The 121,896-nt window shown below is 35.9% G+C and overlaps 2 protein-coding genes across 23 annotated transcripts; both read right to left on the reverse strand.

Moving 5' to 3' along the window:
* Window positions 1-30,296: 30,296 nt before the first annotated feature.
* On the reverse strand, window positions 30,297-67,536 carry CRISP2 (cysteine rich secretory protein 2). Of its 21 annotated transcripts, none has more exons than XM_063813117.1 (10): window positions 67,430-67,534; window positions 66,428-66,531; window positions 65,212-65,248; window positions 63,064-63,138; window positions 54,266-54,382; window positions 53,402-53,489; window positions 51,962-52,107; window positions 51,456-51,553; window positions 49,413-49,501; window positions 30,297-30,557 (listed from the first exon to the last, which is right to left on the reverse strand). In XM_063813117.1, exons 4-10 carry the CDS (start codon window positions 63,127-63,129, stop codon window positions 30,535-30,537), a joined length of 627 nt encoding a protein of 208 aa, XP_063669187.1. In that variant the 5' UTR covers window positions 63,130-63,138; window positions 65,212-65,248; window positions 66,428-66,531; window positions 67,430-67,534; the 3' UTR covers window positions 30,297-30,534. The 21 variants fall into 21 exon arrangements, with proteins under 21 accessions (XP_063669187.1, XP_063669190.1, XP_054541868.1 ...); XM_063813120.1 differs by having other exon boundaries at window positions 63,064-63,160; XM_054685893.1 differs by having other exon boundaries at window positions 67,404-67,507.
* Window positions 67,537-74,249: 6,713 nt separating this feature from the next.
* Window positions 74,250-98,272, reverse strand: CRISP3 (cysteine rich secretory protein 3). Of its 2 annotated transcripts, none has more exons than XM_001148602.4 (8): window positions 98,204-98,272; window positions 91,239-91,312; window positions 90,304-90,420; window positions 89,417-89,504; window positions 87,606-87,751; window positions 87,097-87,194; window positions 85,067-85,155; window positions 74,250-82,762 (listed from the first exon to the last, which is right to left on the reverse strand). In XM_001148602.4, exons 1-8 carry the CDS (start codon window positions 98,238-98,240, stop codon window positions 82,635-82,637), a joined length of 777 nt encoding a protein of 258 aa, XP_001148602.1. In that variant the 5' UTR covers window positions 98,241-98,272; the 3' UTR covers window positions 74,250-82,634. The 2 variants fall into 2 exon arrangements, with proteins under 2 accessions (XP_001148602.1, XP_001148538.2); XM_001148538.4 differs by having other exon boundaries at window positions 91,239-91,342; window positions 98,204-98,261.
* Between the last annotated feature and the right edge of the window lie 23,624 nt (window positions 98,273-121,896).

The following is a 121,896-nucleotide window of genomic DNA, read 5'->3' on the forward strand; positions in this document are numbered from 1 at the left end:
GGGGGCAGAAACCTGTGTGTGGGTTCCAGAGAGATCCCGCCTGATTAGTGTCCTGGCAGTTGGGCCCATGGGAGTACACAGCTTAAGTGAAGGGGAAGTCACATAAGTCAGACATGGTCTTGAGCAAGCTGCTTTTCAAAGATAAGGTTGGAATTGAAGAGCTTCCCAGAAAATATGACAGATCTTTATTTCTTTTTTTTTTTCAGAACTTGGTCTCATTCCCCACTATAGTTTATCAGCATGCCTCAGCTTGCTGAGCCTTAGGCACAGATGTGTCTTCAGAGTAAGCATTTGGTGGCATTTTTAACATCTACTGGCATCTGATACCTGCCAGACTCTTTACCCATGCTAACTATAATCCTTAAAACAGTGCAGCAAGATAGGGCTTTTTATTTTTTTCTCTTATTGTCATTATACAAATGGGAAAACTAAGACATGAAATGGCTGTTGAAGTCTAATGCCATTTAGAAAATTCCAGTATCCACATTAAAATGAAAGTCAGTCAGTCTGACTCTAAAACTGTGTCATTCTTTTTCTTCAGCTAAATTGGTTTTAGTGCTTTTCTACTGTCTTTCAGGTATTACTTACATCCTAGAAAAACTGCTTCTCCTAATAGAAATATAAATAATTACATATATTCATAGTTTTTAGATGATAAAATCTAAAGTTTTTTTAACTTATTCATACTGTACAGAACTATGTAAAGTGAGTATGAATGTCCACCCATTCACTCTTATGCTCCTGGCAATAGTTTGATATTCATCTTTCTGGTCTCCCTCTAAACATTTATACATAAATATGTTCTCATATACGTATTTCTGATTTTATAATATCAATGTTATAATACTTCAAAAACTTCACCACGTGTCTTGGAATATCAGTTTTACCTTTTTAGTTTTAAAGGTGGTAAACATATTTCATGGTATAGATGGGTCACTTGTATGAATATTTTGATAGATCAATAAAGGTTTTTATTAGAGGATTACAACCATGCATGCTGAATCTTCAGGGATTATAACAAGCAGGAAAGGGAGATGTTTAGGAGTATTTTGGAGCCTTCAGTATAGATCAATGCTTAGAGCCTCAGACCTTGAATCCAGACTGCCTAGTTTCCTATCCTAACTACAGTGTTGACTTGATGTGTGAATCTGGGCAAGTAACAAATTCTGTAATTGGTTTTATTCTCTAAAACATACAAATAATAATGACTTTGCAGAGTCATAATGAAGTCACAGTAAGGATCATAATGTTACTGAGTAAAAAATTACAAACAAAGCCTGAGACACAGTAGGGACACAGTAAGTGCAATATTACTTTTATTTTGTCATTTTTGGCTACCCACATCCAAGACTCTATTTTGAAGGAATTTTAAAATAAGAGCCTTGTTTCCTACTGTTGAGTCTCACATTGGGGCAGATATTTCCAATCCTTGTCCCCAGCCACTTGTCAGGTTAAAGTCTATGACTTCGGCTTGATCAGTTGGATTCTCATATCTAGAACTTAGAGAATTTTGAAGGCAGTTATGCAGAATGCATGGGAATTGAAAACTTGGGGCATGTTTGTGACAGCAGTAGTGGCATTTTTATAAACTAGAATATTCTTATGGTATTATTTGCTTGTGACATCAGCTTGCTTTGGTAGGATTTGTTTCTTGACTTTGGGTTTCAAGGCTGAAGTCGATTTTGTGAGCTTCCTGGTACCCTCCCCCAAAATGCCATTTTCTCCATAGATATTTCATTTCTGCAGTTTGTAACTAAGAAGCTTGGTGATTCAGTATCATCTCTGTACCCCCTGTAATCTCATTATTCACTCAAAACATTTATTGAGGACTTCCTCTGTATTGGAAAAGAAGCTGCAGTATATGATATTGCTCCTCCTTAACAAATTCAGAGAGGTTGAATTTGGGTGTTTTTGCAAGTCAGAACCAAGAGATTGTTTATCTATAAACACACACTTCTGGAGAAAAGAAAGTCATGTTAAGCTAAACAAAAAATTTTGTCTGTTGATGTTTTTTAAGTTTTTTGAATTCAGTAATTTTGTTTCACAATCATTTTGCATGTAGGAAAAGCAAATTAGCAGGTATTATCCAGGTGTAATAACTGCAATTTCTGGTTTTGATTGAATTTCTGTGGAGACTCCCTGTCAAATTGGCATTGGACTATTCTTATGGCTAGAACAGTCTGTCAATTTACAGTGGCTTCTGCTGACACAATGCATCAGCTTAAGACTCTTTCCCTTTTATCTGACTCAAACCCAACTTCTCAACTACTGAAAGGAAACCTCAGGTTTTATGTGAAAAAGTGATATTAATTTATCCATTATGCATCCTCTACTTTTTGCTCGTAAAGATCACTTCCTTTAGAGTTTTTGTGGTTCATTTAATGCTTCCCTGTACAGTTATTATAAAGTAGATTTTATCCATGTTCAAATATTTGAATGAAAGAAGTCAACACACTGGTTGACTTGCTCTGGTTCCCACAGTCTGTAGAAATGGCTCTAATCACAGGGTGAAAATTATACCAGTGATCAATTTGATTATAATTTTTTGGTGGTAGGATTATGGATAATAATAAATGTGATTCTTATATTTTTATATTTTCAAATTTTCTTAAACTTAGATGCATTATTTTTATACTAATGAAGACATAAACATTTAAAAACATTGATATATTAGAGGAACCAGTAGGGATATAAAAAGAAGCTAAAATTTTTGCAAACTCTAACTCAAAAGGACGTTTTATTTCTCATTGGTGATAAAAATGAAAGGCCTTGGAACTAAAATCATGAAGTCACATAAAAATACTTAAAGATCTTTATGTGCCTTCTTTAGCCCAGGGATGTGCCTAACTTTGAAACAGCTCCATGGCTTGCAGTACACCTTAATTAATCATCTATTTAACAGTGTACCTATTATACCTGTAGGCAAACACAGGAAGTTACTCTTTAATATTTAGGCTTGTGAATACATAACATATTGTGTTTCTTGAACTGGGAGAAAACAGATTGTTTTAAGTTAATGAGTACATTTATGGCAGACCCCTTTAGATGCAAGTCACCATGTGACTGAATCATCATTGATACAACAATGGATGATAATGGCTGTTATTTAGGCGAATGGAATATCACCAAAATAGATGGCTTTTTTTTTATTTTAAGCAAATAAATCTCTATATCTGGCTTTTAGCTAGTATGGAAGAGAGTCAACTACTTGGAAAAGAAATACAAGGGCCACGTGGAATAGTGAAATGTTTCTGGACAATTTGTAAGTTGAATAAAAATCGGGGAGCACAGATTTACTAAACAAAAACTGCTCTTGCTTATATGTACCATTGATTAATATTTTAAAAGTCCATTTGTCAGATCTATAACTAGCAAATAGTTATTTATGAGTTTATCTTTTCCCCATCAAGGTCTACAGTTATCCTCAATTTAAGTTGAAAATGAGAGGCTAAATATATTGTTTTGTTTCCTAACAACAACAACAGCAACAACAACAACAACAAAAACAACAACAGAGAATCAGAATGGAAACATCAGAATTCTTCATCCTTTGACTGTGTCAGGTTCCTACCAAGTTTAGTTAATTTATTCAAGCTATCAGAAAACTTAAAAGTTAAAGAAAATCAAATTCATTATTTAAGAGAACTATCAAAAAGGTAAATACATTATTATTTTAAAATTATATTTGTTTATATCTACAACCATATTGACCTTTTTGCCCAAATTGGCTGATTAATTTAAACAAACCAGTAATTTACTCAGAATTTACTCTGCTGAACTCAATTTACTAAACCAGTTGAAAGGATCAACATAATTATAATCTGTGACTCACTGTTTTTACCCACAAGCCCAGCTAACAGAGAGATAGCAGCATTGGGAGGCAGGGATTACGGGAGAAGAAATTGCTTTCAGTAACAAGTAAGAAAGAAAGAAAGAAAAGAAAGATAAAAAGAGAGGAAAAAAAAAGAAAGAGAGGGAGGAAAAGAGGAAGGAAAACCAGCTGTTGTGGGTTGAATTGCGCCTCTGTATCCACCCCTTAAGATAGGTTATTTTAAAGTTGAGAAAGTTTAACTTAAAATTAAGGAAATTTGGGTGATACGTATGCATTTTCCAGAAAAGATATTCAGTCTTTTGGGAAAAGTAAATAACTTAGGAAATGTTCAAGTATAGAAAGGTTATGCACAAATACATAATGTTTGGCATGGATTGTATGAGAAATCTTTCCTCCTTGTCATATTTCCTTCCTGTGGGATTTATATGCCATCATCCTACAAGAAGAGAACTGTTGTATGTTCCTTTTATCAAAAAATTTGGAAACATCAATACGATGATAATGATGGGGTAAGAAACCAGGAAGAAGATAGACATGATCAATAAGAAGGTAGAGACACTAAGTGCACACTCTTTTAAATGGCAATGAAAATAAAGAGAATAATGGAATATTAGAATCAGCATATTTGTAGGAGGAGAGGAAAATTTTTCAAAAGGGAAGATACTGAGAGTAGGAGGTGCTGGGGTGCTTATTGATGGCTTATAGTCCTAATGTGATCAAGATATAAAGGTAGAGAATAATCTTTGAAAAGGTGCAAGACAGTGGTCTATTACTCAAAGTAAGCAAGGCAGGAGAAAGAGATGAATGAAGTTATTAAAACATTTGAAGCTGCAGAAAAAAAAGAGACGGTTTAAAACCTTAGTTTCATGGTTGTTTTTAAACTTTTGAACACATGATAATTTAATCTTCTGAAAGCCGATATTCTGTCAAGGTGGGGGACTTGAGAGGAAAGGCAAGGTGACTTTTGGATAATGCCACATAATATTCACAGACAGAACAGTAGTGTTCTTTTACTATTCTGGATGATATCAAATGTTGGGACAAGGCTTTTTTTGGTATTGCTTGACTCCTGGATGTGTGTGAAATCAATGGAGAGTTACACATCCTCCTCCAAAAAGGCCTTTTTTCAAGGCTTTGTTAGAGATCTGCAGCATACAGTCCCTTGGAGACTGCCATCACTTACAGTCAAGTTGTCTTTCAACTGATGAACTGTTTGCCATCTTACATGTATCTGCTATACTCTGAACTGATATAGCAGCTTGAGAACTCCAAACCTTACAGAAACACATAAATGTATTGCATAATACATTATATACTGGATAAATTATGAACACTCCTGAAAAATGCCACTCTCTTAACTTACTCCAGACTTCCCTCTCTCAGGAATAATTGTTTATTCTTCACATTCCAACCATGTTCTATTCTCTTAAATACTGTTTTTCCCCTTTACAAGTCTTGTGTTCAGCAACTTCTGCTCCTTAACATTTTAAGCCAAAAGTTATTAAGTATTATAATGAGCTCCTCAAAATCTAGATCTTCTCTACCTAGTCAAATCATTATACATACCTTAATTATGCTCCTCACAATTAAGCTAGGCCAGAGTCACTTCTTTTTTCCAGTGACTTTTGTTTTGGATTTAAATCTTTACTTCTACTGTCTAAGAGGGCCATCACTGTCCTCTCAAAAAACTATCTTCCATTTATTTATCATTGTCCCCACTCAATTTTTCTCCTCTGCAACAGCTTTCCTAATTACAGTCTGTTCTCTGTATCTGTGGGCTTGGCATTTGTGGATTTGAAAATATTAAGAAAAAAATTCCATGTTGAATCTATGCAAATGAAATGAAGTGTAGGCATTGTATTAGATATTACAAGCAATCTAGCAATCATTTAAAGTTTATGGGAGGATGTGCATACGTTATATACAAATACTAGGTTATTTTACATAAGAACTTGAGCATCTGCAAATTTTGGTGCCTGAATGGGTCCTGGAACAAATCCCCATAGACACCAAGGGATGGCTGTGCTGCATTCCCCATCCCCTTCAATGACCTACTACACCCTTACCCCTTTTATATTTTCCTTCAATTTTAACATTTAATCATAACCACTTGATATAGTTAATTATTTTGTGTATATATTTAGTGTTCTAACTCAGTTTAAAGCCTTTGAGAGGCAGAATATGTGCTATGCATTTATCTTGCTCATGTTGAACTAGATAATAAGTATAGCATTCCAAGGAATGCTAAAACATTTTTGCATTTCTCAGCACTATTGCTTACACCAATACTGACACAGGTGGGAAAATTTGTAAAATTAGGCTAGGCCAGAGATTTTTTAACCTATTTTGTGTCATAGAGCCTTTTGAGAATCTAATGAAAAGTTTAATTGCTTTTCATGAGAAATTGTCAAACATTCATATCTGCAGTATTTTGCATGCACTATCAAAGGATTCATGAATCTTTCAGAGTAACCTTCCCATGAACTTCAGCATAAAAACCTCTGAAACAGAGCACAAGGTAAGTAGTTCTTGACTTAATAATCTTCACAATTTTATCTATATTTTGTCTATTCAGATATGACAATTTTCTCTATATTTTGTCTATTCAGATATGAATCATAGAACTTGCTTTGATGCAAGATTGTCTCAGATCTAGTTTTCAGAGACTTTTAAATACCACTCATGAATAATTATTTAATAACATTGATTATGAAAAACACTCCTCCTTGTAGGAACGCTACAGACTGTAGATGCCTTGGGACATTGCCCATTCATAAAAGGTTGCCTGAGGAAACTGTTTTTCAAGGTGAAATGACAACCAGTGCCATGTGAGATTAAAGTTTAAGAATAATATGATAATTTATTGAGCATTTATAACTCTGTTAGCTGATAAGCACTTTTCCTGTATTCTTTCACTGAATCCTCCCAATCACTTGATATACTAGGCATTATTTTACTCTTTTCTTAAATAAAGAAACTCAAGGCCCAAGAAACTAAGGAACTTGACCTAAGTCACAGTGCTAGTAAACGTTGGAATTAGAATTTGAGCTCATTGAATAGTCTCTGGAGCCTCTTCCCATAATCATGATGCTATATTACCACTCTGATTTTGAATGACTCCACACTCAGAGAACATGTGTTTGGACAGAAAGTGCACCTTCCTTTACGCACCCCTTTCCTTTTGACCATCTTTTATTCTGGAACCAAATATACAGGAAATTTTGGCATAACCATTGTATCTTGAGTACCATGAAATGCAATTCTATTTGTTTAGGCAGAAGACATTTTTTCCTTAATCTAGCTCTAGCTACAGTCGTTTACAGCCCTCAACTTAATCAATATTTATAGAATAGCACTGTTATTCCTACACTCAAACAGTTTTTTGCCATTGTGAAAGAAGGAAGAAGACCAGCAACTTATCTCAGGACTCCTGAAAGTTTGTCAGTGCCCTTTAGTACCAAGTATACCTTTCATTTTAAAAGCACTTTGTAGTTTTCCTTTTCTCTTGTGCAATTCTGTGCAGGGAATTTTACTGACTCTTATTTCAAAAAGGAAAAAGGTAATGGATAATTGAAAGGGCAAAGACTTCTGGCTCTAAATTTAGCATTCTCTGCATTTTATTCAGTATTACCATTCTTTCAGGCTTTGAAAGTTATGAGATAGTCCCAAGCTCTTGTTAGAGTAAAGCAGTAGGTAAATGGCTGTCTTTAAATATATTATAAGATTTTGGGATATTCAGTGAGTTATTTCCGTGCCCAGCTTTGGTTTTAAAATTAATAGCCATTAAGTCTTCAAAAAAATAAGTTTAGGTCATCATGATTCAATCCATTTTTAGATAACCTATTCTCTAAAAGTAATCTTCCTTCCTTCCTTCTTTCCTCCCTTCCTTCCTTCCTTCTTCCTTCTTCCCTCCCTCCCTTCCTCCTTCCCTTCCCTTCCCTTCTCCCCTCCCCTCCCCTCCGCTCCCTTTCCCTTCCCTTCTCTTCTCCTCTCTTCCCTTCTTTTTTCTCTTTTCCTTTCCTTTCCTTTCTTTTCTTTTTCTTTTCTATCTTTCTTTCTTCTTTCTCTCTCTCTGTCTCTCTTCACCATATCCAATTCCTTTCTTCTTCTTCTTTTTCTTTTGTAGTGAGAATACTTAAGGTCTACCCTATTAGCAAATTTCAAGCATACAACACAGCATGGTTGATTATAGTTACGATGCTATATATTAGATCTCCAGAACTTACTCATTTTGCTTAACTGATACTTTGTACCTTAAAACAACATCTCCCAGATTTTTCCTCCTTCTCTCCCTTGGCAACTACCATTCTACTCTCTGCTTTTATGGTGTTGACTATTTTAGATTCCACATGTAAGTGAAATTATCCAGTATTTCTCTTTCTGTGTCTGGCTTTTTTCGTTTAACATAATGTCCTCCACATTGATCCATGTTGTCACAAATGGCAGGATTACCTTAAACTGAATGATATTCCATTGGGTTTATATTCCACATTTTATAAAACTGACAATTTGAAATTATCAAGTAATTAAATAGGAACATCATTGCTAGAAAGGAGGCAGAAAGCCAGGGATGTAAAATTACTCCTTTCAGGTAGAATTTCTGAATACTTGGTTTAAAATCTAGTACTAAAGTATAGTACTAGATTTAAATCTATACTTTACTACTAGATTTAACTAGTTTCATAGTACTCTGTATACATATGTGTGTGTGTGTTGCATATATTTTGTGTATATGTAGGCCATATGTATTTTGCTTGCTATTTTAAAATATAAATTTGTACATTTTCGTCCTTTCTTTCTTGACAGCTTTCTTCTTATTTCTCTTCACAGATTAATAAAGTATGCTGTAAGAATTAGGATATGACAAGACATTTATAGGGGCTTCCCACACATTCAGGGGGCTTTGTGAAGAGACAGTGTCAATCTGTTTTTCTGTGTTATATTCATAGATCCTACCTGTTGCATGGAGTAATGAAGAACAGAGAACACACATAGCAGCAGATGGAGTAGAGACATGCTTAAAAGAGGGGGAAAACCCGGTTTTTAACAATTGCAATTATTTTGCACCTCTCCCAGAGTGATTGGTTTGTCATCTCCCAGGAACAAGCAGCGACAGTAGCCTTCCTCCTTGCAGAGCCTCTGTCACTCAGTTTAACCCCACAAATGCCCTCACAAACAACTCATCTCATTATTCTTCCCTAATGAGAAGTACACTGATGATGATCATCATCATCATCATTTTGATGTCAGTCTAGTACTTACCTCTTCTTAGATACAAACACTAAAAGTAATAATCCTTCACAACTTATAACTTTTTTTTCAGCATTTGAGTCTCACGATCTTATTAAACTATTATCTCAGTTTTGCTAAGTACGGTGTTTCCCAAAGTATGATCTATAGAGAACCTACATCAGCAACATTTGGGATGCTCGTTAAAGTACAGATTCCTAGATCTTACATAATTAACATTTCTGAAGATGACAAACATGAATTTTAAACAAATTGCTCACATAATCTTTATTCATACTCAAGATTGATAGCTACTAGAACAGTACATTCAGATCTCAATGTGCTTACATCCTCCCATGACTTCTCCCTCAACCATGAGAATAAATTTAGTATATGTAATTTGCAATGATAAATCCACAATACACCTGGGTATGTTTTGGATTGTTAGACGTTCTGAAGCACACTCTTTCTTATCAGGTTTTGTTTTCTTAATTTAATTTGTTTTCCAAGTCAATATATTTTTCCTAACTATATTTCTTGAACATTAGCCACGTGCTAGAAAGTTTTTTGAAATAAATTGTATTCTCCATTCTGGCAAACAATGGCACTGTATTTCTGTGTTTCTGGAAGAAGACAGAAAATTATTTGAGGGACTATTTTCTCTATTCTCTTATCTTAGATGCATAAAAGTGAGGTTACTTTCTTATGTATGATGAATGCCTTAAGGCAGCGGTTTTCAAACTTTTTGGTTTCAGAACCTTTTTATACTTTTAAAAATTAGTGAGGATTCAAAGAGCTTTAGCTTACATGGCTTACAGCCATCAATATTTACCCTATTAGAGCTTAAAATAATTCTATTACATATTTCCATATTTTAAAACAAAAATTAAAATTTATGTTATTCTCAGAACAGATCAGAAAGACCGATGTCATCATATGTGTGCACATATATATTATATATATTTATATATATAATTGTTTCTTAGCTGCTGATAAATTTGTGATCTAAAAATTGTGTCATGTTCATCTTTGCAATTCTTATAAAATATGCACTCAATGAATATTTGCTAAGCTGAATTGAAACAGCTGAAATAACAGTAAACTGGTTGGAAAAGAAATTACTTCCTCTAAAAATTGTAGTTGCCTACACTTCCTGCTTAAATTTAAAACAATACATCTAGTGGCATACTATTGGAGAGAAGATTTTAAACATCATTCAGATCACAGGCTAATACATTATCTTCTGTTGACAGCACTGAAGACTCGCTCTAAAGAGTCTTCAAATGCTCAACAGCAAAGAGATAGATTATGTATAAAGCAGAATCTTCCTTTATGATCTTTGACATTTTTGAAAAATTAATGACAAGTATACTATCAATGTGTAACTTTCAACTATCAATTTGCTATCAACATGCAATTTTATCCTCCTTAAGCCCGTATGCTAATGAAAATGAATATCAGTTCTAAATGTGCAGCAGATAGATGGGTATAATTAGAAAAGTTCTGAACTGGAACATTTCGATTTGAGTTTCAGCACCGATACTATCTGGCTGTGTGATATTTTAGAGTCAGCAACCCTGAACTTTAAATTTTTATCTTTCCAATTAAGAGGTTGAATTATTATAATTCTGAAACAAGATTGTGGTAAAATGTCAAGAACTGGAGACTATCTCTAGCAGGTTATTTTAATTTTAGGAATTATCAAAAAGTCTCAAGAGGACACCCTAAATACTCTCCTCACATTCCTATGATACTATTTCCCTGAATACAGTTAGAACTTTTATTGGGTTAAAATGATAAGCCCTTTACTTTTAGCTGTATAGCAAAATATTTTTACATGCACAATTTTTGGAGGCAACAGCAGGAAATTTATAAACATTTCTCTTTGTTGAACAGTTTTTACCTTCTAGATCAGGAGAAAAGGCAAATATTGTCCGGATTGTATTTTAAACATGTTCATTCTTAACTAAATTTGGTAGTGTGGGCATTTGGGAAAGTTCTTTCCAGGATCTCAGTTCTCAAAGGACAAAAATTCTGCCCATGTTCTTTAGAAATAAAACTTTGCAAAGATAGTTTTATTTTTACTTACCAATATGTTATTTTTCACATGGTATTAACCCATTGACAGGCAATTTACATAGCAAAATAATTTACACCAAAATATCATGTTTTTTAATTTTAAATGCATAAAAATCACAGGTAACTGTTCAGAAAAGGATTATTATAATTGCCACTTGCACACCCCAACCTTCATATCTTCTTGAGTTAAGGTATACCATAACTTGACTGTAAGATTTTTTACCAAAGAGGCCAAACCTATTTGTCACTAGATAATCTATACAACTCTTCAACATTATTATGATGTAGTATGTGTTCAATAAATATCTATGTGGTAATGATAGTAGAAAAAATGAAATTAATGAGAGATTAGAAAACAAAAAGTCACTATCCAAAATACAATAGAGTTAAAAAGAAAGTCTATAAAATTTAATAAAGCTAATGATAGAAATTAACAACAAAACCTTAATATTTTTCTTATCTTCATGAATTGCCAAAAAGTATTTTTAGGTGGAAATAACTTTCTGTGCATTTGAGATTTATACAGATTCTATTTCTGTTTCTTTGTTTCTGTCACCACATGAATTATTTACAATATTTCCCAGAATGTCTATTGTCCCACATTGTCTATTGTTTCTGTCTTTATGTTCACATGTACCCAATGTTTAGCTGCCACTTATAAGTGAAAACATGCAGTATTTGGTTTTGTTTCTGTATTAATTTGCCTTGGATAATGCCCTCTAGCTGCACCCATGTTGCTGCGAGGGACATTATTTCATTCTTTTTTTATGTCTGCATAGAATTTTATAGCACGTATGTAACACCATTGATAGACACCTGGGTTGATTCCATGTCTTTGCTATTATGATGAATGCTGCACTAAACATATGAGTGCAGGTGTCTTTTTGGTAGAACAATTTATTTTCCTTTAGGTATATACCCAGCAATCCCACATATACAGAATATATACCCAGTAATGGGATTGCTGGCTGGAATGGTAATTCTATTTTTAGTTCTTTGAGAAATCTTAAACTGCTTTCCATAGTGGCTGAACTAATTTGCATTCCCACCAACAATGTATACACTTTTCCTTTTCTCTGCAACCTCACCAACATCTGTTATTTTTACACTTTTTAAATAAAGATCATTTTGACTGGTGTGGGATGGTTTCTCATTGTAGTTTTGATTTGCATTTCTAGAATGATTAGTAATGTTGAGCATTTTTTCATATACTTGTTGGCTGCTTGTATGTCTTTTTTTGAGAAGTGCCTGTTCATGTTCTTTGCCAATACAAAGACTGTAAAAAATATCTCTGGGAGGGGTGATACAGCCAACAATTTCCCAACAAGTTCTTAGGGACCTAGCAGATGTGGGACTGGAACCCTGAAGCTCCCAGGTAACTGGTTGAGACAAGGCAGATGAGAGAGCCTCTGAAAAGGAGAAGGATTTTTTTTTTAAGAGATGAGAGAGAGAGGATTTAAAGTAAACTTTATTAATTGAATTGTTTTACCTACAACTATATCTGATTAGGCATTTGGAAATTTGGACGTTTCTAGAGAATTAAGTCAGCACCAAGGGTCCCGCATCTTTGGGCATTAAATCAGACTGTCAGTTCCCATACAATTTCCATGGTTAGTTTCCATTAGCTATTAAATTTAGAAAATAATACCACTGCTGGGTGCAATGGCTCATGCCTGTAATCCCTACAGTTTGGAAGGCTGAGGTGGTCGTATTGCTTGAGCTCAGGAGTTCGAGACCAGCCTGGGCACCATGGCAAGACCACATCTCTAGAAAAAATACAAAAATTAGCCAGGCGTGGTGGTGCATACCTGTAGTCCCAGGTACTTGGGAGGCTGAGGTGGGAGGATGACTTCAGCCTGGGAGGTGGAGTTTGCAGTGAGCCGAGATAGTGCTACTGGACTCCAGCCTGGGTGACAGAGTGAGACCCTGCCTGGAAAAAAAAAATAATAATAATAATAAGAAGAAAACTACTTATATAATTACTTGATACCCAATAATATACGTTCAAACATTTTACTACAAACATTTAAGAAAGAGCTGCTATTAAAATAGTTATCTATAAAGAATTATCCTGATACTAAAGCAAAACAAGACACATCAGGAAAACAAAACTACAGAGCAATACATCTATAAATATTGATGCAAAAATCTGCACAAAATACTGACAAACTAAATTCAGCAGTACAGCCAAAGGATTATACAACATGATCAAGTGGGATTCATTCCTGGATGGCAACAATAGTTCAACATACTAAAACTAATCAGTATAATATGAAACATAAATAAAATGAAGACAAAAGTAAGTATTGTTATTCATTTAAAAAAGCATTTGACAAAATTTAATTCCCTTTTATTAAAAAATTTAAAAATCTAGGAATAGAAGGAAACTACTTCAGCATAACAAAAGCTATATATGAAAAGCTTATAGTTAACGTCATACTGAGTGATGAGAGACTGAAAGCTTTTTTGCTAACATCAGGAACAATGCAAAGATGCTCACCCTTGCCACTTCTATTCAACATAGTATTGGAAGACCTAATCGAGAAGTTAGGCAAGAAAAATAAATAAAAGGCATCTAAATTGGAAAGGAAGAATAAAATTATCTCATAAGATGACATGGTCTTACATGTGGAGCACCCTAAAAATAGAACACACACATAGAAATAACAAATAAATTCAGTAAACTTTCAAGACACAAAATTAACATGGAAAAAATCAATTAAATTTATATACACCAAAAATGAACAATACCAAAAGGAAATTAAGAAAACAATTCCATTTAAATGGTATCAAAAAGAATACTCAGGAATAAACTTAGCCAAGAAGAAAAAAGACTGTACACTGAAAACTACAAAACAATTCTGAAAAAAATTAAAGAAGATACACATAAATGGAAAGATATCCACAGGAAACTTCTCCAGGCAGCCTGGAACCAACCCAGTTCTTCCACTATTCTCACTTGTAGTTCTCAAGAATAACTGTAGAATGTACTGGGAATGCAACACACGAATATAGGAGGAAGTGACTGGAAGGCTCTGTTCCAGTATCCTCTAGAAACAGGATGTCCTTCAATGTTTTAGCCTCACAAATTCTATTACCCTTAGAGTGTAAAACCAAAGATGAACTACTCTCCTGGGCCTCTCAGCCGCGGTACAAATGGATTATGTTCTGACAAGATTCCGTCTTCCCCCAGGAGCTTTCCTGAGCCTTGGAGCCTGGGTTGTAATGACTCCCAGGCTTCCGTTGTCCCTTCCTGCCTATTTGTAAGTAATAATAAGCCTGTCTCATGTAACTTGTTATGTGTATGGGTGTTCTGTCTCACTGGACTCAGACAAGTTGGTAACAAGTGCATAGTGAATTTGCTTCACAATATCAGTATTTATGGATTGGCCAACAATATTTCTGAGATGTCAGTAATACTCAAAGTGATCTATAGATTCAGCGCAATCCCTAATCAAAATCTCAATGATGTTTGTGGCAGAAATAGAAAAATTCATCCTAAAATTCATGTAAAATCTCAAGGGACTCTGAATAGTCAAAACAGTCTTCAAAAAGAACAAAGTTGAAGGCATCACATGTCCTGATTTCAAAACTTACAAAGCTACAATAATCAAAACAAGATGGTACAGGCATCATGACGGACATATAGACCAAAGGAAAAGAATAGAGTTCAGGAATAAGCTCTCACACAGATAGGCAAATGATTTCCAACAAGGGTGCCAAGACCATTTAATGGGATAAGGACAATCTTTCAACAAATGATATTGGGAAAACTGGATACTCATATATGAAATAATGAAGTTGAACCCTTACCCCTATATAAAATTAAAATGTAACACCATATAAAACAAACTAAATATAAGAGCTAGAATGCTATAAAACTTCAAAGAAAACACGGGAAAAGTTTCATGACATTAGATTTGGCTATAATATGTATACATTTTTGGATTATACCAAAAGCACAGGCAGCAACGACAAAAAATAGATAAATTGTATTTCATAAAAATTTTTGTCTATCAAAGAACACTATCAACAGATTTTTTTTTCCCATGGAATGAGAAAAAATATTTACAACTCATCTCTGATAAAGAATTAATATCTAGAATATATAAAGAACTCTTACAAATCTACAACAAAATCCCAAACAACCCAGTTGAAAAATACACGGGATTTTAGACATTTCTCCAGAGAAGACATACAGATGGCCAATAAGCACATGAAAGATGCTCAACAACACTAATGATTAAGTAAATGCAAATCACAACGACAATGAGATACTACCTCATACCCTTTAAGGTAGCTATTATCAAAGCAAAATGAAACAAAACAAAAACCCAGAAAATACCAAGTGTGGGTGAGGAAGTGGGAAAATTAGAACACTTACACATTACTGGAGGGAATGTAAAATGGTGCCGCCACTTTGGAAAATAAAAAATTAAAAATGGAATGTTGGTAAGTTTAATATGATAGTTCTTCAAAAATTCAACATGAAATTGTAACACGATCCAGCAATCCCACTGTGGGTATATACTCAAAAGAAATAAAAGCAGGGATTAGAACATATATTCGCACACAAATGTTCCTAGCCGCACTATTTACAAAGTCAAAAAGTGGAAACAACCCAAATATCTATTGATGCATGAGTGGATAAGCAGATGTGGTGTTACATACAATGGAATATTACGTAACTTTAAAAAGGAATGAAATCCTGACACACTACAATGTGGATGAACTTGGAGGACATTATGCTGAATGAAATAAGCCAGTGCAAACGAACAATTTTGTATGTATATTATTGCATTTAGATGTGGTATCTGGAGTAGTCAAATCATACAGACAGAAAATGGGTGGTCGCCAGGAGTTGGAGGGAAGGAGGAATGAAGAGTTATTGTTTAATGACTATAGTGTTTCAGTTTGGGGAGTCGAAAAAGTTCTGGAAATGGTTGATGGTGGTGGCTGCATGACAATGCAAATGTACTTGATGCTACTGAACTATACATCTACAAATGATTAAAATGGCAAATTTCATGTTCTATATAATTTACCACAACTTTAAACTCCCCTCCCCTGACAGCAATTTGCTCCATATACCTTCAAAATAGCTGGAGGTATCTTCTGATCACAAGCAGAGGTTAAAATACTCACATAACTCAGCATTTTGTCAATAATTAATTTAGCACATTTTTCTCATAATAGTACTGTCTCAGGCTGCAAAATAAAGCACCCCCTGTCACCTTCTGGACGTAGTCTTTGTTAATGACAGCTCTGTTTCTATCACCTGTCAGAGCTTCCATTAATGGCTCCTTTATTTCAAAAGCCCAGATAATCCCATGGAAGCAGGCTGCTGGTGTCACTCCGTTCCTTCAGTTTAGAATTTTTTTCTGAAGAAAATAAAAATTTTCAACAAACCACTGTCTCACATTAGGAAAAACTGTCACCAGCAGTGGAGCAAGGGATTGTGAAACTTAAAAAAAAAAAAAAAGAAGTTTTGCAATTTGAATTCTGCATCAAGATGGCTTTCATAATTTAAAAAAATTCCTGTGGCATTCTAAATTTGATAGTTTTAAGAATCCTATTGGAATGGTTTTTTATCATTCATCACTCATGTGTGTCATATCATTATGACAACTCATTTAAGAACATGTTTCCATTCCAATAAAAAGAACTGCCTAGTATTGGCTATTTTCTCACTGTGTTTAAGTTTTTATCTTTCTTTAACTTATTTCCTCCCTTTTGGGAGGACTCCAGCATGTAAACAGAACCAAAGACAAAGAACCACAAGGAAAAAGAAAGCTTCCTTCACTCCCTCCATCTGTTTTTACTGCCTGCCTGCAATTGTCTTCCTTTAAAAAATAAGATGGGCATAGTTTGCACAGCAAAAGATTACATTTAACTAAATAAAGTGTTTTGGGACATTATGATATTAGAATTTTAAAGTGGAGTGGATTATCATTTTTAAAAGTCACATTTTTTCTATATAATTACTGTACTATGCATTTTACTCTACAGATACTATATCAAAACATTCAACGAACTGTTAAGAGAGAAATTATCTTGCTAAGCTCTGAAAATATGAAATGTAGCTTCTTTTAAAATGACATTTAATTTTGTTTTAAAGATGGTACATGACCCATACAAGTGTATTTGTTATTTAAATAAAGTAATAGAAATTATAATGAACTCTTTAAAATATATCAGCCTCTCTGTAAATATTTTTGGTTTTTTTAAAATAGTACTTTAAGTTCTAGGATATATGTGCAGAATGTGCAGTTTTGTTACATAGGTATACACATGCCATGGTGGTTTCCTGCACCCATCAACCTGTCATCTACATTGGGTATTTCTCCTAATGCTATCCCTCCCCTAGCTCCCCAGCACCCAACAGGCCCTGGTGTGTGATGTTCCCTTCCCTGTGTCCATGTGTTCTTATTGTTCAACTCCCACTTATGAGTGAGAACATGCAGTGTTTGGTTTTCTGGTGTTTGGTTTTCTGATGTTGACAAATAGAAACTCTTTTACACTGTTGGTGGGAGTGTAAATTAGTTCAACCATTGTGGAAGACAGTGTGGCGATTTCTCAAGGATCTAGAACCAGAAATACCATTTGACCCAGCAATCCCATTACTAGGTAATACCCAAAGGAGTATTAATCATTCTACTCTAAAGACACATACACAAGTAAATTTATGGTGGCACTGTTCACAATAACGAAGACTTGGAACCAACCCAAATGCCCATCAATGATAGACTGAATAAAGAAAATGTGGCACATAGACACCATGGACTACTATGCAGCCATAAAAAATGATGAGTTTATGTCCTTTGCAGGGACATGGGTGAAGCTGGAAACTATCATTCTCAGCAAAATATTTTTGGCTTTTTTGGCCTTAAAAACATTATTTTCTCTTTTTCTCCAAGGTTCTTTGTTTAGTTGAGAGAATTGTGTTTGGCCATAAGATTGGCTATAAAATTTTAATTTTAATGTGTACTCCAAAGGAGTATTTTACTATTTATACATTTGAATAGTCAGTTAATGACTTAAATTTTACCCATTGAAAATAAATGTGCCTTTTAATAAATTACCTTCCTAGGAGAGAAAATGAAATAGTGCTTAAAATTAAATACACAATTTGAAGAAAATAGATTTTATGTTAATCTCCAAACCTCCATGTGTTACGACCAGGATTATTTAAATAATAAATTTCGGAAGTTTTCAACTAATATCATCCTTTGTTTGATTCTGGTATTAGTGTCCATCATTTATAAAAATGCTATTCATGTTACCTTTATGAATGAAGCAAAAATTCCTTGAGCTCCTCTGGAAAGTTAGCATGAATTGGCTGTTTTCTGTTTCTGCAACTGTATATATAGCATATGGGATTCTTTATTTGAAACTGCATTTAAAATAAAAATAAAATTAAAATTAACATTGAATTCTTTCCAAAATACTTACTAGGATTTTTTAAAACCACAGTTGATTACATTGGCTCAATTGTAATTGCATCTTTTTTAATTCCAATGTACAAGAACTTTCTGTTCTCCTGCTGCTTACAATAGTAATGCCATAGGAGCAAAGATTGCAGGTACATCGTGCCTGTTTCTGTTGTCATCACCTATTTGGCTAGGGAATAGGGAGAAATAGTTGATGGTTCTGAAAACCTCTCCTGTGACCATGTGAGATAAAAAGGTATGGCTATGCACATCCTGGGACTAGGAAGAGTTTTATCTTTTCCTAACCTCTTCTATCTCAGGTTGCTATTGGAAATTTTTTTCTTAGAGTATAAACATGGGGCAGACTAATGTGGTAACATATAGAATTGTCTGGGAGACACTTTATTTTAAGAACACTCAAGTAATAGACAACCATTCTGCCCCTTGCTGGACCATCCTGAAGAAAAAAAAAATGTCCAAGTAAAAAATCTCCTGCCCTACAAGTATTAACTTTCCTCTTTTATTTTCTGAAATCTCTGAGGATGGTGTGAGAATGCTTTCTGATGGGGCTGGTTAGCTCTGAGTTTTAGAATGATACTCAGATGAAGCTAAATTCTATGAGTTCTTGTTACCTTTGACTCTTCCTGTGACACAGGATGCATATTCAACACAGTCATCTTATATATGTGTGTTATAGCATTTACACAGGAAGATTCTCAGAAAAATTATTCAAAATTTATGTCCCATATGAGGAAGGTGAGTGTAACATTTTTGAACACATATGAATACAGAGTCTAAATCCACCGGAGAAAAGCAAATGTCGGTTCGTTTTGTTACTGACCCTTCTTGTCATTTCATGTAAGTAATTTCTCTAATTTGTGCCTCAGTTTTCTCTCCTGACAAATCATGATAATTATGTAAGGAGGTAAGCCTTCTTAAGTTAAAACTCTTAAGATATCAATTTGGGAATTTACTGGTTTTGAAAAACTTGGACAAGTTAGAAAACTTTTCAGAGTTTTATAATTTTTTAAGCTGAGAATACTTACATTAATAAAAATAGAAAAATGTGGGAGATGTTCCACTGTTGTGATTGTCACAAAATAAGTTGTCAGTGGATGGTAATTTTCATTATTTTTCCTAGTATGCATTTTTAGTGGTCTCAAGAAAACACATGAGACTATAATATATATTAATCTACTTGGAGAACCAGAATTAATATTGGACTGATGTATCAATAATGAAAACTGAGATGTATTTAAATTAATTCATTTATATATGATGTCATGACTACTCCTACTGAAAACAAACAACTAAACCCAAAATTGGTTAGCATAACATTTTTAGCTGTATTAATGTTGAAACAATACAAACAAGAAAACCAAATCATGTGAAAAGGTGAATTAGCTCAGTAACCGAGTGCATATTAGTATGGCTTCATTGTATAGATTCTAAAAATACTAATCATTAGCTGATCACCACCATTTTGAGTGTAAAGATACCTCCTTAATGTTAAAAATATTCACCAACCTATATACAATATGGTAGTTTTAGGATTTATTGATTGAGAAAATACACAGTAACAAAAAACAAATGAGGGTTCATTTTCACTTTTCAGTGAGTTTGCATTTTAATTATTCTGTCATAGGAGTATATGCACAAGTTGTATATCCAAGTCTGTCTTCAGTGAAACTGGGGCTCATTGTTGAACATATCTAAATTCTACAATTTAGAGGCAAAATGTGGTGAGAACTGTTTTTGTTATTTTTTGTACAAATGTAAACCTATTTTTTTCCATAGTGCATACAAAGTCATGGAGGGAGATTTGAGATTTAGAATGCAATAAATTATCATTCGTTTCTTCATTATTTCCTTCAAAAACTTCTCCAGTGAGCCTGTGTTATGAGCCAAGGGGGTGGGGATACAACAGTGAATTAAGACAAAGATGCTATCCTCATGCTATTGCCACTTATAGTTTTGTGGGCAAGAAACACAACAAACAAACATTTTATAATATAATTTTGCAATAATAGTGACAGAAGGGTAAGGGGCAAGAGAGTGAGAGGGGTGTGTGAGTGTGTGTGTGTGTATGTGCGTGTATGTATGTGTGTGTATGTATGTGCCTGTGAGAGAGAGAATGTAACAAGGAAAGTCTGAGGAGATGATTAACATTTGAGGAGGCTAACATTTACATATTTGGGGAAAGGTATTTCTGGCAGTGGAAATAACATGTCCTAAAACAGTAAAGAAATTGTCATGTTAGAGCAACAGAAAGAGGACAAACTAGGCTACAGGAGGGTAACCAAGGAAGGGTGATAGGAGGTGAGGTCAGAGATTTAGGTGGGGTTTCATCATCGAGGGCCTTGCAGGGCATGACTGCTATCAGACAAGTTTGCCTCAGAGGTAAAAGCAGTTATGACAACTCTTGAAAAATAAGATTTTTCCTGCCTAATCTTTTCCCACAAGTTTGCAAAAATTAATACAGCTTTCTAACTTCTGAATTCACATTATATCTAGGAAACTAAGTGTTCTTCTTTTTTTCACGTGCAGTTAGAGAAATGATCTCTTCCTGTTTTTGACTGCCCCTCAGAACTTTTTATTAATAATTCTGTATTAGTAGTGGGCAGGGGAAATAGCTTCCTATTTTATAAAACTCAGACTTCTGGGGCACTTGAAACCGGAGTTTATCTTTAATTTACTTTTGGTTCCGGTTTCTAGAACCTCAAATTTCCTGTTAGTATGGGGTCTTTTCTTCCACAATCAGAGAAAAAATTAATTAAATGTGGGTATTGAGTCATCGTTGTTTATGAAGAATGGAATTATATCTGGGTGAGATGGAAAGGTAGATATTTAGATTATGACTTTTGTGTAGTTTGAATTTTTACAAAAAACCTGAATTCTTTTCCATTTAGAAAAAGAGAAACTTGTAGTTCCTTATCATTTCAACATTTTCCCTTCTCCTCTCTATAGGCTCACTTTATCTACTTCTGTGATTTTAATGTAAAAACCTAAATTTCCTGTTCTGCCATTTCTTTTGAGGCCCAGAGTCTTTTGTCTAATTAACTACTGAATATTCTGCAGACAGTTAAAACCTAGGGTATCTAAAATCAGTCACCAATTTTCTGTCCCAGACCTGCTTCTGCTCCATATTCCCAGTCATAGCTGATGGCATCCCATTCCACCTATTCTCCCAAGTTAGAATTCTGAATCATCTTTGCTCTTTTTTCTTTCTCCCTCATCCTCAGGTCACAGCACGTTGTTCTACTGTAAGGTTATTTCCCAAATAGCACCTTGTCTCCTTTCCCATTTACTACTGCCTCTTACCTAAACTTGTGCAATAGCCTCCTGTCAGTTTCTTCAAATCTGTTCATCTCCCATTCTTCTTAATGGTGTGCTTATAAAAATACAGTATGTAAATGACTTTTACTTGTTCCCAATGGTCTATAAGATATGCAAAAATTACTCAGCATGCCATGCAAGTCTATTTACAATCTTTTAAGTTTGATATCTGGCCTCATAATCTAGGGTCTGGCTGCAACAAAATACTTGTCATTCTTCAAATATTTGCTCAGGCTTTTCCCTCCTATGGTAATGTTACCTTCACTCTCTAAGACACACATAGATCTTTCATTTCCTGGTAAATAAGCTGCCTCACACTGTTCAATGTTAAATGTGGTTTTCTTTGTGAGTTCTTGCCGTTCTCATGGTTGCCCCTTTCTATATTTCTAAGAATTCTCTCTTCTCTGTCCCTTTCCCTATCTCACATTTTGTTATTATTAGCTGACAATATGTCCATATCTTTTATAATACAGGAACAGTCTAAGAGCAGGAGCTATTAATATGTCTATCTCATTTATCTTCATGTCTACAGAACACACCACAGTGTCTGTCTTATAGTATGGGTTCAATTAATGTTTAGTGACATTAAAAAACGAGGAGGAAAAGAAGAAGAAAAATGCAAATAAACCCGGGAGAGAACACAGTGTCTAAAATGTTACTGTGAGTATTTTTGGATCCTTTATTGAGAATATTAGGTTACACAGTAAAGAAATTTTGTGTTTGGTCTCTTACAACACAAAAGCCCTAGTAGTCAAATACCAGAGAGAAAGGTTTTTATACACAGTTGAAAAAAGGGCACAGAGAATATTGGTTTGAAAAGTTGTATGTAAACAGCTCCTTCTTCATCATATTGCCCAGTGATGATTATTACTTCAAAGGCTGGTCTGGATAATATTGCTTGAAATCAGTTGTGTTCACCTTAGTACATGATCGGACAGCCTGTGATTATTACGTTAATTCTGAAACCCAAACCCCTCTGTTTAAGTGTGAAGAAACTGAGACACAGAGGAGTTGTGAGGCATGTCTGCGTTTCTTATTATGGATATAATTTGATTCTGTGCAAAGCCTAGAGACTTCCAACGCCCATCGTCTTTTATAGCTCCTTTTAGAGAAGATTGCAAATTCTTAAACCCCTAACATGGGACATACACCAATAAATTTAACACAATTGGTTTCATGGGTTAAATTTCCCTCAATTGGGATACTAAGTTGTACAACTAACTTGAACTAAATCAAGATCTGCAATCTTTTATGACTGCTCCATGTGTCCTATTCTTTAATTTTCCTCTAGTCCTCTCCATCATGAAATAGCAATTCCCTAGTTCTAGTTGTTTGGTTCAAAACTCTTAAATGTAACCTTGATTTTTCTTTTTTGTCTTACATTCTACATCAGATCCATCTGCAAATCCTGATAAGCCTCCATTCAAGACATATTCAGAATCTCACACTTTCCAGTTACTGCACAGCAACTACTTTGTCCTAGGTACTTTCATCTCTTGTCTATAATATTTACCATATTTTCTTATCTCCTTAATTCAGCTCTTGCCTGAACATAGCCCAGTCTTATAGTACTAGAATAATCCTATGAAAACATCAATTGTATTATGTCATTTCTCTGTTTAAACCCTCCAATGGCTTCCATTTCACTGTGAAACCAAGCCAAAGTCCTTATGAATGGCCCTCAAGGTTTTACATGATTTGCCTTTCTCCCTCTAGTTCTCTAATCTCCCACTATTTTCCACCTTACTTACTGTATTCTGGCTACACCAGCCTCCTTGCTTCTTTGAATTGTGGGCAGTCTCCTATCTGAGTATTTTAGCCCTTGCTGTTCTTTCCCTGGAGCATTCCTCCAAGGAATTCCACATGGTTCATTGCTTTATCCCCCTTCAGACTTTTCTTCAAATGTTATCTTTGCAGTGAGGACTTCCCAGGATATCCTGATACTGTAACTTCCTCTCAGACCACAGGTATCCCCTATCTCCCTTACCTGTTCAATTTTTCTCCTTGGGGCTTATTACCATGAATCACATATTTTCCTAATTTATCCTCTTAATTGTCGATCTCCCTCAAACTCCAAAGATGAAAACCACAAGGACAAGGATTTATGTATGTTTTGTTCACTTATAAATTCATAACATTGGTAACAGTGTTTAACACGTAGCAAATACTAAAAAAGTGGCTGAGGGAAATAATGAAGGGTTCAAAGCAAAATACATAAAAAACTGCAACAAAAACTTTTTGTGTGTCAAAACCTTCAAAAAATCAATGAATCCAGGAGTTGGTCTTTTGAAAAGATCAACAAAATAGGCGCTAGCAGGACTAATAAAGAAAAGAGAGAAGAATCAAATAGATGCGGTAAAAAATCATAAAGGGGATATCACCACCGATCCCACAGAAATACAAACTACCATCAGAGAATACTATAAACACTTCTATGCAAATAAACTAGAAAATATAGAAGAAATGGATACATTCCTGGACACATACACCCTCCCAAGACTAAACAAGGAAGAAGTTGAATCTCTGAATAGACCAATAACAGGCTCTGAAATTGAGGCAATAATTAATAGACTACCAACCAAGAAAAGTCCAGGACCAGATGGATTCACGGCCAAATTCTACCAGAGGTACAAAGAGGAGCTGGTACCATTCCTTTTGAAACTATTTCAATTAATAGAAAAAGAGAGAATCCTCCCTAACTCATCTTATGAGGCTAGCATCATCCTGATACCAAAGCCTGGTAGAGATACACCAAAAAAGAGAATTTTAGGCCAATATCCCTGATGAACATCGATACCAAAATCCTAAAAAAATACTGGCAAACCGAATCCAGCAGCACATCAAAAAGCTTATCCACCAAGATCAAGTTGGCTTCATCCCTGGGATGCAAGGCTGGTTCAACATACTCAAATCAATAAACGTAATCCAGCATGTAAACAGAACCAAAGACAAAAACCACATGATTATCTCAATAGATGCAGAAAAGGCCTTCGACAAAATTCAACAGCTTTTCATGCTAAAAACTCTCAATAAACTAGGTATTGATGGAATGTATCTCAAAATAATAAGAGCTATTTATGACAAACCCACAGCCAATATCATACTGAATGGGCAAAAACTGGAAGCATTCCCTTTGAAAACCAGCACAACACAAGTATGCCCTCTCTCACCACCTGTATTCAACATAGTGTTGGAAGTTCTGGCTATGGCAATAAGGCAAGATAATGAAATAAAGGGTATTCAATTAGTAAAAGAGGAAGTCAAATTGTCCCTGTTTGCAGATGACATGATTGTATATTTAGAAAACCCCATTGTCTCAGCCTAAAATCTCCTTAAGCTGATAAGCAACTTCAGCAAAGTCTCAGGACACAAAATCAATGTGCAAAAATCAAAAACATTCCTATACATCAATAACAGACAAACAGAGAGCCAAATCATGAGTTAAATCTCTTTCACAGTTACTACAAAGAGAATAAAATACCTAGGAATCCAACTTACAAGGGATGTGAAGGACCTCTTCAAGAACTACAAACCACTGTTCGACGAAATAAAAGAGGACACAAACTAATGGAAGAACATTCCATGCTCATGGATAGGAAGACTCAATATCGTGAAAATAGCCATACTGCCCAAAGTAATTTATAGATTCAAGGCTATCCCCATCAAGCTACCACTGACTTTCTTTACAGAATTGGAAAAAACTACTTTAAAGTTCATATGGAACCAAAAAAGAGCCCGCATAGACAAGACAGTCCTAAGCCAAAAGAACAAAGCTGAAGGCATCATGCTATCTGACTTTAAACTATACTACAAGGCTACAGTAACCAAAACAGCATGGTACTGGTACCAAAACAAATATATAGAACAATGGAACAGAACAGAGCCCTCAGAAATAACACCACACACCTACAACCATCTGATCTTTGACAAACCTGACAAAAACAAGCACTGGGGAAAGGATTTTCTATTTAATAAATGGTGTTGGGAAAACTGGCTAGCTATATGTAGAAAGCTAAAACTGGTTCCCTTTCTTACACCTTATACAAAAATTAACTCAAGATGGATTAAAGACTTAAATGTAAGACCTAACACCATAAAAACCCAAGAAGAAAACTTAAGCAATACCATTCAGGACATAGGCATGGGCAAAGACTTCATAACTAAAACACCAAAAGCAATGGCAACAAAAGCCAAAATAGACAAATGGGATCTCATTAAACTAAAGAGCTTCTGCACAGCAAAAGAAACTATCATCAGAGTGAACAGGCAACCTACAGAATGGGAGAAAATTTTTGCAATCTACCCATCTGACAAAGGGCTAATATCCAGAATGTACAAAGAACTCAAACAAATTTACAAGAAACAAACAAACAACCCCATCAAAAAGTGGGAAAAGTATATGAACAGACACTTTTCAAAAGAAGATATTTATGCAGCCAACAGACATATGCAAAAATGCTCATCATCACTTTTCATCAGAGAAATGTAAATGAAAACCACAATGAGATACCATCTCACACAAGTTAGAATGGTGATCATTAAAAAGTCAGGAAACAACAGATGCTGGAGAGGATGTGGAGAAATAGGAACACTTTTACGCTGTTGGTGAGACTGTAAACTAGTTCAACCGTTGTGGAAGATGGTGTGGCAATTCCTCAAAGATCTAGAACTAGAAATGTCATTCGACCCAGCAATCCCATTACTGGGTATATACCCAAAGGATTATAAATCGTTCTATGATAAAAACACATGCACATGTGTGTTTATTGTGGCACTGTTCACAGTAGCAAAGACTTGGAACCAACCCAAATGTCCATCATTGATAGACTGGATTAAGAAAATGTGGCACATATACACCGTGGAATACTATGCAGCCATAAAAAAAGATGAGTTCATGTCCTTTGCAGGGACATGGATGAAGCTGGAAATCATCATTCTCAGAAAACTCTCACAAGGACAGAAAACCAAACACTGCATGTTCTCACTCATAGGTGGGAGTTGAACAATGGGAACACATGGATACAGGGAGGGGAACATCCCACACCAGGGCCAGTCAGAGGGTGGGGGTCTGGTGGAGGGATAGCATTAGGAGAAATACCTAATGTAAATGATGAGTTGATGGGTGCAGCAAACCAACATGACACATGTATACCTATGTAACAAACCTGCATGTTGTGCACATGTACTCTAGAACTTAAAGTATAATAAAAGAAAAAAAAAACTATTTGTGTGTCTTGGCTTTGCTTGCATATACAACTTCTGTTGAAGACACCCTATCTTGGATAACCAAAGTGTCCCCTTAACGACTTGAAATCATTAGGTGTTATATTAAATATAGGCTGACATCTTAGAACATAATAATAATGTAAGAGTGAATATGTTTAAAATGTAATGCAATTACTAAAAATATAATTTTAAAAAATGGAAGGGTCACATGTTCATGGATGGCCTAGTTTATTAATGTTAGACCATTATTTGTAAGAGCTATGACTACATGTAATAATTAGTCTCATAGAAGAAAGAAACCCATTGCTTCTTGGCTCCCATGGCGCCATGGTTGTGTTTTCTAGGAAGTCTGAGGCAGCAGGATACTGAACCCCATGCCTGTCCTGTTAGATCAGTTAACATGGATTGGTGACCTTTCTTTTTGTCCTTTAACTAGACAGGGACACCTCAGTTTCTCAGAATCAGTAGAATGTTGAACATACTCACTAACCCATCTGGTTCTCTGCCATCAGTCTTGTGCCCTGTCTAAAGTGTTGAAAGGCTATATTGCTTCACCCTTGAGTTAAAGATCTTATTTTTTTGAAGTCTGGCCTAGGGAGGCTGGAAGATGACATTAAATCTGTTTTATTCATTCCATGCTGCTGTGTAAAAATCCACTCACTGAAAAGATAAATATCTTGCTCTTTGTTTCATGTTTAAAATTACAGGTTTTTAAATAAGATTATAACATAATGTTCAGGTAAATCTAATATATGGAGGAAGACAGAATCAATAGGACCACAGAGAAGAGAATCTGGTGACTTGATGATATTGAAACGTTTTGGCTCCAACAGTGTGCCCACTTTGGGAATTTTTAGTCATACGAAGTCAGAAAAAGCTCCTGGTTTGTTTAAGTCATTTGGAATTAAGTTTTCTGATTTTTATAACAAGAGAGCATTAATATATCTATATAGTTAATTAGGAGCTTACATAAAAGATGATATTTTGAAATTGTACACTCTGATGAGTAAGATTAAAATTCACATTTATAGACTATCTATTACAGATCTTGGATTTGGCATGCATGTATTAAAAGCAAGTTATGTTCTAGGTGTTGGTGACATCAAGAGGAAAATAAAACGTCATATCACTCCTTTGAGAGAGAAAGCAGAAAAGCCTGGAGTACTACAGCAAGAAGAAACTACTTATTCTTACTATGTCATCTGATAGGGACTCTGATATGGTTTTGTTCTGTGCTCCCACCAAAATCTCATCTAGAATTGTAATCCCATTGTGTTGAGGGAGGAAGCTGTAATTCCCATGTGTCGAGGAAGGGAAGTGATTGGATTATGACGCAGTTTCCCCCTTGCTGTTTACATGATAGTGGGTGAATTATCACAAGATCTGATGATTTAATAAATGGTAGTTTTTCCTGCATGCTCACACTCTCTGCTGGCACTTTGTGAAGAAGGTGCCTGCCTCCCATTCTGCAATGATTGTAAGTTTTCTGAGCCCTTTCCAGTCATGAGGAACTTTGAGTCAATTAAATCTATTTTCTTTATAAACTATCCAGTCTTGGTTACTTCTTTATAAAAGTGTGAGGAAGGATTAATACAGACTCCCAAATTGTTGCATTGGGAACTATTGGGAAGGGGAGAAGTTTGGGAATAGAGTTTATAACCAATTTATGAAAGATCATAATATTTCCAGTTAAATGCTGTATTCTATAGGAAAGATAATGTTTTGGAGGATTTTTAAGCAGAAAAGAAACACTTAATAAGTATGACCCAGGAAGAATAGTTTGGTAGCAGTGTACATGATGAATTGAATTGGTGGAGATAAGACATTCATAATTAGTAGATAGGGAATACAGTTTAATGAGATTTGCAGATGGCTCTCAGATTCTTACAAATCCAATCTTTTCCCTTGTTTCAAGAATTTGTAATAGGTCATGGTTTTCAAGTATTTTCTCTTAAGTCATATTTTATTAAAGACTCCCATATATAATCATACTTTAGAAAATATCTTCATGTAGTCTAAGCAAAATAATAATGATTTCTAATGTTTGCATAATGTTTACCATCACAAAATATTCAGAAATATAATGTTGTGACGTTACAAGATTCTGAAGTAATGGGGCAGGAATTTTTATTTTCTCACTTAGAAAACTACGACTCAGAGAGTTAAGTGATTATATTATATGATGTGTGAATTCACATAATGGAAGCAGATGTAGATCGTTATTCTCTAGAGCTTTTTGTTTATTCATATGGTATCACAGGAGGCAGAACTGGACTAGTGCCTACTTTTTTCCACCAAACAAAACGAAATTAATTTAGTTTTTCACCTACTTTGTCACCTTGACTTAGTGACCTGAATGTATACAAAACCAAAGTCTTTTTCTCTACTTTTTTTTTTTTTTTTTTTTTTGAGACAGGGTCTTGCACTATTACCCAGGCTGGTGTGTAATGGCATGATCTTGGCTCACTGCAGCCTTGACTTTCCAGGCTGAAGTGATAATCCCATCTCATCTCAGCCTCCTGAGTAGCTGGGGCTACAGCTGTCCACCATCATGCCTGGCTAATTTTATTATTATTATTGTTCTTAGTAGAGATGAGGTCTCACTATGTTACCCGGACTGGCCTCAAAATCATGGGCTCAAGTGATCCTCCCACTTTGGCCTTCCAAACTGCTGGCTCTGCCCTGTTAACCTTGACTTTAAGATTATTTGTTATCCCTGACAGCTGCAGTTCAGTAAAAAATTTGGCAAGTCAGCACCCTAACTCATCACTTCAAGTTGCCAATAAAGATGATAAACTGAATTTGCATCCTTATTAGTAATGATCACCTCCAGTAAATGGAGATCTTCATTTTGGAAGATAACATAAAATCTATCCACATTGTTTTAATATATTGAGACTAGTATCTTCTGTGAAGTCTAATCAGCATTTACAAGACATATTAGAGTGTCAATATATATTCAATATATTTTTAAATGAAAGACTATATTTTGTTTGCCAGAGCTAGGCATAATCTGCTGGTTATCCAGTCTGTGTACAATCATAAATATAAATTTTGTATATCAATGTCCACAGTTGCCTTTTAATTTCTGTGTTTTTGTTACAGGACTGCCAGGTTTATATGCTCATTGTGCAGCAATGGACAAATACACTGAGGCAGCAGGGTTTACAGCCGTGAATGAGTTTAATAATCACAAGGCCTTTGAACTAGGAAATGAGAGGAAATCTCAAGCCACAGGTTTGCTCCATGAAGGGGTCCTTTAAGGAGACTGTGGAGGATGAGAAGCTGAAAAATTTGGATTGTCGATTGGTCAGGGTAAGGGGGATGTAATCATCAGGATGTTGAAACTGCATTCCTCCATGAGTCAGCTTTTTCCTAGGTCCTTCAGAGCAGCTGGCATCACTAGTTTTGTTGGTGTGTGGAACCTAAAGAATAAATTCAAAAGCAAAGATTATCATCTCACAATGCCTTAGATTTTATCTATGGAACAGAAAAGGAACAAAAAGTCTTGTGACAAGGGCTACCTTATACTGGGGTAGTAAGCAGTGACCAGCTACAAGGAAGAGGACGAAAGGGCAAGCTGGCTTAATGATTAGTGCTGATTGTGCTGCCAGCTTAGGTGAGCTTTATTTTTTTCCTTAATCAACTTTGGCAGCACCGCTTGTGTAGTGGTAATCATGCAAGAGTCTCTTAATCAATTTTATAAAGTTATCTTGGTGATGGTTTCATTCTTGTTGATCAAATGTATTGTGACATGTTCTTTCCATTAAGTTTTTAGATATTTTTACTTTGTCTTTCAAATTTACATGCCCCAAGCATTTAGGATATCAACTTACCATATTGAAATAAAAACACTGTATTAACGAGAGAGAGAGAGAACATGGCATTCAACTAAACTTTTATGATTCCTTGTATTTATTATGTTTCAAAGGGAAGTTGGCTCTTATTCCTTCCTCCCATAGAGTTGATGTTTCATGTTTACCAAAGGAGCATGGATGACAACTATTCTCTTCTTTGTTTTTGGTAGATTGAAGGTCAGGTAGTGTTCTTTCACATACACTTATAGCAGGAAATACATTAAGGATTTCTTTGGCAATATGAGTAGCTTCTTATAATGTCCATCTCACAAAATACAGTCTTGTGGGAATTATTGTTGTTTTCATTCCTTATTTCCTTATGTATCTATTCATTAAATTATTACTCAATAGCTAACGTCAAGTGGAGTACTGGGTGCAGGATACTAAACAGAGAACTAGCTAAACACACAGCAAGCTTAATAATGAATAAACATACACTTAAGGAAGTCTAGGGAAAGCCTGAAAGACAATTTTTTAAAGGACTGGAACTTTATAAGGAAATATGTAATGAAGGCAAATATGATTATAGTGGATACATAAGAAATAATGGTATTCAATTGTAAATTCTTGATATGATCACTGAAACTGGAGTTAGAGAAACTGGGTTTAGGATCAATGTTAGACTTGCAACTCCTACTAAAGATCTCTGCAACCTCCTCTGCTGGAGTTCCAGTGTTTCTGTCTCTCAGAGTGAAGGGCCATGGAACCTCAGAAGGACTTCTGAGCTCTGAGATAACATACTTGCAGGGTGAATACATCCAAAGAACTGCATTCAGAATTATAAAACAAAAATAATATCTAAAATAGAATACTAGGCAGGTGTTCAGAAACAATTCAACACAACAAGTATTCCCTGAACATCAGTATGGATCTACAGGGTGCTAAGCGCTTTAGCGGGCACTAGAGAAAAATCATCCATTACTCCAAATAGCTTATATAACCTGATTGGGTTGATGAGGCATGCACAGCTCACTTGAGCAGTGTTGTGTCCCCATTTCAGCATGGGTCCACATTCCAAGAAATGCCATTCTAACTCTAGAGGCTTAAATAAACTCCAATTGCTTTTCTACAGTGTATGGTTTTTCTATAAAACTTGGGAGAAAAAATTTCCATCTTATTACACTTTCCCAGACGAATCTGTACAATGGAGACAAAAGAAAGTTATTTATAACCAGTGCAACTTGCTGTCTCATCTCTTAACTAGTTCCCCCCGACTCCCTGGCTTTCTGTTTCTCCGGTGGGATTGGGACATTTGTAATTGCAGAGAGTGTAAATGTGATAGCATCGGGATTTAAATTGAAGGAGGTAAAGAGAGCATCTCTAGCCTGATGGACTCATGTGTTTTACCATTAGAACTAGTCTTTGCCCACACGCTTCTGATCACTGTACACTAAGCAGGAGCAGCATCAAGTTGATACTGTCTCATTTCAATTCCTCATACAAAGGTCTTTCACCTGCAAAAGAGGTTAGGTGGCCACTTAATATTCCACAGTGCCAAAAACAAAGCAAGCATAAGAATGTCCCTGACTCCTCAAAATGATCATAGCTACTTATGTCTGTTGTATGCCACAGAATTGGTGTCCCAGTTGGCTCTGTGGGATGTCCTAATGAATGGGACAATATTAATACACTTTGCCTCCCTATCACTATACTTCAGACACCAGTTCAAGTATTCTGTTAACATTTAATATCAGAATAAAATATAATGTCCTGCTTATGTTCTGCACAATGCACTTTAGAATGAGACTTTTATTGAGCGAACATTTTCCTATAAAGGCAATTTAGATTTGCATGAACGCATTGGTAGTCTTATCATACTGTTGTCATAAGTCATTTTTGCACTTAAAAAAGCTCTAAGTCTTTGTCATATGAGATACTTATGCACCAAGTATTGCTCAACTTGTTCTTTTACAATTGATTTTTAACCTAAATTCCATCTTAGTTACTACTGCATTCTAGCTTTTGATGTTTGCCACCCTTGAGTCTGTCAGTTAAGGTACAGTATTAGCCACCTGTTCAAGATTAGGATGATTCTGTTCCCCTTTAAGGACTCCTCTTTTTATCATGACAAGTTATTTAGAAAGTTAAGCAATGTGATAAAAATGTTGTTTTTTGAACTTAAAATGAGAGCAAAGGGAAATGGTTTTGAGAGGAATTTTATTCAGCTCACAATAAAGTTAATGGAAGAGTCCTGTCCTGGGTGGAATATTCTCCCCTAATGACTGCACTGGAGTCTGGCAAATTTGGTGTCTGCCTTCCATATTCCACGCCTTAGGTCAGTCAATCACAAATTTTCATAGTTAGAACACACATTGCTGAAACTTACCCCAGTTTCTGATTCAGTGTTTTTTTTTTTTTTTGACATTTATTTATTTATTTATTTTTGAGACGGAGTATTACTCTGTCACCTAGACTGGAGTGCAGTGGCACGATCTTGGCTCACTGCAACTTCTGCCTGCTGGGTTCAAGGGATTCTTGTGCCTCAGCCTCCCAAGTAGCTGGAATTACAGGCATGTGCCACCATGCCCAGCTCATTTTTGTATTTTTAGTAGAGACAGGTTTTCACGATGTTGGTCAGGTTGGTCTTGAACTCCTGACCTCAGGTGATCCACTGGCTTTGGCCTTCCAAAGTGCTGGGATTACAGGCATGAGCCACTGCACCCAGCCGACTTTTATTTTAAATTAAGGGTATATGTGCAGGTTTGTTACATAGGTAAAGTTGTATCATAGCAGTTTGTTGTACAGATTATTTCATCACCCAGGTATTAGGCCTAGTATCCATCAGTTATTTTTCCTGATCCTCTCCCTCCTGCATCCTCCACCCTCTGATAAGTTCCAGTGTGTGTTGCTCCCCTGTATGTGTCCATGTGTTCTCATAATTTAGCTCCCACTTATAAGTGAGAATATGTGGTGTTTGGTTTTCTGTTTCTGTGTTAGTTTCCTAATGATAATGGCCTCCAGCTCCATCCATGTTCCTGCATAGGACATGATCTCATTCTTTTTTATGGCTGCATAATATTCTATGGTGTATATGTACCACATTTTCTTTTTTCCAGTCTATCATTGATGGGCATTTAGGTTGATTCCATGTCTTTGCTATTGTGAATAGTGCTGCAATGAACATATATGTGCATGTGTCTTTATGATAGAACAACTCATATTCCTTTGGGTATATACCCAGTAATGGGATTGCTGAGTTGAATGGTATTTATGACTTTAGGTCTTTGAGGAATTGCCACACTGTCATCTACAATGGCTGAACTAATTTACACTCTCACCAACAGTGTATAAGCATTCCTTTTCTCCACAACCTTGCCAACATCTGTTATTTTTTGACTTTTTAATAACAGCTATTCTGACTGGTGTGAGACGGTCTCTCATTGTGGTTTTGATTTGCATTTCTCTAATGATCCGTGATGTTGAACTTTTTTGGTATGATTGTTGGTTGCATGAATGTCTTCTTTTGAAAAGTGTCTGTTCGTATCCTTTTCCCATTTTTTAATGAGGTTTTATTTTTTCTTGTAAATTTAAGTTTCCTGTAGATGCTAGATATTAGACCTTTGTCAGATGCATAGTTTGCAAAAATTTTCACCCATTATGTAGGTTGTCTGTTTAATTGTTGATAATTTCTTATGCTGTACAGAAACTCTTTAGTTTAATCAGATCCCATTTGTTAATTTATGTTTTTGTTGCAATTGCTTTTGGCATCTTCATTATGAAATCTTTGCCCATGCCTATGCCCTAAATGGTATTTCCTAAATTGTCTTCCAGAGTTTTTATAGTTTTGGGTTTTACATTTAAGTGTTTAATCCATCTTGAGTTAATTTTTATATATGGTCTAATGAAGGGGTCCAGTTTTAATCTTCTACATGTGGTTAGTCAGTTACCCCAGCACCATTTATTGAATAGGGAGTCCTTTCCCCATTGCTTGTTTTTGTCAGATTTCTCAGAGATCAGATAGTTGTAGGTGTGCTGTCTTAATTCTGGGTTCTCTATTCTGTTCCACTGGTCTGTTTATCTGTTTTTGTACTTACCAGTATCATGCTGTTTTGGTTACTAAGCCGTGTAGTAATTTTTCAACTAGATTAAGCATTTTTTCAACTAGATTAAGATATCCATAATAATATTAGTAAATAGACCCACATTTGAACAAAGTATTTAATGAATTCTGCTGAAACTTTAGACTAAATGTGGGCAATAACATATAGATTTATAAAACAGAATCAATTTTGATTTATATTTATAAACTATCAAAAAGAAACAAATTTAGTGTAGCAAATTAAAAAATTATATTTTACTGTTTTACATATAATATCATGGTTTAAAAATGATGAAATCACTTTTAGCTGGAGGAATTTCTCATAGATTAATGCCAAGGTTTTCTTTTATTTTTTTCCCAGGCTGGCCTCAAACTATCTCAGCCTCCTAAGTAGCTTGGATTCCAAGTGCACACCACCATGCCCAGCTTCAAGATTTTTTTTTGCCCTTTCCATTTGTCATATGTTAATCAATATATTGCTTTCCTCCTTGTCATTATTCCTTGTTAACTGACAGTGATCTCATGATCACCTTGAAATGTTTTTTAATATCCCCCAAGCATTTAAATAATTATTTACTATGTCCTCACAGGTGAGATCATTCTTTTTCTCCCTCAGATAATTGTGCCAGGCTGTAGAGTTTAAAGATCCATCTCCGTGAAATAAAGTAATAAAAAATAAAAGTTAAATAATCATCTGTCTCTCTGGCATCTATACTATACTATTTCATCCTTTCCTCATCTTCTTGTTTTTGACACTTTTGGTGGACCTTTGCTCTTATTTTCACAAACTTTTTTAAATTCTGGGATGTAGCATATTGTTTCACTTACTTCCCAGGAATCTCAGGTGGTATTGTGGCTTTAGGTGCCGTCTATACAAAGATGATTTTCAAATCTTTATCTCCATTTTAGACTAAATCCCTCCTTATATATTCAACTGTCTTCTCTATGCCTACACTTTCAACATTTCCAAACTGAACACCTGATTTAGTTCTAGCAACCATATAACATACTCTAGTTATCTATTTATTTTCTTTCTCTCTTTCCCTTTCTTCCTTCCTTCTTCCCCAACCTCCCTCCCTCCCTCCTCCTCCTCCTATTCCTCCTGTTCCTCCTCTTCCTCCTTCTCCTTCCTTCCCACCTCCCTCCTTCCCTCCATCTTTCTTTCTTTTTCTTCTCTCTTTCTCTCTCTTTCTTTATCTTTCTTTTTCTTTTTTCTCTTTCTTTCTTTTCTTTCTTTTTCTCTCTTTCTTTTTCTTTCTTTTTTCTTCCTTCTTTTTCCTTCCTTCCTCCCTCCCTTCCCTCGTTCCTGCCCTCTCTCCTTCTCTTCCTCCTTTCCCTCCTTCCCTCCATCCCTTCCTCCCTTCTTTTCTTCCTGTTTCAAGTTGAGGCTACCAGGCACAGTGGCTCACACCTGTAATCTCAGCACTTTGTGAGGCCGAGACGGGTGGATCACCTGAGGTCAAGAGTTCAGAACCAGCCTGGCCAACATGGCGAAACCCCGTCTCTATTAAAAAACAAAAATTAGCTGGGCATGGTGGTGCGTGCCTGTAATCCCAGCTAATCTGGAGGCTAAGGCAGGAGAATTGCTTGAACCCGGAAGGCAGAGGTTGTAGAGAGCTGAGATCACGCCATTGCACTCCAGCCTGGGCGACATGAGTGAAACTCCATCTCAAAATAAATAAATAAATAAATAAATAAATTGAGACATGCAGTGTATACAATACAGCACACAAAATCTTAATTGCATCGCTCATTTAATTTCTACACATGTGTATACCTATGTAAATAGCACTCTAAAGGGCTCCTTCATGTTCACCCAACCAGGACCCTTCGAGGTTTAATCCATTTCTTGTCACCATTTTTATAATTATGGGTTTTTAATATAATAGAAACAGCTGGGCGCAGTGGCTCATGCCTGTAATCCCAGCACTTTGGGAGGCTGAGGCAGGCAGATCACGAGGTCAGCAGTTCAAGACTAAGATGGTGAAACCTCGCCTCTACTAAAAATACAAAAATTAGCCGTGCACGGTGGCAGGCACCTGTAATCCCAACTACTTGGGAGGCTGAGGCAGGAGAATCACTTGAACTGGCGGGATGGAGGTTGCAGTGAGCCGAGATCATGCCACTGCACTCCAGCCTGGGCAGCAGAGTGAGACTCCGTTTCAAAAAAAAAAAAAAAAAAAAAAAAAAAAAAAAAAAATATATATATATATATATATATATATATATATACACACACACACACAGAAGTTAATAGGACTAAGTCACTATGTAATTTATAAAGACATATTCTAAGCCTGACTACCATTGAACTAAAGGTTTTAAATGTCACATTGTCAAAAGTGAACACATTTTCATGAATATAGAACAAGTAATCTACCTAAGAGCTTTATATAAAGGAAATATTTATTTTCAAATTAAATGTCCAGTTTGAATACATTTTTCATTCAAGCTATGAGCTAATTTTAGTTTTCATCAGGAAACAGAACTGTGGTAGTGCTTAAAAGTATAAGACTTTGAGTCCTACTATATCTGTATTGAGTACATGCTTTGATGTTCGTTGGCTGATTGTGGTATCTGGGCAAAGTACTTAATCTTCCTATCCTTGTTTCCTCATCCCTAAAATACAGAGAAAGGAATATTGGGAGGATAAAGTGCAAAAATGAATATAATCCTCCCTCGGTAGCAATGGGGGATTTATTCTAAGACCCTTTGAAGATACGAAAATCCACTGAAGCTCAAGTCCTTTATATAAAATGGTGTAGCATTTGTTATGACCTACACACACCCTCCCACATACTTTAAAACATCTCTAGATTGCTTATAATACCAGATACAATTTAAATCCTATACAAACAGTTGTTATATTGTATTTTTTAGGGAATAATGACAAGAAAAAGTCTGTGCATGTTCAATACATATGCAACCATCTGTATAGTATTTTTTTCCTACTATTTTTGATGATCAGTGGTTAGTTGAATCCATGGACGTAGAACTCACAGATAGGGAGGACCGACTATATAAGGAATTCAGCATAGCCCCTGGGATACAGTATGTTTTCTAATTAACTTCTGCAGTGCTAAGGGGAAGCAGAGAAGAAAATTAAAATGTATTGAGTATCATTAGTACCTCTTACTCTTGAATATCTTACATACTTAACTGAAAAAAGAAATCTACTTAATTTGAAATAAATCAATATCCAATGGCATTAAAATTTTAACATGTAAATTAGGGGTATCTTACACAATCATATTTCTCAATACCATGGGTTTTAAGATCATTCTCATTGTTTTTATGTGTGGATGTGTTTGGATTTGTGTGCCACATACATACACACACATATATAGTTTTCCCCTCTACCTACTATTGAAAGGGACAGAAAGTCTAAACTTTTCAGTCAATTAGTACTGGGTATCCTTTGGCTCATAGAGACTTTTTGCATGCATACTAACAGAAATTTCATCTCCTCTGTAGCATATCCCCTTTTGTTACTCTCTACTCCAGCCTCTTTCACAGCTCTGGGATGCTAAGGACTCTGATGCCTAGGAACTCTGTGAGCACACTGCCAATAGTTCCAGGTCTCACAAATGAGTTTCTGTTTTGGGCTCCCCGGATGTCTCCCATGGCTGCCATTGCCTCATCAGCCCCCACTGCCCTTGCCACTGGCCACCAATGCTGCAGTGATAAAGATGGACACTTCATATGAGCAGCATGAAATGGTGTTTTCTGAAATTTCCTCTAACTTAAAGTCACACTGTGCTCCTTTAGAAAGTCGTAAGACAGCATTTCCGCCCTTTGGTGTTACATTGTATCATTTTATGAATCATTTTTATGATCCTAAGGAAAGGTTGTCTCTGCAGTGACTGGAGATGTCTATGTCCTTATTTCCTACTTCTAAAATTATCAACTGATGAAGGCAGGGACTCACTTTGTTCACTGATATTTCCCTGACAGCTCTGTTTATCTCTGTATGTTAAAAACCATAAATTCATACCGATACCACCAATTTCAATAGAACACCACAGGGTTTATTCCTACATTCTCCTTTCTCATATGTTTAAATCCCTTCTCTAATAGTGAGAAACCTGGTTCTCATTATTCATAATGTATTTATTCATTTGTTCAGTCGTAACATATATAGTCAGTTTCAGAACTACTAACTCGTGTCTATGGTAAAAATAAACACAACTTTATTGACTGGAGTCAAACATTTGTTTGCAGTTTTTATCTTTACCTGGAAGGAATATGGCATTATAACACTCGTTAGGTCGGCTATTTTTTCCCCCACTTTTTATTGTGATTATTTATTTGAAATATAGTTTGTTTTTTGTTTCTATCCTGTTTTTGGGCTTTCCCCCACTTCTTAATTATATTAATTATACTTTATTTTAATGAGTATGTAAGACATTAATATAATTCACAAGCTGAAACTATACAAAGAGGAATACCCAGAGAAATATCACTCCTCCCAACCATTTTTTCTTACACCATTGTCATCCTCCAACCAGCCCACCCCATTCTCAGCCACCCATAGTATACTAGTCTCACTACTTTCTAGTATACTCTATGTTGCATCAACATTTTGCAAAAATGTGAAGCCATATATTTTTTGTATTTATCATTTTTTAATACAAAAATTAGAATACTATAAAAATATTTCGCTCTTTGCTGTCTTTCAATTAGTAATATATACTGAAGATAAGTCCATATCAGCTCATAAATATCCTTATTATTCATTTTGAAAGCTGCATAATAATCAATTGTGTGGATGCATTATAGTTTATTTAACCTACCTTTTGTGTGTATAGATTATTTCCAATACAAATAACATTTTAATAAATAATCTTGCACATATGTATTTTCATATTCTTGGAACAACAATATGAAATTGCTAGAAGCGAATTAATGATCATTTCTAAAGGACTGGTAGAGTAAAGGATAAATGCACATGCAACTTTGTTAGATATTGCCAAATTTCTCTCTCTGGTTTCAAAATGAAAATACCAATAAAAAACCCACAATGAGATACCATCTCACACAAGTTAGAAAGGCGATCATTAAAAAGTCAGGAAACAACAGGTGCTGGAGAGGATGTGGAGAAATAGGAACACTTTTACACTGTTGGTGGGACTGTAAACTAGTTCAACCATTGTAGAAGTTGGTGTGGCGATTCCTCAGGGATCTAGAACTAGAAATACCATTTGACCCAGCCATCCCATTACTGGGTATATACCCAAAGGATTATAAATCATGCTACTATAAAGACACATGCACACATATGCTTATTGCGGCACTATTCACAATAGCAAAGTCTTGGAACCAATCCAAATGTCCAACAATGATAGACTGGATTAAGAAAATGTGGCACATATACACCATGGAATACTATGCAGCCATAAAAAACGATGAGTTCATGTCCTTTGTAGGGACATGCATGAAGCTGGAAACCATCATTCTCAGCAAACTCTTGCAAGGACAAAAAACCAAACACTGCATGTTCTCACTCATAGGTGGGAATTGAACAATGAGAACACATGGACACAGGAGGGGAACATCACACACCAGGGATGGTTGTGGGATGGGGGGAGAGGGGAGGGATAGCATTAGGAGTTATACCTAATGCTAAATGATGAGGTAATGGGTGCAGCACACCAACATGGCACATGTATACATATGTAACAAACCTGAATATTGTGCACATGTACCCTAAAACTTTAATAATAATAAAATTTAAAAAGCCTTTAATTTTTAAATACAATTATCAGTACTGTCTATAAGCCTAAAACTTTAATTTTAATCTTATACTTAACAAAAAATACAATGTATAAAATATTAAGTGAAATATGTTTTATTAATGTATTAGCGTATTCAATAAATAAATATGAACTACCATATGTAGTATAAACATTGATAAAGCATGAATCATTCTCAAGCTACTAATAATTTCTTTTTCTTACATCACTTTCTGCCAGGAGTAATATTATCTAACTCTTCCTGTCCTTTGACATCACTGGAAGCATCACATTGAGCTTCTAAATTTTCTATGGAGAAACTTTTCATTCCTAGAATCTTGAAATGCAGTGTTCTCGTACAAAACTCTTGCCATGCAAACAAGGGCAAATGACCACACAGTACCCATGCCAAAACTGCTGGAGTTGGGATTACTGGGGAAAATTCATAGAGGGGGGGTCAGAGGGTTAATCTGTTGTTCATCACCATTTGGGTCAGTGTGAAGAGATACAGTAGGTTCAGACATGAGACTGTTAGAGATTTCCATCCTTGAGCCCTGGAGCCTTTAAGTTTCATGATCACACAACGTGGGTTTCTCCTCTCATGTACTCAGGGGCTAGGATCAGAAGTGAAATGAACCTTGCTTCAGTTCCACTGTGGTACCTCTGCTTCCTGGATTGGGGCAGGCTTGGGGGACAGTTACCCCTCCCCTGATGCAGCAGAGGCCTGGGATCTAAGCCGGATGTTTAAAGTCACATGGCGTAACAAACAACAGTATTAGGCACACCTGTGTTCACAACTGGGGAAATACCAGCCCTTCCTTTGATATGCCGAGGGACTGATGTTCAAGTTTTGAGAAACTGTCTCAATCACTGGGCCATAGCTTGTTGCCATGGAGCTTTGAAGGAAGTCAGTCCCATCTCTGGGAGGTCAACCTGCAATGGATGAGTCTTAAGACAAGCAAAGTCTTACTGTTCACTCTTAGTTTTACATCTTTAAAACAAATTAACAAAACTATGGTTCTGAAAAATTAAGTGACATGCATATTTACAGTTGAAGAAAAGCTTGAACAGGATTCTGTTTTCCTTGTATTTAGACAAGCATGTTTGTTTTTGTGTTATGTGGTGCTTCTTCTGTTAATACTAGAAGACTTTAAGATAAGGATGTTTTTTTTTTATTTTTTAAGGCTAGTCAACTGGGAAATATACAGAATATAAATACAAATAAAATACAAAATAAAAATGCTTTTTTTTTTTCAATTAGGAAAATACATTAAACTATTATCTGCCACAAATGATTCACTGGGCATTTACTAGCAACCTAGCTGGTAACTAATTGGGCTTTAAGGTACAGGCCAAAAAGCCATTATATTGTGATGAGAAAATATTCTGAAAACAGATCTTACTCTGTTAATGTTACCTGTTGAGTGGGGATTGCCTCTAAATTTTGTAGAAAATTTTGAATACCATTAATGTCTATGTTGAGAGCCTCTTTCCAAAATGACTGCTTTACATTACATTATTTTCACAAAAATGCATTTTTGAATCTCATTACTTTCGTTTAAAAAGTCTCATATTGATTAAGGTATTATTAGTTGAAATATTTGTAGCAGTTACATTACCTTTATAGTTTGCTCTGAGTAAACACTAGCTATACACCCTGGATTATGATTTTCTCTTTTCTTTTCTTTTATTTTTTTTGGGGGGACTGAGTTTTATTCTTGTTGCCCAGGCTGGAGTGCAATGGCGCCGTCTCAGCTCACTGCTACCTCCACCTCCCGGGTTCAAGCGATTCTCCTGCCTCAGCCTCCTCCCAAGTAGCTGGGATTATAGGCACCTGCCACGACATCCGGCAAATTTTTGTATTTTTAGTAGAGATGAGGATTCACCATGTTGATCAGGCTGACCTGATCCTGACCTCAGGTGATCTGCCCTCCTTGGACTCCCAAAGTGCTGGGATTACAGCTGTGAGCCACTGTGCCCAGCCTGGATTATGAATTTCTGATGAAAGAAAATGACCATTCCTAAAGCATAATTTAAAACCACCACACATATTTAGACAGCCCCTTTTATACTAGCATATTTAAAATTATATTACAGACATCAAAACATCCCAATCAAAACCAAATTAATATATACCTCTAGTATGGTATTTATCATATTGGGCTATAATTACTTATGTTTTTATTATTTTCTTGCTTATATGTATTTTAATGCTATAAAATGGCACTGAGTTATTAATCTATTTTACTGGAATATAGCAGAGTCCTGGATGATAATAACATTGTTTATTAATCACCCATTATGTGCCAAGCGGTATTTTAAATAACATACTACCTAAACAACTCAAAATATTACTAAAACTAATTAGTTTAATGAGATGACTGGATATAAAATAGGTATAAAAATTTCTTTTTTAAAAATAATAACAATAACGCTTTAATCATTAAAAATTTACTCCATAACTTTTACATTTTTAGGAATACGTTTTATTAAAAAGGAACAAAATGTACATTAAATATTTTCAAATGTTTTCTAAGAACATAAAGTATACTCTGAGTAAATGGAGGAACTTATCGCATTCTTAGATAGTATGGGTTAATCTAAATTCTAATCAGAATCCCCCTCTCCTCACTATTCTTAACAAAAAGGTGATAAATTCACCCTCTTCCACATCACTCTTTCCAGAGAGAAACCAAGTTAGAGGGCAGTGGGAGGGTTTTCAAAGCAGAAGACAAAAATGAGTATATTAAAAAAACTTCTCAGCTGTTTATAAGAGCATCTTCTATCTTTAAAATTTCTATATGTTTTATTGGAATTAATAAATATCAGTCAGCAATTTAAAGAGAACTTGCATTTGGAACATAGTTATGGATTTTCCTAATGTAAAATTCATATTGTTTGCTTATCAAAAAGTTATTTTTAATATTCTGTACCCTTAGGAGCTTGTCTCCTATTTAGTCAATACCTGATTGAGAACAGAATTGATGATAAAGACATCTCCATTCATGTGGTAAATACTGAATGATAGCCTACCATATGTACACCACAGTGTGCATGCACTGCAAGCCATAGGAATAAATAGTCACAGGTTTCTCCTGGGGTAACTTAATATTTAATAGAGAAAGCACGTTTTCACGAAAGAAACCCAAACAAATCCTGTGTGATCCAAGAGGAAGGAGTAATTTCACATGAAACATTTGACTGAAATTAAAATTAAATACGATTCTGACCAGATTAAGTAAGAAAAACTAAGATAAACGAAAGCAAGGAAGTATGAAAAGAAATAGGCTGAGGCACAATCAAATGACAGAAATCAATGAATTATGGGAGCATGAATGTAGAAGGAAACACAGATTAATAGTTAATATATGACCAAATGAAGGAGGAAATTGAGTTAGCAATGATATCATAATGTTCACTGAAAATGTTCATTTTGGAAAAGATTCAGCAAAATCTATAAAATCAAATGTTTGTGGGTATTTGGAGTATTTCTGAAGACATTTTACTTTTAGATTTGGACATTTTCGTTGGTTAAAAAGGTATATATCAAAATCGTCATTAACATTTTGAAAAATTAAATAACTATACAGTATCTAAGAATTTACTATTATTATTGTAGAATGAAGGTAAGCTTAGTGATACAAATTCAATTATATAAGACAAAACATACATTACTAAAACAACTGTTCAGTTTAGTGGGAGAAAAAGTGTTTTGAGTGTAACTCTTAATTAGCAATTAAATTTTAAAGATTCTGGTATAGAGGGTTTTTTTTTTTTTTTAACCAGTCACTAGAGTTAGATAAATTTTAAGAATGCTATGAGAATAGCAAAGATTTTCCTACTACCTGAAAGCATTTATAAAGGTTATTTTTTAGTCACTTCTGTTAAGGACCAGATCAGATCTTCCACCCACAAAGCTAACTCTAATCTTAAAATTTTAAAGAAAACTATGTATTTAAAACCTTTCAAATGCCACCTCAATAAGGGAGTGCTTCATACGAGAACCACTCAAGTGGAATATTCTGTTTGCTTCTCTCTCGCATTGTCACTCTACCTCAGTGCTCTTGCAGTTACAAAAATAAATATTCCTTTTCTCTCCTAAAATAGGCTTAAATATTTTAAAACATAGTTTGTAAGACACTTGAATTATTAAGATTAGGATGAAGAAACTCTAATCTTGTCAAAAAATCAATTTCCAAAGAAATTCGTGGGGAGCTATATATACAATGAATATATTCTATAATAGGCAATTTATCTTCTAGACACAGTTTAATTTTGATTTATTCTTGTAATTTGTTTCAAGTCTGTGTCAGGGTATATTTTCCTTTTACTATATTGCTGATACATTTACTAAATGTTTGTTTAAAATTTTTTCATCTATGCTCATGATAGCGATAGATCTCTCTCTATATATTTTTTCCATTGAAATGTCTTTAGTTTTAGTACTAAGATAATACTATCTTAAAGACTGAATTAAGAAGTATTTTCTCCCATGTAATTTTCTGGAAGAAACTGTAAAATTGCCATTAATTATTCTTTTAAGTATTTGACAGAATTATGTGGTGAAACCATTTGGGGGCCTAGAAATTTCCTTTTTGGAAGCTTTAAGATTATTAATTCAATTTCCTTAATGGTTATAGGATGATTCAGATAATCTGTTTAATTCTGGAGGCATTAGTAGCTCATGCTATTTCACCATCTGTCTAGCCAGATCTACTTTCTGGTTTTCAGTAATCTTTCCACTTTAAAAAAAAAGTTTTAATATATGTTTTCTCATCTATAAGATGGGCTTACTTTACCCTGTCATTACCAACCTAATATTGATTATTCCACTTGTTTGTTTCCTTGGAAGGCTGTATTTGTATATTTGGTTAAATTATGTCCTCTTTTCGTTGGCTTTAAAAAAATCAACTAAACCAGTAGGGAGATCAAAATATCAAAAAGGAGAAAGCAAGTAAGAGTAGAACTGATTCATTTTTTGTTAAAATTTAACTTTATAGACAACTATTTTGAAAATGTTGCTGTTTTATCATTTATCTCAGATGAATCTAGCTGGAGTTAATTATGAATGGTATAAAATATTGCATAAGAATCATATCATATGGTTGCTTAGAAAAGTTCTTTGTTCGAAAAGCTGATTACTTTTGTTTAAAAGAAAGGTCATTAAGACAACGGCAGATGTAAAGCTTTGAATTTATTGTTTATGCAAGTAAAAACTCAGGTAGTAGGAATGACAATGATGTTACAGTCTTCTTCTTTAGCATGTTTCAGGAAATACGTAATGCACCATTTTGATCCAAAGTCCTAGTGACCTAAATCCTATGGTTATACAGTTTTCAAAATCCTCAACCTGATTCAGTTCGTTATAAAGCACTAAATTTATGTCAGAGTTCACAGTTGTCATCATCTACTATGCTACTTTTGTAAATCATTGCCTGAAAGTGATTTCTGTGATGATCTGGGGGAGAAGATGCATTGCTCTTTGAAATCAAATTTGTCACTATCATACATACAATTTCCCCTGGTATGTGTCAATTAAATGATGCAGCCCTTATCCATGCAGTCTTGCACAATGCTCACTAGGCAAATCAGTAAATTTTGTTCTCACATAGGCAAGTAGCCTTGCACTTTTCCTTGAGTAACTCATGTTCACAGCCAGCTGTATTCTTCAAGGAATCACAGTTACTTAGGAGATCTTGATACTGGCAACTATTGGCTGTAACAAAAACAGATTAGTTAACTCATTATTGTTTTCCTCAGTAAGAGCAAAACCATACATTCAAAGTGTGTGGGGAGGGGGTAGGAGGGAACAAACAAGTTAGCATCGCTTACACTATAATGGGTCTTTCATGTCTTTATGGCTGCATAGTATTCCATGGTGTATATGTGCCACATTTTCTTAATCCAGTCTATCTGGATCCAGGGACATATGAGGTGTCTTAGTTGAGCTCACTGATAAATCCATCACTCTTTAAATTCCACATTTAGTGATATGTTTCTAAAATAAATTGACCTATTTTTCCCCCTCAGCAAGCAGAATAATATGAATGTAATTAAATCTTTCTATGCCTGCACAGCCAAATATGGGAGCCATTAGCCACACAGAGGTATTTAAATTAAAATTAAAATTTTGGTTTCTTAATCTTGTTAGCCACATTTCAAGTGTTCAAAGTGTGATTAGTAGCACATGTTGATAGAGACTCTTTCCATCATATCATAATATTGGGCAGCATGGCATTACACTCCAGTGCTTTTTTTGAGTAAATAATCTTTATGGGTGGATAAAAGTGTAAAACAAGGACAATACGCCCTTTTCCTTTTGATGTTTCTACTTGGATGTTCCCTAGGGACCTCAAACTCAATAAAACTCAAATTAAACTCCTTGTATTACCTAAAAGGCTGACAATTCTCAGCAGTGATCTCCCTGCACCACCCACAATCTAAGGGAAATGAAGAAAGTTCATTCTTTTTCCTTCTCTTTTTCATATAGCCTGTCTTCAAGCTTACTGATTCTTCTGTTTAATGAATTCTGCTGTTGAGACCATCTAATGTTTTTTTCTGTTTATTTATCGTATTTTTCAGCTTCAGGATTTCTGTTTTTCTAAATGTCAATCTCTTTTTCAAATTTCTCTGATAAATTTCTAAATTGTTTCTCTGTGTTTTATTGAAGTTTGTTGGGCTTCCTCCAAACAGCTATTTTGAATTCTGTACCCTAAAGATTACACATTTCCATCTTTCGAGGGCTGGTCACTGGTGCTTTACTTAGTTCTCTTGATGAGGTCATATTTTCCTGAATGTTCTTGAAACTTGTGGATTACTATCTCAATATCTAGGCACTAAAGAATTAATTATCCTAGTCTTTGCAGTCTGGGCTTGTTTGTACCTGTTTTTCTTCAGAAGGCCTTCCAAAAATTTAAAGGAACGAATAACTCTCCTAAGATGGCAGTTATTTCATTATTAGATGATGTTCTAAACCCAGGTTTGCTGCAAACTTGGTTATGAGAAGGGTGACATGGACAATTCCCTGGATGCCACAGCTGGCACTGTGCCTTGATGCATCTGAAGCCCATGGACTCTCAGACCAGGACAGAACCAGGGCTTGCCCAAGGCCAGCAGCTGTTATGAATTTCCAGCTACTACAATTCATTTGGGGTCTGAGGCCATTTTAGTTGACCAGTAGTACTGGGACTTGAGTCTGTCCCACTGGGGCAGTGGATTCCTTTTTGGTGCTATGGTGGGTCTAGAGGCCCACCAGTCTGGATACCAATCTGCATACCAATCTGGATTTAGGAGCTGTGGGTTTCTTACTGGTGTGTGTTTTGTTGTGGCAGGCTCAGTACTAAATCCAAGGCAGAGTACCCCACACACTTCCTTCTCTTTCCCCCAAGTGGACAGTGTCTCTCTCCCCTCTGTGTTACCTAGGGTTTATGAGAGGGGTGATGCAGGCAATCCCATGGACACAGCAGCTGATACCAGCTGATACCATGACAGATGAATTCCAGACTTGTTAGCAAATAGCATTCAGCAAAATGTATAAGTATTCAACTATTTTTTTCTTTTTTTTTTTTTTTGAGACAGTCTCGCTCTGTTGCCCAGGCTGGAGTGCAGTGGCCGATCTCGGCTCACTGCAATCTCCGCCTCCTGGGTTCAAGCGATTCTCCTGCCTCGGCCTTCTGAGTAGCTGGGACTACAGGCATCCACTACCACACCTGGCTCATTTTTGTAATTTTAGTAGAGATGGAGTTTCACCGTATTGGCCAGGTTGGTCTCGAACTCCTGACTTTGTGATCCTCCCACCTCTGCCTGATTTATAGCTTTGGTATCATTAATATTCTGAAATATAGCTATATAACTGAGTCAGAAAAAATGCTTAGTAAAGGTGAATGCATTGAAGAGGTAAAAATTTCAGTGATTGTGTCAACTTTATCATTCATAATAATTTTAATAAAAGTATCCCAACTACAGAAAGCCAGCAGCTATTTTTACTTCCATTCATGGCAATTTATTAAATGAGATATATGGTATTTATTTCATTTTCTCCTTTTGCAAAAATATGTGCACAGGTTCTATGAGCCAATATTGTATATAGATTGAGTTTTGTCATAAAAATGTACACAAAACAATTATGAAATTATAGGGCAAGTAATCATTTATTAAGGCAAACACTATGATCCTAATTATACTATAAAAAAGAAGTGAGGAAATCGGCATGACAAACACATTAGCACAAATAAACAGTAATATTTGGCGTGCCTGTCTAGACTGAACCATAATGTGGTCTCACACTTTAGATTTATACATTTTGATTCCTTTAAAATACCACTTTTGGTATAGTGATATGAACTTTGAGAATTGAACTATTTACCAAAATGGTATATGGTTAATATTAAATGGCTCTGAAGAGCCACAAAAACACATTGATGATAAATATTCCATTATGTTACATACGGCAATATGCTTTTCATTACAAATAATATGTAGCTCCTGCAGTGTGTAAAATGTTTGTTTAAGCATACTTTGTTGAATAATTTTGGGTTTTTTCACCAATACATTATTTCAATTCATTACGTTAGGAGATTTGTTAAATTATATAAAGAAAAGAAAATATCAATTCTATAATAAATAATAGCAAGCTAATCACTTCAAACTTACTGCATAGTCCTTTGTCACAGTCATCAGGGCAACTGGCACAAGGTGTTCCTTGTTGGTAAGGGGTATTCTTTCTATTCATATTATTACCACTGAAATTTGAAATACATGTCAAATATTTTTCACTTTACTGTTTATACTCTAAGGGCAGTATCAGTCATCAAATATACATAAATAGTTAATCAGTGTTTTTAGTATGTTAACAAAACTGAAAAATTACAATTCCCAATGTGTATTTCAGATAACAATCCAAATTAAGAAAATGCTTCACACATGGACATATCTTCTTGACCATAATTTCACAGGCTGGGTAACTAAATTTGATGACAAGAGTCTGAAATTTTGAGAGTATATTCAGTGTGGCAACACTATCTTTATTTCCCATTGTATTTACTAAGGCAAATTACTAAGGCAGTGTACCCCAAGGTGCCAATTAGGGGTAAAACATCCTGTAGAGGGAAAGGAGAAGATCCTAGGAGTAGCAGTTTGTGGCAGGAAATGAATATGCAATGTTAAAATATCATTTTCCATTTGAAAAATGGAAAAAAACTCCATGGTATCTCTAACAGAAACTATGAAAAATATAGCTCCAGAGTATTTTTTTCTTCCAGATGGAGGTTGCGATTTTTCAGTAGTTAGTGGTGTGTGTGTTTGTAGGAGTGTGCTTAGGAAGGTTTGTGAGCTTCTAGAGGTGGCATGTATGAGATTTTTACATTTACCAAAATGGAATATTAGTTTTTGTTATCCCAGAACTTAAAGTAAAAAAAAAAAAAAAGAAAAAAAGATTAAAGAAAAGTTTTGATAAATACTGATATCCAGGATATAATAGTTTTGCAATGACTAACTATAGGATAATGATGATCATTATTCTATTGGCCATTAAATTCATTTAAAATTACGTGGGAGTCCAAATCTCAATAGACCAAGTGGGGTAAGGACCCAAGGAAGTGCACCTGAATCTCAGTCTCTTTGCCTAGAATATAGCTGTGTGTGTATGAGCTCTTGGAAAATTGTGAAACAGATATAAAAGGATTTTAAAAGTTCTAGTTCCCTTGGCTTCCCTCATGATCTATTCCAACTGTCACTTCTGACACCTGGCTGCTGATGCTTCCCTCTGAGGGCCAGTAAGTGAGTTTGGATACATTCTCCCAGGGCCTTTCAATTCTCTCTACTTGAATCCTAATAGATACTTGAAAGAAAATGACTTTGGAGGTTATACTTCTCAAACTGGAATCCTACATCATCTTCGCTATCTACAGTCTCAAAACAAATCCTGTAGTTGTGCCCCCCACCGCAGCCTCCAGTGGTAAAGAATTTCAAACATTAAATTTGATATTGTGAATATCTCCTTAAAATATCCATAGGCTTTATTGTGGATAACTCTAAACATATTGTTTAATGAAGAAGCATGTTTACTGCTACAAATCAAACCTTACAAGATGGTTAAAGAGCTTTCTGTGAACAATTCTGAGAATCAGAGACTTAAGATGTTATCTTTTCTGTATTCTGAAATCAAGATGTCCTGAAAAGCCATTGAAATCCAAATGAATGAATCATTTGTAATGGTAATTGTGTGTGTGTGTGTGTGTGTGTGTGTGTGTGTGTGTGTGTGTGTTTTACATAAGCAGAAGTAGGAATATTTGAGCAGAAAGGGCCAAAATCACAATCCATCTTCCATTTGCAATCTCACCAGCACCCTAAAGCATCTATACTCCTAGAGTATGAAATTAGCAAGATGTGATGATACCAATTCTAGAGAAATACATATTACACATGCTCACAGAGTAACCCTAAGCTGAGGGAAGGCCAATTGAAAGAAAAGACATTATTCTGTTAATGAGGAATGAGAGCTTCAGTTTTTATACCTGAAAGTGAGAAGTTGTTCTCTGAGAAGTTGAAAGTGTCTCAACCTTAAAAAACATTTCCAAACATTTATCCCCTCCCTTTTATTGAGATATGTTTTCATTCTGGTTTAAGATATGAGAATTATTAAAAAATAAATTGCAGATAGAATTATTGCCATTAAACTCTAAACAGTCTACTTACGCAGGACAATATTGGCAAACATAGTAGTATTTTAGACTATCTTGATTGGGACAGTAGGCAATTCCACAGCCTACCTGGTAAGTCGAGTACCAAACAAGCTGCAAATTAACAATGGAATAAATATATAAAAGTACATTAGAGAAGATGAAAAATATTAAAAAAGTAGCAAATATAAAACTGAAAAATGTTAGTTTTAGTTTATAGACATATACAATAAAAATATTTAAATTATTGAACCAAAGTCATAAACTTTAAAAATATTTAATTTTCATGTACATTCATCACTTTAAAATTTATAATGTAGGAACAATACAGAGTCTGCTTTCCTACTAAGAGTTTGGCTGACCATGGACAAAAATGACAGCTCTACAACAGCCAAATGCCAAGACTGTATTCTACCCACTCGGACTGTTCTCCTAAATTGAACATTACAGTGGTCATAATTTGGAGAAGCTTTCCTCTATTAGAACATCTGTGACATAGGTATTTTCATGCATTCTTCTTACCTGAGTATAATGTCCAACAACTGCATTGGGACTCTTTGGTCCTACACCATAGACAAAATCTAGGCTCTCGTCATACCAGCTTTGGATTGCAGAAGACCAGGAAGTAGGGTCACTTGACATATAGAGATTCTCACCACATCTTGTACCTAAGGGGCAGATCATTCATGAGCAAGGTAATAAACATGCAATGGTAAAAGAAATTGACTACACAAACAGAAAGATGTTGCCTTTCAAACCCAGGGTCCAGCAGATGCTAACTGTTGATTAATACATAAAGGAGTGCCTCAGTTCCTTATCAGCTATAAAGCTGATTAGAACACTTAGCTGCCTGACACACTGAGGTTGGCCTGACCACATAAAACTTTGAGTAGGTTAACACTCTGCTCCTTAAAAATGCCCTTGCATGCTAAATTTTCCACATGTGTATGCCTTGAGTGTTCCCAGCTGTATATGGTAAGCTTGCTAAAGGCAGTGACCAACTCTTATATTCTGTTTTCTGCTCTAGTAACCCTCAACAGAGATTTTTCAAATATAGGACCCCAAATAAATGTATAAGACTTTGTGTGAAATCTGAAAAAAAGACTTTATAGGCTGTCTTTAAGAGTCCCAATCAAGAGAAAACTGACACCAGGAAGGATAACAGTTTTCAAAATTTATGGGTTTTCTCTTAACCAGGAAATCAGATATCACAAGCTGAAATCCTTGTGAGTTTGTCAAGAAGTGCCTTACAGCCCAGAAACACTTCATAAATTATTTGGGCATTTACTAGTTTTTATAATCCTTGATATGTCTTTTTAAAACTTGAATATAGTATTCTGTGCATTGTAGGTATCCAGTCCACACAAAATACTTGCTAGCCTGATATTAAAAATTAATATATTAATATATTCAAAAATATTCATTTTTATAGAAATTTTGAATACGATAAATTTAAATCCACTTTATCCACTTTTATCCACTTTAGAGCAAAACTTAGGAATAATTCATCATAAGTTCAATATATTTTATGGATAAAAAATAGATTTCAAAACATCAGACAGCTACATAAATTAACAAAAAGGGCAGTGGGTTAGAAATCAGAAAGCTTGGTTAAAAATTTCTAGTATGACACTGTTTCAGATTATGTTCTTGGGTAAGTCACTTTTCTTTCAAATTCTGGCTTTCTAATCTTTAAACTTACAAAAAGAAAGATGATATAAAATCTGCTGTACTCATGAGCTGGTTGCAAGAAGCAAAATTATTTGCATAATGTACACAATAAAAAAACACAAAATTGTTCTTATTGTAAATACCCCTCTGTATACAGATACTTTGACTTCAAAAAGACAGCAGTATAAGTAACATTTATTTTCAAAGTCTTCTTATTATAGAGCATCCTACAATGCTCTATTATTATTTTATTCATTTATTTATTCAACAAATATTTACTAATTTACATACTGGTTTTGCGGTCCTCTGGATCACTATGTTGTAAAGTGCACTTGTTTGCCCACCTTTGGGCATTCGTTGTTACCTCTCTGCTCCATTCCTAAACGTCACAAGAAAACAAAATACACTTAATGATTCAGCAACAATGAAACATACACTTTATAATCTGATTTGTAAATACTTTAAAATTTCTGTAGATGTATTCTCTAATACTACTGTTATTAAAATGTTTTTAAGTGTTTTTATCTCTTCTGGTGCCAGTTTACACATGATGGGTAGTCCATAGGTAATATATCTAAAAAGCAAAATAAGACAATAATATGTGATTATTTATGATAGCAAAGCAGCCATACCTAGGATATTTATTAATGATGCTAGTCTAAATATTGATAAGCATGTGAAATATTCTAATTATATTTTAATAGTAATAAGATGGCCAACGTTATTTCCAATTCCATTTGTTTTCATATGTAGGCCATTGCTTTCATATCGGAGATACCAGTCTTTCAGGGACTGTGCCCTGGGAAGTGGGCTTTAACTCACAACAGCTGACACATATCCTGAAGGAAGGGGGATTTCTTGATTGTAAACCAGAAAAGAGAATTAACAAAAAGTGTAATGGCTTAACACTGAATGCCTGAATATTTGACTTCCAATTCTGCCTTCCAAATTTAAAAACTCTGTATAATTGAGTTTTTTAAACCAGTTTTAAAACAAAAACAAGAATACAATCCTCTCCATAGAATGGTTCAAATAAAATAACAAAACAGAGACACAACTTTGTAAACCACAAAGTTCTTAAGAGATGCCAGTGGCCAGCCGTCGGCTCCTTCCACAGCTGGTTCACACCCATCTCCTTACAGCACTGCCTCTTACCATCTTTAGCATGTTACTGGCAGGTGGAGAGACTGCTTTCCTTAGTTCATTGTGTTTATTTACAATCTCCCTTTGCACTTGCAACTGGGTGGTTAACAAAGCAGTAAAAGCGGGATCCTAAAAGAAAATAAAATTGGAATTATTATTTAACAATGTTGTAAATTTCATATAATAGTGAATAAATTAATTCAAGAGAACAAAGGTCACTTTAAAAAGTGAAAAATATTTAGTTATCATGTACATATATTAAATACTAAAGTTATTTAAATAATAAAAGCCAGTATTAGTTGTTAAGCATTGCCACTAAATCTGAGTTGAAGATATAACTTTTAAATAGTAAAGTAGTAGACTGAAACATTTAAATAGGAAAGTAGTAGATTAAAGCTTTGGGAATTGTGACTAACTCATGACATGACAAACTAAAAACCCCTCTGAGGCCACAAATGCCGATTTCTGGTTTCAAGGGAACTTTTCAAAAAATAGTTTTGGGGGAACAGGTGGTAAATGGTTGCATGAATAAGTTCTTTACTGGTGATTCCTGAGATTTTGGTGCACCCATCACCCCAGCAGTGTACACTGTATCCAACGTGTAGTCTTTTATCCCACGCCACCCTCCCACCATTTCTCCCAAGTCCCCAAAGTCAATTGTATCATTCTTATGACTGTGCATCCTCATAGCTTAGCTCCCACTTATTAGTGAGGACATATGATGTTTGGTTTTTCCATTTCTGAGTTACGTCACTTGGAATAATGGTCTCCAACTCCATCCAGGTTGCTGCAAATGCCATTATTTCATTTCTTTTTATGGCTGAGCAGTATTACGTGTGTGTGTGTGTGTATATATATACACATATATATACACACACACACACACGGTATATATAGATGGCTTTTATGGCTGAGCAGTATTACATGTGTGTATGTATATATATGCACACACACACACGGTATATATATATAATGTATACTTATATAATGTATATATATACACGGTATATATAATGTATACATCATATATGTACACATCATATATGTACACATCATATATGTATACATCATATATGTATACATATATGATGTATACAACATATATGTATACATTACATGATGTATACATTATATATGTATACGTTATATATGTATACATTATATATGTATACGTTACATATGTATACATTATATATGTATACGTTACATATGTATACATTAACATAATGTATACGTTACACATGTATACATTAACATAATGTATACGTTACACATGTATACATTAACATAATGTATACGTTACACATGTATACATTAACATAATGTATACGTTACACATGTATACATTAACATAATGTATACGTTACACATGTATACATTAACATAATGTATACGTTACACATGTATACATTAACATAATGTATACGTTACACATGTATACATTAACATAATGTATACGTTACACATGTATACATTAACATAATGTATACGTTACACATGTATACATTAACATAATGTATACGTTACACATGTATACATTAACATAATGTATACGTTACACATGTATACATTAACATAATGTATATTATTTATTTATTATAAATAATTAATATAATGTATACATTATATGTGTATACATTAATATAATGTATACATTATATGTGTATACATTAATATAATGTATACATTATATGTGTATACATTATATGTGTATACATTAATATAATGTATACATTATATGTGTATACATTAATATAATGTATACTATGTGTATACATTAATATAATGTATACATTAATATAATGTATACATTATATATACATTAATATTATATTAATATATACATTAATATAATGTATACATATAAGATTTTCTTTATCCACTCATTGATTAATGGGCATTCGGGCTGCTTCTACATTTTTGCAATTGTGAATTGTACTGCTATAAACATGCGTGTGCAAGTGTCTTTTTTTCATATAATGACTTCTTTTCCTCTGAGTAGACACTCAGTAGTGAAATTGCTGGATCAAATGGTAGATTTACATTTAGTTCTTTAAGGAATTTCCATACTGTTTTCCATAGTGCTTGTAATAGCTTACATTCCCACCAGCAGTATAAAAGTGTTCCCTTTTCCACATCCACACTGGTATCTATTTTTTTTTTAATTAAATTATGGCCTTTCTTTTAGGAATAAGGTGTTAGCCTCATTGTGGTTTCGATTTGCATTTCCCTGATAATTAATAATGTTGAGCAGCTTTTCATATGTTGGTCAGCCATTTTTCTATTTTATTTTGAGAATTGTCTACTCATGCCCTTAGCCCACTTTTTGATGGGATTTTTTTTTCTGATTTGTTTTAGTTCCTTGTAGATTCTGGATATTAGTCCTTAGTTGGATAACTAGTTTGTGAAGATTTTCTCCCATTCTGTGGGTTTTATGTTTACTCTGCTGATTATTTGTTTTGCTGTGAGGAAGCTTTTTAGTTTAATGAAGTCCCATTTTTTATCTTTGTTTTTGTTGCATTTGCTTTTGGGTTCTTGGTCATAAGACTTTTGCCTTGGTCTTAGACATTTGCCTAAGCCAATGTCTAAAAGAGTTTTTCTGATGTTATCTTCTAGAGTTTACATGGCTTTGTCTTAGATTTAAGTATTTGATCCATCTTGAGTTGATTTTTGTATAAGGTGAGAGATAAAGATTCAGTTTCATTCTTCTACGTGGATCTTGCCAATTATCCCACCACCATTTGTTGAATAAGGTGTCCTTTTCCCACTTTATGTTTTTGTTTGCTTTGTTGAAGGTCAGTTGGCTGTAAGTATTTGGCCTTATTTCTGAGTTCTCTATTCTGTTCCATTGGTCTATGTGCCTATTTTTATACCAATACCATGCTGTTTTGGTGACTATAGCCATGTAGTATAGTTTAAAGTGGGGTTATGCGATGCTTCCAGACTTGTTCTTTTTGTTTTGTTTTGCTTTGGCTATGCAGGCTTTTTTTTGGCTCCATATCAATTTTAGAATTGTATTTTCTAGTTCTGTGAAAAATGATGATGGTATTTTGATGGGAATTGCATTAAATTTGTAGATTGCTTTTGGCAGTATGGTCATTCTTACAATGTTGATTTTATCCATCCATAAGCATGGGATGTGTTTCCATTTGTTTGTGTCATTTATAATTTCTTTCAGCAGTGTTCTGCAGTTTTCTTGTGGAGGTCTTTCACCTCCTTGGTTAGGTATACTCCAAAGTATTTTTATTGTTTTTTCAGCTGTTGTAAAAGGTACTGAGTTCTTGATTTAATTCTCATCTTGGTTGCTGTTGGTGTATAGCAGTACTACTGATTTGTGTACATTGATGGCTAAAGATAGGACCACAATCCGTTCTGGCTTATAGGATTTCTGCAGATAAATCTGTAGTTAATCTGATAGGTTTTCCTTTATAGGTTACCTGATGCTTTTGCCTCACAGCTCGTAATATTCTTTTCTTGATCTTGACTTCAGATAACCTGATGACTATGTACCCAGGTCATAATCTTTTTGTGATTAATTTCCCAGGTGTTCTTTGAGCTTCTTTTATTTGAATGTGTTCGTCTCTAGAGAGGCCAGGAAAGTTTTCCTCAATTATTCCCTCAAATAAGTTTTCCAAACTTTTAGATGTCTCTTCTTCCCCAGGAACATCAATTATTCTTAGCTTTGGTGATTTAATGTAATCCCAAACTTCTTGGAGGCTTTGTTCATTTTCTTTTTATCATTTTTTTTGTCTTTGTTAGAATGGGTTAATTCAAAAGCCATATCTTCAAGCTCTGAAATTCTTTCTTCTACTTGTTACATTTTATTGTTGAAACTTTCCAGTATTTTTTGCATTTCTCTAAGTGTGTCTCATTTCCAGGAGTTGTAATTGTTTTTTATTTGTGATATTTATTTTTCTGGAAATTTTTTCATTCAAACTTGTATTACTTTTTAAATTTTTTTGAGTTGGTTTTCACCTTTCTCTGGTTCCTCCTTGAGAAGCTTAATAATTAACCTTCTGAATTATTTTTCCAGCAATTCAGAGATTTCTTCTTGGTTTCAATCCATTTATGGTGAGCTAGTGTGATCTTTTGGGGATATTATAGAACATTGTTTTGTCATATTACCAGAATTTTTTTTCTGGTTCCTTCTCATCAGGTAGACTATGTCCAAGGAAGGATCTGGGGCTCAAGGGCTGCTGTTCAGGTTCTTTTGCCTTGAACCCTTGATGTGGTACTCTCCCCCTTCTCCTAGAGATAGGGCTTCCTGAGAGCCAGACTGCAGTGATTGTTATTGCTCTTCGGGGTCTAGTGACCCAGCAGAGCTACTGGGCTCCAGGCTGGTACTGGAGAGTGCCTGCAAAGAGTCCTGTGATGTGATCCATCTTCAGGTATCTCAGCCATAGATACTGGCACCAGCTCCAGTGGAGGTAGCAGGGGAGTGAAGTGGACTCTGTGAGAGTCCCTGGCTGTAGTTTTGTTTAGTGCACTGGTTTTCTTGAATGTTGGTTATGCTAATAGTGAAGTTGTCATGTGGACAGTCTCAGGACCTCTGGTTAGCCAGGATGTTACAGGCAGTGGAATTAACTGCTGTTTTGTCTTTCCTTGGAGTAGAGTTGTTCTGTTATGAGTTGCTGTAACAGCTCGAGTTGGTTTCAAGACAGCGTAAGCTGTGGTAGTATGGGGGGATACAAGTTTGCCCTAAGGTCACCTGGATAAGTATTCAGGTTTTTCAGGTGATGGGTAGGGCTATAGAGCTCCCAAGAGTTTATGTCTTTTGTCTTTGGCTACCAGGTTGGGTAGAGAAAGACCATCATGTGTGGGCAGGATTAGGCATATCTGAACTCTGACTCTCCTTGGTGGGGGCTTACTGCAGCCACTGTGCAAGATGGGGGTGTGGTTCTCAGGCCAACGGAGTTATGTTCCAAGGGGGCTATGGCTGCCTCTGCTGCTTCATAGAGGTCACCAGGGAAGTGGTGGAAAGCCAGCAGTGACAGGCTTCACTAAGCCCCTAGTCAGCCAGCAAGGCCAGTCTCACCCCTGCTGTGCTCCCTCAACGGCCAATAGAGCTGAATTTATATCCAGGCTTCTGTTGTGCAAGGCTGAGATCTTGGTTCAGGCTACAAGCCTCCCCAAGGAGAGAGTAAGCAGGGCTTTCAGGCCTTTCCCCACTTCCCACCTACTGCAGCTTCTGTACTCATATCTGTACTTCCCATTCACAATCCCAGATCTGCCCAGAAAAATTTGCACTTGGTCAAAATTATTACAAAGTTCAGCTGGAAGTCTCCTCCCTGTGGCCCTTCTCTAATTCCACTGGCTTTCCTCTTTGAGGATCTCTGTGAGATAAAGTCAGAAATGGCTTCCCTGGGCTTCTGTGGGGACTGGGAGTGCCTACAGTGCTCTTCTCACTGCTTCTTCTTTTTTATTTTGCATGGCTCTCTAAATTCATTTCAGCCTTAAGTAAGGTTAAATCCTTCTCCCATGATCTGGATTTTCAGCTTCCTCAGTGAGGGTGTGTGTTTAGAGGCAGATTTTCTTCCCTCACGCTTTGGGCCCTCATAGTGTTTCAGCTATCTCACAGAGTTTGTAGCGGCAAGCCACTTCTTTCAAATGGTCTGTGAATTCTTTCGGTTTTCCTGCCATGCTCCTGCAGTGGTTCTTGGCACAAAAGTTCATGATGTGAATCTCCACATATTGTTCTGTTTATCCAAGTGGCAACTGCAAGTTAGTCCTACCTCCTATCTGCCATTTCCCCCAGCAAGGGAACTTTTAATATGATTTGTAAAGACATATGAATAATAATATTTTATAACTACAAGCATACAAATTTAAAACCTTGAGATATATTCATTCACATTTGATCAGGCTGCAAGGTAGGGTAAAGCTGGAGCCCATGATTCATCCTAAATTTTATGGGGCAGTTTTCCTTGACATGGTATCTGCCTTTAAGGAAAAATGTTTAGGCCCAGTTGAAGTGCATGTCTGCATTCAGTACTATAGTGAAACCATTATACCTATTATGTAGCAAATTTTATGGGTTGCTTAAAAGATAACTTTGTAATACTAAAAAAATATTTAAAGCAATTTGGAGGGATCAAATCTATCTAATGAATGGACTATTGCTGACTTTGTTCCTTTTAGTAACAGAAACATATCTGATAAGGTATTAAACTGGGTGCTAATATGTTTGGTTTATCTTTGTGGTTGTATATTTGTCTGTGTGTATGGTATGGGGCCTGCTAAGCCTGGAGGTGGAATAGGAAGTGAAAATTTCTGGGTAAAGGTCCAAGCATTTGATGACCTAAATTTACACAAGAATATGATGTTATATAGGCAAGATTTTGAAGTATAAGTCTGAAAGGAACAGGGCTCCTCATGGATTTTTTCTGACACCTTGCAATAAGTTATCCTCCTCTCCTCCCATACTGAGTTCATTTAAGTCTCTCAAAATACTTACACCATTGGTCTGAGCATGTTATTGCCATTATCTACAATACATACATTTCTCTTTCCTGTTTTTATGTTCCTAAGAACAGGGACTGATCATGGACGCCATTGTACCAATAAATATGGCAAACTTACTGACTCATAAGTTAGAAAGGATGTGCATATAAAATATCAGTAAAGGCAGATTTCTAAATCACATCAAAGCATAAAATAACATCCCTGGATATTTTCTCTTGACCTAAAAAAATCTGGTTTTTGTGGTTTCATCTCAAAACACATAAAAAGTTCATTTCTAAGTTATTTCCTGCTTCTTACATCTTTTTTGCTTTGTAGATAAAAATTGTACTGAAAAAGAGATGTATTTTTAAATGTGTTAATAAAGTTATTACATGGCCAGAAATATTAAACATATCGAGAATAAAATAAATATGGTATCTATCCTTAAAGAGTTTATATTGAATAGGTGACGTGACATAAGTAAAAATTACAATACACATGATAACAAAACTGATCTTAACGATCTACAAGATAGAGAGGAAGGAGGGATCAATTCTTCTTTGAAGTCAGAGAAAGCTTCATAAAATGTGATTCTGGGGTTCTGAAAGATGAACAGAGTTTTCTAGGCATCTTGAAAACATCAGAAAATCATACTGGGCAGAGTGTTTATAGAGCATCTGATTTCAAACATTTAATGGTGCCAAAGACAAAATGACATCTCACTTTTTAATAATTTTATAAATGAAGAACAGGAGATGAGCTGAGATGTTAAAGGGGATTGGAAACAGGTATGAAAGAAAATCTTTCAGGGAAAGAAATGAAAAGAACAGCAAATTATTTGAATGAGGCCCTAGGTGATGAATGAATTATCTGCACATTGATAATTTAATTACAGTAATACAATGACTATATTTCTGAATGCCAAATGAAGTTTAAACTGAGTGTCAGAGTCCTCCAGTCTGAAAAGTCCTAGCGAGTTTAATGTGCACAGAGTTAATGGAAGATACGACAAGAAACAGCAATGCCAAAGCTGTTTCAGAGGGTTCCTGGTCAGGAGATACACACTGCATGTGAGCACTGCACATTTTATCATTGAAGATTGCTGACCATATTATGGGGTCAATTCAACAAAGTAGCATATTAGAAATAACTCTAGGACCTGAATCCAAAATCCTCTTGGCCCTTCACATATTAACTCTATTATCACTACTAAACAAAGCACTAAGGCTTTTAGAGTTATGGTTTTTGTTTTCTTAATTAAAAATATAAATCTAATTATTCTTATACCCTAACTATAAAAATTAAATGTGTTAATATAGTGGAGAAGTTGTGCTAATTTAATATTATATAAGTATATTGTTAATTTTGTATAGGGATCTCATTAAAAAGAAATAAAATTAAGGAAATCAGAAAATAGATTGGAGCAAGAAGACTATCATCAGCTTTCTAACCCCATAGACCAGTGTTTACTAGAAAAATAATTTAAACATGATATGCAATTTTAATTTTTAAGTGATATTAATTTAAATAATGTATTTTATTTGTAATGAGTTAGGTGGTAGACTCCAAAAAGACATGTCCATATCCTAATGCTCAGAAACTGTGAATGTGTTCTTATTTGGAAAAAGTCTTTGCAGATGTAATTAAGTTAAGGATCTCAGGATGAGATTAGCTTTGATTATCCAGTTGCCTCTGAATGTAATGACAAGTGCCTTTATGAGACATACAGAGAGGAGAAGATAATGTAAAGATGGAGGCAGAGATTGGAGTGATGCAGCCACAAGCCAAGGAATGCCAAGCAGTGGCAGAAACCACCAGAAGGTGTGGAAAGGCATGGAACAGGTCCCTCTTAGATCCTCCAGAGGGAGCTCAGCCCAGGAGATAATTTGATTTTAGATTTCTGGCCTCCATAACTGTGAGAGAATAAGTTTTTGTTGTTATAAGCCACTTAGCTTGTGGTAATTTGTTGCAACCACCCTAAGAACCTAATATATTATTTAACGGAATATCCAAAATATTATCATTTCATCATGGATGCAATATTAAAAAAATGAGATATTTTCTTCTTTCTTTGTTCTAAATGTTTGAAATCTAGTGAGTTTCTTACCATCAGAGTACATCTTGCCTGTTCAAACCTCATTTCAAGTGTTCAGTAGTCACATGTGACCGGTGGCTAGCATACACATGCAGAACACATACAGCATAACCTTGGCCTTTCATCTCAATAATTGTGTTAAGTGCTCTGAGAACTGTGAACCAGTGGAAACTCTGACATACCAAACTCTTTTACCCACCTTTACTTTCAAAATAGCCTGCCATACCACAAAGTTGCTGGATAGCTCTGAAAATATTTTCCATTTTAACCTTACCTTTCCTTCTGCAGGTAAAGATGGAAGCAGCACAGTAACCAGAAACAACACCGGTAGTAAAGCCATTGCTGGAAACTAAGTCAAGAAAAACAAAGGTCTGCATTGAAATAAGTAGTTTAAAAACTTCTAAGAGGGGAAATACCAATATAATGATCTCGATTATCTCAAAGGAACTGTGATTCCCAGATTCATTAACATTGGAACAAAAGAATAGTTGCTCTATGGTACCAGTAGAATCATAATGAGGCCAACCTTGTCTTTGATAGTGACAATAAAGAAAAACCTGAAGAACTCTACTGATGCCCTTGAGGTACATCTATAAAAGAGAGAGACATACTCCCTTCTTTCTGCCTACTTCTGCTACCCTTACGCCATCAAAAAGAAAATAGATTCCTTAATAGTTAATTATAGTACTGACATTCATTCTTCATCTCAATTTTTGGAGGAAAGTTTATTTTCAATATGTACCGTCTCTCAATTTGCTATTCTATATGAAAAGTAAAACGGTTTGTCCTTTTATTTATACCAGACTCTAATTAAGATGACAAGGTTGTGATTACACAGATATGGTTGTGCAAATACTTTATTAGCTGTTATTTCCCTAATGGAGTAACTAGAAGTTATGTTTATTTTCTTCCTTATACTTGTGAATATTTTCAAATTTCTCTGTATACAAAAAATACAATTAACGCATTGAAAATATAGCTTATTCAAGTTTACTCAATCCATTATTTGGTAAGAAGATTGTTTCGTATTTTCATTATCTCCTAAAAAGACACTCAGCATTTTGTTACCCATGTTGTCCTTTCTCAATATGTCAAAAAGTCTCATGTCCTTCAGATGAAACAACAAGACCACTTAGTTTTGGAAACACTCACCTTTCTGTCATTAGTCATATAAATTGTTTAATTTGTAAATTAAAGTTATGCTGCCTAGATTTGTTTCTTGTGTGTGAGACTGGCACTCCCAAATTCTTGGAGAGAAAGAAAATTCCAAACAATTTATCTGTGATGCTTCTCAGGCTTCACTTACTGTAAATAGTGTGTCATTGATACTTGTTCCATCCATTGCCTTTATGCTCAATTATGTGCAAAAAAGGGATGGGGGATGAACAATTATTGATGGTTCGTGGAAAATGATATACAATTTCACTCCCATACCTTACTGGGTATTACTATTTATATTGTGTGGATGATGTAATTAAGGCTTAAGACAGTTAATTAACCTATGCCAATGCTACGTTCTTAGGTAATGTCAGAAATTAGTCTTCATCCAATTATGACTTCGAAGTCAATGACTTTGAAAGAGACATTGACTCATTGAAAGAGACACAGTTTTAATTGGGAAAAGGCAGACATTGTTGCAGCACAATGGAGACCCTTTATTTTTACTTTAATAATTCCCTTATTAATACATAACTGTATATGTTAATAGTAAAATCATTAATATGCCAGCTTATACAATATACTTAAACAGCCATACTTTTCCATTTTCCTATTAAAGGTAGTTCTAGTATAATTGTTTAAAGTCACAAACATGAGAATTAATTCCATTACTTATTTTTAGGATAAAATGTAAAAAATTTTTACATATCAAATTATTTTTGTGTGTGTGTAATATTGCTTTAATTTACCTTCTTAACTATAAAAGAATAAAATTAACTTGAGGTCATTCTCAATACAAATTTATTAAAGTTTTGAAAATCATGGATAGGCCAGGCACAGTGGCTCATTCCTATAATCCTAACATTTTGGGAGACTGAGGTGAAAGCACATAACTTGAGCCCAGGAGTTCAAGATCAGCCTGGAAAGCACAGTGAGACCTCATCTCTACTAAAAACAAACAAACAAACAAAAACAAAACATAATTAGCTGGGCATGGTGGCAAGTGCCTGTAGTCCCAGCTACTCAGGAGGCTGAGGTGGGATGATCATTTGAGCCTAGGAGTTTGAGGCAGCAGTGAACTATGATCACAGCACTGCATTCCAGCCTGGGTGACAGAAAGAGACCCTGTCTCTAAAACAAACAAACAAACATAAAACAAAAAAATAAAATCACGGGCAAACTCATTAATCATTTTACCCTTGACAACATAAAAATGATTGGCATGATAAAATATTCACATTAAAATCAATGATTTAACACTTACTATTGGTTTTCTGAGCAGGATGAAATATCTGCTTTATCTTTAGAAAGAAAGAAGGGGGAAGGTTTAGAGCAGCTATATATTACACATATTCCTGTTTTGTCAAACTCTGGTTTTGTTAAATAAATCTAAGTCAACAAAGTTCTGAAATAGTATTTTTCATACCAGTAACCTTAAACTTCATTGCCAGTTGTCTGATAATGCTTTTGACATTATTTGCTTCCCACATAGCTTTTAACATGAGTAAGTAAATCATGCCCTCCCTTTCTAATCAGTTCTCCCTTCTCCTTAGGCACACGATAATCTGGATGTGGCCTTTTTGGACTAGTATTTCTATACTGACAACCCAAGACAGGTTAACTACTGTGAAGGTTACCAGGATTCTGCCTTATAGCTGAACTCTCATAGTTCAGCTGTCTATGATTTTTACTTTCTAATTATCAACTACCTGTAGCTTATTGGTTACGGGTGCATTCTTTGGAAACCATCAGGTCTGGGAAATCTATGCCAAGCTTCAGTGTTTTTCTTATGTAAAATGTAGATTTTTATATCACAGGTTTTTGCTTTGAAGACTGGAAGGGACAATGTATGTAACACCTCTAATACAATAAACACATTATGCACATAATACAAATAAACAGAAATTATTCATGTTTTTATTATCTTTTGCAATGCCTGCTAGTTTGTTGAGCTCATAAGAGCTTTCTGTAAACATATGCTGTTTGATTGAATTGCTAATTACTAAGTGTTTAAGAGACATGTGTTTCCTTCCAGGTGTTATAGGAAAATATAATCAGTATAATCTAATTCGAGATTCACATGTTCAAGGCCTGGTTCTATTAGAGACCTTCTGGCTAACTTTAGGAAAATGCTCTAACATCTGGGCTGTTGTATCCTCATCAGCTCATTGAAAGCCATACACAGGAGCCTGAAGAGTTTTGTATAGCTCAATCACCCAGTGTATGCATCTGATGAGCCAGAATTCTATAATAGGCCATGATGCCATACTCTCCTCTTTGCTGCTCTTCTCTCTCATGACCTCAACCATCTAACCTATAATCATCTTCATTGAGTCAATGAAAGCAATGTCACTGTTGGTGAAAGTATATTCAAGGAAAAATATTTTTTTCTATTCCATATATTACATTTTATTCCTTTAAACCCATATTGATATATAGTTGAAAAGTTGGCTACCATTTTTTTTTTCTTTGCTACTTACTAATGGTGAAGTACTGTGCTCTTTCTTGCAGGTGTTTTAAGATCAGGATGACATGGTTTCCCTAGAGTGTCTTTAGGAGGGCCATGGTGTATAATTTTATAACCCTAGAACAAGGAAACAAAATATTTAAAATAAAGATGTGAAGAATACCCTTATAGATGGTATCTATAATCTTTGTCACAAACTTAAATTTTGACTCAATTGTTTAGTATTGTTTCTAATAATTTACTGTATTTATTTGATTTCAGCGTTAAGACCATATTGTCCTTCTGAGGTCAGATTGTATTTCAACGTCCTGATATTTCCTTCAAACACTAACAAAAAAGTGGACTTCTTGAAGTTCAGTAACTACTAGTTGGCTAACTTGCTTGGAAAATTGCAACCTGTTTTCAAGACTCCCAACCCCTTATCTAGGACTTCAACCCATTCTTTAAAAGATCATTTCCATAAGCAGTGTCCCACATGGTAAGTATTAACTACGTGGATTTGGGGGTAACAGCTTTGTCTCTTCATTTTTTTTAAAAAAATTCTGGAAGCCAATAGATGATATAAAGTCCAGCAGAGTCAATGACCCCAACTCTAATTGTTATTACAGTTTCTAATAACTGTACATTCAAAACATCAATTAGAAACTAAGAGTCTTAATTTGACTTCGTAAAAAGCAGATTGAGAAATGACTTCAGGCTTCTACTATGATTCAGTGGGTCTTATGTACTTAGAATGATTTCTCTTTGAAGGTAGGTAAAGAGTTTCAATAGACTAAACATAGAGAAGCATGTTGAAAGTTACGGTAGGTCGGTGCTAAGCAACAAAATTGAACTCTCAGTCTGCCCGGCATTAGCTATGTGCCCTCCAGATGCCGGAAGAGGAGCGAAGGAGGATCAGAAGCCCCCTCACCTCAACGATGGTTCTCTCCCCTGTGCTTCACCCCACCTCCCCGTCCCTAGCCATTTCTAGTCTCCAATCCGGGTCTTACATTTACCCCGGCTCCAGAGCACAGACCTTCCTGCAGTTGGGCCGGAGCGTTGCCGGCTGCGGCGCGCCCCTCTCACCGCGATTGTGCACTTGCCAGGCGCCACGTGTGGGCGACGTCACTGGGCTTTATGCTTTCATCGCCGCTATATGCCTACGTGAGCTGCTCTCCTCCCATCGCCTCCCCGCCCCTACTACGGAGAAAATCTTGCACGTGTTCCCTTGTGAAAAGCAGAGTTCTCTTTTTCTCATTACCACCAGTTGATGAGGAAAGAAAATGTCTGTTCGCATACCTGCGCCGTACTAGGAGGAGGAGGGAGGTCATATAAGGATTCGGGTTGCCCAGGGGGTGGCTTGAAAAAGGAGGCGTTCGCATTCAAACAAGAATGCCTGAATTAATGTAGTTCAATTTAAAGAGCTAATTAGGAGTCCACAGGTGCTTAAGTTTGCAGTGCGCTGCCAGTGTCATGTCAACGACGCACTCCAGTTACACAGGTTGTCAGTTTCAGGCTCTCTCATAAACACTTCATGTTCTTGCCCCTCTTCCCCCGTTGGCAACAGTTTTATGGTGAGAAAATTCACGAAGAGTAACAGGAACAACTCTTATGAAAATACGCAGAATTCCTGACCCAAGGCTACTGGCTGCAAGTTTAGCATACGTATCAAGCATGGGTTAAAGACATGTTGCCTCTCTCAGAAGGCGGATGAGTAATAGATGCATTTTCTTCTATTCACAGTTGTTTTCAAAGTGAAAAGGAGTGAATTCGCTTATGACCTAGAGGAAGAGACATGGGTCAAAAGATGTCAAACCAAGGATTAATATCCATCATACCTTGGTTCTCTGTAAGCCATGCAATAAGAGGCTTGAGATTTCACCAACTCTGGAGACTCACTTGGGCACAACTGAAACTGTAACAAACTTGGTGCTCAGTGCCATTTTCCTTTGGCAGTGTTACAAGGTAATTTCAAGGGATCAGCACACAGACATTGTTTTAGTTTTCTTTTGCTGCTTATTTCAGTTCATGCAGCACTGACTAAAAATTTTGGAATTTAGACTGCTTAACGCTTATATCTACATCCAATATCAAAATTCATTACTGACAGTTTGCCTTCTAAATATTTATGAAATCTAGTCCTCAATCTGTCTCTCACTTCTATATTCATGTTTTCACCATATCTTGCTTAAGTTATTAATTGGACATTTCAAATACCTATATGCACAAAATCTCTGCCTACCTATTTGTTCTTTCTTTCTAGTGCCAAACAATTCATTCTCAGCACTATAATAGTCTATCATTTACTATGAATATCTTATTTTTCATTTTTGGAGAAGAGTCATTCCTGTAATTATTACTTGTTCCCATATTCACATTGATGATATCGGAATGAGAGCAACTTGAGCGCTGTGGTGCCAGATATTGTTGGTGAACCTGAATTTCAGAAATTGGCTATGTCTGTCTTGATTATTGCTGTATCTCCAAAACTAACACAATACCAAATATAGGTGGTAGTTTGTAAATATTTGTTAAGTGAGTAAATATTGACCCGACATAGATTCTTAGAAAATACAGAAAAAAGGACATAAAATCTCTTTCTTCTAAGACTCATAGTACTATGAGAGAAAGGAGTATGTATATGAATAAGTAAAGAATACTATTAGGTAGCGTAGTTTAATGCTAAGTAGGGTGACCAAAAATATATATAGTAATTGAGAGTTCTGTGAGTTGATATGATCTGGGTAAAACCTAGGAAAGTTTTGACATTTGAACTGTTATTGAATAATGTGTATGGCTTGATTTGAAGGGAGAAAGAGTTGAAGAACAAAAGCAGATAAATCATTATATCACAAGGCATATTCAAGACAGAAAGACTGTTGAAAAGGTTGGGGAAACTTTGTATAGAAGTCTAAGGAGATTTGCTTCTATGTATAACATGGGAAAGTAATTTCATTGACATTTTGGAGGGTTGAGAAATTCTTTGATCAAAAGAATGTTTCATAAAAGCCACCTGATCTCACTGCATGGGGTGATTTACAGATCTGACAAATTGATGGCAGCAAAAATAAGTGTGGTGACAATTCCCCAGATTAATTTTGTAGTAGTAGAAATAGGACAAAAGGGTGGAATATGAAGAGATTTGTAAAAAGTGTTGATAGATTTTGTATGAAGGGCAAATCCAGAATAGAAGACTTGTAAGTTTGGTGGCTGAATGTGTTGGAGAGCACATGGAAAGTAGATCTCCATTACTGAGAGGAATAGTACAGGTACTTCTAAGAACATTGCCAGGAGTCCTTTGCTTTTCTAGAAGGGCATCATTTGTTAGTTCCTTTTTCTATGGTTTGGAGTAAAAGAAGCAATGATTAGAAATGCATTCCTCATAGTAGGCTCTATAGCAGATTCTACTGTACAGGATATAGTTAAATACCAGACTTTAAATTCTCTTGTGAAAATTATGATAGAATTGGCTGAACAGAGAAGTATCTGTGCAGCTGCTGGCACTTGTGGCCTATGGAGAAATATATCAGATGAAGACTATAGAGATTTAGCTGTAGAGGATAAATGAAGAGATTGCTTAGTTAAGTAAGGAGACTCTTTAGCTCATTTTTTGATCTATTTAATTTTAGGTGGTTTGTTTTATGGGTAACCTGGGTAAAGAGCATACTCCAAACTCTTGGTATTATCCTCCCGATAGTCATAATAATAGTTTCCCTGGTACACTGCATTCTCTCAAAGGTTTTAAATGCTTGCATGCAGCCATTGCTAGAATGTCAAATGGTCTCTCTTCAACTAGAATGACAAGAGCTGAACGAAATGTGTGACCATGAGGACACCATAACCTATGAATGACGTGGTGAGACCAGAAGCCCGAAATAATGGTAACTGAGAGTGGTGCTAAAGCCCTAAGTTTTGGTCACACTCTCACCTAAGTGAGAACCTGATCAAAAAGGGGGGAATTTTCTTTTTAGGCAAAAGCATAGGAGGCAATTGTTTTGGACTGAGTTCATGCACTAGGCCCCAAAAGACCAAACCAAACCAAAACAGAGTTGCTTGTGCTAAGACATTAAGGAAACACATAGATCCTAGAAAAGACCAGGTTTTGTTTTTCTTCTGCAAATTTCCATAACAAACATTGCTGAAAGAATAGGTATCCACCCCCTAAAATTCCCATTAAATCTTTAACCCAATTCATTTCCTCTCACCTAGAGACCATTAAGCTTTAGATGATCATGTGACAAGGGTTCCAGCCAGTTCCAGGTGAAGATGCCTCCCCTGGCCATCAAGGAGCTACCCTTCCTTCACTAGAGAGAGCAAGGCAAGAGGTCTGTGATCCCCACACCAGCCATAAAGCATTTACAGAAGAAAGACCATCGGTTGTTCCGCCTCCCATAAAGACTTATGGAGATCACATCTTTCAGGGGGAATTGAGGCAGGAGAATAGGGCCTAGAGGCAGAGAACGAAAGGACTTTCTAGAAGTAAATCAAGTGGAAACACTTCTTCTAGAAACACTGTATTGGTACAGAAAAAATTTCTCAAGTGAGCATGTGTACCATTCCATTAAACACACTGTGCATGAGGCTGCTCCCAAGTGCTAGCAGGCTACTGCACATGCAGATGGCCTAATCCAAGGGAAGAGTAATGCAAGACCCTGGAAGTATGCCAACATATAAAACCCCAAGTCAAAAGGTCAAATTGTTAGAGGAAAGAATGGCTACTCCATAGGCAGAGCAGCCCCAAGGGCTGCTGGTTGCCAATTTTTATGGTTATTCTGATTATATACGAAACAAAGGGTGGATTTTTCATGTCTCCCCTTTGTAGACCATATAGGGTAACTTCGTGACATTGTCATGGCATTTGTAAACTGTCACAGCCCTTGTGGAAGTGTAGCAGTGAGGACGACCAGCAGTCACTCTTGTTGCCATCTTGGTTTTGGTAGGTTTTAGCTGACTTGTTTACTGCAAACTGTTTTACAAGAAAGGTCTTTATGACCTGTATTTTGTACCAAACTCCTATCTTATCCTTTTACTTAGAATGCCTTAACTCTCTGGGAATGCAGCCCAGTAGGTCTCAGCCTCATTTTACCCAGCCCCTATTTAAGATGGAGTTTCTCCGGTTCACATTCCTCTGACATTTCTCCTCTCCCTTTTATAAGAGAACCCTTAATCCTAACAGTTGCAGAAGGATGAAGATTCATCTTCTTTAACTTCTTCAGGCTGAATGGGGCAATGATATTTCTGTGTAACTATTAGGGTCTCTTTTGTTCAGGGTACAGAGGAGTTCAGTCAGAATGCATTAGTATGATGAAGGCCATTCATAACTCTTAAGTTCCAAGAAAAGGTGATATCTGGAAGATTTTTTTAAAAAGTTGAGTAAGTTTATCCTCTATTCCTACACAAAGAGCACAACAGCAAGATATTTTAAAACAGTAAAGCAGAATAAGCAAAATTGTCCTAAGTTAACTAAATTGGAAGGCTTTCCATGAATTGGACAACTATTGAAACCAAGCTGATGTGGGGTCACTAGCTGATTCCAGTGTGCCCAGAATTGGAATATTGATTCATATTTTTACATTACCCATTCCTTCATTTTCTTCTGAGCAGCAGCCAGAGATTGCTGGTTGGTTCACAGGAATAAGCAGGGTTAGTCTAAATTGCAGAAAAAAACTCAAAACAACTGATGAGACTAGAATCTAATAGCAAGTACACCATAGTTCTTGAAACATAATTCTCTTTCCAGTTTCCCATTTTTACAAAGGACAAATAATGGTAAAACTGACTTGCTTTATTATGCTTGGCTGGATTCTGTGTATAAAGTGTAGCAAGAATAATTATTTTTCATGTAAGCTTTTTAAAAATTGGCTTTGATGGAACTCTGTTTCATAAAAGGAATCTCAGATAAGGTTTTTTTAAAGCCAAGCCCAGTCATGGGTTTTTTACCCTCAAATACCTAACAGTTGGCTAAATTCCTCTACTCTTGATGTTTCAGGAAAATTTGGGGCATTTAGGCCTGTCAGAAAGTGACATTCTTTACTTACCAAAGGTGAAGAACCCTGTAGAGGGACTGTGTAGACAAGGTATGAGGCCAGTTTTCTGAAGGGGCCTTTATTGGCTTTACTAGTCAAGTTTGATTCCTTAAAGGAAAGCACAGCCTTCCAGTCAAAGCTTTAATAAAATAAACAATTTCTCCAATTGTGTCCTGTTGCAAAAGAAAACCAATTCTTATTGCACTTATGCAAATAACTACATTGCCATAAATTAAGAATACCCACAAACCATTTTCAAATTCTGGATAAATCAGTAGAGAGAAACAAATGTGCTCCTGATTTTGTTTATAGAAGAATACTTTACCTAATTGTTAAAAGCTGTAAATAGCTTAAAATAAAATTTTCTAGACTCTGAAAAACAAAACAAAGGATTAGCAACATTTTAAGCACAGTCAAAAAGATTATTTTTTTAGTTTAGTCCATGCAGTTAACTCCTGTTCTGAAAAATAGTCATAAATATTTCAGCTCTTCATCAGAGTCCTGAAAGCTTTTTCCTCTATTCTAATGTCACAATTTCCAAAGATATCAGGAAACCTGCATTTAGCACCTGTGAAAGTCCTATAGTTGATCATAAAACCACCTTTTTAAGAGGGTTAAAACAAGGCAATAATTGTCTGTGGATGACAAAATGTTTTAGGGCAGCCACAGTCAAAAACATGATTGACAAAGAAATTTGGTTACCTTTGTGGTATACAATGATTTTATGTAACAATTATTAATAATATACACTAAGTCATATCAAAATCATAGGAGATTTTTATAATTTTGGAACACATACCAGTAAGATACTAATACAAATACAGCCCAAAGAGGGCCAAACACCATTTTATATTTGACAATGCTTCCTGTATGACTTTTATATCAAATAAACAAAATTTCACTTCTGCATTAGTGTACTATTAATGTTAAATCCAATTTTTAATAAAACCTTATAGACAAATCTATCCAATTTTAATGTCTGACCATAAGGTAATATTCTCTTAAATCTTTTATAACTCTTTATAAATTTTTGTTAAATGGTAGATCAGTGCTCTCAGAAAAACCTGTTGTGCTTTTATTCCAATGTTTAATTTTTAGAAAAACTGAAATAATACTGCTTTAACTTTAGTCAATATGTTCACACCCAGAATTTCTTTTACAATTAATTTTTCACAAACCTTTCACAACTTGCTTAAAGCTTCAGCTTCATCTGAACTCAAACAATCCTTTACCCTTTAGGCAAAAAACAAGTCACATTCCCATGACTTCTTATAATTTATTTTAAACTGAAAACACATTTTACTTTCTTTGTACACCTTGCATGTAAAACTTTTTCTTCAGTAGTCTCAATTACATGTTATAATGTTAACTCTTATCAATGTTTACTTTTGGTGAAAACCTTGGTAAGTTAGGATTTTAATTGTTTACTAAGTGTAGAGCCTAGGATCCAGATAGAAGTGCAGATAAGGTCTGACTTTTTCCAATGTCTAACTCCACATGTCTCAGGTTTTACCTAGCTGTAAAGTAGGCAAGTTGTACAGTTAAGAGTCATAGTGGCATTTTATGAAGCATTTAAGAGGCCTAGTCACCTTTAAATTGCACCTTTCTTTCATAAATTCTATTTTATAAATTCTTTCATGACTTAACCAGACCATCTATGAAGTGCTTGGGCTTTCTGACTTGTCCTAAACATCCCTCTTTTTAAACAACCAGTTATTTCACTTTAGACAAGAATTTACCATACAAGATATTTTCTTATATAAAATCTTTTTTCTTTATAACCTTGTTTACATAGATAGGGGACATGGCTAATTTAACATGTGCCCAGGCTTTTTGTTTTTTTGTTTTTTTTTTTTTGAGATGGAGTCTCTCTCTGTCACCCAGACGGGGGTGCAGTGGTGTGATCTTGGCTCACTGCAACCTCCATCTCCCGGGTTCAAGCAATTCTCCTGCCTCAGCCTCCTGAGTAGAGGGAGTACAAGCACATGCCGCTATGGCCAGCTGATTTTTTGTATTTTTGTTAGAGATGGGGTTTCATCGTGTTAGCCAGAATGGTCTTGATCTCCTGACGTCATGATCCACCTGCCTCAGCCTCCCAAAATTCTGGGATTACAGGCATGAGCCCCTGCGCCCGACCGCATGTCCCCAGGCTTTATATAGAATCTAATGCTCCAAAATAAATTAAACAATTTTTGAAAGTTGAAGAAGCAGTTTATGACCTTAAAGCAAACCTAATATCTAACCTGTATAATTTAGACCAAATGTTTACATTTTGAAGATATTTTTATTTTACCAATAATGTTTAAAACTGTCTTTATTTCCCAAAGATTACTTAAGTCACATGAACTAAATAAAAGATATTACACTTTTTACTTTTCTGACAAAATATTCTATTTGAGCTCTTATATTAAACCAATTAATTAAAGCTCTTTTATATTACACACACAACATACATAAATACATAGACAGAATAAGATAAAGGACTCATTCCCTAAGCTGGGAATTGAACCCTGAACCTGGGCTGCCATTGTGATGGTGGAGACCAAGAGAAAGTACTGCCACATGGTTACAAGGTGACATTCCCAAGGACATACAAGACAAGATAGAAACCTCACTCAGGTTTTTGTTTTTTTTTTCAGGGACTTGCAGCAAAGTTTGTAACTGACCAGTTTGCTGGGTCATCTTGAACAGTGGGCTTATGGGAGTACTAAGCCCACATTCTATCCTAAGGTACCACTCTTTTATGACAGAACAACACAAAAAGACACACAAAGCAGACCATATTTATTATAGTTTAAGACTAGCCTCACAAATCCTTTTTCCCATTAATCAAAACTTTAAAGAGAAAATAAACACTGATTTTTACCATTCATTCAACAGGTTTGCACAGAGAGAGAAAGTAAGGGGAAGGGAGAAAAGCATTGCTTCCAGCAGAATGCAGGAAGTGAGGTGCTCAGAGAGGCCAGAGAAAGACCCACCCATTGCAGCTGGCACTGAATCAAAAGTTCAGGCAGCTGCTTGTCAGTCGAGAAGGGATCTTTTCCAGTACTCCCTTTGGCAATCAAGTTTCCTCTTTTATGGAGGAAAAAGTTCCCCATGTCCCATGATCCTTTACATGCCTAATTCTGTCACCCGCAGCTGTCACCAAAAAGTGCAAGGCAGATTAATACAAAGAGAATAGTGGTTAACATTCCTAGTGGCAAACCTGTTTTTAGCCAAAAGGGAGTTTACTGACAGTGGCCTCTAACCGCTTACATCTTAGGAAGGACTCTAACCTTCCTAAGTTGGGCCTTGAACCCAAGTTCAGTCAAGCATCCTTACTTTTATTAAGAGGAGCCTTTTAACCTACTCTGTCTTAGGAGAGACTCTAACTCCCCTAAGTGGGCCTCTAACAAAATCCCATTCTTTACCCAGGTATATGTGCCCCACTTACCTAAAGTCAGCCAATCAATGCTGCAGTCTATTTCCTTTGGGTTGGGAGTCTCCTCAGTATTATCTCTTCATGGTCACTGGAAAGATGTTACAGGAAAGGGGTCCTGATCCAGACCACAAGAGGGTTCTTGGATCTCAGAGAAGAAAGAATTCAGGGTGAGTCTACAGAGTAAGTGAAAGCAAGTTTATTAGGAAAGTAAAGGAATAAAGAACGGCTACTCCATAGGCAGAGCAGCCATGAGGACTGCTGGTTGCCTGTTTTATGGTCATTTCTTGATTATGTGCTAACCAAAGGGTCGATTATTCATGCCTCCTCTTTTTAGACCATATAGGGTAACTTCCTGATGTTGCCATGGCATTTGTAAACTGTCATGGCTCTGGTGGGAGTGTAGCAGTGAGGACAACCAGAGGTCACTCTTGTCACCGTCTTGGTTTTGGTGGCTTTTAGCTGACTTCTTTACTGCAACCTGTTTTATGAGCAAGATCTTTATGACCTGTATCTTGTGCCAACCTCCTATCTCATCCTGTGACTTAGAATGCCTTAACCATCTGGGAATGCAGCCCAGTAGGTCTCAGCCTCATTTGACATAGCCCCTATTTAAGATGGAGTTGCTCTGGTTCACACACTTCTGACAAAACCATGCACTTGATCTCTCAAGTTGCCTGCTTGGCCTTCTTCCAAGTGTACTTTACTTACTTTCATTCCTGCTTTAAAGATTTTGAATAAACTTTCATTCCCGCTCTAAAACTTGCCTTGTTCTCTCTTTCTGCCTTATGCTCCATTGGTCAAATTATTTCTTCTGAGGAGGCAAGAATTGAGGTTGCTGCAGACCTGTATGGATTCACTGCTAGAACAATACCAGATATATTTTATGCATGTGGAAAGATATATACTCTTATTTTGATGAATATTGTTTTCTGTGCATTGAAAGCTATTTGCATCAGAAGGCTCTTATGGAGATAATGCCCACGTATGTAGCACAAGGCTTCTTTGAAATCATTATTTTCTCATGTTTAGTTTCAGCTGTACAATACCATCTTTGTAGATCTTATCAACAAAAGTGATGAGTGAAGTTTGGCTCTTGATATAGAATAAGAGAGTTAAAGACACAGAGTCCTGCCATGTTCTGTGTCACAAATCTCTAAATCAGTTCCGATCTATATTTGTTGCCACCTCCCCTGGCATACAGCAGTAAAAACTGTGATCCTCTTTATCATTATCTTGTTTTTTTCTTTTGCTTGCATGGCTTGCATGGTTTCTAATGAGAATTCCACTGTAATTCTTATTCTGTTCCTCTATCAGTAAGATACCCTCCCTCCTTTTAATCATGTGACCTTGCTAAACTTACTAGTTCTAGTAGCTTTTTTGTTGATTCCTTCAGATTTTCTACAAGATCATTTTAATTTTCAAATTAAGGCAGTTTCTGCCTTTTTAATCTCTATACCTTTAATTTTTTTCCTTTACTTATTGCATTGGCTACAATTTAAATAGTGAACTGTAAACCAGTAGTAAAATTCAAAGGTTCTCTATAATCATCTGAATGGACTCTCTCCTTGGCTAGGGCACCCTGAAGTTTTACCTGAATGACTGTATCAGGCCATGGTGGGAAGTGGGGGTCGGACATGCCTCATTATACCTCTCTAGCATTAACATCAACACAGGCCTTAAGCCTGGTAAGAAACATTTACAGTCTATTCTCTCCAAAGCCTGCTACTTGGAGGCTTCATCTGTATGATAAACCTAGGTCCCCACGACACCCTAATGTAACCCAGACATTGCTTTCTACTGATAATAAGTCTTTCAACTAATTGCCATTCAAAATATGTTAAAATCTACATATGACCTGGAAGCCCTCCTGCTTCGAGTTGTCCTGCCCTTCCAGATTGAACCAATGTAAATCTTACATGTATTGATTGATGTATTATATCTCCCTACAATGTATAAAAGCAAGCTGTAGCCCTACCACTTTGGGCATATGTCGTCAGGACCTCCTGAGGCTCTGTCACAGGCGCATCCTTAACCTTGGTAAAATAAACTTTCTAAATAATCAATTTGACACTTGTTTCAGATACTTTTTGGTTTACAGAACAAAAGTGGTACAAACTAACATATTTGCCTTATTCCTGATTATGGATTCCAGATAAAAAATGATGCAATCATCATTTCAATGATAAGTAATAAAAAGAAAAAAACATTAAAGACTTAAACGATAGACCTAAAACCATAAAAACCCTAGAAGAAAACCTAGGCAATACCATTCAGGACATGGGCATGGGCAAGGACTTCATGTCTAAAACACCAAAACCAATGGCAACAAAAGCCAAAATTGACAAATGGGATCTAATTAAACTAAAGAGCTTCTGCACAGCAAAAGAAACTACCATCAGAGTGAACAGGCAACCTACAACATGGGAGAAAATTTTTGGAATCTACTCATCTGACAAAGGGCTAATATCCAGAATCTACAATGAACTCAAATTTACAAGAAAAAAACAAACAACCCCATCAAAAAGTGGGCAAAGGATATGAACAGACACTTCTCAAAAGAAGACATTTATGCAGCCAAAAGACACATGAAAAAATGCTCATCATCAGTGGCCATCAGAGAAATGCAAATCAAAACCACAATGAGATACCATCTCACACCAGTTAGAATGGCGATCATTAAAAAGTCAGGAAACAACAGGTGCTGGAGAGAATGTGGAGAAATAGGAACACTTTTACACTGTTGGTGGGACTGTAAACTAGTTCAACCATTGTGGAAGTCAGTGTGGCGATTCCTCAGGGATCTAGAACTAGAATTACCATTTGACCCAGCCATCCCATTATTGGGTATATACCCAAAGGATTATAAATCATGCTGCTATAAAGACACATGCACACATATGTTTATTGCGGCACTATTCACAATAGCAAAGACTTGGAACCAATCCAAATGCCCAACAATGATAGACTGGATTAAGAAAATGTGGCACATATACACCATGGAATACTATGCAGCCATAAAAAAGGATGAGTTCATGTCCTTTGTAGGGACATGGATGAAGCTGGAAACCATCATTCTCAGAAAACTATCGCAAGGACAAAAAACCAAACACCGCATATTCTCACTCACAGGTGGGAATTGAACAATGAGAACACATGGACACAGGAAGGGGAACATCACACACCAGGGCCTGTCATGGGGTGGGGGGCTTGGGGAGGGATAGCATTAGGAGATATACCTAATGCTAAATGATGAGTTAATTGGTGCAGCACACCAACACGGCACATGTATACATATGTAACAAACCTGCACATTGTGCACATGTACCCTAAAACTTAAAGTATAATAAAAAAAAAAGAAAAAAAGGAAAAAACATTCACTCATTCACTATTAAGTATAAGGTTAGCTCAGGGATTGATTTTGCAGATGCTCTGTATTAGAATAAGAAAGTTACTTTCTATTCATAGTTTTCTGAAAATTGTTTTCATTAAATGCTGTTAAATCTTGTTAAGTGCATTGATTTGCATTTTTTGAGATGATCATATTATATCTTTATTTTATTAGTATGATATATAATATACACATATACACATACACACATATATTTATAATTTAGTACAATTTAACTTAATTTCTTTTCTAGGGAATAGCCTCTTTTTTTTTTTTTTTTTTTTTTTTTTTTTTTTTTTTTTTTTGAGACAGAGTCTTGCTCTGTCGCCCAGGCTGGAGTGCAGTGGCGCTATCTAAGCTCACTGCAATCTCTGCCTCCCGGGTTCACGCCATTCTCCTGCCTCAGCCTCCCGAGTAGCTGGGACTACAGTTGCCCGCCACCACGCCCGGCTAATTTTTTTGTATTTTTAGTAGAGACGGGGTTTCGCCATGTTAGTCAGGATGGTCTTGATCTCCCGACCTCGTGATCCGCCCGCCTGGGCTTCTCAAAGTGCAGGGATTACAGGCGTGAGCCACTGTGCCCGGCTGGTAATAGCATCTTAACTGATGTCTTGCTTCCATTCTTGTCCTCTCACAATATTAGATCTAATAATATCACTCTTTAATATACTCTGATGATTTGCTGCCTTAATTATAATAATATCCCAATTCTTTACCTACCCTAGAGGGCACCATATAATGAGATTCCTGCCTAAGTTTCTTACCTCTTTTTAATATTTTCTTTACCATGCTCCCTCTACTCCAGCTATTATGGACTTCTTGCCTTTAATAAAATATGCCAAGTTTATTCCTACCTCAGTAACATTTTACTCACTATTCTTGCCTGAAAGTCTTCTCCATCAAATTATCTATTGGTGGTTCTCTCACTTGTATTGTGCTCTTGTTCCATGAAACACGGTTCAGATTTTGTCACTCTTCTGTTTAAAATCTTACAATTGGTTGTTCATTACTAAAAGGATAAATTCAAAGCTCCAAATAGCATTTAGCACTTTAGAGATGATTTACCTGATAATCTTATTTAAATTAACATTTCTCTCTCTCAGCCTATCCTCATTATGCTCTATCCTCTTCCCAAGTTTAGTTCATAGCATTTGTCATTTCCTGACATTGTATTAAGTATTTATTTGCAAGAGAGTTTTCTTTCTCTTTCCTCTGCTAGAGTGTGAACTTCATGAAATTTGGAATTTGGTCTGTCTTGCTAATTGTTCTATTTCAAAGTGCCTAATTGAATACTCAACACATAAGTGTCTTCAATAAATATTTGTTGAGCACAGGAATGAATTATTACACACTGTGATGATTACTATAAGAAGAAATATAGGGAGCTCTGAGAGAAAATGGGGGGAGCTTCCCTAGATTATGTGCTCAAAAGAATCTGTTGATGAAATAATGTTTAATGTGAAGTAGCAATTCTAGCAAATAATACAGTGATCACTCTTCCAAACAGAGCAATAGCAAACACAAACACCATAAGGTAAAAATAATCTTGAGGAATTTGAGATAATTTAACGGGCTCATCCTACTGAAGCAGAGGAAATGAGGGAGGGTGGAATGAAGTGAGATTGGAGAGGGAAATATAAAAAACATTATTCAGCTTCTTGCAGATCAGTTTAAGATCGTGAATATTATACTAATTACTTCTGAAACCTATTGAAAGGTTTTGAATGGAGACTAATTAGGAAATTTATTGCTTGAGAGATTAAGAAATGCAGCCAAAAATAGCATCTAGGGGCTGCATTGGTGGTCTTGCACCTTCCTGTTTTCCTTTGCCTCATGATTACTTAGATCCTTGAAATTTTTACTGAAGTTTGATACTGGATAAGCATGTCGATCTGATATGACAACCCGATCATTGATATTACCTGAAAGGACAAAATCAAACATATAGCACGGGGATAAAGGAGCTGAAGGTTAAAAGTCTAGGAAAGAATAACTAGATAATCTGAAGAAAAGCTTTGATGCATCATGGAGTCAAGAAAAAAAATTCTTGTATTTTTTTTCAAGATACTTTTTATTTTGCATTGCTTTCTTAGACTTATCGAAAATTTGGTAAGATAGTACAGAGAATTCCTAGATAGCCCTCACCCAGTTTCAGTTTCTCTAATGTTATCATCTTACATTACCCTGCTATATTTGTCAAGATTAAGAAATCAACATTACTGTTAAAAATACTCCAGATTCTATTCAGACTTCATCAGTTTTTTCATTACTGATCTTTTTCTGTTCCAGGATCTGATCCAAGAAGCACATTGCATTTGGCTCACATGTCTCCTTAGTCTCATGTGGTCTGTGATTGTTTCTCAGGATTCCTTTATTTTCCATGATTTTTACAGTTTTGAGGAATACTCTAAAATACCCCAGGGATATTTTGTAGAATGTCCTTCAACTTGAGTTTGCTGGATGTTTTAGCTCATAATTAGATTGGGATTATGAATGTTTAGAAAGATTATCTAGAACAAATCTGCATGACTTATCACTGGTGACGTTAATTTTGATCACTTGGTGAAGACGGCATTTGTCATTTTTCTCCCCTGTAAAGTTACTATGTTTCCCTTTCCATACTCCATTCTTTGGAAGTGAGTCACTGATTTTAGTGAAGACTCACAAGGGAGAGGACTGAGTTCTACCTCCTTGAGTGGAAGGTATTTACCTATATTATCTTGTATTCTTTTTTAAGGAAGTTTTGTCAAAGAGAAGAGAGGTTTAAAAATGAAGGTTTGATCATATTCTACTGTAAAATTTATGCAGATAAAAAATTCAAAGGATTGTATTGATTTTGGCAAAATAAAAGTCAGGATTGTTTTAGGAGGAACAGCTTCAACTCAATTGTGAGGATGCCAGCCAGATGATTGGGAAGAAGGGTGAATGAGTGAAAAGAATTAAGACAGCATATGGGAACACGTCTTTGAAGATGCTTAGCCTTAGAGTGGAGCTAGGAAAGGCAACTACAGCCAAGGGTTCATGTGAAAATTATATTGTTCTTTTTGTACATTTTGTTCTAGGAACATAATTTTCACTTTCAATCCAGGGTTTTAGTGAACTTAGTCATATGAGAATACAACTTTCAAAATTTTCACCCTAATTAAATTCAGTAAATTTAAATCACAAAGTTTATATATAAAAATCCAAAGTTGTTGTTATAGATTTTGTTTCTTTTTAACCATTTGTATGAAAAAGATTTTTGTAAAATAAAAAGCAGATCCAGAAGAAAAACATTTGAAATCAAATGTGTATCAAACATGCCTACAATTTCTCAGCTAGTATATGTTAAATCTAAGTAGATGCCAAATCTAAGTAGATAATCTGACTCCTGTCTACATAGCCCTACTCGGTGTGTAATGCATATTTAATAAATGCTGTTTGAACAATTGCAGGAGGCCTTGCAACTGTCCCTGACCAATTGATGTTTACAGGTTAATGTGAGCTTCAAACTTTTACAGTTACTATAGAGATCTTCGTACTTGCAACCATTGGCTGGAATAAAAACAAAGAAATTAGTCACTTCATTATCATTTTCTTTCATAACAGCAACACAAACAATACATTCTATATGAACGGAGAGTAGGGAAGTGAGCAAACAAGTTGAGATTATTACACTAAGATGGCCATTTTATATTTTGAGGGACACATAAGGTCACTTAGGTAAACACGCTGATTCTTTTTTAAATTCAAGCTTTTGGAAATGTTTCTAAGGTGAACTGACATATTTTCCTCACTCAACAAGTGAGCAGAGTAAAATTAAATGAATTTCTCTAGAACTGCAACATCCAAAATGGTAGATATTTGTCATGCGGTTGTTTAAACTTAAATTAATTAAAATTAAATAAAAATCAAATCAAATAAAATTAAAATTTCAGGTGTTTCCTCAACAACACCAGTTATATCAAGTGTTCAGTAGCCATGTGTCTAAGGGCTACTTTATAGGAATATTGAACATCTTCATCACTGTAGAAAGTTATATTGGACACAGTTGTTCTAGACTCTAATGCCCCCAGTCTTTCTCTCAGGTCTAAGTAATTATTATAGGAAGATGTAAATGTATAATGTAAAAGGTGGAGAGAATGTCATTATGATTATTGGACATTTCTACTTGGATGTCCTTCAGTGGCCACAAACTCAATAAATCTCAAACTAAATTCATCATCCTATCTACAAGCTTGACATTTCCTTATTATTCCCCAAAAACTGTTCACTTCGTTCACCCAGTTTCAGAGAAATGACACTCCCAACTATTAAACAATTCAAGCCAGGAGCCAGGAATCAACTGGAACTTGTTTCTGTTTTTTGTTTTTTTTTTGTAATCAATACTCAACAATACCAGGTAACAACCGACTGTTCTATTTTCTTCCTATTTTTCATACCTGTCTATTTTTTCATTCATTTTGCCCTAATGCAGTGAAGATACCCATTTGTTTTTGAGTGTGTGTTTTTCCAACAGTCTCCTAGCTGACTTTCATCCAATTGCTTCTTCCTACTACTGTCGGGAGCTCTTTAGAAAACACAGTTCAGATCTTATCATTCTTCTGTTTAAAATCTTTCAGTTGGCTGATTATTACTAATAAGATAAATTTCAAGCTTCTTAGAAAACAGCATTTGGCAGTGCTGCAAATATTTGGATTTTCCTTCTTTAGTTGATTTATAGCTTTGGTATTATCAGTATTCTGAATTATAGCTACACAATTCAGTCAGAAAAAAAAATGTTACAATTCAGTCAGGTGAATGCATTTGAAAGGTAAAAATCTCAATGAATGGGTCAACTGCATTGTCAGTAATAATTTTAGTAACATATCCTAGTTAAACAAAAGTATCATCCCTTTGTACTTTTATTTATAAAAGCACAAAATGAAATTGTATGAGATATAAATTTATTTACTCCTTTTTGCTAAAATATTTTTGAGGCTTCTGCAAACTAATACTACATACAGATTTGATTTTGACTTTAAAAATGTATACAAAATTATTAGCAAGCAGAAGTGCAAGTGATTATTATACTAAACTTGATGATTGTAACTACACTATGGCAAAAATGGGGAAGTTAGTATGATAAATTCATTAGCATATGAGGAATTGCAGTATTTGGAGTCCCTGTCTGGATTGAGCCATATTCTATGGTCTCATACTCTTAGATGTATATTTGTTTTCCTTTTTTAAAATAATGCTGTATTTTGTATAATGATATAAACTTTGATGAGAATAAACTTCCTATTTAATTACAATATGTTATTTCCACAGACACATTTTCATATACGCCAATATGTAACATGGATGGTTAAGTGTTTCAACAGGTTACATATGATAACAGGCCAAATTTTACATTGCAAATGATACATAGATACCGAACAGTGTAAAATTTTCACTTAAAAATACTCTGTAAGGCTGGGTGTGATGGCTCACACCTGTAATCCCAGCACTTCGGGTGGCTGAGGTGGGCAGATCGCTTGATGGCCAGAAGTTCGAGACCAGTGTGGCCAACATGGCAAAATCCTGTCTCTACAAAAAGTACAAAAATTAATCAGGTGTGGTGGCACGTGCCTGTAGTCCCAGCTACTCAGGAGGCTGAGGCACAAGAATCACTTGATCCCTGCAAGCGGAGGTTGCAGTGAGCCGAGATGGCGCCACTGCACTCCAGCCTGGGCGACAGAGCCAGACAGACTTTTTTTTCGTTTTTGTCCTTTGCATGAAGGCATTGCTTAAGTTGGTTGTCTTCAGATTTCCCAATTCTTAGAAGAAATGTCAGATCATTTTATTTTATTATCAAGTTAATCACTTCAAACTTACTGCATAGTCCATCGTCACAGTTATCTGGGCAACTGGCACAAGGTGCTCCTTTTTCATAAGGGACATATAGTCTATTAGCCCAATTACCACTGAAATTTGAAATAAAAATGTCAAATATTTTTCATTTTTATGTTTAGTTTATGTTCCAAGGTTAGTATCAGTCACCAAATATACATGAGTATTTATTAAATGTTTTTAATTATGTCAAATAATTAAAAATATAATCTCAGAGTATATTCAGACAATAATGCAAATTAAGAGAATAATTCACACATTCATTCACTTTCCTGACCATAATCTTGCAACCTGAGAAACTGAAATAGGATAATTAAAGTCTAAAGTTTTTAGAGTATATTTCAATGTGGCAACACACTTCATCTCCCAACAGACTTCGTCAAATTGCTAAGATGATGTACCACAAGGTGCTGGCAAGGGGTAAAACATATCCCCTAGAGAGATAAGAAAAGATCCTGAAGCACAGAAGGTTGCAATATGAAAAATAACATTTAATGTTAAATGTAACATAATTAAAAATTAAAAAATACCATAAGTTCTACAATATGAGGTAGGGTAAGTACAGTTTCAGCGTAAATTTTGGCTTCTAGGTGGGGTGGTGATTTTCACATGGTTTTTGCTGTATGTTTGTGAAAGGGTATTGGGCTTGGGAAGGTTTGGGAATGTCTAAAGGTGGTGTGTATGAGATGTTTATGTTTGCCAAGAATGGGAATGTTAGGGAAAAAAAAGATTTAATTAACACTAATCTCCTCTGTGTGTTCATCTTACAGTGACTAGCCTGTACATCGTTGATGATTATTTTCCTATTGGTAATTATCATCTGAAAATACAAGAAAGTCAAAGTCTTAATTGCACTAAGTAGGCTAACGGTCCAAGGCTATGTAGCTGAATCTCAGCCTTTCTTCACAGAATATAGCTGTAGGTGTGTGAGCACTTAAGAAAATGTGAAATAGATATCAAAGTGTTCTGGAAGTTCTCTTTTCCCTGCTTTCTCTCATTACTAATTCCAACTCTCACTTCAGATGCTGACTCCAGATGCTCTCCTCTAATGACCAGGCATTTGGAGGCAGTCTCCCAGGGTCTTTCAATTTTCTGTATTAACAATGATAATTCTTTGCTGAAAAATGACCTTACAGGTCATATTTCTCAAACTGGAATCCTACATCACCTGGGATATCTACAGCCTCAAAATAAGCCATGCAGAAAGCTGAGTTTGGGGAAAACCCCTCCCACTAGTGGTGAACAACTTCAAATATTAAAAGGAAATTAAAGCTAATAGATATGTTGTGAATATATCTTCAATATATCCACAGATTTTTTTTCGTGAGTAGGTCAACTATATTGCTTGAGAAAAAAAAACTGGACTTTCTGCAGAAAAACCAAGATAATTAAGAAATTAGGATCTTAATGGATGGTTCCATGAAATTTTTTTTGTGGTAAATTCTAAGAAGCAAAAATTTAAGACATTATCTTTTCTTGGATATTTGAAATATATTGGGGATCTCTTAAAAGTCTTCGAGGTCCAAGATCTAATCATTTCTTAATGTATAATGTGAAATTTTCTGATAAGCAGGAGTAAGAGCATTTGAGCAGAAAGGACTGATATTAATAAAATGGGTCATTCCTTGTTTGTTACCTTACTTTATCCCTGGACTAATTATCAAGCTTCCAGTTTCTCGTGTGTAAACTTAGCATGAACTGATAAAATTATATTTAGATAACTACACACTACATGTACTTATGAAGTAACCGTGAGCATAGCAAAAGGCAATTGAGAGAGGAGACAAATTATTTTAGGCATGAGGAAAGACAGCTCCCTGTTCAATAATACTTGGAACTGGAACTGAAAACTTTATCTTTCTGAGAAGTTGGTTGAATGTGTCTCAACTTTAGAAAACATTTCTAAAGATTAATCTCCTTCACCTTTACTGAAATATGCTTTTTAGTTTGTTTTTTTATTAAATGTTAAATTGTATTTAGCATTATTGTCAATAAATGCTAAAATATATACTTACGCAGGACAATATTGGCAAACATAGTAGTATTTTAGAACTTTTTGATTGGGACAGTAGGCACTTCCACATCCAACGAGGTATGAAGAGTACCAAACAACCTATAAACCAATAAGTGAAGATATGAGAGCACATTACAGAAGAAGGAAATACCAAAAAACAAATAGTAGGAAATACAAAATGGAGAAGAATGTTACCGACATATTTTGTTTTCATATACCTTATGGCTATATTTAGTTAAATTATTGAATCAAACTAAAACACTTTAAAATATTACATTTCCATGTACATTCCTTTTTGAGACTGTTGGACAAAGATTATGCTTCCCTACCATGATCCTGCAGTCTATTGAAAAATGACAGCTCACAGCTGAAATACTCACCAAATGCCAGACTGTTCTATATTCACTTGAAATTTCCCCCAAATTCAACTTGGAATCAGTCAAAATTTGAAGAATCCTTTTTTTTTTAGGGCACTTATAAAGGAGATGGTTTTTCATTTCTTCTCCTTACCTGTGTATAATGTCCAACCACTGCGTTGGGAGTCTTTGGCCCTACACCAAAGTCAAAATCATTGTACTCATCAAACCAGCTTTGAATTGCTTGTGACCATGAACTGGGGGCACTTGACATGTAGAGATTCTCACCACATTTTAGACCTAAGAAGGAACAGACCACTCATGAGGAAAGCAATAAAGCATGCAATGGCAAAATACACACACACACACACACACACACACTCACTACACACAGCAGAATCCCTGTTTTTTAAATACAGTCCCCAGTACCCATCGTTAATGAATATTGACTAATACATAAGGAGGGTGCCTCAGATCCTTATCAGCTATAAGCTGAATAGAAGCCAGATTTGCCCAATACTTGAGGCTGGTCTCAACATGCAAAACTTTGAGTAGATGGAGAAGCCTTTTTTCTTTAATATCTGCTCTCCCTGGATTCATTTATTTACACATTGAATTCTTCACGTGTGTGTGCCTTATGAGCTTTCAGCTTTGTAATGTGAGCTTGCTGAAGGCAGAGATCAACTTAGTAATTCCTCTCCTGCTCTAGCCCATACTCACCAGAGATTTTCATATATAGGAATCTGAATAAGTGGTTAGAATTATTATTTTGTGTGAATTTTTAAAAAAGTCTTATGCTCAGTCTTTAAGAGCCCTAAACATGAAGCAAATGACACCATAAAAGACAATATTTTCACAGGTTACAGGCCTCCTCTTAGCAAATCAGAACATCACAGGCCACACTCTGCTCAAAAAATGAGGAAAAAAGTGCCTTGCAGCCCAGAAATACTTCAACACTTTTTCAAGCCCTGAAATTAATATTTATATTTGGATGGCTTAACAAGGAATGTCTACATGCTACTTAAAGAGAGTATAAACTACCTTTGTATAGCTCCTTTGAGAGGGAAAGAAAGAAGCTAAGATTTTAACAATAGATTGGGATTTTCAAGACCATTTCTTTCAATCTTCTCGTGACCATAGTTACCCCCTTTCATAAATGTAGTATAGTTTTATATCAAAAATATAGATAACAGTGGCAGTCCTATTTTCAAAACAAGCCAGTTATTTACCAGTTGTAAATTTGGCTTGCCGTTACCTATGTTATTTTTGATAATTTAATAAGTATTTTATCTGATAGCTCATCCATATGATATTTTATCTAATTGTTTTTATATTTATTGATGTATAGGTTACGTCTTGCAGGTCATTTTTTTAGTTTAATATAGTATGCATTGTAAACATCCAGAAAATATAAAAGACATGGCTTACTGTCATCAAAAATTCAAAAGAAAATAATAAAAGTGAATGCTAATGTTAAATATGTTTTTCGTAAAATTCAGGAACAGTTTGACAAAATTTAAAATATTTTATAGGAAAAAAATTAAGTAGGTTTCAAAACACAAATAGGCTGCATATTGTCACTAAAAAGGGTACTGATTTAGAAGCCAGAAATTCTAATTCCAAATTTCCTATATATGACATTAATTGCCAATCATCATTTTCTTCCAGGCTGTTGGTTTTCTAATCTCTGTAATTGGGAAAGAGATGATCTGTAACCTGCTTTACTCCTGAGCTGATTGAGAGGTACAAACATGATACTGTGTGAGACAGTTTTTGTAAAATTTATTTAAAACAGTAAGCACAGATGGTGCTTCTCAGAGTTATCTCTACATGTAGATAGTCCATATTGAAAAAGGTAGCATTAGAAGCAATATTTATTTACAAACTTTTCTTAATGCAACATCATAACATGGTTTATTATTTTACTTGTTGATTTATTCAACAAATATTTCCTAATTTACATACTTGTCATTCGATCCTTTGGGTTACTGTGTCTGTAATTGCACTGGTTTGCCCACTTTTGGGCATTTGCTGCAGCCTCTTTGTTCCATTCCTGAAACAAGGACAGAAAAAAGATATCCACTTAATGTCTCAAACCTCAAAGGAGCATAAGCTTTATAATCAGGTTATAGGTTGATTTACATCATCATAAAATTTCTGTACAAGCATCTTCTGATTTTTATAGTAATCAAATGTATATATTTTTGATGTGCTTTTATCTGCTCCACAAAGAAATATAGGTAATATGCCTACCCTAAGTAATCAAAAAATCTAGGTTTATGGTCCAATTATTTATCACAGGACAGCAGAAACACCTAAAGATTTTTTGTAATGGTCCTGTTCTAAATATTGATAAACATGTGGAGGTGCTGAGATTGCTTTTCCAACAATGAAGTAATTAGCTGGCTTACTTCATTTCCAGTTCTTTTTTTCTTTTTTTCCCCCTCACTGAATATGTTCGGGAGACATGTGGCCTTTGGTACAGGGCCCAGAAAAGTAGATTGTTATTTATCCTACATGGCATTTATCTTAAAGGGAAAAGGTCTTTCTGATCTTAGATTAGGACAGATGAGATAAGGAGCAGAAAAACATAATGGCTTTTCACCATATGTCCAAAGATTAGGTTTTAATTCTGCCTCCATAATTTAAATAGCCCTATGAATTTGACGTTATGCAACCATTATAAAGAGAAGTTAAGAAATTCAGCTCTGCCCATTACACAGCTCAAATGAAATAAAAAAATACAGAGAGAACTTTGTAAACTTCAAAGTTATTAAGAGATATTAGTTGCCAGCCGCCTACTCCTTCCACAGCTTGTTCACACCCCTCTCCTTTGCAATATCACCTCTTACCATCTTCAGCATGTTTCTGGCAGGGGGAGATACTGCTCTCCTCAGTTCATTGTGCTTATTCACAATCTCCCTTTGCACTTGTGTTTGGGTGGTTAACAAAGCAGTAAAAGCGGGATCCTAAGGGAAAATAAAATTACAATTATTTTTTAACATTGTTGGAAATTGCACATAATAGTAACTATGTTAGTTCAAGGGAACAAAGACCATTTTTAAAAAGTGTTGCCAATGCTAGGTAAACATTGTCAATGACTGCCAAAGCTATGACTTTTTAATGGAAAAGTATTAGATGAAAGTTTTCAGAATGGGGATATAATTCATGGCATGACAAACTAAAATCTCCTCTGAGGCCACAAATATCAATTTCTGGGTTAAGAGAGGTCTTAATGTGATTTTTCTAAATATATGAGTGATAACATCTTATAGTGACAAGGGTACATGATAGGAATTATTAAGACATTCACACTCAGGCTGCAGCAAAGAAGTTGTAAAGATTGGGGCATATGATTTACCCTAAGACTCTAGGGGGAATTTCTGCCTGAAATGGTGTCTGGTATTTAGAAAAAAATGCTTAGGCTCAGCCTAAGTGCATGTGTAACATGCAATACTCTAGTAAAAGAGTTTTATGTATTACGTAGCAAATATTATGGGATCACTCAAAAGATAGTTTTACCACATTAAAAAAAATCTCCAAGGCAATTTGCGGGGTGGAGCAAAGTCATTTAATTAATGAACTTCAATACCCTCATGTGGCTAGGGGCTACCATATTGATCACCACAGCTTTAAACATAATTATGTTAACTACCTTGAGCTACTAATGAGTACTTTATGATGTACCAGACACTCTAGACCTTTTCACTTTTGAAGATTGATCTAGTAGCTTGCCATCCCTCATGGTTGCCTGAATTTTTCTGAAGATTTTTGACTTCAAACATACCTTATCTTCATTTGCTGGAAAAGATGGAAGCAGCCCAGCAACCAGGAACAACAGCACTGGGAATAATGTCATTGCTGGGAAAACAAAACCGGTGGAACAGGGATCTGCATTAAAATGATTGGTACATGCTGTTGAGTAACATGGGGGTGGGAGAAACGTAATGACCTCCATTATCCCAAATTCATTATTAATGTAACAGGAGAAGACGTCACATGGAGCCAGCAGAATGACAGTGGATTCAGCTTTCAAAGTATGCATTCAACTGGGACTATAAAGAACAAACCAAAATTCCCGACTGAAGCCCTTGAAGCATGCCTATAAATGCTAAGGACTTTCTACCTCCTTCTTCCACAGCTCCGCAGTCTTCTCTGTGTAACTACTGTCTTTAGGTTGTAGGAGTGGATTCTTCACAATAACAATTCAGTAGCTTCCAACTGTGGTTATTACTGGGATACTACTGCATTAGCCCTTGCTGATTTCCTTAAGTGCTGTCTACACTTTTATAAATATAACCTTATTAACATTTCTTCAAATTAGAAGTTAGCATGTGCCAGTTCTTTTCCGTCAGGGATCTGGCTCATATACTTGCCATTCTTCAAACCCTAGAAAGTCCTCTACGTATATGCTTTTCATGCATACCTTTAAACTACTCTCTTCAAGTTTACCCATGCAGCCAGCATCCTAACTCCTTTCCTCTCAAAACTTTCTTTAATACCATGCCTCAAATTTAAAAAGGCAACGTTTTTTTCCTCTGGATCTTAAAACAAAAAGGTAATAATTTGATTCTCATGTTTAAGGGATTACTAACCCTATCTGTATTAATATCCTTAATATGTTCACATTCTTTATCTCACTAATTCAACTTCTTAGAATTCTACTGAAATTATAAACTATACTAAAAAGTTTTAAGCATAAAATTTTCATCACGTTATCATTTATAAGGGTTAAAACATTGTAAATTAATTACATGCCTAGCAATAGGGAGATATAATGTCTAAGTAAATGAGAATACATCCTCTTATGGCAGTATATTAGACATAAAAACCACTATACATTTATGGTTGTTTTGTAACCTCAGAGAAGAAGCTTATGCTTCAGTGTTAAGTTTAAAAACAAGAAAGCAGAACAAATAGTATATGGTAGATCCTTAGCCTTCTGATTTGGACTGAACGTTAATAGAAGTAGTGACTCATCCTACAAAAGTTCTTCCTTCTTAGTTATTCACTGGTTCCTCCTGAACCTCAGCTCTTGGGGGCTGGGACTGGGTCTCCCTTAGACTATGAACTTAGTTAACACCAAATCCCCACAGAACTCCCAGAGGAAGAGCTTTCCACCCCAGACTGGTTCCCAGCACTAAATTCAACTTTCCTTCTCCTAACCAGCACCTCTGCACCCCACCACCCCACCCACTGTGAATCTAAGTATTGGGATGCAGCCTGATATACACTTGCAAAACCCATTTTCATGCTATTAAAGTCAATGTCACAAACCATCTCGTCCCAGCATCGCCCCACAATCACCCCGCAAATATGGGACTTTGCTGGTATCCATTTGTATCACTTTTTCAAAGATATTTCCAATGGAAGAACAAGAAAATGGGAGCAGGGGAGATATACTTTTGATAACAAGTGTGGTTTTATTTTGTCCAATGCATTAATAAATACACTTGAAGCCTGAAAAAAAAAAAAGAATCCACGAAAAATGATGTTGCCAGAATGCAGATCTGGAACTCCAGAAGATTTCAAACTACTAGTGTTATAGACCTTGAAACTCACTCAGAAATAACTTAACCTGGCCCTGCTTCCACTTCTAAATCAATATGTTGATGCCCTAACTCCTAGTGTGCTGTATTTAGAGATGGGCCCTCTAGTGTGTCTCCTGCAGAATTTGAGAGCAAAAGAGGAAAAACAGATTCTTATTTTCATTTGTAAGTCAAAGACAATTAGGTATTCTTCTTTCCTTTAGGAGACATTTATCAAGTTTTGTACACTGTATTCAGGATAACATGTTATAATATTGCTGCACATGATCAAGTGAACAAGACCTGGTTCTTGCCCTCAGAGTCCTGGTATATAATTACGGGAGCTCATCATTCAAGTACCCAGAGGGGGAGCTGGTTGAATTTTCTCATGTGTGCAAAAGAGGAGGGTAAAATTTTATTTCCTTTTACAGTGATCCATTCCAATACTTTATGGAGAGAGATGGGGAAAAATCTAGCACAATTCAGGGCTCAGAGAGTAAACAACTTGAATGAGATAAATATGATAAAGATGTAACATCAGCTTTAAGACCAATACTGGTGACAGAGAGTCGCTGTAATATTTCACTCCATCCCCACCTCTCCTCCCAAGGGACTACTGTAAATAGCAGGTGCAAGTGGAAAATGATTTGTTTGCAATTCCATTTAGTAGTAGCGTCACATAGAAGGTACTAGAAAGAATGAAAACAAAAATAGCCTCTCCTGTCATTCACTTCCATGAAGCAATTTCTAAGTGTATTAGTTATACATTATTTTCTGCTATTTCCTGGAAATAAGCAGTAGATTTCTCTTAATTCATTTCACTTGAAAGAGTTATTTTGCTATGTGTAAGTCACTGAGTCCTACCTTTTATATGGTTTTCTGTTCTGTTCTGGTTTTCCTTTTTCAAAGAAATTAATAATTTATCTCAAGTGTGATTAGAGAAAAACCAAATCCCTGGATTTCAAAGATTTATGATTTCAAATAGTGATGGTTTGCTACTAATTCCAGATCTACAGCAGAGCAAATTGTGTCTTTCTGAAGCATAAATGTATATAATACAATTAAACTGTAACATACTGTGCCTTCTTCACACTGATGTTAGGACCACTGGTATGTTTGAAACACTCCCTTGGAAAAGGAAATCATTTTATCAAATGACCTGATATCACTGCATATTGACTGACAACATATATCTACAAAAACTTCTATAGGCATATCTGGCCTTAACAGTCCATTTTGTGGAAATAAGGATTTGCAAATTAGGAAGTAGGACAAATTTGCTTAGTGCTAAGAGAAGAATTAATCAAATGGTCTATTTATAAAGCAAGCCTTTGGCTTTTATTTCAGGCAGAATATCAAAATAAGCAAGCTTCTTGCTGCCACCCCAAAATTAACTCTGAAAAAATTATAGAAGCAAGAAGGAAACAGGGATTCCAAGAAAATACTGAAAAGATAGTGAGAAAATCTGAGGAGAATAAAGTCTCTCATGACTTCTAGAATGTGTATATGGATGTGTGTGTGTGTGTGTGTGTGTGTGTGTGTTGTGTATAGTGAATGTGAAGGAGAGGGGAGTGCTGCATCCAACAGCAGTGGTTGGTCTAAAGTAATGCCTGTTAGTTTCTACTCTTGCCTCAAAACAATCATCGATTCCTCTTTATTTGCAAAATTCTGCAACAACAGAAAAACGCTTGCTCTAGTGCTATGTGTCAGCAAAGTAGCATCGAAGAACTGTAAGACCCATCCTGTGTGGGGCTGGATGCGGTGGCTAATGCCTGTAATCCCAGGACTTTGGGAGGCCGAGGTGAGCAGATCACGAGGTCAAGAGATCGAGACCATCCTGGCTAGCACGGTGAAACCCCATCTCTACTAAAAATACAAAAAATTAGCCGGGCATGGTGGCGAGAGCCTGTAGTCCCAGCTACTCGGGAGGCTGAGGCAGGAGAATGGCGTGAACTCGGGAGGCAGAGCTTGCAGTGAGCCGAGATCGCGCCACTGCCCTGGGCGACAGAGCGAGACTCCGTCTCAAAAAAAAAAAAAAAAAAAAAAAAAACCAAAAAGAAAACCACCAAAAAAAAAAACAAAAAAAAACAAAAGTACCATCCTGTGTGAAGAACCAATGATAATAAGGTCATGTGTGATAGCACTCTCCAGTGCTCTTATACTCACACCTTCTTACTCCCTAGTGTTGTATGGTTCAAATTAGATTGACTACTTCCTCCCAATGCTGTTTTTTCCTGAAATGTAATCTGAGGAGTGGATATAATTCCGGGATTGACTCATAAAAGACATAAGAATAATAGTAAATAATACATAAGCCCACTTCATAAATGAATTGCAAGAATCCTAACAAAATATTAACTCATCAATTTCAAAAATATATTAAAAATATCATGACCAAGTAAAATTATATGAGGACTGAAAGAATAATTCAAAATTAGAAAATTCATTGTTAAAATTCATCACATTAACAGACTAAAGCAAAGTAATATGACAAAAAATACGTCATTAAATTCAATCCCTGTATGTAGTTTTTTTTTTTTTAAAGAAAAAATAGAAGAGATCATTACTTTGGTAGGAAGCATATACTGCAAATCTATACCCAATATAATGGTTATTGGAGAAATTCTAGGTGCATTTCATTTAATATTGGGAACAAGAAAAGAATGACTAACACTTTTATTTAACACAGTACTGGAGAGATCCTAATCAAAGCCGTAAGAAAAGAAAATATATACATATATATGTATATACTATATACAAGTAATGTAATGTATACATTATATGTTATATATAATAATATAAAATATATTATTATATATAAAATATTTGTAACTTTTGTAAGAGAAGACGTAAAATTGTTATTGTTTTCAAATGATAAGATCATCTATCTGGAGAACACACCAAAATTAACAATTTTGCTAGATGCACTATCAACTTACAAAAATACCATTTCTATTACTGGAAACACTCAACTAGAATATAAGATTTAAGAAACACTTATAACAGTTAAAAAAACTATACAGTATCTGGGAAACAACAAAACAAATTTAAAAATCCTTTTTGGAGAAAATCTTAAAACTTTAATAAAGAACATAGCAGAAGTTCTGAATAAATTGAGAGTTTTGTAATGCTTTTAAATGGTACATGTTAGCATAAAGATATCAATCCTAAACTAACCTGATAATTGTTTACTTTAATTCCAATACAAATTTTAAGTGGCTTATGAATAACTGAGTAAACTTTTAAAAGAAGAATTGCTTGGGCTCAGTGGCTCATGCCTGTAATCCTAGCACTTTGGGAGGCCAAGGAGGGTGGGTTGCCTGAGCTCAGCAGTTTGAGACCACCCTGCGTAACATGGTGAAACCTCGTCTCTACTAAAACTACAAAAGTTAGCCGGGCATGGTGGTGCATGTCTGTAATCCCAGCTACTGGGGAGGCTGAGGCAGGAGAATTGCTTGAAACTAGGAGGTGGAGGTTGCAGCGAGCCGAGAGTGTGCCACTGCACTCCAGCCTGGGCGACAGAGCGAGACTCCATCTCAAAAAAAAAAAAAAGGAAGAAGAAAAGAAAAAGAAAAAAAAGAAAGAATTAATTATCTTTTCATATTAGTTATTAAGATAGACTTCAAACATTTGTTGACAAAAATTTAATATTATTGTAGGAACAGATAAATCAACTGGTGGAGGAAAGTACAAAACTTAAGAGACAGACCAAACATCGTAACATTAAAAAGCAAAGGAGGAAGAACAGACTATAGAAATATTTTAAAGGATTACGTGGATTAGAAAAGATGTCAAAAGCATTAACACATGTGAGTATAATGTGTGCACTATAGGTATAGACACATTTATAAACTAGTCACAGCACAGAAAAGTATTTGATACAATATTTTCTTACTTAAAATTTAATAGTTAATCTTTATTCTGATCACTTTCTTTCATCTTATTATGTATCTGTGATACAGAAAGCAGCCTATGCCAATATGCAAAGTTTGCAAAACTGCTAGACTTCATCAAGTAAGAAATTCCTAAAGATATCCAAATAAGAATAGCTGTCTTGCATTTCTTGAGAAGCACTTTTTTTTCAAGGATGAATTCCCTCCCTTTTACTTGAATTCAATAAATAACGTTACTGAAATTCATAGCAATTATCAGATTTACATTACTTGAGAATTCTGACACTCTTCCTCCCAATTCATCCCTGCCTGTTACAAATCAGAAGCCCCAATTTACCTCATAACTTATCAATGTAGGGTAACTCCCAGGCTTGAAACTTGTCATCAATTTAATTTCTTTGGATCCACTTTCAGAGGTCTTAGTCATACAGGCAGACATTCTAGATTTGGTTTTAACTAGCAGAAGAGGCAACACCGGATCTTCTATGGCTATTGCAAATACTCCCAGAGTTTCCTGGATAGCATTTAGCCACAGGGAAGAAAAGCATTTTACTTTAAAATCTTCTGTCTAGTGGTAAATAACCCCTTTCATGTTGTCATTAGGTAGTTCTGTGGTCTCCTACTATCTGACTCTTCAGAATCACTTCTAATATGCTACAGAAGATAAAGCCGTATGTGGAAATTGCTTCCTTAGATGAAATATGCACGATAGATATTATATTTAAATTACCTACATAAACATGACTGAGTAGACTGACTTTTGACTGAAAAACTTCTAAAAGCCTTTTTTTTGTTTTTGATCTGAGTGCATTTCATGAGGTAAATTGCATTTTATGTTGATGGTCTTTAATAAAATACTTTTTAATCTTGAGATCAGTGCTATAATTTTGTTTTGACCAATTTAAAACTTTTGCTATGGCATCCCATATAGCTGTATGTTTTAATATTAGTAAAAGTTACTGATGTGAAAGTATGCACACACATATATTCATAGTTTTTCATTTTTCTATTAAAAATAGTTCTAGTACAATTGTTTCCACAAGTCATAGACATGGGAATTAGTTATATTACTTTAGAATGAAAGGTAAAAATTTATTTAAATTTCAAACTGGATAAAAGTGCTTTTGGAATAATAAAGCTGTCTATATATTAGCTTCTCAGCTTAAAATGAATATATTAAGATAATTACTCTCATTAAAAGTTATCAATAAACTTTGGAAAATTGTAGATAAAATATACAAATATATCACTTTATCATTGATAAAGTATAAATGTGTTGTTCACCTTGAAATAAATAATGTTCACCTTGAAATAAAGGAGTTATCACTTACCAGTGGTTTCCAGAGCAGGATGAAGTATTCGTTTCATCTATTGACAGAAGGAAGGTGCAGAGAGAGGTTAGAGCCGTATATATGAAACACCTATTTCCTGTTTTGGCAAATTCTGGTTGTGCAAGTAACTCTAGATCAACAAGGCCTGAAACAGGATTTGTCATACCAGTAGTCTCAAATTTCATTGCTGGTTTTCTAGTCATGATTTTGAAATTATTTGGTGATTCCTCAAATGGCTTTTAAAAATAAATTGCTATATCAAGTTTTGTAATTGTGCATTTATTCTTTGAAGTTCATATATTACAATTTATCCATGTTTTTGCCAGTCAATAGTTTGAAAATTCTTAGCCCAATTATTAGCATCACAACATTAGAGTTTTCAGAATTACTTCTGTTGGATTGAAATTAAGCTCATAATTTTTATGAACTCTAGAGAACACAATGTTTTTTACAGCTATCTAAAATGTTTTTTAATAATCTATTGGACATTACTGTTTTGGATAATAATTTTATCTTTTTTTTTTTTTTTTGAGACGGAGTCTCGCTCTGTCGCCCAGGCTGGAGTGCAGTGGCGCGATCTCGGCTCACTGCAAGCTCCGCCTCCCAGGTTCACGCCATTCTCCTGCCTCAGCCTCCCGAGTAGCTGGGACTACAGGCGCCCGCTACCACGCCCGGCTAATTTTTTGTATTTTTTTAGTAGAGACGGGGTTTCACTGTGTTAGCCAGGATGGTCTCGATCTCCTGACCTCGTGATCCACCCGCCTCGGCCTCCCAAAGTGCTGGGATTACAGGCGTGAGCCACCGCGCCCGGCCAATAATTTTATCTTTAATGTTTGTAAATACAAGGCCACAGTGACTCTCAGAACTCAATGGCCAAACACACCATAACTCATTGGTATTTCTATATTCAAAGATGTGCTGTATTTACTTTTATTTTCTGGTTGTATAAAATTAAAGATAATATTGATCTCCATGCTAAATTATCATTATTTGGTTCTGTTCATCTATGGAAGATGTCAATCATTCCAGGCTTGTTTCCACAGCACAATAATGAAGTGGGGTGGACTAACAATTTCAGATTTCCTCTACTTCTAAAATACAATAATCTTAAATATTGAGTTTATATAAATAAAGAAGTATAAATTAATAAATCACAAGTAGCATATACATAGCACGCAGACATTTCTGCATGCTCATATTGGCATATAGATTGCACCTTGTGGTGCATAATTCAATAGTTTCTGTTCATTTTCATTTTTATATTTAGCTTTATTGATCAATGTGACAAAATGTATAATCACAGATCAATGTCTACACAATAGGCACATTTTAAAATTATAGTTAATTTTGAGTTCAAGAATTGGATACTTCTAAATGTCTGTTATAAGAGAGTTGAGAACTCAGAAACTCAGGTCGGATTTTACCATTAAAAAATGGTTAACCATTTGCTGCCATGTCTCCAAGTAACTCCTAGAATCTGTTTACTTTATGAACATGTGAAGTGGAAGCTCTCAATAAACCAAATCAGCTATGTGGAAAAAATCACCATGGAACAACCTTCTACACAATCCTCTTTCTGTGGCAAAATGTATTTTGTGGGGAAGGACCAGACCCAGAAGCATCCACAGCCCATTTCTTCTCTACTTAGTGGTGTAGAATGTTGTTAAAAGCTTGATATTTCTGTTTTAGTGGAAATGGGCTAAATTTCTATACCAATGTGTATTGGGAAATTTTTATATTTTATTATTTTATTTTATATCATATTTTATTTTATTTGAAGCAGGATCTCACTCTGTCATCCAAGCTGGAGTGCAGTGGTTAAATCAGAACTCATTGTAGCCTTGAATTTCTGGGCTCAAGGGATCTCCTATTTCAGCTTCCCAAGGAGCTGAGACCATGGTGTGCACTACTATACACAGCTAATTTTTTAAATTTTTTTGTAGAGACAGAGTCTTGCTATGTTGCCCAGCTAGTGTCGAATTTCTGGCCTCAAGCAATCCTCCTGTCTTGGCCTCCCAAAGTTCTGGACTTACAGGCATGAGCCACAGCACCTACTTTATTAGGAAATTATTATTCTGATTGTAAATTTTCATATTTATCATAAATGGGAATAATATTAATTGTATTTAATTGTGATACATAATATATGTAAGCTGCCTGCCATGTAGTAAGTATTTCCAGTGTTAATTCTCTCCCACTTTATGCACTTTTCTTCTGTATCTAGACAAACCTACCCCTAATATTTGTAAGCTGTGGGATTGCACTTGAGTTTTAGGACATGGTTTGACTTACTAAGCTATAGGCAGTTCTGTGAGAAATTACCATAAGTAGACACAAAACAGTATAAAAAGGAAAAATATTTTTGCCTCATTATTCAAACTTGATAGTTTTTCTCTAACTTTTTACTGAATTATGACTAAATGACCACTAGATGCACCATGATGTAGAAGGCATTTTGCTTGTCAAATATTGGTACATTTATTATTAAGCTAAATAAGTATATGTGGTCTTTTTGGGTCACAAAATACCATACACACGTTGGACTGACAGACTGACTTCAATCTGACATTCAGTGTCCAAAATGGCTGTTTCTAGTCACCTTTGTTCTCTCATTTCCCATGATTAGATTGTCTTTTCTGTATTTACGTGTCCCAAGGTCATTGCTGGCCCTTCATGATCCATGTCTCCCAATTTTAGCAGTGAGTGTCTTCCAGCTCTTATTTGGATATCTCAGTTCCATTTTAAAAGAGCAAATAGTTTGTTCCTGTATATACATTTTAATCTATTCCCACTATTCTATTGAAACTTATCAATAAGTCTCTTAGCGACTGTTGCTATTAATCATTACATTTTGTTTTAGGAATGCTCCTTTTCTTACTCTTTAAAATTATTCTTCTATTCCTACGCTTTGACTAGTACAGTGTAACCAGATTTTCTATAATATGAATAAATAAAGCACAGCTTCCATCTCTTCCTAGTCAGCCCTTCTCTCATCTTAGATACAACAACATCTGAATGCTGCCTTCCTGGGATTTCTACACTGACCACCCAAAACTGATTAGTTATTACAAGGGCAACTGGGATCCCGGCCTTACAGGTGAACTCTTGACCCAGCTTTTTATGACTTTTACTTCCCCATTATTACCAACTACCTATAGTTTACTGATTACAGTCTTTGGAAATTGCCAGGTCTGAGAAATCCTTTCTGAGCTTCAGTTTTCTCTTCTCTGAAATGTGAATTTTCATATCATACGTTGGTTTTAATGACTGAAAAGCAAAATTTGTGTATAAAAATGTACTGAATACATAATTAAACTATTAGTGCGATGCTTGGCATGTGACACTCAATAAATGGAATTATTAACATTTGTATTATTATCCCTTCCAAAGCCTGGTATTTCCTGAGTACATAAAAGTCTTCCACGAATGCATTTTGTTTGATTGAACTGCCAATTCAGGAGTCTTTATAAGAAGTCTTTCTTGTTTTAGGTATTTAGGAAACAATCATAGTTTAACCAGAAATTCAAGTGTTTAAGGTGCAGTTCTGTCAAAGCCTGTCAGGGTGACTTTAACAAAATGATTGAGCATCTCTCATTTTCTGTATCCTCACCAATAAATTAAGGAGCACAGACTCAGGTGCATTTTAGAATTAGAATTAATTTTACTCTGCTCTCATTAATAAATAGTAGATTTATAAATCTGTTGTTGTTTTGTTGAATTATCCTTTAATATAATGGTTTAATTTAGTGACTTATTAATTTCCAAGAAAGGTATAGTCTATGTGTCAATTTATTTGCATTGTTCTCTTGCTTCCTCAGTCCCTTTGGTTAATATCCTGATTCCTTTTTGTCACTCAATGCCTAATTATATGAGTGAAATATCAGAATTGTAAATTATTTATGTGTTTCACCATTCAGTGTATTATCTATTACACACACACAAACACACATGCACACACCCATATAAGATCACACGATCTTAGGTCAGGTTTGCAAGAAATACACTGAGACACAAATTATATTGGCTCTGATTTATTGAGGAAGTACATTGCAGCAGAAAGGAAAAGAGTGAAGCAGGTCAGGGGAGGACAAAGAGCTAAAGAAGAATGTGTTCTCAGGTAAAATCTAGTCTTCCCTGATTCATAGAGGCAGTGCTGCAGACAGCCTTTTTAAACCTATGAACAGTCAGTCATTAGTAACAGTGGGGAGATGACAAGGTGGTTCTCCTCTGCCAAAGGCAATTCTCTTGAGAGGGGGCAGATGTGGGCACAGTAGCTAATTCTCACAACATCTGGGGGACAGAAGCATTGCCTCTGGGATGGGATCTCTGTGCAATACCTAAACAGCATCCACCATAATATGGGATAATATTTGCATTATTACAATAGTTGCATATTATAAAGATGATGTAAAAAACAGTGAAGGTGCTTGTCATGATCACATGATTCATTTATCTCATTTTAAAAGTGAAGGAGCAGACAAAATAACTTAAAAAGTCCTTCCATATTTAAAATTATGTATGTCTCTGTTTAAGGAAAAGGGAAAACAAGGCTCTGTCTTGCTTCTTTCACTAATTGGACGTATTTGTTTGCTAAGTCCTTGACTCTTGCTAGTCTTGGTTTTAATCCAATTCTGTTTTCTTGCCTGTAAAATAGAGACAAAAATAATACCTAGTGTTGTGAGGATCAAAATGTTGGTGTGTAGAAAACATTTTTTGACTGTACTAACCTGAGTGCTAAGAGAACTGAAAAATTCTGTCCCTGAGTTACTGAAGCAGTAAGACTAGCATGTGAAAAAAAAAAAAACTGTAGAAAAACATATGAATCCACGTGATTGGTGATAATATCTGTATTGCCCATTGTAATGGCTGTAAGAATTCAAGTAGAGGAATACACTTTATGGGTAAATAAAAGATGTTTATATACCAAAAATTGGAGATGAGTTGGTATTAATGGATGGACAAACTTTGGGCCCGAATGAAGTTAACAAATCCAACTTTGATTTTTTTCAATGTACATATTTATTTTTAAAATTGACATACAAAATCGTATGTATTTATAATGAACAACATGTGTTGTAGTAGAGTAAGTCCTCATACATCACAAATAGGTCCTGGAAAATGATGCATAAAAACAGCATTTTTTTCTCATTGACATTATAATGAAATGATGTTGAACAAAATGATGTTATTAAAAGATGTGCTGTATGTTGTTTCACTTAAAGTCGCAGTTTCCAAAAATGTATTGACTGTGTTAAATGAGGACTTACTGTATAAATACATTGTGGGATGGTTAAATCTAGATAACTAACAAATGCATTACTTTTCTTAGTTTTTATTTTTGTGGTGAGAACACTTAACATCCACTCTTCTAGCATCTTTTCAAGAATATAATATTTGCCATTAACTGTAATTGCTACGCTGTAAAATAGATCTCTTGAACTTACTCCCCTCCAAACTGTACATGTGTATTCTTTAACCAACATCTCAACATGCCTTCTTACGTCCCACCCATAAGCTCTAGTGCCCAGCATTCTACTGTTTTCTTGACATGAAGTTTTTTAGATTCCACATATGAGTTAGATCATACAGCATTTGTCCTTTGTGTCTAGCTTATTTCACTTAACATAATATCCTCCAGATTCACTCATGTTGTCACAAATGGCAGGATTTTCTTATTTTATTTTTATGACCAAATAGTATTCCATTGTATGTGTATGTGTGTGTGTATGTGACATATATATATCACACATAAAATGTGATATATATATATATCCCACTTTCTTTATCCATATCCATAAGGTTGCTTCCTTATCATGGCTATTGTGAATGGTGCTTCAATAAACATGAGAGTGCAGATATCTCTTCAACATACTAATTTCACTTCCTTTGGATATAGACCCAATAGGGGCATTATCAGATAATATGGTAGTTCTATTTTTAATTTTTATAGGAATCTCCATAATGTTTTTCATAATAGCTGTACTAATTTAAATTCCTACCAACCAACACAACTTGGTTGGTAGTAATAGAGTCCTAGAGAGGAGTCTATTATTAACAGAAAGGTTACTCTTTGTTTTCAGTTTCTTTACAGTTATACTTGGAAGAGAGGCAGTCTCTGGGACATGGAGGCTTATATTAGATATTTGCTAATGATAAGTCAGTTAAGATGAAAAAATGTGACACTGCATACATAATTAATTCCAATGTATCTTAAGCTAGTAGAAACAGCATATCTCTTGGCTTATACCCTATTTTAAATAATTCTGTTTATATGTTTATTTGATATAATCAACCAGTCTGTGACAATTTTCCTCTTCAATAAAATGATTTTTAAACTTTTATTTTAGATTCAGGGGTACATGTGCTTTTGGTGTCTTCATCATGAAATCTCTACCAGTTTCTATGTCCAGAGTGGTATTGCCTAGGTTATCTTCCAGGGTTTTTGTAGATTTGGGTTTTACATTTAAGTCTTTAATCTGTCTTGAATTGATTTTTTGTATATGGTGTAAGGAAGGGGTCTGGTTTCAATCATCTGTCTATGGCTAACCAGTTATCCCAGCACCATTTATTAAATATGGAGTCCTTTTCCCATTGCTTGTTTGCTCAGCTTTGTTGAACATCATATGGTGGTAGGTGTGGCCTTGCTTTTGGATTCTCTATTCTGTTCCATTGATCTATGTATCTGTTTTTGTACCAGTGTCATGATGTTTTGGTTACTGTAGCCCTGTAGTATGGTTTAAGATGGGGTAGTCTGATACTTCTAGCTTTGTTCTTTTTGCTTAGGATTACCTTGGCTATTTGGACTCTCTTTTGGTTCTGTATAAATTTTAAAATAGTTTTTTCTAGTTCTGTGAAGAATGTCATTGTTAGTTTGATAGGAATAGCATTGAATCTGTAAATTGTTTTGGGCAGTATAGCTATTTTTATTATATTGATTCTTCCCACCCATAAGCATAGGATGTTTATCCATTTGTTTGTGTCATCTCTGATTTCTTTGAACAATGTTTTGTAACTCTCCTTGTAGAGATCTTTCACCTTCCTGGTTAGCTGTAATCCTAAATATTTTATTCTTTTTATGGCAATTGTGAATAGGGTTGCGTTTCTGATTTGGTTCTCAGCTTGACTCTCGTTTGTGTATAGTAATGCTAGTGATTTTTGTACATTGATTTTTGTATCCTGAAACTTTCCTGAAGTTGCTTATCAGCAGAAAGAGCACTTGGGCCAAGACTATGGGGTTCTCTAGATATAGAATCATATCGTCTGCAAAGAGGGATAGTTTGACTTCCTCTCTTCCTATCTGGATGCGATTTATTTCTTTCTCTTGCCTGATCGCTCTGGCCAAGATTTCCAATACTATGTCAAATAAGAGTGTTGAGAGAGGGTATCCTTGTCTCTTTCTGGTTTCCAAGGGGAATTCTTCCAGATGTGGCCCATTCAGTATAATGCTGGCTGTGGATTTATTATAGATGGGCTCATTATTTTTAGGTATTTTCCTTCAATACCTAGTTTATTGAGAGTTTTTAACATGAAGAGATATTGAATTTTATCAAAAACCTTTTCTGCATCTATTGAGATAATCATATGTTTTCTGTCTTTAGTTCTGTTTATGTGATTAATCACATTTATTGATTTGCATATGTTGAGCCCATCTTGCATCCCAGTGATAAAGCATACTTGATTGTAATGGATTAGCTTTTTGACGTGCCACTGGATTCAGTTTGCAAGTATTTTATTTATTTTTTATTTATTTATTTATTTTTTATTTTTTTGAGTATCTCACTCTGTCACCCAGGCTGGAATGCAATGATGCAATCTCAGCTCACTGCAACCTCCACCTTCCAGGTTCAAGCGATTCTCCTGCCTCAGCCTCCTGAGTAGCTGGGATTACAGGTGTGCACCACCATGCCCAGCTAATTTTTGTACTTTTAGTAGACATGGGGTTTCACCATGTTGGTCAGACTGGTCTCAAACTCCAGACCTTGTGATCTGCCTGCCTCGGCCTCCCAAAGTGCTGGGATTACAGGCATGAGCCACCGTGCCTGGCCACAAGTATTTCATTGAGGATTTTTGCATCAATATTCATCATAGATTGAATATTTTTCTTTGTTGGGTCTCTGCCAGGTTTTGATATCAGGATGATGCTGGCCTCATATAATGAGTTGAAGAGGTGTCTTTTCTCTTCAACTCATTGTAATAGTTTCAGCAGTAAAAATATCAGTTCTTCTTTGTAAATCTGGTAGAAATTAGCTACGAATCTCTCTGGTCCTGGCTTTTTTATCATTGGTAGGCTATTTATAACGGATTCAATTTCAGAGCTCATTACTGGTCTGTTCAGGGAATCAATTTCTTCCTGGATCAGTCTTGGGAGGGTGTATTTGTCTAGGAATTTATCCATCCCTTTTAGATTTTAGATCCCTTTTAGATTTCCTGGTGTGTGCATAGAGATGTTCATATTAGTCTCTGATGGTTATTTGTATTTCTGTGGGGTCAGTGTTAACATCCGTTTTGTCATCTCTAATGGTGCTTATTTGGATCTTCCTTCTTTTTTCTTTGTTAGTCTAACTAGAAGCCTGTCTATTTTATTAATTTTTTCAAAAACCCAACTTCTGGATTTGTTGATCTTTTGAATAGTTTTCTGTGTCTCAATCTCATTCAGTCCAGCTCTGATTTTGGTTATTTCTTGTCTTCTACTAGCTTGGGGTTTGGTTTGCTCTTCATCCTGTGGTTCTTTTGGTTGTCATGTTAGGTTGTTAAATTGAGAGCTTTCTAACTTTTTGATGTGGACATTTAGTGTTATAAATATCCCTCCTAATACTTCCTTGGGGTGTGTCCCAGAGATTCTAGTATGCTGTGTCTTTGTTCTCATTATTTTCAAAGAACTTCTTGATTTGTGCCTTAATTTCATTATTCATCCAAGAGTAATTCAAGAGCAGGTTGTTTAATTTCCATGTAATTGCATCTTGTTTGGTGATTTTTCTTAGTCTTGATTTCTATTTTTATTGTACTGTGGTCTAAGAGTCTTTGGTATAATTTTGATTGTTTTGTATTTGCTGAGGATTGTTTTATGTATTATTGTGTGGTGAATTTTAGAGTATGTGCATTATGGTGATGAGAAAAATGTATATTCTGTTGTTTTTGGGTGCAGTGTTTTTTAAAGGTTCAGCAGATTCATTTGGTCCAATGTTGAGTTCAGGTCCTGAATATTGTCATTAATTTTCTGCCTCAATTATCTGTCTAATACTGTCTGTGGGGTGTTAACGTCTCCCACCATTATTGTGTGGAAGTCTAAGTCTCTTTTTAAGTCTTCAGAAACTTGCTTTATGAATTTGGGTCCTCCCGTGTTGATGCGTATACATTTTGGATAGTTAGCTCTTCTTGTTCAATTGAACACTTTACCATCATATAATGCCTTTTTTGTCTCTTTAAATATTTGTTGGTTTAAAGTATGTATTGCCTGAAATTAGGATTGCAACTCTTGCTTTTTTTCTGATTTTCATTTGCTTGGTAGATTTTCCTCCATCCCTTTATTTTCAGATGATTGTCATTGGATGTGAGATGGGTCTCTTGAAGACAGTATATCACTGGGTCCTGCTTTTTTTTATCCAGCTTCCACTCTGTGCCTTTTAAATGGGAACACTTAGCCTGTTTACATTCCATGTTAGTATTGATATGTGTAAATTTGATCTTGTCATTGTGTTGTTAGCTCATTATTATGCCAGCTTGTTTGTGTGGCTGCTTTATAGTGTCACTGATCTATGTACTTAAGTGTGTTTTTGTTTTGTCTAGTAACCATATTTCCTTTCCTTATTTAGTGCTTTTTTCAAGATACAGTGTAAGGCAGATCTGGTGGCAACAAACTCCCTCAGTGTTTGCTTATCTGAAAAGGATCATTTCTCCTTTGTTTAGGAAGCATAATTTGGCTGGATATAAAATTCTTGGTTGAAATTTTTTTCTTTAAGAATGTTGAGGCTGGGCATGGCGGCTCATGCCTGTAATCCCAGCACTTTGGGAGGCCGAGGTGGGCAGATCACGAGGGCAAGAAATCAAGACCATTCTGGCCAACATGGTGAAACCCTGTCTCTACTAAAAATACAAAAAATAGCTGGGTGTGGTGGTGTGCACCTGTAGTCCCAGCTACCTGGGTTGCTGAGGCAGAAGAGTCACTTGAATCAGGGAGGTGGAAGTTGCAGTGAGCCGAGATCGTACCACTGCACTCCAGCCTTTTGACAGAGTGAGAATCCATCAAAAAAAAAATGTTGAATATATGCCCCTAATCTCTTCTGGCTTATAGGGTTTCTACTGAGAGGTCTGCTGTTAGCCTGGTTGGGCTTCCTTTGTAGGTGACCTGCTGTTTCTCTCTAGCTGCCTTTAATATCCCTTCTTTCATTTCGGCCTTGGAGACTCTGACGATTATGTGTCTTGGGGATTATCTTCTCGTGTAGAATCTTGCAGGAGTCCTCTGTATTTCCTGAATTTGACTGTTGCCCTCTCTATTGGGGTTGGGGAAGTTATCAAGGACGAGTTCCTGAAATACATTTTACAAGTTGTTTGCTTTCTCCCAGTTGCTTTCAGGGATGCCAGTGATTCATATATTTTGCCTTTTTACATAATATTGTACTTCTCAGAGGTTTTGTTTATTCCTTTTCATTTTTTCCTTTATTTTTATCTGACTGTCATATTTCAAACAGCCTGTCTTCATGTTTCAAGATTCTTTCCTCAGCTTGGTCTATTCAGGTGTTAATATTGTGAGTGTATTGTGAAATTCTTCTAGTGTGTTTTTCACATGCCAGGCTGGTCTCAAACTCCTGACCTCAGGTGATCCGCCTGCCTCAACCTCCCAAAGTGCTGGGATTACAGGCATAAGCCACCACGCCCAGCCCTTGGTTTGCTTTTATTGGATTTTGCTGTTCTCCTGAGTTTTGGTGATCTTCACTTCCAGCCGTATTTTAAATTTTATTTCTGTCCTTTCAGCCAAATCAGTCTGGTTAAGAACCCCTGTTGGAGAACTAGTGTGATAGTTTGGAGGACATAACATACTCTGGCCTGGCTGGGAGCAGTGGCTCATGCCTGTAATCCTAGCACTTTGGGAGGCTGAGGCGGGTGGGTCACCTGAGGTCGAGAGTTTGAGACCAGCCTGACCAACATGGTGAAACCCCATCTCTACTAAAAATACAAAAATTAGCCAGATGCGCTGGCACATGCCTGTAGTCCTAGCTACTTGGGAGGCTGAGACAGGAGAATTGCTTGAACCCAGAAGGCAGAGGTTGCAGTGAGCCAAGATTATGCCACTGCACTCCAGCCTGGATGATGGAGGGAGACTCCATCTCAAAAATAAATAAATAAATATATAAAATAACTATTTTTGGGTTAAAAATCTAAGATTATCCCCAAGACACATAATCATCAGGGTATATATATACATATATGTGTGTGAGTGTGTGTATATATATATGTATATGTGTGTGTGTGTGTGTGTGTGTATGGCCTTTTGAGTTGCCAGAATTCTTGCATTGTTTCTTTCTCATATCTGTGTATGATGGGTGTTCCTTTAATTGTGGTGTAGATTGAGTACAGTCTATAGACTCCTTTGCTGGGTGTTTTCACAGGGCTAAGGCTTTGTGCAGAGTCTTTTTAAATTTGCAGCTGACTTATTTCTTGTCTTTGGTTTCACAGGGGGTTATGTTAGCAAGGTATTTTTGGTGTCAAAGCTTTGGGATGTGATCCAGTAGGTGGCTCTTAGGCATTTTGGTCAGTAGGCAGGCTCTTGCTCAGTCATGTGGCTGTCTTATATTTTCTCACAATTGCAGCTCCCTCTCAGTACTCAATACTCTGAAATTGTGGACGCTTCTTTCACTTGAGTGTTGGTTGTAGATCATAGCTTGGCACTCCCAGACTGCCAACCACAGCTCTGGGGAGATCTCAGGGTTTATGTTTCCTCCCTAACTTGAAGGCAGCAGAGGAAGTGACCTACCTTAGCAGTGGTTGAAGACGAGGTCTCTTACTTGTCTCCTGGGGGCTCTGCTCCAGAGAGATGCAGATCATCAATTGATCAGTGTAATCAGCTCAGGATGGGGGTCGGTGTGGTAGGCTCAAGCCAGGAGTTCTGTGCCTGATGACAAGCACTGTGGGTGGCTGAATGGGACCTGGTCTTCTTTCCTCTGGGTTGACTGCTGCTTGTTGGAGCTGTGGATAAGGCACTTAGGTTCTTTTCTCCTTCGTTAGTATGGGAAGTACCACTGCTACTCTCTCTGCAGTGGCAGAGAGGCTTTCGGTTGCCCCTGGGGAAGTTTCAGCTGGGGCAGTTGGGTGGATGCCTTGCTGGCATGAGCTTGAGGCTCTGCTTGTTGGGGAGCAGGGGGTTGATGGCTCACCAGGAGGAGAGACTGGTCTCCTCTCCATATGGTGACTGTGGCATGCTGTAAGCTTGGGTGTAGCCCTCAGGTCTTTGTTTCTTCCCCAGAACAAGGGCAGCAGGGATAGAACCACTGCTGTGGCAGTGGCAGAGGTGCTGTCAGATGCTTCTGGGAGCCTCTCCCCAGGGAAACTTTGGGCCACTACCAGTAGTTTATGCTTAGCTGTGGGTGGGGTGACTGTTCTTTGGTCATGAACTGGGAGCTCTGCCTGATAAAGAGTGGGGTTTGGGAGTTCCCAGCAAAGAATGGCTAGGCACCTCTCTGTATGGTGGCCTTGATGTGCTGGAGGTGCCAATGTAGTGACTAGGCCCTTTGTTCTTTTCCCAGCCCAAGGGCTATTAGGATGGTACCACTGCAACTACAGTGGTGCAGGGGTTGCAAGCTGACTGTTGGATTTCATCCTCAAACAAATGCTGGGATACCTCTGATTGAAGTGGTCAGGTGGGGGTAGGGTGGTTGTACTGGAGTCCCAGGTTGGTTGGCCCTGCCCAGGAAGAAGCGAGGACCAGGACCTGCATGGAGAATAGTCCGGTCACCTTTCCATGAGTTAAGTGCTCTGTACTGAGGGTCCAGACCAGACCCTGGTCTTCACAGACTCTCCAGAGCCTGGAGATAGCACTGGTGAGGGCTATGAGACAGCAAAGATGTCAACCCACCCCTCCCACTGGGAGCTCTGTCCCATGGAGTTGCAGAGCTGATATTGACTTGATAGCCCCAGTGGGGAGTGGGTGAAGACCCAGGCTGTGTGGACCCATCCAGTGAGGAGATATGGGATCAGGGACCCATGTAAAAAACAGTCTGGCTACTTTTCCACAGGGCTGCTGTAGTATGCAGGGGATCCAGTCCAGTCCCTAGTCACCTTGAATTTTCCAGTACTTGAAGGTATCAACAGTGAAGGCTGCGAAACAGCAAAGATGGAAGCCTGCCCTCCCTCTGGGAGCTCCATCCCAGGAAGGTTTGGAACTGCTGCCAGCTGGAAAACACTGGCAGGGGTGGTTGTAGACCTCAGTTGAGAGATTCTGACCAGTGAAGAGAAACAGGATCCAGGACCCACATGGAAAAACAGTCTGGTTACCTCTCTGTGTAGCTCCTGCACTTTACCAGGGTAACTGCTCCAGTCCTTAGTTGTCTTGGATTCCTCAGAGCTCAAAGGTATTAATAGTTAAGGCTGTGAAAGAGCATAGATGGTGGCCCAAGACACCCCTTGGGAGCTTGGTCTCAGGGAGGTATAATACTGCTACCCATAGCTGAGTGAAGTTCTAAGATGTGGGTCTTATCCAGTGAGGTGCCATGGAAGCAAGGTCTGCAGACTGTGGCTGCTCAGGCCCCTGTATTCAGCCCCTTTCCTAGAGGTATGTGTGGAGGTCTAACCTCCCATTTTGCCAGAGCTGCAGCCACTTTTATTGGGAAGCTCACTTGGGGCTCCGTGTGTGTCTGAGCAGCTGCTCTTCTAATACTCTGTGTAGCTCTGTGTGTCTAACTGAAGGCCCTGGTGGAATAGGTTCATGAAGGGGTCTCCTGACTCAAGAGTTGCAAAGATCCATGGGAGAAACATCAGTACCTGGGAGTGCTCACTCACCACTTCCTTGGGCTGGGGAGATTCCCCTGGCTCCACATTGCTCCTGGGTGGGAGATATCCTGCCATTCTTTTATCCATTCTTTGTGGGTTGAATTGTTTTTCTGATGAACCCTAATGAGTGTACCTGGATGTTTCCACTGAAGGTGCTGTATTTACTCACCCCTCTATTTCTCTCCAATGGAGTGGCACACACTACCTGCTTCTAGTCTGCTGTCTGTTAAAGACTAACTTGCTGTAGCTTGTTTAGTATAGGGTCATATGTGACACTATCATTTCATAAATTTTCATAATTAGGGTTGTGTTTTTGCTCAACGCTTTAGATCAAAGTTTTAAAATCTAAGCACTGAACCACTGCTGGAAATAATAAGGTCTTGGGAATGAAGCATCTGAAGGACAATCCAAAACTGAAGTCCTGATTTCTGACAAATAAGAATCAATTTTCTCTTTTTTTCTGTAAACTTTGACATATGTGACAGGACTGTGTCTATAATCTGAGTATGGATATAAGCATCACTAGAATTAATTGTTCAACAAATAGATATACAGAAATTAATAGCATCCACTGTATTATCTTCAGATATCTAGGACAATTTTGTGTGTGTGTGTGTGTGTGTGTGTGTGTGTGTGTGTGTGTGCAATTGGCAGATATTATATCTTTATTGTTGCTGAAAAACCAGAAAGAAGGAAGATATATTTTGCTACTTGAGGAGGAAGTTTGAGAATCCTGTGGGCAGTGGCATAATTTATCCTGTGAGTGGCATAATTTCTATTGACATATTTTGCTCTTGGGAAATAAACAGAGCAGTGTTTACACATGAATACAACATTAAAAAATCAGAAATTAATGGTGAATGATTTGCAAGTAATCTTTTTGGTGGTAATCTTTTTCTTAACTTTGGCAATATTTTTCTATGAAGAGGACTGTAAATGGATAGCCACCTTGTACAGGTATTGTGTTATTGCTATTCTCTTTAAGGCCAGGTTTAAAATTATGAATGTAGTCTTTGATTAATGTTACCTAACAAGAAGTGCTCAGTATCCTTGACCACAAAAAAAGCATTGTATCTTCCAAGTGATAACAACTCTCACTTCAGTGATGAGAATTAAATAATGTTTGCTTTCTGTTCTAATTCTTCTTTGCTTCCTTATTTAACATTTTAAGAAAAAGACATTTATCATAAAAATAAATTACCATGTTCAACTTTTGTATTTGTAGCATACATTTAACTTCTGTCTAGTTGATTTATATAAATTGAAATTGTTGTAATTATCAGTAGTATCTTTTATGTATCCAATGAGAATTATACCTGTAAATTAAAATACTTGATAAAAAGCACTTGGGTATATGTCATCTGTCATTTCACACATCCTAATTGCTCATGACTAGTTCCTAAAAAATTCAAATGTCAAATTAAAGGAGTCATTATTATACTGAAAATGTTGAGAGCCTTTTGAGCAATGACATACTGTTGCATTTTTTAAAACCAATCAGATTACAAGTCTTTAAATATTAGTGGTGACATTGTAAATGAGAATAGATAATTTGTTTTAGACAGTCAACCTTGGTGACATAAGCTTATGTTTCTTTATTGAGAGCAATTGTAAAAAGCCAAATTGTTTCCTAAGATGAAAGATAAATACATCTCAGGCAAGACTATATTTTCTTTATAGCTCATTTAATTGCTTTAAATTTTTTATCTCCACAATTTCTTTCTGATCCCTAAGCCACAAATTATACGCTGCCTCTTGGTTGCTCAGGTGTATTTCATTTACTTTACCTTTCTAATGTTTTCATCTTAAAATTTTATTGGGCTCAATATGAAGATGATTGATGCTGAAAAAGAACTTTGGTTACATTTTCACGTGTGAATACACAAATATAAATGTTATCAGAACTTTTGTTTCTCCGAATAGTATCATTTTCTTTTATTAATAGTTATGTTCAAAACATGTCATCAAAGTAGGCCTCAGTAGAAATGTAGTGATGTAATTATTGCTATTAATTTGCTTACTCGAAGGCACATAATTTCTCCAGCTCTAGCTAGGAAACTGCTCCTGATATCTATCTCATAAACAAAGACTAGAAACCAGGTAAGTTATTTCTTTGTTTTCTGTGTGTTTTAAAGAAACACAAATTAGGTATTTTGCTACGCACCTTCAGTCTGGGCTGAGGTCAGTAGCGATGGCTTTTCTCTGATCTATATGGGTATCCCTTGGCAGCTTGACTAGGGCTGGAGGATCTACTTCTAACATGGTGCACCACATGGCTGACTGGCTAATGGCAGCCTATGTCATAAGACCTGGGCCTGGAAATCAGAGCAGCATCACTTCTATCATATTCTATTGGTCAAGCAGTCACAGACCCCAGATTCAAGGAAAGAAGACATAGACCTCGCCTCTCAATTGGTAGAGTGTCAAAGAATTCCGAGGTTGTATTTTAAAACCTTCAAATTACCTTCAAAAGTTTTATTTATTATTTATTTATTTATTTTTTTTACCAACTTGCTTCCTGCCTCTGGCGTAAGTGGCCCATACGATTCGCTCCTCTCTGGCTTCTTTCCAGAAACTCTAGAAACATTCTCACTTTATAATATAGAGCATTTCACCTCCCTCCAGCATTGTATTGAAACGCTTTGGGCTAACTTAGCCACTCCAGATCCCAAAAACTGGGCCAATGCACAGACCAGAGAGAAGCTTGGAAGCATTTGGCTTTCCCTTCCCTTCTGCCACAATGCCTGAGAAGGGAAGAGTAAAACAAAGTATTTTACTTCTGTCCAGTGTGAACTATGTTATTTATCTAGAAGCAACTTTGGTCATTTTTGGTCATATAGACTTTTCACCTTATTTCCTTTGCACAAGTACATGGTTCCCTGTCTTCTGCGGACTCACTGTAGCTGGCCTCCTGCTCCTCCTCCCTGGGCTTTGCCTTCCCCTGGGCCTCAAGACTTGACTCTGTAAATCCTTTTCCTCAATCTCCTACTACCACATTCCCATGAGAGTTGAGAGTCATGAGACTGTAGAATTAAAAATAAGTTATTTACTTTCAGAATATAATGGTTGTACAGGCACTGGGTAAACATTCTTACTCTAAAAAGGAGAAATCAGCCAAAAGCAAGGATTTCTTGGAAGTTCAAAACCAAGCAGGGCAGACATTAAGTCTGAAAGCTCCAAAATAATCTCTTTTGACTTTATGTTCTTCATCCTGGGCACACAGGTGAGCTCCCAAAGTCTTGCTTAGCCCCATCTCATGGCTTTTCTGGCATGCAGCCCATGTGGCTGCCCCCACAAGTTGAAGTTGAATTCATGTGGCTTTTTCAGGCTGAAGTGGCATACTGTCAGTTGCTCAACCATTTTGGGGTCCAGACAGTGGCTCCACTTCTGCAGCCTCACTAGCCATTGCCCAGAAGGGAACCCTTTGTGGTGGTTATGGTCCTATGTCAGATGTCTGCTTGAGTACCCAGGCTTTCCTATACATCCTCTGAAAACTTTGCTTCTTAGAAATTTCTTCTGCCAGATAGCCTAGGTCATTACTCTTAAGTTTAGCATTACACAAAGCCACAGGACATGGACACCATGCAGCCAAGTTCTTTGCTATGATGTAATAAGGGTGACTTTTGCTCCACTTCCCAGGAAATTTCTCATTTCCATCTGAGACCTCCTTGAATGGTCTTTACTGTTTAGGTTTCTGTCATCATTTTGTTCACAGTCACAACCAATTTTTAAGATGTTCCAAACTTTCTCTTTTTTTTTTTTTTCTGAGCCTTCTAACTCTTCCAACTTCTGCTCATTGCCCGGTTCCAAAGCTACTTCCACATTTTCAGCTATCTTTATAGCAACAGCTCACTTCTTGCTACCATTTCTCTTAGTTCATACTTTGTGATTATTGCAAAATATCTGAGGCTGGGCAATTTATGAAGAATAAAAGGATTATTTTGCTCACAAAGGTGATGACTGGAAAGTTTAAGATTAGGCATCTGCACCTGGTGACGGTTCTAGGCTGCTTTCACTCACGGCAGAAGGTGAAGGGGAGCTGGCATGTGTAGAGATTACACAGCAAGAGAACAAGGCGGTAGGAGGTGCTGGTCTCTTCTTAACAAACTCTCTCAGGAACCAATAGAATGGTAACTCACCTCTGAAGGAGTGATTTAATCTGTGGGTGAGGGATCCACTCTCATAACCCAAACATCTCCCATTAGGCCCCACTTACAATATTGAGGCTCAAATTTCAACATGAAGTTCGGTGGGAGCAAACATCCAAACCATTGCATATGCCCAGCCTATCTAACAGGATAGTTTAGCCTGGCCTATGTTAAACATGCCCAGAACACTTACATTAGCCTACAGTTGGGCAAAATCATCTAACACAAAGCCTATTTTATAATAAAATGTTGATTAACTCATGTAGTTTATTGAATACGGTACTGAGAGTGAAAAACAGATTGGTTGTTTACCCCAGTGATTGCCTGGCTGACCGCGAGCTGCGGCTCACCTCCACTGTCCAACATCACAAGAGAGTATCCTACCACATATGGCTAGCCTGAGAAAATATCAAAACTCAAAATTTGAAGAATGTTTTCTATTGAATGTCTATCACTTTTTCACCATCCTAGAAAAACCCAGGTTGAATCATCATAAGTTGGGGATCATCTGCATAAGCCACATAGTATTTGCTGAGAACTTGGTATGTATAATTTATTCTGACTTCCATGGAGAGAAGAGAGAGTATGCAGCTCATTTGGATATATTAATGCACTGCTCCTAAAAGCAAATAAAAAACAGCAAGGTGCTCACCTTTTTTTTTTTTAAAGCATGTGGATTTTTGTCTTGTTTTATGTTGTTTTGTTTTGTTTTATCCTAAACCCACTGACTCAGAATCTCTGGAAGTGGAGTTTAGACTCTGGCATTTTCAGTAAGCTTCCCAAATGATTCTTATATTTGGGGAAATCTTTTGAAAGCCAAACATGTGTTGAACTACTTGAAACTTTTTCAAAGCTGGTTAGAATGACCATCTAAACTGTGGTACTTTAAAAGAGAAAGAAGACACTATTAAAAAATTATTGCAGAACAACCTATGTATATATATATATATATATACCAAGAACTTCCCAGAAAATCAAGAAATACTTTCATTTTAGTGAGAATGGAATACTAGGATACATGTCTTAAACATAAAATCCAGAACAGACTAAATGTTTTGGATGTATACTAGACTGTTAGCTCCAAATTATCCCTGTTCATTTCAAGTTAGAACTGCAACTTGTCCCTCCAAGATATTGCTAGTATGAGCTCATCTTTTACATTGGAAGCACCACAGTCCTAGATTGGGCCAGGCCCTCAGTTATTCTCCAGATTATACCCTTATCTTGTTCTTACTCTTTCCAGTTTTCGTCTTTCTTCCCTTCTTTCTTCCTCCTGTTACCAGAGCAATGATGCATAAATGATCATTCTATCATGTTTAAAATTGATTGTTCTCCCTTGATTTCAACTCTAACAAGGAACAGCAAAGACAACAAAAATATACACTATATAATATTAATATGAATAATAAAATATATAATGATAAAAATAACAGAGTTCTTATTTAACCAGTATATACCAGACACCATTTGGCAAATTACTGCTCTCCTTACCCCTTCAACTTCTCCTTGCCCTACTCTGGAACCAGCCTGACTTCTGCTTTCAGAACCCAAATGAACTGTCCCACAATCTAGCAACCACTAAGTCTCAAATTGGCCCAGAAGTGTCCTGCTGGACCCTGCTTCAGTGCTATGACTTGAAAATGTTTTGCTGGATCAGTGTCTGTGTTGTACTCATTATGGTTCATTTTTTAATATCCATTCTGAAAATATATAATCTGCTTTTCAGAGTATTACAAAATATGTCATAATTTGGCTCCTTCATATCTCATCTGTTCTATGCTTCAAATCCTCCTACTCTATGCTTCATTGCTGCAGAAAATGACATCTTCCCTTCCTATGTCTTCATGCTTTTGCACCTGCTTTCCAGATCACTCTTTTTTCCTACTTTTCTTTCCCCTAAACTTTTACTTACTGCTTGTAACTCACCTTGATTAACATTTTTTTCATAATCGTCTTCCCTAGCTCCTCTAGGCATATTTGAATGCTTCTCCTATACTCACATTTTATTCTGTACATATTTCTAACTCAGTTTTTAAAATATGGCTATTTATTTGTATGTTCATCTTCCTTCTCAACAGTGGTATTCTTGACCTCTGTGTTCATGTGTTTTTGTGTGTATTTATCTCTAGTCCTTTGTACTTTTCCTGCATATATATTGACCAAATGAATAGATAATGCTAACTTGAAAGAACACATGGTTTTTAAAATGTTGGTTAAGATTAGTCAGATAGGGATTCATGAACGTGATACATTTTCAGCTGTACTTTGAAAGAAATAACGGACATGTTGGAATGGAGAGGAGGTTGATTTACACTGTCAACAACAGCGATATCAAAAAGAAAAACACAGAAAAATAAATTAATACAATGGTATTTGGAAAATGTAATTTGGGTTAGTAACTGAATGAGAGAGAAGAAAGAGCGTTATTCTTGCAGCATTTATTCTTTCATGCCAGTTTGAGGAATTCAGAGCTACACTATTGGAACAAGTAAATCCAAAGCTTTATTTCCACACAATAACCCTGGGTTTGTAACAATTGGAAAGTTTGTTCTTTCCTGGGCTTGGGTCCAACTCTATACAATATCACCATCTGTGTCCCAAAAATGATTCAAATCCACGGTGAGCACTGCTATACTCCTGTGCATGCGCCTTCTTTGAGCTCATCTTGTTTTTCTCTCAAAGGTTAACTAATGATTGCTTTGTCCTGCTCATTCATTGTCCCTTAAGCATGTAATGTAGTTGTTTGCCAAATGTTAATTCCCTTTATATTAAGGCTCAAGGAATAAAGAAATCCATTTAGTGATTTATCTGGATGTTTCTCCAGTTGGCTCTGAGTTTTTGTTCTTTGATATGTGACCTTTTTATGTTTGTTTTAATACTTCACTGGTGTCCAAAGTTTATGGTTCAGTCCCTGTGGCTGTGAAACTATTTCTTGTCCCTCATTGAAGAAAATACCTCATCTACCTTTAAAATGAAGCTTGTAGATTAGCTAACATTGTTTTTTACTACCTTTTAAAGGCTATTATTATTTCTAGGATACTCACAAAGTGAAAACAATCTAACCATCAGGTTAAATAACTTCCACTGTGAGATTTTACTATTTCCTCCAAGTTACACAAAAATGAAAGTGACCCATGTCCATTTCAATGTAATCTTAAGCAAAAGGAAAAGTTTTTACAACCTGCCTCGGTTTACAAAACTAATTATAATAATAGGTTTTTTGTATGTAGATAACAAGTACTGACCCTTTCATATGGTGTCTGATCAGGTTATTTACTCAAGTGATATTGGCCTTGGAAAGTCTCTTTCTTATACGGGTTAAATAAAATTTTCTTCTGTCTGCTGGATAATTTTTTAGATTTAATTAGCATGTGCTGTTTTCCAGGTTTCAAAACATTTTTCTATCTTGGGTTGGGTCTCCAGACATTCTTGATCATTTAAATGCTTATTTCTTCTACTGCTTGAAAGGTACCTCTTGGCCTAGGGAAACTCATGAAAAGGGAATACTGTATTTATATGCATGGTTCTCAAGATTTGTTATGAGACAGTTTTCAACAGAACCATTGTTGCTCTTCATTTTATTGTTTAATTTGTTTTTCAGACTTTCCCTCTACCAACTCCATGCTCCAGAAGTGTTGCTTTCTACAAATTGCACTTTGTGTTTCTCAAGCAAATCACACTCCTCCTCCCTATTGATGTTGCAACCACACTGGATTTCCTAACATTTCTCAGTAAAAGCTCATTCCCACTCCAGGGACTTTGTACTTTCTGGACTCTCCGCCTATGTTGCTCTGTCCCTCACTCTCTCTCCTCGTAGCTTCATGGCTAGCTTCCTCATATCTAGTTTGGCTACCTCTAATTCCTTCAGATTTTAATTCAAATATTACTTCTACTTAGAAAAGCCTTTTCTGACTCCCTTAGATTGTGTTACACATATAGGCCATTAATACAAATTTACTGAATAAATGACTGGGTGGGTCTGATATTATACATGTCATATTTGAGGAAATGAAGAGATGCTGAAAGTACTGGAAGTGTATAGATGAAATGAGAAGGCCGGAAATAGATCCTATTAACATTTTCCTAACACTTTACAGTTTACAAAGCACCTTTGCATATGTTATATCACTTGAATTTTTAATATCTGTTAGAGAAAACTCTTACTATCTCCATTCTACAGGCTTAGACAAGTGAAAAGACCTCAAGATCACATAGCTAATAAATAGAAGTTGGAATTATATTCTTATCTCCATATTTAATATATTGTCCTCTATGGCATGCTGAAATCCCCTGACTTAAGTTTGAGGTTTACAAGAATAGATATTCCAGGCAAAATGTCAGAAACCTGAAGTGTATGATAATCATCAGAAGTTAATTACTTTCACGGACATTCAAATTTCTTCTTTGCTGTAGGAACAAAGGAAAAAGCTTATCCACAGTCCCATGTGTTATCTCTGGCTGAGCCTCTTCCTAATTATATTACCAATGGCTAACTGTCTGCTTTAATTTTCTCTGTTGTAAATGAGGATAATTATAGTATTAGGTTGGTGAAAATTAATTGTGGTTTTTGGCATTGAACGTAATGACAAAAAACACAATTACTTTCGCACCAACCTAACACAGATTTTATAAAGGGATTGTGAGAATTAAATTAGTTTATTTAGTAAGACTTCACAAAATTGCCCATCACAGAATATTGCTTATACAGGAAAACTGCTATTATGGTTACTGTCATTGTTATTATTAGTATTGTGTAATGTGCTTACTAAAGACCTTCTCTCCTCTCAAGAGAACAGAAAAAAAAAACCCATAAAATTTGTGACTATTTTATCTGCAATTAACTTTTTAGGACTTCTACAGTTTATTGCATGGGAGGAGGAGTCTTCCTTTTAATCTTTAAACCTTTGGTTGAATGTGGCTTGAGCCTTGACACTTTTATTCTGAGGTTTCAGCTAGCCCTAAGCAGGAATTTCTGAGATGGATATGTCTCATTGATCTTGGATTTGATCTGCAACTATAAGTTACAAAAGAGGGAGGTCTTACTGTGAAATACATCAGAATGTAAGTAGACTCATATTATTTCAATAATTGAAAGGACGTTAAATATTATCTGTTTTCTAATCCATCCCTTAACATGGATACACAGTCCATGCCCGTTTTCAGTAACCATGGAGAGTTTAGAAATTTCCTGCTTTGAGATTATTTGACAGTGTATGTGTGTGTTTTAACTCTTCAAGACTTGTTTTATTGGGAATATGTTTACTCTCTTCACAGTGTTCCAAAATAGATCTTGCTCATAGATTTTATTTATATACCAATCATGTTTTGGATATAGGGATCTCCTATCAGAAGATTAGAGTCCACTGGCAGATGCTAACGTTGTACCTAGTCAAGAACAACTGGTAAATTTCCAGGATTTGGTTCCATTTGCAAGAGAGATGCTAGGATTCTTGATATGAAGAGAAGAGCAATGCTTAAGTTCTCCATAGAGACTCTATGCACAGAAATTTCCTTCCTATTCTATGACCTTTGATAAGATTGCAGTAATAAGACGTAATGTCT

This window comes from Pan troglodytes, chromosome 5 (genome assembly GCF_028858775.2).
Source record: "Pan troglodytes isolate AG18354 chromosome 5, NHGRI_mPanTro3-v2.0_pri, whole genome shotgun sequence".
NCBI classification, from domain to species: Eukaryota; Metazoa; Chordata; class Mammalia; order Primates; family Hominidae; genus Pan; species Pan troglodytes.

Coding starts and splice junctions, on each gene's coding strand:
- CRISP2 (XM_063813106.1), bottom strand. CDS start 63,129: ATGGCTTTACTACCGGTGTTGTTTCTGGTTACTGTGCTGCTTCCATCT. Junction 54,383..63,063: donor CTTTACCTGCAGAAGGAAAG/GTAAGGTTAAAA, acceptor ATTTTCTTTTAG/GATCCCGCTTTTACTGCTTT. Junction 51,554..51,961: donor TTGTTGGACATTATACTCAG/GTAAGAAGAATG, acceptor GTTAATTTGCAG/CTTGTTTGGTACTCGACTTA.
- CRISP3 (XM_001148538.4), bottom strand. CDS start 98,240: ATGAAACGAATACTTCATCCTGCTCTGGAAACCACTG. Junction 89,505..90,303: donor CCAGAAACATGCTGAAGATG/GTAAGAGGTGAT, acceptor TCCTTGTTTCAG/GAATGGAACAAAGAGGCTGC. Junction 85,156..87,096: donor GTTTGCCAATATTGTCCTGC/GTAAGTATATAT, acceptor TTCAAATTTCAG/TGGTAATTGGGCTAATAGAC.